Below are 121,343 nucleotides of genomic sequence, written 5' to 3' on the forward strand. Positions count from 1 at the left end.
TCCCCGGCCCTCACAAGTTTCACTTCTGCTTTTAGGTTTCATCAGAATAATTATTTTTAGTATATGTATCACAGCAACACCCAGAGCAGCCTTTGCTCTTCCCCAGTCTTGGACTGGCCTGGTCCCAGTCCTGTTCTCTGGTATAGCCCAATCAGTTACATTGGCTTCTTGGAGTTGTCCTTTCAGGGGCACAGAGAAGTTACTAAACACACAAAAGGGGAAAGAAAGGAACAGCAGGGATAGAAAATCCAGTTCTCTTTTTGATGTCGATGTTCCATGGCAATCTCACTGCTGAAAAGTTTGGGCCCAGCACACAGTCTTATCAGCCACTGCAAGACCTGGCAAGCTGGTACCAGCATCTGGCTGTTGGAATCATTTCATTGAGCTGCCTTTCTGGTCACAAGCTTACAGTGGTGCTGCAAAATGTACAGTCTTGGCTGGCTGAGACAAACTCAGATTAGGTAGAAGGAAAAAGGAGAGGGATAGGAAAGAGAAGAAATAAGGTGGGAAGGAAAAGTACTTATGGGGGAGACAAAAGTCTCACATCCCAGGTGGCGGCTGGGATTTAGCCAGAGCCAGTGGAAGTGATAATGTCATCTGAGTCCCTCTGTCTGGCCAGATCACAATAGCCTATAATAACAAATGTAGATGGGAAAAGGTGCTAAAAAAGAGACAGAAGGACTGAATTAGCCCAAACCAAAGGCCTACGGATATAAATTCAAGCTGTGTAAGATCATGCCTGGTAAACAAGAACAGTGTGAGAACAGAAATCAATAAACCAAAATAGCCGTGTCAGAAATTAGGCCTAATTGGTGAACAAAGTAATGAAGGGCTGAGCTATTCCACCCGTCACTCCCATTTGGGGTCCCCCAAAAGGATTTTGGGGGGAAATCTGGTTACTGCAGTGTGAGTGACTGAGAGACAAGAGAAAGGGAAGGAGCAAACTTCACACGGCTGCCACCCCTGCCATCTCCTGGGACCCCTGATCCAGCATAACACCATTGTGCCTTCTGTGTCCTAATCCTGGGAGCTGTCCTGAGCTCTGGCTAAATTGTGATCTCGTATGAACTTTCACTCACATTTTACAGATGAGCTCACAATTAGGGTACATTTGGAGACCCAGTTATCACAGCAGGACCAGTGTAGTCATCTAGGCTGTGCCTTCACTTGGAAAAAGGGGTATTTTTAACCCATGTCACAATCCTCGTGAAGACAAGGCAGCTGTAGTTATAAGTTTCATGGTGTTGAGGCAAACTCTCGGCAATACAATGCCAAACTCTTTGTTTTCAGCTGTTTCTCCTTGAGGCCTGGAAAAGCAGTAAGAAGCAAGGGGTAAAATCCTAGCAGTACTGAAGTCAATGGCAAAACTCCCATTGACTTTATGGGGGCCAGGGCTCCATCCATAGGCGCCAACTTTCCCCAGTGCCAGTGAGTGCTCTCCCCCCCCCGCCCCTGGCCCCGCCCCGACTCCACCCTTGTTTTGAATGTATTTTTATGTGCTTGTGTTATTTCTTGGAAGTCTCCAACTACCTGGCAAGTAAGTGAGAATTACTCTGTAGTTAGAATTTTCCGCCCAAGCTGCCCTGGTGACCGTGCCAGGAAAGAGCGAGGGGGGTGGAGGAACCGCCAAATAATTTCATAGGAAAAAAGAAAAAAGATACACCCCACTGAGTGGGTGGCGGGATCCAAAAGAACCCAGACCTGGCCATCAAAACCTGTAAGCGGATTGGCATTAAAGGAGGTAACCAGGTGGAGAGGGGGCGCTACATAGGCTAGTGATGAAGACAAGGCCAAGGAGGAGATGAGCCAGTGCCATTTTTCCATAGGCCATTATTGAGTACTCTTGAGGCCACAGGTTGGGACTGCTGGTCTAATAGGTAATGAAAACGCAGAACCCAAAATGTGTATTAACTGCCCCATTTTCCAGGGTGGGAATCATAACAAATGCTATTGGGAAACATGGGCATTCAAAAGCAACGTCCCGGGACCCAAGGGAGGTGTCTATGTCAGACTTGGTGACAATACTTAGCACTTAGATAACTTTACAGACATGAATTAATCCTCACAACCCTGAAGTCCTGTTAGGTAGGATGGTAAATATTATCTCCATGGGGGAGGTGCAGACAGGACAATGCAGCAGATTCAGAGCCAGAGCGGAGTCCTGCAAAGCAGCAAGATTGGGCGGAAAGGGATCCAGGCCTGGAGATCTGCTTGGAACCAACACAGCCATGAGTTAGCAAGAAACTAATATGTTCTCTGGGCTGGGGAAGGAAAGACTGTAGACATGGTGTGGAAAGTTTTGTGTAGGAGACCGGAGAAGAGCAAGCAGTGTGGGAGTGGAAGAAGCTGCTCAGTACTTTGGGGGGAATCCAGTAGTTTTGGAGGGTCAGAGGCCCATTTAATTTGCCCCTGCATTAAATGACTTACCCAAGACCATAGAGGTAGTCAGTGTCAGAGCTAGCACTAGCCTCAGGAATTGCTAACTCGCAGTCCTGTGCTCAGACCACTGCCCTTTTCTAACCTACGCAAGGGCCTCTTTCATTCTGGTTTTGTCCTTCAGTGGTTGCTCAAGTTCGTACAGTGCCTTAAATGTGCCACTTTGACGTCATCTTTACTAGCCATCAGGAAAACAGCTGTCCTACTGTTCCCTGTAGTATTGAGTGTCACCAGGACCAAGGAAGTCTGATCATATGGTTAGAGCACGGGACTGGGACTCAAGAGATTCAGGTTTGATTCCTGAGTGGGCAAGTCACTTCCTTTCTCGCTGGGCCTCAGTTTCCCAGCTGTATAAGGAGATAACAACACTCCCCTTGTCTGTCCCGTTTAGACTGTAAACCCTTTGGGGTAGGGACTGCTTCTCCCCATGTCTGTACAGAATCCAGCATAATAGGGCTGCAATCTTGCTAATGCAAATGACCAAAGTCTTCCCTCAAGTAACCAGGGGAACTGCCTGTGTGCGGTTCTAGGCATTGCGGAACTGTGCAAGGCGTAGGGAGAAGCAGGGGCTGAGTTCTTGTTGCAGTCAGTGCTTGTATGTGGCTGACTCACAGGCACTGAGATCACTGATTGCCGTATATTAGCATTTATGACTCGTCCCACAGCAGCCAACTTCTGTTTTTGTTTCTGAGTTGTAGAGAGCAGTCGCGGGCAGAGCACGAAGCTGACGTGGTTTCCCCCTCACTCTCCTTTTTAATGTCTTCAGTCTGGTTTAAGAAGCATTTTTTGAGACACGGATCCACAACAAACCCAGGGAAAGCCGAGTCCCTCGGGCGGGGGGTGGAGCAGCAGCTGCCAGCTGCCTCGCTGTACAGGAGGCCCAAGTTCCTGCGCGGAGTCTGCTCCGGCGAGAGGCTTCCAGGCAAGCGGCCTATTTACTGCCCACCCCGGGACAGGCCACTGCAGTGGAGGACAGGCTACGCGGAGTGAGTACCCCTTGCTCAGGGTTACTGGCGGGATGGGGGAGAATCCGGTGCGTGGCTGAGCCAAGAAGACGTCTGTGTGTGTGTGTGTGTGTGAGAGAGAGAGAGAGAGAGCGAGCCTGGAAGATCTACGTGTATGTGTGTGTGTGAGAGAGAGAGAATATAGGTCTGCTTATAGCTGGGCGGGGGAGGGGGAGCAAAACTGTGATGGAATCAGCAGCTTTAATGCCACAGCAGCTTTATACTGAGTGTCCTGAAATCCCAGCCTGAAACCCAGGAGGAAATGCAAATGTTGGCTCTTCAGCCTACACTGCTTTTGTCCTCCCTCCCCTGCCCCTTCTTGTATCTGCTGTTGACCCTGCCAGCAGATCTAATGTCTAACACCAGCCTCAGTTCTAATAACTAGGGTTTGGGGCTAGAAGTGCTTTCAGCATCTAACAGGGGGAGTCCTGGCCTCTAGTGGTTGTGGCCCCTGTGGGAACATGCCAGGCTGTGCCAGGGAGACGAAAGCAGGATGTCAGACCAGGGTTAGAAAGATCTGCAGGTTTACTACAGCATGGTGAAATAGGAGCTTTCTGAAAACGTGCAGAGCAGGCATGTCAGATCTTCCCTGACTGCTACAGACTAGGAGAGGGAGAGGGTTCTCCTGTTAGGGGGTGTGAGCATGTCAACAGAAATAGTGCCTGCATGCGGCTGCTCGCACAGCCCCTAGGGCCAGAGGATGGACTCCCTGAGCTCCCAGTAGAGCGGCAAGAGGTGCTGCAGAGGCAGAGATCAGAGAACTACTGCCTAGTTAGGAGCTGCTTGGAGACAACCAGTGTTGTCTTCATGGACTGCCAGCTCAGCAGGGCATCAACAGCTGGTGCCAGACCAAAGACTTCTACCCTGAAGGCTCCAGATCTTCCTGATTGCTAGAAAGGAAGCAAGAGAATTAGGATGACATAGTATTTCCATTTCTTCATGCCCCTCATCCCAAAGGACTCTCCAGGGATCCCATCTCTGGGTGAAGCTCGGCAGGAAGGGAAGAAAAAGAAAGGCACAGCACTTGAAACTGCAGGGAGAAGTTAAAGGCAGAATGTAGCTATCGCTGTGGGAGTTTGGCCAGGATACCAGTGCAAGAGAGATGTCATCATCTGGCAGCAGAGAGCTCCTTAGCCTGTACTGGAGCAATGGCTCGGGTGGGTGGGGAAGAGCACCTCCTAGTTCATCAGCAGCACGGCTTTTGTAGCACACAGGAGATTTCCCAGCCAAGTGCTCTCCACACTCAGTGCTGCTTAGCTGGGGCGATTTGACATGATTATAGGCAAAGGTTCCATGCATGGCTGTAAGGAAGGCAAGGGCTTAGCCCATCTTGCAACAGTATCCTGTAAAGCCAGCCAAACTGGGCACAGGTGAATGGGGAGACAGGCAGCCTCTCAGGTGCCAGGATCCAAGCTCATCATAGAGCAATGTCAGCACCCCTGCAATTGCAGTCAAATGAAGAGGGAGCCACTGTGGGCTTTGGAGGATCCGTTCCCCCAGCTTTACCCACTCACGCATTTCCAACAGGCCTGTGCCTCAGTTCCCGTGCTGTCATCGCTCTTCAACTCTTGGAGACAAACACTGAGCTGGTGTAAATCCGTTGGTGTAAATCCACACCTCTTCAGTGAAGCTGTGCCTGCTTTCTTCAGCTGAGGATCTGGCCCTTCCTTTTGAATGTTTCTCCCGTCCTCTGTGATGACTTTGTTTATACTGAGTTGCACAAGGTCTGCTAGAAACCTCAAAGCTGCAGAAAACTGGTCAAACAAGGCTCTTCAGAGTAATTCCTAGCATTGGAACAGGCAGGCCGGGCTACACGGTGGTGTTGTGTGAGCCAGGCTTGCAGGCAGGAGGAGGAGATGTTAATCCTTTGCTCCAAGGAAAACAGTAGAAGAATTCTGATAATGCAAATTCAAACTTGAGGAGATAAATCAGTGAGGTGCCTGCTGTGCCAGCCAGAACTGGATCAGCCCCCAGAAAAGAGCAAAGTGAATGTTTGGGCTTTGGCTGCTTTTTAGTGTTAACAATACTGCTGGTTGTAGAAGCTGTTCACTTCATCCCTGGCCAAGGAAGGACCAAGTTCTCTGGCCCACTCTACAGTGCAAAGGAAGTGGAAACCTCCCTTGAGTCCCCTGCTGAGGATTCCCTTGGTGTGGGCTGAGTCTCCAACAGGTGAAGAGCTGGTGGAACTGGCTCATGTGCCGTTTCTCAGTGTAGGGGGCATGTTTGGGGTGGGGAGGTATATGTCTTGGGCAGATAAGGGGAATGGCTGGAGCACAAAGCTGCTTAGGGCCCCAGCCAACTGACATAATTCAGAGCAGCTCTCAGGCATCTCTAAAATGCTCCGGAGCCAGGACCAGAGCTAAAAATCAAGGGTATGTACTGGCTCCTTGCCATCTCCCACTCTGCTGTGCCAGGCGTAAGCAGAGAATCAGGCCTGAAGCGCCTGGATGATAATGACTGCCTGTTCCTCTCCATCGAAGAGCAATAAGGGTTTAAAAGCACTAAGACTGGCTGGACAGCTCACAGACGATGAGACTCCAGTAGTCCTGTGCTGCGACTTTACCGTGCTTTATCGTTGGGCCACATGTTCCTGTGGCCGTGCAGAGCAACTTACAAAAACAGTCTCAAAATCCTTACCTGATAGGCTTCATCTCTGCGCTCAACCCAAACAGCTCTGCATAACCCAGGGAATCCTTTGGGGGTCAGTTATACTGGCATTACAGGTGCTTTGTACTGCCAGAGTGGTGCAAGGAAGTGTAGCAGAAGCATAGGTCTGGCCCTGTTGGCGTTAAGATGTGAATACCAGCCAGAACATGGAGAGAGATGCCTTTAAAAGAGGGCACACTGGGACAGACGCAAACAACAACAATGCTCATGCAGGGACATGGACATAGTCACAGCACAAGTCCTGGCGTATGTACTAGTACCGTTCCTGCCAGAAATGCCAGTGCTCCCGGAGCCAATGGGAGAAGGCCACAGAGAGAGCCCAGGCTCTTAACACAGACACTCCATACTGTACACATAATAGAATATCACGCTATAATTTTCCATAGCTCCAATCACTTGCTGACATTTATGTTCTGAATAAAATCCTTTCTCCCTCCCCATTCAGCTGCTTCCTTGTTCCTACAGTGACTGCATAATGAACCTATTTGTTCAATCACTGTCACATGACACAGAGATGACTGAGGTTGAAAAGGGAGCAAGCATGGTATAGTGATCAGAGCACAGGACTGGGAGTCAGGAGATCTGGATTCCATTCCTTGCTCCACCTTTGCTGTGTGACCTCAAGCAAGGCCTACGATTCCGAGAGCCTCCACTGATTTGGGTGCCTCTGCTTTTGGGTGGCCAACTTGAGACACTGTCAACTGGTTTTCATAGATGCTGAGTGCCCACAATTGCAACCGACTTTAAAGAGAACTGGGGGTGCTCAGCACCCCTAGAAGTCAGGTCTTATGGATCTCAAGTGGGGCACCCAAAAATCAGTGGACACCTTTGGAAATGGAGGCCTTAACCTTTCTGTGCCTCAGTTTCCCTATCTGTAAAGGGTGTGTGTGTATCTAATGATACATGCCTCTGAGGTGGGGCTGTGAAGCTAAATGCACTGAATGTTTATAAAGCACTTTGAATCTTGAATGGAGCGTGCTAGAGAATTGCAAAGTACTATTATTATATACGTAAAATCATTCAGACTTTGCCACTACCTAAGTACACACCTGCAGTAGCAAAAAGGGCAGTGACTGTATGCAATGACTGACATCACTGACTCCTATTGCCCGAGACATCTCCATCTCCAATAAATAACTTGGGGCTCTTCCTAGTAATTAGTTTTCTGTATTTGCTCAGACACCTAGGAGATCCATCCCTGGAATTGACTTGACCTTGTGTGCTTCACAAAGGCACTTCAGAATCATGATTCACTGTCCCCCAAAACGTGAGACTAACTTTAAAATCATGAGATTTAAAAAGGCTAAGTGCTGGGTTTTTTGTATTTGCCTCTGGCAGTTGAGCCATTGCGGATCATGTTTCCCAGTTTTTCTCTGCAGCCTGGAGGGCCAGAAATATAGTTTTTAAAAAAATACAAGCTGAGACTCTCACAATCCCATGACTCCAGGAGCTGGGGTTTGAAGAACACCAAATGCCATTGGACTCATGATAAAATCACAAGAGTTGGCAACACAGCAATACTATAATATTCCACACAGGCTCTTTACACAAGTGTCTTGGACCTAGCATAATGCTAGGTATGTATGTCATTTCCCAGTTAACTGGAGCATTTGTCTCCTCAGAGTCATCAATGCAGAGAAATCGGAGTTCAATGAGGACCAGGCAACATGCTGTCAGATATCCATCAGGAGGAGGGAGATTGGCATGAAGGAGGAGCAGGACTGGATGATTCTTTGCGCCAATCAGGTGATTCCATGTGTTCTGTCTCATCTACCTGTATCTCATGTATGGATGTATGTCTAGTTCCCCGCTCACCATGGAACCTAGCTGAGTTGTCTGATCCTTCATACACAACTGTTTGGATGATGAGCACCCTTGCGTTGGGGTTCAGCTCAGGGGGCCTGTTCCAGTCCCCATGGGAGGCAATGGAAAGCCTCCCCTTCAGTGGGTTTTGGATTAGGTACTGAAAGAGGATGTCTGAAGAAGCAGGGCAGTGCCCTGGGGTGGAAGCAGCCACAGGACACATAATATAGGTTCCACCATCTCTGGACATCTAGACATGGGGTTCTCAAACTGGGGGTCGGGACCCCTTAAGGGGTCACGAGGTTATTACATGGGGGGTCACAAGCTGTCAACCTCCACCCCAAACCCTGCTTTGCCTCCAGCATTTATAATGGTGTTAAATATATAAAAGAGTGTTTTTAATTTATAAGGGGGGTCACACTCAGAGGCTTGCTATGTGAAAAGGGTCACCAGTAAAAAAGCTTGATAACTACTGATCTAGACGGTGTGAGGTCCACCTGCTCTGACCATACAGATGGTATGAGTATACCCGCTGCTGCCTTTCAGAGTCCCATTGCGGGAGACAAGCTGTGCTCAGTGTATATCGCATGGCCATCATGTGGCCAGTTGCTAGTAAACAAATATCCTTGATATCCCTAACTAAGTTGCTCTCATTAACCACTCCATCCTGTTTTGCCATGTCATTTACCATCATTGGGCTGCTGTCAGTGGACTGTTTGTGCCTGCATCGTAGCCATGTGGGAAAAGGAAGACAAAGGATGACCAGCTCCTGCTATGAATGAGAAATGCTGCCTCATGGTTTTAACCATGCAATGAGAGCATTAATGGTTTTGTTGGTTGGTTTTGTTAATAAATGTCCTGAATTTCCCATGAAACACTACAGGAGGCATGAGCTCAGGCATTATCCCTGCAGAACACTGCTGCAATTCTGTGCCAGGAGTAAAACAAGAATGTTCAGAAAACTTTCTGGGGCTCAGCACAGTCTGTATTTTGGGGAGGCCAAATGATGTGCTTGTGAATCTGAAAAAGCCACTGGGTTGTGTGTCCTGCCAGGATGGCATATACATATATATGTATATATAAAACCTGTCGTCAAAAGTTCCAGGTTGTGCTCCTGCTACCTACACAGAGCTCCTCTCACCTTCGCTCTTCTTCTCCAACTAGTATCTGGCTGGTTATTACTGGGCCCTGTTTGATGGCCACGGTGGCCCAGATGCAGCAATAATCGCCTCCAACTACTTGCATTACTGCATCAAGCAGAAGCTGGAGGAGGTGGTGGAAGGCATCACTGAAGCCCAGCCCCCCATGCATCTGAGTGGCTGCTGCATTTGCCCCAGCGACCCCCAGTTCGTGGAGGAAAAGCAAATCCAGCAGGAAGACGTGGTCATTGGAGCGCTGGAGAATGCCTTCCAGGAATGTGTGAGTGATCCGTCCGTGGGTACCCAGAGAATTGCACCACTGCTGCTCCACCCATGCCCAGTGTCAGGGATGGCCACAAACAATGAAAGCAATTTCTCAGGCCCCAGTGCTACTCAGACTTGCCCCATCTCTCCCTCCATCATTGCCACTGGAGGATAGTGAGGCAATTCTCATCTAGCACAGCGAGGCCCAGCTCTTACCTGGTGTCCCACAAGCCAGTCTGCAGTCACACTGCCCAAACTGGGATCTGCAGCCTCCCGCAGGGCCAAGCACCTCCCCTCTTGTTTGATCTCTCTAAGGCCACCCAAACTCGCACCGGTTTAGGCAACCCCTGTATCCACACTCTTAGTTCGGTTTAAGAGCAGCTTATTGTAGTTTAGCTTAAACCTGATCCTAACTGCCATAAACTAAACTGAAATAAACCTGGTCCAGACCAGATTAAGTGTGTCCACACAGCCGTTTGCACTGGGTTAACTGAATCCGTGTATATCCTGCCTGAACTAGTGCAACTGCACATATTGACAAGCCCTCAATTGGCCTCTGTTGAGAAGTTACGGGGAGACGTTCAAGGGTATAGAGGAGATAGGTGCGCAACTCCCATGGACTTTCAACAGGAGTTGGGAGCCTAACTTTGAAAATCTTCCCCTCAACCTGCTACAATACGCTCTGATGTCCAGCGGTTCTAATATCTGTCACGTACTAGGGTCCTGGGATGCTCCGTCTGCAGCTCCCCTGGTTGTGCCAGAGCAATAGCTCCATTCACCACTATCGTTTTATCAGTTCTGTAGTCACCATCCTGGATTTAGTCTGCTGCTCTTCCTGAGAGCCATACTGCCACAGATCAGGTCACTAACTGGAGTTGTTCACACCAACAGGATGAAATGATTGGTCAGGAAATGGAAGCTACTAATCAGTCAGGAGGCTGCACTGCTCTGGCTGCCCTCTACCTACAGGGAAAGCTCTACGTGGCTAATGCCGGAGACAGCAGGTAAGTTCAGACCCCAGCTCATTGTGGATTTTGCTGAGCATGCTGGCTTATGGGGTGCTGAGCACAAGGATATGGCACACTGGGTTACCCCATCAATGGGTAAGATATATTCCTTTAGGCATATACAGAATTCCCTTTCATCCACGTGACAGGTTTACAGACAGACTGGCAGGGCTATTTCTAACTGGCAATGTGCAGATAGTATTAGGCTATTGGATATGAAAGGAGCTACCAAGCCAAGGGGCCCCAATTGCTTTGTTGGTTCTAGATCCATTAAGCTGCAGCTAATACTACCTCCAGCTGGGCCAGTGTGACATAAGCATTGTTTATGTCCCTTCTTCCTGATCCTGGCCTGTGGGTGCATTCAAATACAGAGCAGGGGAGGATTTTAGAGTCTCCACAGCAGTTGAGAGTCCATTGCTTCCTCCAGTAAAGTTGTGTCATTCTTAAACTGATCAGGCCAAACTCTGCTCTGGTGTAAGAATTCAATTGCAATGAAATTATGGAAGTTACATCAGCACTGAATTAGGCCAGCTGTGTCCATTGCCCATACACCAAATTCATTCCTCGTGTAACTTTGACCTCAGTGGACTTGAGCCTTCTGACCAGTGATGAATTGGGCCCCAGGTGTTTTTGTGTGTACCTGACCCCATGGAACAAAACACTAAGTAGGGACGTAAGGAAGGAGGGAGCAGAGAGTGACTATATTGCGGTTACTGACTCAGAGGAGGAGTACCGTAAATGGAAATGAAATACAAGGTAAGAAAGCATTTTCCTGATGGCTATAGGCTTAGAACCTCCTCTCTTTTCCATGCAGGGCGATCCTTGTTCGGCAACAAAGTGTAGTGCCTCTGAGCAGTGAGTTCACTCCAGAGACAGAGAGGCAGAGAATCCAGCAGCTGGTGAGTGGTGCCTTCTTTTAGCCACCTGCATGTATTGTAATGATGAATGTGTGTGCCTGTGAGATTGTACAGGTGAGCAAATGCCCTTCACCAGCCACTGCCCTGTCAGTCCCCCCAGCATCAAAGCTCCTCCTAACGTCATGGATCTTGTCCAGGCTGTCAAGAGCATCATTTGAGGTACACTGCCTCTTCGGTGCTGGGGAACTGGTAAATGCAGTATGGCCAAATTAGGAAGGAGACCACCCCCTAACACCAGCTTGAGTGGGTGGTAGATGGAGCTCAGAAAATACAGGTTCTGTCAGCCTGCACTTCAGCAATAGTAAATGCCATGCTGGAAGGTAAGGGGATCAAGTCCAGGCTCTACAGCCCCCAAGAAGGAGTAATGATGGCTGAGCTACAGCAGAACCTGGCAAATAATACCACTACTTAGCTCTTACATCGCATTTTCCATATGTAGATCTCAAGCATCTTGAGCTTAAGTGTCATTATTCCTGTTCTACTGATGGGGAAACTGAGGCACTGAGCGATGATGAGACTTGTCTAAAATCACATGGCATGTCAGGGACAGAGCACAACCCTAATGCTGACTTCCAGCCCTGGACTCCATCCATGAGTCCGGGGCGGCCGTCATCCTTAACCCTTGAGATGACAATTCCGTTTTGATTCCTTCTCTAGGCCTTTCTCTGCCCCAAGCTCCTGGCAGATGAGTTCACCCGGTTTGAGTTTCCTAGGAGACTGAAAGGCGATGACGTAGGCCAGAAGGTCCTGTACCGGGATTACTCCATGGCTGGCTGGTGAGTCTCCGATGTGTAGAGATATCCTTATAATTGCACTCCCTTCCCCGGGTGTCCCAGTGAGCTCAGCTGAGCTCACTTTTGGCAGTGAGGAAGTACGGTGCAAAGAAAGGGGAGGTCCTGGCATGAACCCTCTGATACTGAATGCTGCTTGTGAGGAGACAAGTGAATTTAGCACTGGTGACAGGAGTTGGACTAACACTCTGGAGCCTGAAGTCCCCTCTTCACCACAACATGCCCTGCTAATGGGCCTCAACATCTGCCCAGGGGCAACTCGCCTTGAGGAGAGAGTTTACTTTAAATTCTGGACTCCTCTACTGCGAGTGCCAACAAGGGAGACTTGAGTGAGGCAGAATCCCAGCTACCAGTTTGTTTTGTCACTGCATAGCCGTCAGATGGCAACCAGTGCAAAATGCTTATGGCCGACTGATTCCCATATTCCCTCCCCCAGCCCTTTTCCTTTGACAGAGTAGGTTGATATGTTTGTACTGGCCACATGCAGTGTGAGCAGTAAGGATGACGAGACACCTGAGTTTAGTCTCCCTGGGCAGTGCTGTTGCCCCACAGGAGGCTGCTTGCCAGCCATTAGCAGGCCCCCTGTTCTTGTCTGTCTACGAGGAAGGGCAGCGATTAGTTCAAGCCAGAGAAGTGATGGTCTACAGCATAAAAGCCCTTCTGCACCTCATCTCTCTCGGTATTTGACCAGGAAGCCCAGTCTTGGTGCACCAGCAGGGGTACAGATGGAGAGAAGTGAGAGGAGAAGGGTCTGGTCTTGTCACTGAGGAACTGAACCAAGCCTCAAGAGAGCTGGGGTCAAGTCCCAGTTTTGTCAGAGTCCTTGTGTAAGCTGAGGTGCATCACTTAGTCTCTGTACCTGCATCACAGAGAGTGTTGGGAAGACAAGTTCACTGTTGTTGAGAGAGGCTCACACACTGAGTGATGGGCCCCATAGAAAAGCCTTTAAGTAAATGAAATGCCAGGGAATGACACATTATATTTATTCTAGGGGATACAAGACAGTGGAGAAAGCTGACCTCAAGTACCCTCTTATCCACGGCCATGGGAAGCAGGTAAATGAATTCACTACAGACCCCTACCCACTGGGAGGGCAAGAGCCTTACAGAGCCATGACTATCAAGACAGTAACAGCTGCTCAGCACCCCTTCTTTAATTTAGTTATAGGCAATGCTGTGGGGCTTGGCCCTGGAGTAGCTGACCAACATGGTCTCTTCATCCCATACAGAGAGAAACTCTTGAGACCCTTCCACATCAGACACTACCATGGCTTCCCCTGCAGCCCAATCCCCCCAACACAGAGCAGCCAGGCAAGCCTCATCAGCCTGCAATGCAAACGTGCAGTGCTTTCTAATCCCTGCTGGGGGCATGGTGTTGCCCTGAGGCCAAGGACTCAACACGATTCAAAGAGGGAGAGGATAGTTATGTGGCTATCAAGACTACCAAGAGTTACAATTAATGACAGCCAAACTTTTGAAAGGGATATTAAACATCCTGCTTCAGGGCTTATGCCAACCTCTATTAGAGAGCAGGATGAGACCTCTGTGTGTAGTTCTTACACCTTCCTCTGAAGCATCTGCTGTTGGCCACTGTCCAAGACAGGACACTGGACTAGATGGACCATGGGTCAGATCCAGTCTAGCACACCATTTTCAGCACTGACCTTCACACACAAGCACCTCCAGAGCCAGCATGAACACTTCGAGGCAGGGCTACACAAGTGACTTTCTGCCCCTGCCTCCAAACAGAACTGATTGCTATCATCCACCATGATCACCCCACTGTATGTGGGGGCCTACGTATTCAGGGGAGTGTCAGGATTCTTTGTGTGTGTGTGTGTGTGCGGGGGCAGCCACCATTGTGCATAGCAAGTGCATGCATCTCAGGGTGGGACTTTGTCACCCCAGCCTCATGCTATAGCAGTCCAGCTGCTAGCTCCTTGCAGTGGCTTACGTTGCTTTATATTTGCAAGGCTCTCCAGAAGGAACAGGACTAGAACCTGCCTTTGCAAGTGAAAGCTGAGAATCTGCTTTATCTTTGTAGTTCTCCCAAAATCAAAGGAAGTTACAGCTACGGGCTTCCCTAGGCCTAAAGAAGAGCCCTGAACCCAGCCCCGCCTCCTGCAGGTTGAATCTCCATAGCACCCTGTGACCTTTGGTCCAAACCAAGGTCTAGTGGACAGGTGTATTCATGTCAATGAAAACATTCCACAGGCATTTGGCCCCTCTGACTTTTTGCTCACATTGGGCCAGGCAGAATCAGACTCTGTCTCAAGGGTTCTCTTCTCTCCCATCAGGTCCATGCTTTGTGCCAAGTGGCATGGCCTGTGGCCTTTGTTCAGTTCTGCCTGGGAAGAGGCAGGACACTGACACCCAAAGTCTCAGATCTCCTTCAGAGCACTGAGTTCTGGGTTGCACTGACACATGGCTTTGTTCTGTTCCAGACACGCTTGCTGGGGACCCTGGCTGTGTCACGAGGGCTGGGGGATCATCAGCTGAAAGTTATTGACACGGACATTGAAGTCAAGCCATTCCTCTCCTACATCCCCCAGGTAAGTGACTAAGGGGAAGTGAGGATTGTGATAGAGAACATAAAAGAGTCTAGCTGCCAGAACTAGGGATCCCACTTTAGCAGAACCAGGTCATGGAACCTCCTTTCTGAAGCAGCAGGACTCAGCCTAACTTGGTATTGGTTTGCATACTGCACAGCTTCCAGCGGGTGGTATTAATCCAACAGCACAGGTTGGGGCGGAGAGGACAGGGATAGGGAAAGTTTCAGGTATATTGGTCTGTTTTCATAGCCCAGGATTCTTTCAGAGGAGCAACCCCTTGCTCATTCCAAGCTTACCCATTCAATGGTGCAGTCACCAGCCTTTTATAACAATCCACTAGAACGCTGCCAGTGCCCCAGCTTGTTATAAACCAAGATGACCCATTTAGTTTTGGATTCAAATGCTCGTCAGGCTTCCTGACTATGGCAGAATAGGCCCACCCTCGTGGACAGCCCCTGGCCATGTGCCTTCATGAAGTTCATTAAGCATGACCACCCTTAAACGGGGAAATCAAAGAAAGATAGGATTTGCTTACATTTTTGAGGCCAAACACACTAGAGGAAACATGAAGAATACCATTTTCTGTGTACTAGGGCTGATGGGGAAAACCTAAGTAAATCACTAACTTTGTTCTCTAGGTGAAAGTGTTTGACTTTGCTTCGCATAACATTAAAGAAGATGATGTCCTTGTCCTGGCAACTGATGGCCTTTGGGACATTCTGTCCAATGAAGAGGTGGCCCAGACTGTCAGGAGCTTTATTGACAAAAACAGAACAGACCCATACAGGTAGTATTGAGCTTTTCTAGCTGTTACTACCCCATGCAGCTGGTATGGAGATGAATGGGGGCCTCTGTCTCCCCTTGCTTTGGCTGGGGGACTGCTCATGCTCTTAGTGAAGACAGTTTTGTGAAGTCACAAATCACTCCACTCTCTGGCTAACATGTCTTGCTCCTGTGTGTTAAACTCCTATAGCATTAGCTGCTGTACTCAAACCACATTAGCTTATCCTCCCATTCTCTTATGGAACATCGTGACCCTTCTGTATTATCAGCCAGTGTAGTCTGGTCAGATGTTCATCAGCATTCCTGTAGCCATCCAAACTCACTGCTTATTCCCAAGCCCATGGACCCGGTCATACTACTGGAGGCTGTAGCTGTAGATGCATGGGGAGGTAGTATGGGTCAACGGACAGAGCATGGGCCTGGAGCCAGCGGATTCCTCACTCAGTCAGTGACTTACTGACTGACCTTGGGCAAGTCATATCACCACTTTGTGCCTGGGTTTTCTCATCTGTAAAATGACTATAATGATACTGACCTCCTTTATAATTATTATTAGCATCATCTGTGGCCCCAGTGACACGAGAGTGAGTGGGTTGGGCTGAGCAAAAGGTGGCAGCTAAAAGCACCTAACTTCTGCCTCTGAGTTGGAAGACCTTTGGGAGTCTGGGGAAAGCCATAACTTTTATTTGCCCCTCCGTGAAATGGGGATAACAATGCCTTCTTCATGGGGGTGATAAGAGGCTGTCAGTCAGGCTCCAGGTCACGCTTTGAACAATGGCAGTGCTATGTATTAAGTCCTTGAGAGCTAGATCCATGATAAACCCAAACTAACCTGGTTTTCCTGTTGCAGGTTTTCAGAACTGGCCAGGTGCCTGGTACACACAGCAAGGGGGAAGAAAAATGGCTATCAGTGGATTTTGGATGGCAATGGCCCAGCATCCTACGATGATATCTCTGTCTTTGTGATCCCACTATATAACAGGGATGAGGACTGTTAGTGTGTGTGTGTGTGTATATATATATATATATGATTCATATATCCATCTTATAGGTCATTAAGGCCTGGTATGAATGACATGTGCTTGACATGAATGCATGCATTGCAAGTTAGCAACCAAAGCAAGGACTTAAGGTCAAGGTCTATTAGAACTCCATACAAAAACAATCTTATGTTCTGAGAAAAATATGGAAAGTCATCAGAAAAGAAAAGAAAACCAGATGGACTATGTAAAATTGTATAAGAAGTGGAGGAAATGGCACATCTTGGATCATGGCAGCCTGCCCAGAATTGTTTCTTTGGAATTGGGTGGGTAGAAGGCCTAGTAAACAAAGGCAAAGAACCGATGACATGACAGAATGGACAAAAAATGGATGCCTATGATTTCTGCAAATCAGAGTTGTTTATTGATCCAGAGTCCCATGTGGCTATAGATGTGGTTTTGCCAGCTCCCTACAGCTTATGATCTTATCCTGATGGAAGGAACCTTGCTCTAGCCCTCAAGACCATTCTGACCTTTTGACTCTGGTATAGGATGTTTGGGGGGTGTGAATGTAGAGTGAGTAAGGTTTTTTTTTTTTTTTTTTTTTTATAATCAATGAAGAGCATTTAGAGTATCATATACCAACCCTGGGTGTGGTATCTGCTTTCTCCCCATCCCCTAGGGAGACTTGTATTGTGGGTCTAACATTAGCATCATACAGAAGCTCTAGAACTCTTGTATAATAGGGTTTTATGACTAAGTAGCACTAAGGGAGACAGGTGTACTTGAGAGAGCACGGTTGTGTGCACTTTCCAGTAAGAGGAAGAGTTACTGTAGTAAGACAGGTATGGGAACAGTGCCAGCTTGAGCAGAAGAGAACTTTCCTTTTGCTCCACCCACCTACAAAACATACTAGCCCACTGTACCATTTCTGGCATTATACCTCTGTATTACATCCCCCTCATTCCCTAATAACCTCACAAGAATGGACAAAGTCAGAGGGGTAGTATTGGATGTCCAAGAACATGAGTTGTCCTTTTCTGAGGCTAACCCAATGCATGATTTAAGTACACTACAGCAGGGTCAGGCTAAAATGGGGATTGGTTCACTGAGAAACACCAATGAACATGGTGACAATTACCACAGCCTCTGAAATAAGTTAGGCACAGTTAAAAACCTCACCCTTAAGATGAATCATTAAACAACAGCAGGACATCTCCAAAGGAGAAACAACCAGCTTATTGTGCTACTAACTTCCTGACAGTACCTGTATTTAACCCTTTCAAGAGAAGCCAGTCACTTACTACAATTGCTTTCGTTCTTTAATTCACATGGATTCCTTCTTTTAAGCAGTTCTCAGAGCTTGTCTACAGTTGAAATGTTACAGCTGTATCACTATAGCACTTCAGTATAGAATCTCTCCCATTGGCACACGTAGAGTCATTTGCACTGGGTGGGTAGGGAGCGCATAAGTTTTATTTCTGGAAATCTGGGGCTCAAGCAGACTAAACAGCAGCTGAGTTGTTTTTGGTGAAGGTTTGTATACACGGCTGCATTCTATGAGGGCTTGTAGTCAGCTAGAGATGGGTTCATACCTTATGTATCACGAGTTGGAGATTTACAGTTCACTGGAAAAGCAGGGAAGCTGCTGGGAAGGACTGTAGTTCTAGGTGTGGTAACCATGCATATCTGAGGCATCCAAGTGCTGAAGCAACAGCACCAAGCTCCTCCCTATCAGTAGGGTGCCCCTACAGCCAATGCTATTTTAAACAGAAGATGCTGGTTGGTAAAAGGAGCCCTGAATAATCCAGTACAACAAAATAAACTTCAAAGATGCACAAGAAGTTTCTTGTATAAAGACGTACATTGGTCAGTTATTTAAGATAAACTTGAATGGTATATTTTGCAATTTAATGTACATAATTGTTATGGACTTACATATAGATTATAAAACACTTGCTTATAACAAAAGAGCATTGTTCATGTAACCCAGGCCTATAACACCTCAGGACCGTGAGCTTTCATCAGATGCAAGTGGCTAAGCTGGTTCAGTTAGTACATGGATAAAAAAACCTCCAGGGAAGACTCAGCCTGCTTGAAGTAGAGGTGATGATTGAGAAGGTGGTGTTTTGTCACTGAACCAGTGCAGAGACCAGTTCCCCAGGATGGTGGGAAGACAGACTATGGTGCTGGAAGCACCATCTTTCAGAGGTGACAATACTTGGATAATTGCTTTTTTAAACTCTACATCTAGGATTCAGCTCAGATTTGGGCAACTATTTGTCTTGCTGCTTTAGGATTATCTAGCCTAAATTTCGGTGCACTCAAATAGATGGTGCATTTCACAACCACAACTGCCAGATTTCTGTGACAAAAAGTCTCAGATATACTTCTTTTGTAGAGTGCTTTAAGCACCATGGGGATAAGAGAAACTAACTGAAAAATATATTTCTGTACAGATTCCTTCCACATAAGAAACCTGTTAATGCATCCAGTTCGATGGCCCCTCCTTTTCATATCTTTAACAGCCCTTTCAGATGTAGAGCAGGACATTAGAGAATTGCCCAAACAGTGTTAGGGGTTTTCCATTAGCAGACATGCCTTACTTTTACCACAATCTGTAATAGCTTACAGGTGAATTCAGTAGGGAAGTTTATCTTGACAAAGTTGTTCTTTCGAGCCTGCTTATGGACAGCCATGGCACCACATTTATTATGTTTTGGCAGGTTAGAGAAGTCAGAGAATATAAAAAAGAACCCTTATTCCGGACCATCTGAACAATGTGTTAGGATAGGTAAGAGGCTCAGAGTAGCCATACTTAGGGGGAGAACTTTAGTAATAGAACTCATTTCCCCAATTCTGTTTTTTCCTGTTTCTCAAGTAAAAACAATAAAATTCACCTAATGGTTTAACAACTCAGATCTAACCCACATTAGCTTAGTGCAAGTCTTTGTCCTTCTCTAGCAGCCAGACCATATTAAGAGGTGTGTGTCTCCCACTACATTCAAGCCAATAGACCTTTTGCCAATAGAGCAAGCAGTTGGGTCTCATACTTTTAAATCCAGGTCACAGGTTCAATCCTAAACAATCACCTGACCGGGGTACAGTCACACACAGATGACCAAACAAGTCCCAGTACAAAACTCATGTCTAGTTATTCAAGTTACTGGTATATTTAAGGGCAAGAAAAGCATTTTTTAACAGACTGTTAGTATAGCAATAGCATAAGATGTCTGTTTCCATTACCAAAACCCTTATAATTAGGTAGAACAAACTCTTCATAGGCAGGGAACATTTTTAAAGTTATTTTAAATTAGTTTTCCCCTCCCCTACAAACAGTAAATAAATTTGCACAGTAAAACTAATTGTCAAGTAGTAAACACAGAATCTACATTACTAAAAAATAATCGGTCTACAAAATATTTATTTGGTAACAGCCACAACACTGAATTTTCCACATCTGCAGTACTTTATGGCATCTCATAAATTTGACATTAATGTATTTACACTCCAATAGATGGTCACCACCTAAAAGTTAAATTCACAAAACCAAGCTCACAACCAAATATATAGTCAATAAGACAGCAGTTGCAATGGACAGCCTTTCAAAGGCAAACAGGATCCCAGCCTGCTACTCAGAAATCCTGTTGCAGATTGTTAAAGTGCAAATATAGCCAAAACTGTGATCAGAAAAGAGATTGTAGCTTCCCTATTTATTCTCAGTTGCTTATCAAATCTGATTAGATTATGAATCAACACCACAATCCTGCAAACTTTTGTACACATGCATCAATAGCATTATTCACATACTTAAAGTTAAGCATCTGTGTTATATCTGCAGGATTGGGGTATGGACAGGATTTTTTTTTTAAATAAAGATAAACTGCCTCCTTTGCAATCATATGTGGATCTGAGAAGAGGTCAAACTGGGCTCCTTTCTACTCTTATTACTGACACCACCAGTAATGAAGATTCGGAATCAGAACTTCCACTGATCAGTGCCTGAAGCAAAACAGAATCCAGCTCACTCTCCCCTATCAACTCTGCAGGGCCAATGGGAGTCAAAGTGACAGGATATAGCCACGGAGCTCTCACACAGTAGGCTGGGTATGGTGATGATATTTTTAGAGGTACTATTCTGATTATACCCAGTTCCCCTAAAAGTACTGAAGTGTCACTCCTAACATTCTTTAGTTTTCAAGCCTTGCATATTCTTTGAAAGCCTTTTTCCCAAGTCTTTCAGTTTGCTCTATGAAAGTTAATGAATGCAACTGAGTTTGTTGTTTTAAAAAAGTTTCCAGATAATTGTTTTGGCAACAGTCAGCTCTTTCCATTTTTCCCTAAAACCCTGTCAGAAACCCTGATCGCTACATTAAGATTGTGAGAGACTCGTGACAAAGAAAATCAGTCAGCAGAAAAAAAAGAAAAATCTAGTTCCCTAGAGACAAAATACTACCAATTTTACACTGACAATCAGTGATGCCTTCTGTCTGATCCTGCAAACTTCTCTTGATCTGAAAACGTTTGATGTTTCTGATGTGCAAATTCTTTGATCAACATTTCAGCCCTCTATTGTGTTAAACATTCCATGCTGCACATACCATAGAGGGTTTCAACGCAGCTGGGGATACAGAATACAGCCTTATGAAAAGTGTTTAGAGAAGATTTGCAAGTGGCACTTCTCAGAAGAAAAATCTTTTGAGTCTCTTCCCTGCTTAAGTAATATCTGATGGGGACTAACTGTTCGTTTCACGCACTTAAGAGCACCTTTGCAAAAAACTGAATGAGTTTGCTTCAGGTTATCATTGTTTCAACCTCAATTTTATTTTTAAACTCCTCACCACCACCACAAACATGCTAAGTTATAAACCTCTGCAAAATATGGCTGCTCACAGAAACACTAAATGGCAGCTATAGCATCAAACAGCCCAGAATGCAACAAGAGCAAGCTAAAAAAGAAACAGTTGCAGAAGCCTCGTAATGTGTAAGAATAGATTTTCATCTCCCTTTGCCCATGGCTTTTTGAGGGGAAATCAGCACAGTATTTGCCAGTAGGAGGGATGCTGGTGCAGCCATACAAAGGAATCTCTGATCTGGAACTCCTGCAGCATAAGTGTTTGGCGAGATCAAAAGGAAGTCAGTCTGTCATCCCCACCGAGTCTGAGTAACAGACTAACTCGCGTAACACAGAACACACCATAGAATCGGCTTTAAACATGTACAGTATAATTAGCACAGAGGCACATCACAGAGTCTAAACAGCATTTTTTTAGTCACAGCATAGAATCAAACAATTTCTCAGACTGTCTCATGCACAGCAGCCCTTTTGGTGACGTACAGAGTGCCTTTCATAGATAAAGCTGCAGAGCAACATGCACCAATACCTCAAAGGGGACTGGCAGTGATGAAAAACCCGTTCTACACCCCTAACCCTTGCTTATGGGAGTGTGCGTTATGCTAACAGTTGTAACAAGCAAGGGTGGAGCAGAGAAAGGGGTGGGCTGTACCACAAATCCATATATTATTCCAGTGGAACATGCTCTGCGTTAGACGCCAGGCCCTACAGTGGAGATGGAAAACTACACAACATGGAGCACCAAGATCACTATTATCAGAGATGTAACAAATTATTTTCAGGTATGAGATGACACTACAATGACATCCAGGATCAGCCTATTCCCTGTTCAGATTGCCACATTAGCAGTCTCTTGCATTTTTTGGAAGGTGGGGTGAGCAGCAGGAGAGAAAGAATGGATTTTCCAAGCCAATGTACCTAGGATGTATGCTCAGTCTCTAGGTTGCAAGTATTTGGTTAAGATGAGAGCACAGTGCATACACAGCTCCATGTACATTGTACCTTTCCCATCATGCTAATGGAGATGCATCAGACCAGTTTTACAATGTGATGACTTAGGAAAAGAAAGAAAATGAAATAATAAATACCAGCTGGTAGGCTTGATTTACTTTTTGCATTACCCAAAAATGGACTGCAGAGTGCAGTATATCACGAACAGAGGCATAATACTTCTGCAAGGGCATTCTTTACAGCAATGCCAGGGCAAAGTACAAGAAAAAAAGGGATATCAGGTGGACATCTCAAATTCTCCATTTGGCTTTGGATAACACCCATCCGACTTAAGTGAGCCACAGCCTTTTAAGCAATTGTTGAGAACTTGCACAATGTGTGAGGTAAATGCATAATGGAATGAAATCTTGTGTGTGAAAATATTACTAACAAAAAAGGGATACAGGCCTGGACCCAGTTTGGGGAGAATTTAATGGAGCTTATTTACAGAACAGGAGGAGAAAGCTGCATCAATGGAAGGTAAACAGCCTGAACTCACCCCACAATACTGGCCCACATCATACTCTTCAATACCTAAAAGTAAAAAAATATGACCCCTCCCTACTATCCTCCCCCCATAATATTTACAAGTAAGATCAGCAAAGATGATACAGAAGGAAGATGCATTGGAGACGACTGCAGTTTCAGTCTTTGTTTTAATCATCTTTCTGCTGACAGACTCCTTTATTGCTTGGGATGCCCACCAGACCTCTTCAGTACTCTATGTGCCTTGGATGTTGGGATGATGAATGGCACAGAGGCTGCTTCAAGCTTTCTCTGCCAGCAGGCAAAACCTGTATGGTCTGCTAGACACTAGACCACTACAAATTGATGATGGAGGCCATGATGCCACTATGCAGCCTTTGCCCAAGTGTTCGATAGCAAAAGAAATCTCCGTGCATCTGACATTTGGGTTAAAAACAGTCAGTCTACTTGTATTTGGCACAAATTAAGTTTGTATTTGTAGAATTCAGCAGTGACACTGTAGAGATCCCAGGTGTGATAAACATGCAGGTGTGGGACAGAACTGAATGTCCCACTCATCCACCCCAGTTTGTCTGTAGGCTTGTGTGTTTACAGTAAGAGAACAAAACACAATTACACCTTAGAAACTGCAGCAAACTTTTCATAAAAATCAGACTTTCCGTTATTCCTCCGCTGCGTTCTCAAAAGTAACACTGTGCCAGTTACAAGTTCTGCGGGAACCTATTGGACTTTGACTGGAAAGTAGGTACATGTTGCACCCAGCTTCTGGGTACAGCAGGATCAGACTCTCGGAGGTCAAATGAAGGAGTCCTTCTGAAGGAATGCAGCAAATAAAAGACATACATGAACATACGTGGGTATGATGGATGAGAACATACAGTCCAGGAGAAGTAGGCAGCTCCAACACAATCTTTGCAAGAACACGCTGCTATTAACAGTACGGAAGCCACCCAGTGGGCATTGTGGTTTCAGAATTAGTCATCTATGGTTGGCAACCAAAAGGCCTAAAAGAAGAAGAAAATGTAAGCATGGAGCTAGAATAGGAGCCTGAAATTCTTCACCCAGTGAGCCCTAAAAGCAAGCCAAGGAATCCGATACATGCTACCAGCAGTTTAGGATTAGTATCCCTGTTTGGACTGGTTTGGTATGCATGTCAAGCTGATGCTGCCAAAGGAAGCCGCTCATTCTAGATCTTACACACAATACATGGGCATGCTCAGGCCTAGCAGTCCTCCCATACCTTCACTAGACAGTTAAGAACTCTACTTCCTAGCAAGCCCCTAAAACTGAACCTGAACAGGACCTTAAAGCCTCCGGTGTTTATGATGGAGACTCATTAAATGTCAGCCATATATGGTGGTGTGAACGAGCCCATCTTTCTGTGTGCATGCACATGCACTGCTTGTTCTCAATGTTTTCGTATACATTGTTCCTTTCTGTCCCCAATGCCAGGCTGTGGGAATCACAGGGAGGGCAGGATGTAAGTTGGACTGGCTCTTCCTGAGCTTAGGAGAGGACCTAGCAAAGGATGACTACCTCCTCCCACACAGCCATCCAGGGCAGCCTAAGAGAGGAGAATTAGAAAATCCTGAAGACCAGCCACTCCCCCAACCTCAAGCACAACCTCTGCATCAGGGGCTGTGAGAAGAGAAGCAAATGCATGGAGGGGACTTGTGGGTGGTTTCCACTCCTTTGGCACTGAGCAGTCCAAAGGGAATAGAACAGGATAGAGAATCTACTTCAATATTAATTATGGCCCATTGACCTACCAGAAATAAGGTGTTTGGCCCTCAGACTGAAAAGGATGGACCTGTGTTCTTACCATGTTGGAACATGCACTGGCAAAGGTCATGAATTTGGGATTGAACTGCAGACAGGTTATAGGACCTGTGTGTTTCCCATCCAACACAGCCACCTTCATCCCACTCTCCCCATTCCAGACATGAATTTTTCCGTCCTCTGAACCTGTGGGTTGGAGAAGATAAACACACATAAAAGGCCAACAACAGAGGACAGAGAGTCAAAGTATCACTGGTAAACTGTAGCTGAGACACCAGAAGAGAGCTATCAGACCTACAGGAATCAATCTTTGATTGCCAGCTTTTTAAAAAGGTTGCAGGGCTAAATGCTGCCCATACAGAATACCATTCAAAGTCAGTGGAATTTGTACATGCAAGTATGAAAGGAGAATTTACCCCAACTTGTTGTGGGGGTATAGTTACCAAGAAGGAGTATACCGAGTTGATCAGAATAACTTTATATACTCAAGTCTATATATACACACACACACACACACACACACACACACCACAGATGGTGACACTTGGCATCAGCAGAGTGAGGTCTTGCATACATTTAAAATGCTAGTGGCACAGCAGCAGCTACACCGATGTAGTGCTTCAGTGTAAACACTACCTATGCCGACAAGAGCAATTCTCCCATGGGCGTAGGTAATCCACCTCCCCGAGAGGCGGTAGCTAGGTCGACAGAAGAATTTTTCCACTGACCTAGTGCTGTCTACACAGGGATTTAGGTCGGCCTAACGATGTTGCTCAGATGTGTGGATTTTTCACACGCCTGGGCAACATAGCAAGTTTGACTTAATTTTCTAGTATAGACCAGCACTACGAAGAGAACAGCTTTGCTATGCACATTAATGACTTGAAGACCAACAGAGGATAAAAGGCATTGTTAAAAAGGTAGCTGTAGTGCTAAATAAAGCTCAGTGGCATCCTAAAAGCCATCTGATTATAATCCTGCAATTTGCATATCATTAAAGACCTGGTTTTCAGCAAGCTGTGCATGTATCTATGCATCTACTTGGAAGATGGAATATTGTATTTGTCTGCACAAATTCCCAGTTCATACACAGCGCAAGGTACGCATTGGACTTTGTTATATGCTTACTAGTTACATGCAGAATCAAATCAAAGATTCACACATGCGCACAACAGCTTGCTGAAAATCAGGCAATAGAAGTGCAATCTAGCCACTGAAAATTGTGCAGTCTGCAAATATGGTATGGTAAACCAGATTTCAGTGAGTTACGCTAAATGTGAATGGCCAACCTTGTTAAAGAGGTTTCAACTGTCATGATCACCATACAAGTTTTTATAGCAGAAGTCCATAAATTTTCATTTTAATGGGACACCTTGAATTTTTAAAACTGACTTCTTTTCAAAAATATTTAAGTCTTTGGTATAACCCCTTTTACATAAGATATCCTGACTTTTCAACAAAACCCCCAAAAAGAAGGTGGGGTTTTTGTTTCCTTTTTGTCTATATGGGATTTTTAGGAAAGAAGAAATTAAGTTGGCATCCAGGGTAAATTAGTCAAATTGCACAAAGCAAAATGGAAAAAAAAAAAGCATGATTCTGGAGTTTAGCAGTTGTAGGGATAAAGCTGAGAAAGAAGTGAATCTGTCCAACAACAGGAGGACTGAGGATACCAAAGAGTTTGAGAAGGGATATGTTTCCTGGCAAGAAGGGTAAAACATGCAGAACTAAGCTGTCTCCAAAGGATAAAACGAGGGGTGGGGGGGGGGGGGAGAGAAAAAGAAAGAAAAAAGGGACAGCCACCAGAATAAAGAACCACCATCAGAATGGTCTTTCCTGAGAAACTGAAAAACCACCCTAGATTTAATTTTAGTTATTAAGAAGAATTTATGGGCAGGTTACTGATGACCAGCTAGATTTCAACATTAGAATATCTTTAGGAGGAATATGAATGAGATTGTGGAGTTGTTTTGCAGACCAGCTTTCATTCACTGAGAGCAATGTATCCTAGAAGAGCCTAGTTGATACTGCGCAGATTACAGTACACAGGTAGCCCAAATAAAGAATGTAGTCCGCAGGTAGGATGGAGGGAGGCTGCAACATTCCAAACTATTCAGTTGCTTTTTACTCCTACACAATTTTACCCAGGCTGCTCTGCCAGTCCATCTCAACAGCAGCCTGAGGGGACCAACTCTTGGGGGTGATGGTAAGAGGGAAGTTCAGTCAGTAGCCCTTTCTAGCCTTCCTCTTGGCTGAGATTGCCAGCCAAGCTATCAATTAGCATCAGCTGTAGTGGTAATATGTGATGCAAACACTTGGCCAGTGGGAAACAGGGACAGACCTACTTACTAAATTAAACATTAAAGTACATTGTACTGAAATGACAGAGAGCATTGTAAGTGTCTCCCACAGCATAGTGAGGAAAGCATTTTGTAAGTCCTAAAATAGCCTCTTGCAGCCTTTAAACCAACTTTCAGTTTAATTATATTAATACCCAGTTTCAAAGCACTGAAATTGCTTTGTAAGAGGACACACAATGGCAGGCTACAAGGGGGTAAGGATATCTTACCAATCATTATGAACTGGGAATCTGGTGTGAACGATGCCTCCAACGTGACAGCCTTACTGTTATTATAACCCTACAATACAAAAGAGGTTAAAATGCCTTCAAGCCTGTGGCAAAGGAGACATGTTAAACCATACTTCCAGCTGAAGAACAGGAGCCCCTCCCTCAAGCATTACAGACTGCCCTATGCAAAGCTCTTCAAGTGCCACAGGAGGGGACAGAGCACAGATGTAAAGATTAGGAGTGGGGAATAATCAAGGTACTAAACCAAACAAACACTTTTCCCTCACTAGCAGAGCTTGAAAGCTCCATTAAAGGGAGTTAAATATCACAAGTAATTTCTAAAAGGGAAGAGGGAGAGAAATTTTCAAGTGAGCCAAGATTAAAGGGCTTGTCTACACTACAAAGTTAAGTTGACATAAGGTAGATCACATCAACCTAACTCTGGAGGTGTACACACTACAATGCTCCTCCCGCTACTTCAACACACCTGCTATGCCGACCTAATATCACCTCAATGAGAGATTTAAAACTTAAGGTCATGTAGTTAGAGCGATGCAGTCTCAGTGGAGACACTGCGTTGCTTACATTGCTTACTTCAACCTAAGTGACCTCCAAGAGATGTCCCACAATGCCTGTCATGACCGGTCTAGTCACCATTTTGAACTCTGCTGCCCTCCAGCCAGGTACACAGGCTTGCACTTCCTCCCCTTTTAAAGTCCCAGGAAGTTTTGAACTTGTTCTTTCTATGAGAGCTCTCCAACAGGAGCTGCTCAGTTGACCATGCCAGCTCCACACAGCAAACACGCTCCTGCCTGGAGTACACAGGAGGTGCTGGATCTCCTGGGTCTGTGGGGAGAGGAGACCATGCAGTCAGAGCTCCACTCCAGCCTTAGGAACTTTAACAGGTACAGCCAGATTGCTTGGGGCATGGAGGAGAACAGCTTGTAAAAATCAAAGAGCTGTGGCAGGCATACCAGGAGCAAGGGATGCAAACAGTTGCTCTGATGTAGAGCCACAGACACGCCACTTCTATACACTCTCCATATATCTTCCAGGACCACAGCAGTATCCAAGGCACTCTACCCAGCAGGAGATTAAACACAATGACAGCCTCACAGTCATTCAGCTGCAAGAGCCTCATTGGTGTATGTCCTTGTGAATCCCGTTCCCTCCCCTTTAAAGATGCTTTCCCCTGCATATATGAAGTTTACCTCAGCATTACACAGATAGGTTAGCATGGGTGTGGGAAAAAAAAAAATCTACTTATGGAAAGTATGAATTTATCTTTATTTATATTCATCACATAGTGTCTGCTGCTAACATTCACAGACAACAGCAACGGGTGCACACAGTCATTATTAGAAGGTTCATAGCACGGTGCAAACAAACAATGCCAGGCTCAGCACACTACAGCAACACACATTACTGTGGCTCAGTGTTAAAATGCTCCCTTCAAGGCCTCCCTCAGCCAAATAGCCTCCCCATTGAGCTTCTCTTCTAGCCTTTCAGGTTTCAGAGTGGTAACCATGTTAGTCTGTATCAGCAAAAAAGAGGAGTCCTTGTGGCACCTTAGAGGCTAACAAATAAAAATTTGTTAGCCTCTAAGGTGCCACAAGGATTCCTCATTGTTCCTTGTTATAGCCTTGTGTTCATAACGCACAGCACAATACCAAACAGCAGTGCAGGATCCATGCTTTCTGACAGAGATGGCTGGCTTGCAGGTTACTAGGGCAATTGAGTACCCATTGAATGATTAGATTGAAAAACTTGCATAATATAATGCTAAACCTGCCCCCAAGGGACACTGCAAACCCTTCCCCAAGACACCCTGTGACCAGTTGCACAGTGGGATAGCTACCCATGGTGCACTGCTCTCAGTGTTGATACAAGAGCTGCTCCTGTGGATGTGCTCCATTGACACAAGGAGCATCGTGTGGACATGCAACGGTGTTTTAATTACAGAAATGGCTGTACGTCCATGTAACTTAAGTTACTTTAACTTTGTAGTGTAGACAAGGCCTAAGAAATCAGGGGTACAATCAGCGGCAAATTAGTAAAGAAGCCCTCTCTAATACTTATGTCATCCACAGGGCATCAGCTATCTCTATTACTGCAACTGGAAGGGAGCTCCAAGAGACCTGCCCCTGGAATACATGGAACTGGGGTGTTTTATCCTCCAAACTAATAATCCCACATCATCCCATCCCTGACAAGGACGTAGCAAAGACAGCAGTTTCCAAGAAGGCAACCAAGACAGCATACTCACCCCAAACGTATGCAGCACAGCACCCTTAAAGGCATCAATCAGTCGAAGGAACCCTCCATTGGTTGATATGAGGATGAGCTTCCCGTCATTACTGAACTTCAAGCCTGTCCACTCACAGGTTCGATCGTACTGCATCTTGAATGTAGCAAACGGACCCTTAAAAAAAAAAGTGGTGGTGGGGGGGGGGAATGATTTGTATGTATGTGCACACAAACACTTACTTTGTTGGTAAAAAAAAATTTATATCTCCAGCACGGAAAAACATTTTAGATTCCTAAAAGGAAATAAACCAGACTGATATTGAACAAGCCAGTACTAGGTGCCACACAAAGGATGGCAGGGGAGAGTAGCAACAACCTGTCATATATTGTGATGCAGCAGTGTTCTGACACGCCACGATTCTGTCATCTCCAATAGCAACCAAACCACAACAGGATGTTTAGGAAACTTGTGGTTTCACCACCATAAAAGAAACAACAGTGAACAAACATCTGGTTCACCACTACAGTCACCAGAGAGAAGAATCAATTCTCACATTACATCTGATTATACAGGGCCAGATTTAAATGTACAATATAGTGACCATTTGCTAACAAGGCCCCCAAAGCTAATTTAAACTAAGGGCTGGAGCATCAGCACTGTAGCTCTCATCTAAAAACAGAGCTGTTCTCCGCCCATTTGCAGCTACTGTCGCCCAGTTAGTTTTCCTTCTCTCTTGGATGTTGCTGCTAGGTCCACCTGACCTAGATATTCTTCCAGCAGGGCCAGCAAGGAGGAAGAAACATTAACTGCTGCTTCCCACGTGTTACAGGAAGCCTGAGAAATGGGTTTGAAGTTCCCTCTGACTCCTATCAGCCTCCCTACACCCAGGGGCATCATCAGCTTAAGGTAGCAATGCCATTCAGCTCCTCAGTGATGATACCCATAGGCTTGCTCCCAAGCCCTCTGTCTAGTCTCTGATGCCAGTTCTCCTGGAGCAGAGAATAAGTGGATTGTGCACTGGTAGATTGTGCTTCAGACCCCATTCTGTGTAGAAATGTGCCAGGCCTCTGAGGCAGCAGCATATGCCTGAACCTCAGAAGGTGGACCAGGTTCATAACCAGTCTTGGAGATACTGTTATCAAAGACCCCAAATGACACAAGAAAGCAAGGCTATGGAAATGGAGTATAGTTCAGTGCTGAGTATGTTGGTGGAGGGAGCACGAGGATGCAAAGGCTTATGATGGGGAGAAAAACGTGCGGGGAGAGCAAATGTCAGAGAGGAAGAGGTAGGAAGGTGAGAAGTGGTTGGGTCAGTAGGTGGGACATAACCCAGAACAAATGCTTTTTACAAGAAGTTGATCTGGGGACTCAGATTTTAATAATTCTCTGGCTCTGGGGTTAACTAGACTAACTTAAAAGTAGATCCAACATGGGATTTAAGGATCTGGTGGTGGCACCTACTTGTACAAGAAACTCTTATACAAAGCCCTTTTCATATATTAAGTTTTATCTCCTTGGTGCTGCTGGCTGTAGCACGTGCCAAGATGTTTCAAGGGATGCTCCAAAGTCCAGGGTTTACATGCTGTTTCTTGTAAGCTATAAAGTATCAGAAATGCATCTAGCTTGTCTCTTACCTTGTCAAAAGAGCGGAGATCGTACAGCTTCACCATTTCAGAATTGACTCCAGCAGCAAAGATCAGCCCCTCTGGGTCAAAGGAGCATACGGGCTTCCCCTGAAGATGCATTAAACCCTAGAACATGGAAAACAGTTAAACTTGAATTCAAGTTGGGAATACTGGCGTATGCACTAAGTCCATTTCTGACAGCTCCCTCAGCTGTGCACAGATCCAGCAGGGCAGTCTGCTGGTAGAACAGCTGGGTTTTCAATGGTCAGTCTTCAGTCTTATCAAGAATCTTTCAAAAGGCAGCTTCTCATGTCCCACACTGGCACTAGCCTCTCAATTCTGTACATGGAGTATCAACAAGTGGCTAAGTGGCCATTCATCCAGAAAGGGTATGAGGAACTAAATACATGGCCTCAACTCATCCCAGGTGGCACGTGATTATTATGGAACACTGTGAAAAGGACAATCCTAAGAGGTTAGTCAATTTAATACATTCTAAAAGTTAAAAGGTTTAGGACAGAGAGATGAGAAAGACTTTATATTAGCTTCACTATTAAGGTGAAATAATCTGATCGGTCTGAATTACTGCTGAAGAAATTTAGGAAAACAATTCAGATACACCCCCTGCTCAACACCCAACTACATCTCCTATGGGAAAGAAACTTGCATCACAAGAACAAAAGTAACCAACCAGAACAAGGAGTGCTGCAGAGGCAACATACTACACACTTCTGTGGGGAAGGGAGACGCATCTTGTATTAGTAACAATTATCACTTCTGAGAGTTTCACAGAACACTCCTGCTGGAAGTGATGGAGGTTGTGGGGCTAAAAGACTGACCATTCAGGGAGATGAGCACCCACGTGCAGCTCTGATAAACACTGTCACTACCTATGCTGATTTAACACAAAAACAAACCTTCTACAAGCTAGGAGGCAAAAAAAGTGTTAAACCAAAGAGATCAGATTCCCACACAAGGGTTAGCATAAGAGTCAAGGACAAAATTCTCACTCCACACAAACTTTGCACTGGTTTAACTACAGGTGTTACGTTAAATAACATAATGCAGCTTTGTTTAGTGGACACTCTTGCAACATTGTGTTTAGACAAGCCCTCAGCATGAACCTGAAAAACAGGGGAAATTAAGATTTTTACAATGTCAAAATTACATAAAGTCGCACATAGAATGGAAGTGAGATGTGGAGAACAATGTCACATCAGCAATATCTGCTGACTTCCCATGAGACCAAGCTAAAATTTAGAAAGCAAGAGGCTCTTACCAACATGCACACTACCAAAGAAAGCAAGGTTTCTGATTTAAAGGGCTTGTGCTTAGGCAGGTATAACTATGCTGCGAGAAAAAAAAAAAAAGTTTTCAATTTGTGCTTTACAGCTGGTCCTCATGAATCAGTGACTGTCTCCCTCTGAAGCTCTGTACTCCCAGTAAGGACGGAGGCATGTTTAGGACCTGCCAGTCTCTTCAACAAACATTTTTTCAACACTGCAAATATCGCAAGAGTCAAGGTGTGTGAATGCCAGGTACTTTCAGTGTCCATTTTATAGGAAGGCCTATTCAAGTTTCTGCTTTGGAGGGATTTTACTATGAAACCAGAAATACTAAGTACAGCATAATGGAGGTAACTGGTAATAACGAGAGATGTTAATGAATATACAATGTTACGGTAAGCTTTAGACAGCATTTTGGATAATTGACAAATTAGTTATAACATCCACAGCACTTGAAACAGTACGGGCTTATCATAGACAAAGTTGCAGTGTTAACATAGGGTGAATCTTCCAGCTTCCCCAAGTTTAATTCAGCTGGGAAACCCTGGAATCCTCCTGGCTCTAAGTCTGCTTGTGTATTTAACTGCTTAATGTTTTTCATTTTAAAAAAACAAACAAACAAAGCCAGAGCACTCAAGTAAGGGGTCCCATTCTGTCACCACTGATTCCAAGGTACATGGGAGACTTCTAGAGAAGACTGAAGACTGTTTGAGGCTACGGTGTCATTAATATGCTGACAACACCCAACTAGCTCCTTGTTTCATCAGCTTCAGAAGTTGCTCTTTTCTTGCCCTTCCAGCACTTCCCCAAGATAGAACCTGGAGGAAAGTGAGTGAGGACAGAGTGTATGCACAAAATGAATACCTAAACAGGGATTCTGCCTGAGATGACTTCTTCCGAATTCCAAGAATGCTGGTGGCAACCATGTAATACTTCATGATAGTATAAAAACGAGACCACCTATTTATTTAATCTACAACCCATTTTTCATCATTTCAAACTAGAAGCTTTCTTGCACATTTCATGGCAACTGTCAGCAGACATACAAGTGAATTTGGTATCCCACCTGGCAGTTTGGAGAGCGGAGATCCCAAAGTCGGATGGTTTTATCGAGTGATCCAGAAATAAAGGTATCATCCACTGGAGACATGGACAGGGCAACCACTCTGCAATACAGAAGATTAGACAGATCGGGTATCACACAGGTGTGCAAGAAAGTTAGCAAACTAACTATTATCCTGTTGGCTTCACACAAGTTCAAAATACTTAACATTTTTTATGGCATGAGAAGCAAAGTGAATTAAGTCTAACATGGTTTAGGTTCATTACAACACTGCTTTAGCCTCTCTTGTTCTGTTTCATAGCCACCAAAATCTTGATCACCGAAGTGTCCCCTTGTCACATCTCTTACCTCTTGCTGTGCCCTGGAAAGTATCGGATGTATTTATTATCATGTAGGGAGAGGTAACGAATTGTATCTGAAAGAAAATATAAGGAACACATAAGCATATATCATACAATAAATGTTCTCCACCAGATAGCAATGATGGTCTGCTTTGTCTTCAAGAGGGATGCTAAAATGGGATCAACTGAATTAGAAACTGAAACAAAGCAGTCTGGAAGAAAAAGAAACAGCAGAACTAGTGAGGATGGTCCCAATGGTCTGGAGAGAACACGAATACTTCATGTAGTGTAAATGAATTGCCATGAGATGTATACAGTTCTCTACTCCAAAGTTACTGAAGCAAAATAAAAATCAAATAATTGTTCAGTTTTTACTCAAGCATTTCTCACAGAACTACAGCTTTCTAAAAGTTCATGCCAGCATTTCCTGTTAGAAAGGAAGGGAGTATAGATTTATCATGCAAATACCATAGTCCTTTTAATGCAGCCATGCAAGAAGAACTGTCTCCAGCTAAATAACCACAGCAAAGGTGTGAACTTTGTCACTCAAAACGACAATGAGGCCATGTCTATACATACAGCTCTTCCGTCAGAATAAGAAACCCACCTCCACGAGTGGAGAGAGAAGCTCTCCCTCCAACATAGTGCTGTGCACATTACCTCTTATGGTGGTATAACTTATGTCGCTCAGGGTGTGGAATATTCACACCACTGAGTGACGTAAGTTTTGCTGGCATAGGCTGTAGCGTAGACATAGTCTGAGATGCAAATGTCAAAGCCAGGCTGGGACCATTTAAATACTAATTGCTAAGCACAGGCATTAAATACCTCAGAAGAAGAGGTTTTTTTAAAACAAAACAAAAAACAAAAACAAAAAAACTTGTTCCCTTTGTGCTTTCTTGCACCTCTTCCTGACTGGAAAAAGCTTTGGGAGTAAAGGAGGAATAAGTAACGAGAACAGAAGAAAAGACCCTTTTCATCTAACAGCACTTTCTTTACAAAAACGTAAAATAGCACAGGACAGAACTGATCATAGTATTTTGAAGTCAGTAATTCTTTTAAGTGGCCTTCACCAAATATAGACTACAGTACTAACAGCAATTTTCTTTTGGAAGATTCTGTTGAGATTTTTCACCGCAGATTGAAAGAATTCTACAGAACATAATTCACCTGAATACAAGTGTTGAGAATACTTTTATTTGCACATGCATTTGTGAATGGAGCAGTGTAAATAAGATCAAATTAAGTCTCCAACATCAGCAGTAAACTTTTACTAGGGGAGACAAAAAGAGGGAAAAATAAAAGTAGCTAACTACCTCCCAATTTCTTTTTTACATAAACCCTGTTTTAGAAATATAGATGGACAAAAAGACTGATGTTATAGGAAACCAAAGCAGGGGTTTTTTTTTGTTTTTGTTATTAAGTTTTGACACCTGTTGATTGTTTATTCAGGTTGACATGTTCAATACAGTTACATCAACAAGTGGTGCTGAGACTGCAACATTAATACCAAATTAAGGTAAAGGTGGAAAATTCTGTTTTCACCTTTGTTATTGCAATACTAGCTGGTGGGCTAAATGACTTTTCTGCAAGGCAGGGTGAGAGTAATGAGTTTGTAATCTGTGGGGAACACCTTCTGGACATCTGGAAGGCTAGAATATTTTTCTAAATGCCTTTTTCTGTAAAATACACGTTATGTGGAAAATCCCTCAAATCCAACAATTCTTGACAAAGATTTTCCATTGAGTCAGCTGAGGTCAGAGTTCTCCACAGTCCTCCAGAGTCTGGCAAGAGAACTTTAAGGGTAACTTGGTGACCAAGCATGAATAGCTCAATCTGATGCACCATTCTGAAAGGCTTCTTTTCCTTTGGAGTACCTTCAGATGATCAAATGTCATAAGTCAATCCACCAAAATCAGGAGTTTTACATCCCATTATCGTTAGTACTTACCTGTTTTTACACAGCAAATTTGGTACATATTCCTAGTTTTTCTGCTAAAAACTGCAGTTACCTGTTTTAGAAGAACACAGGTGAAATCTTACCTTCCTCTGCTAAATACAAACCATTTGTGAAGCACGAGTGGGTGATCCTTTTAGCCGACAGTGCGCTGTCCCAGGCAAGGCAGTGGCCTGTACAGTTATCTCCTGTACCGGGTGGTATCATAGACCCTCAAACTGTACAAACTACTACCTCAGCCTGGAATTAGGCAAGAGGAACCAGGTTTGAAGCTCTTGAGGAACCCTTCAGAAAGAACTGCATCAGAAGCAATTCAGAGGCATATATGTACTTGTGTGCAAATACCAGCATTCGTACAGTAAAGGAATGGCTTCATTTCACCCTTCTCTTTCTGTAAATGCAACATCCTGAAAAGTTAACATCCTGTACACTTCCCACAGTTTCACTCATAGGGTCTATGCAAACTATGGACCACCACAGGAGGAAAGCATGCTAGTTTTCTCAGGCCAGTTTACAATTACTTGCAGTACAAATACTAGTAATAAATCTTTTCTAATCCATTTCTATCACCAGTGTATTTGCTTTAAAAGCTACTCAAAGAGAAACCACTTACAAAATGATAATCAAACTTCAAACCATCAAATTACAAATACCACCTTAACACAATGGATTTAAAGACAATAAACAAATATTGCACCAGGTCAGAGCTTCTCTCAATGAATGATACCACAATGGAGATCAACGCAAAAGTAAAATACTATCATTACAATGAGACAGTCAGTAAGTGCAGAAAATAAATTATAACCATGAGAGAAAGCTATATGAGGATCAGAAAATTGATTGGGAGCTTCACCAGGAATGAAGTTCTCCAAGGATTCCTGACATTACAGCACAGTCATTTATACCAGCTGTTTCTGACACAGGGAAGAAGAATCACTTTGTGGAGGAAAGAATGTGAACCTGTGGGAGCTGATGAATTAAATCAAAAATTTTAACACCCAACTAATCCTTTCACCCCAGGCTCGGCAAGCAAGCAACTTTAATTCACTGAAGATTATGAAGTGCAGTTATGACGAGAAATGACTATGGAAAAAGAGAGACAGACACTTCAAAACAGATGGATTGCCCATGCATATTATACTGGGAAAGCAGAGGGGCCAATGGACAAAGTCAAGATTGGATGCACAAGAGATGTGTTCTACTCCAGGCTTAGTTAGTGATTTGCTACATCACCTCAATTTCCTGCCCTCCATTCTGTACAAACAGGGAGAATATGTCCCTATCTTTGTAAGGCACTTTGAGATATAGAGGTGAAAGATACTATAGAAATGCTATGTATTGTTTTGAGTCATCTGCTTGCTTTGACAATTCTTTTGTTAAGGTACTCTTTACCCCTGTTGATACTGCAAAGCCAACACAGCTATAAGAGCACACTTGCATGAGCCGGAATGGAACCCACAGAATTGTTAACTAAGTTCCAGATACAGAATCTTAATCAGTGATGAAGCACTAGCCAGAAGAAAGTTTGCCTCTTGATCTCAAATTGAATTTGAAAGGTTGTCAGAAAGAAAACATCACAAACAACAGTTTTTAAAATGTTAGCTTGAGCACCATTTGCTGTAGAGTCACTGAGTGGGGAAAAATCTTCACAATGGCGTTTTTCAAGGCATAACTATTCAAAACTTCACTAATAAGGTAGTAACTATGTTTATATGAAACAGTCACAGAGAAGCTAAACGATTGGACCCATATCAAACAGCCAAGAATAGAACTCATCTCCCTTCAAACAATTAAATCATGTTAACTCTGGTTATTATAGCAAAGAGGATCAGCAACAATAGGTCATTCATTATGTTAGCGAATGACTGAGTTATGCTTTAAAGATTAACATCTCTGTTTGCCACCATCCTAGAGGTTGCTAAAAATGAGCCATTCATATCAGTCAAGACCAAAGCTTTCCCCAGCCCTCCACTACTGTTTATCTGGGCGTGCCATCTAAGTGCAGAAAGATTAAACACGGTCACTTACCATCTATTTTGTTGGAGCTGTACACCACAGTGTTGGCAGCATGTGTGTATCTGATTAGGTCCACTCCATACTTTTTACTATACAGTGTTCTCTTTGGTCTGTCAAAAGAAAATACAGAAATAATTATGTCTACTTCAACACACAAGAGCTCAAGCTGCAACCTACCAACTATTAGTCTACTTTTTAGTAACTTAAAACTATAAATCCTTTGAGGTACCAGGTCCTTTTATATGAGGAAGGAAAACTGTTGAGATCATTAAGACCAGAAAACAGAACCAAAGGGGACCTAGTCACATCGTGCACTAATGGATTAGCCTTCCACCTCTGGGGACCTATATTAAAAACCTAAGATAATTAATAGGACTCATTTTAGTTTCTTGTGAACAAGATATCACCACAACAGTCACTGTAGAATTTGACACATGCTCATGCCAGCTCAGGAAACACAAGGAATTGGGGGTGTTTTAAGCTAGGAATGGGCAACAGTTGACAAAGTTGTATGGTATAAGCTACAGCATGAGACACTAAACCTAGTACAAGTTATGACAGTCTGTTCCTTGCTTTCACTGGTGCTAAATTCATGCACACACCATAAAGTGTAACTTGGATTCTTTCCCAATACCTTAAAAGAACCCAAACCTCTCTTTTTCATTCATTCTCAAACAGAGGAAGACTCTGGATCCGCTTTAGGAAACATTTTGGGAATATCTTCGACATTTCTTCCACAAGTTAAAAGGCCAATAGACAAATGTTATTGGGGGGGGGACGGGGACACGACACCCACACATACTATTTGCTTCTAGTACTCCAAAATTTCAGTAACCTCTATCCCAAAAGTCAAATTCTGACATGTCCAGAGCCTCAGTAAAGGCCTGAATATGCTAGAGGAAGTTAAGATACAAATTAATTTGTTTTGTTTTCAGAATACAAGTGGACAAAACTTTAACTGCAACATACTGCAGTGTAAGGTTTCAGTTTCTGCTTACAACCAGAGGGAACTCAAGGAGGTAGATTGTCTGAAACTGATCTGACAACCACCACATTTTATGTATAAACAAGTATTCATTCAAAATTTCCAGAGATACTGAGTGACTTAGTACTAAAACTCCAAATTCCAAGAATCAAACCTGATACTAGCCCACTGAATCTTCTTCCAATACACACACATTCTCTGTCCCACCATAGTTTACCTTGGCTGTACCACTGATCAAATTCTCAAGCATTTTTTCAAGTGTTAGAAGTTTAGCATCTCCACTGGCTTCTCTTCCCCATCACATCAAATGTAGATGTTTTGTTCACTCTTTAGAATCCCAACGTAACTCAAGCCAGGCTGGGAAAAACCATATTGCTCAGAGACCTAGAACAAGCATAAGCCGGAAAGTTGAATGACTTCGGGCACAGTAGCATAGAGCTGCTAGAGGGAGAGTGACCAAAGGAGCTAAAATGGAGTGCAGAAAAGAGTTGAGCTGCTGCACAGACAAGGAGAGACAAAATGACTAAGCAGAGCAATAAAACTGAGCTGCAAGGCAGAGGAGAGGAAATGGGCCTAGTTGATGTTAACTATAAAGTAGTGCCTTGGGAGAATGGGTGGGAGGAGTGAGTAGTGAACTACTTGAGCATGCCCAAGACTATGGACTTGTCTTCACTGCAGGCGTAATTGGAAGGCATTTTATCACAAGGTTAAGTGTTAGGTTAGCTTGCCAACCAAGCCAGTGTAGGCTTTGAAGTAAAATAAACTTGACTATTTACTGCTGCAAAACAATTCGATTGGTTTTAGGAGGGAAATGGCTGCTCTAATATTTTGTTACAACTTTGTAACCAAAGTTTGCTGCTGTTCCCAGAATCAGCCAGTTTAATTTGCAAATAAATCCCCGACTGCCACACTATTTTAAAACACATTTGTATTAAAAATTATACACAAACTGTCAATTTAAAAAATGCCTGGATACACTTTTTTTTTTAAATCCAAAAAACTCAACAAGCAGCCTGGATCTGCAGATGGTAATACTGAAGTCCCTGTGCCAACTAAATGGAACACTAAAGTTTCTTGTAAAAAAGATTAATGTTTTGTGTAATTTGCACAAAGCATGAGAATCTGATAAGAGCTGTCTTCTTGTAAATTGGTGCACGACCTCTAGAATTAATTCACTGAACACATTCAACTTTCCTTCTTATAATTGTACTAGGTCTCTAAGCAATGATTCATATTTGTATGACTCCTCTTTGGCTCATGAAATGTACGGAAACAGAAAATGTGTCATTTTGTCCATAAGAAGCTCTTATTAGATTACTCCATAAAAACCCAACAAGGAGATCCAAAAGAGTGTGTCTTTTTAAAAAAAACCTGGATTATAGTCACTGAACAATTTCAATTCTTAGAGATTTTGAAATATCCTGCCACTTGCAAGCCAAAAGTGGCCTTAATCCTGGAACAATACAAACATCCACAAAGTAAAATACTTTGGAGGCAATTACAATGTGTCCTAGGGACATTCTCAGAACGAATACAGTAAGATAAGCTTACTGATGAAGATACTGACAAGCCTGTACCTGAGCAAGAATCAATGCCCATCCGTTTTGTACAGGTTGGGCAACTTTGTACTATCTTCTGGATGCAGCAATTAATACAGCAAAAACAATGAGGAATCCTTGTGGCATTTTAGAGACTAGCATTTATTTGGGCATAAGCTTTTGTGAGCGAAAACCCACCTCATCAGATGCATGTAGTGAAAAATATACAGTAAGCAGTATAAATATTACACATGAAAATATGGGAGTTGCCTTACCAAGTCTGGGGGGGTGGTGTGTGTGTCAGTGCTAACTAGGCCAATTCAGTTAAGGTGAAAGTGGCCTATTCTCAACAGTTGACGAGAAGGGGTGAATATCAAGAGAGGGAAAAGTACTTTTGTAGTGCTAACAAGGCCAATGTAATCAAGGTGGATGTCGCCCATTTCCAAATGTTGACAAGAAAGTGTGAGTATCAGCAGAGGGAAAATTACTTTTTGTAGTGACCCATCCACTCCCAGTCTTTATTCAGGCCTAATTTGATGGTGTCCAGTTTGCAAATTAATTCCAGTTCAGCAGTTTCTTGAAGTCTGTTTTTGAAGTTTTTTCGTTGAAGAATTAAGTCTGTTATTGAGTGTCCAGGGAGGTTGAAGTGCTATCCTACTGGTTTTTGAATGTTACAATTCTTGATGTCTGATTTGTGGGTCCGTTTATTCTTTTGCATAGAGACTGACCGGTCTGGCCAATGTACATGGCAGAGGGGCATTGCTGGCACATATCACATTGGTAGATGTGCAGGTGAACAAGCCCCTGATGGTGTGGCTGATGTGGTTAGATCCTATGATGGTGTCCCTTGTATAGATATGCAGACAGAGTTAGAGACTAACAAATTTATTTGCCAAGGTGTCACAAGGACGCCTCACTGTTTTTGCTGATACAGACTAACATGGCTACCACTCTGAAACCAATTAATATAGGTTTCAGAGTAACAGCCGTGTTAGTCTGTATTCGCAAAAAGAAAAGGAGTACTTGTGGCACCTTAGAGACTAACCAAGTTATTTGAGCATGAGCTTTCGTGAGCTACAGCTCACTTCATCGGATGCATACCGTGGAAACTGCAGAAGACTTTCTATACACACAGAGAATATGAAACAATACCTCCTCCCACCCCACTGTCCTGCTGGTAATAGCTTATCTGAAGTGATCATCAGGTTGGGCCATTTCCAGCACAAATCCAGGTTTTCTCACCCTGGATTTGTGCTGGAAATGGCCCAACCTGATGATCACTTCAGATAAGCTATTACCAGCAGGACAGTGGGGTGGGAGGAGGTATTGTTTCATATTCTCTGTGTGTATAGAAAGTCTGCTGCAGTTTCCACGGTATGCATCCGATGAAGTGAGCTGTAGCTCACGAAAGCTCATGCTCAAATAACTTGGTTAGTCTCTAAGGTGCCACAAGTACTCCTTTTCTTTTTGCAATTAATATAGGTTATTCTTGTATAAAGGTGCATAGCAATTGAATCTCCTCATAGTGATGCTGCATTCTTGATCACCCACAGACTTGTGCTTGCTAACCTGGATCTCAAAAAACATTGTCCATATCTTAAAGTGTGAATCTGTTTTGAAAAACTGTAAAATTTGAAGTTCTAAGTTAAAAAAAGTGTTAACTAAGCTAAGCTGAGGCCTTTCAGGCAACTGTAAGTAATTTTGGAGGTGTCCATCCAGGGATGCTGAGCTGTGAGTCAAACCACTGCAACAAAGGTAATGATCAATCATTTGAGTTGTTACCCATTTGGGCCATGCAACAGAAACTGAGACAGGGGCTAATATAGCCCAATTTAGGTGCATTTATAAGATCAGGCAAATATGCAGACACATTGTTTACCATGATTACCTGCCATTTCTCACATTTCAAGGAGATGATCTCCTTCAGAGACTTTGACATTGCTGACCCTTGAAAGCTTTGTTGCTTTAACTATGCTGGCATAAAACTGCAAAAGAATCCTAGTGTAGAAGCAGTTATACCAAAATGAAAGTGTACATACACCTGTAGAGCTTACTGAGGTCTGTCAAAGTGAAATAAGCAACACAAGTATAAAGCACCTTATACCAATAATTATGCTGATAAAAGCAATAGTGTATGTCAATTAAAAAAAAAAAAAAGAAAAAACAGCAATCCTCTCACCAACAGTAATGCTGGCAGAACTCAGTGAGTTTAGACCAGGCATTTCAAAAGCTAGGAAGCACTATGTCGGAACACAGCAATGAAAGAGAATCATCCTGCCCTTATTTTTAAAAGCATATTATTAGGGATAACAAGTTTGAAAAGGTAAGGATTTCTGGCTCCTTGGAGGCAAAACTGTAGGGAAAAAACTGATCTACAGGCCTGATGCTGTCAAGTTTCACCATGGTACAGCAACCATCATTCAGTTTCCAGTGCTTTGAGTCCACACTATGGCCTAGTGATAAGAGAAGTAATCCAATATAGCAATGTACAAATTAAGTATCTTCGAGGCCACTTTACAAAAACAAGTAAGGAGAAAAGTGGCTTATCAATAGATGCCTTTAAAATTGCACCTACTTTCAAATGCACAAATGACAGTGGATATGCATGTTTTAAAAAATCCTGTAACCAGGCAACCTACACTTCCAGATACATTTATCTTGACAAAACGTGAATTACCTTTTAGCACTGCAATATCAAACTGTGGATTTTCCACAATGACATTAATCTAAACAAGTCCACATCAGGACATGACACAGATATAAACTAAAGGCCCAAATGTAGATGCATTCCAGTCTCATCAAGCTATTGTCTACTGATATGAAGTGTATTCCTGGGGAAATTCTGCACCAAAAAATTAAAAATTGTACACACAACATTTTAAAATTCCACAAAAATTATCAAAACAACACTATATAATCACGTCAGTTTCAATTATTTGGGTAATTTATTCCAAAGTACCTGTCAGCATGTATGCCTAACAATACAGACACACAAAAATTCCCTTAGGAGTAGAGGGTTAAAGAAACCCCTAAGACAGGGGTGGGCAAACTTTTTGGCCTAAGGGCCTCATCTGGGTATGAAAATTGTATGGTGAGCCATGAATGCTCACAAAATTGGGGGCGAGGGTGTGGTGGGCTCTGGGATGGGGCTGGGGATGAGGGATTGGGGTTGCAGGAGGGTGCTCCAGGCTGGGACTGAGGGGTTTGGAGGGCAGGAGGGGGATCAGGACTGGGGCAGAAGGTCGGGGTGCCAGCTTCGGTCAGCACTTACCTCAAGCAGCTCCCAGAAGCAGCAGCATGTCTCCATTCCAGCTCCTACGCGGAGGCGTGGCCAGGCGGCTCTGTGCAGCCAATGGGAGCTGCAGGGGTGGCGCGTGGGGCGGGGGCAGTGTGCAGAGCCCCCTGGCAAGCCCCGGACCCTGGCAGGAGCTCGAGGGCCAAATTAAAAGGTCTGGGAGGCCAGAAGCGGCCCACGGCCATAGTTTGCCCACCCCTGCCCTAAGACAACCCAGTTCCTGTTTCTCCGCCCTCCTCCCCGGGCCAGACACTGCCCTCCCTAGCTCAGGCACTCACACCCCCTGCTCCCCAGGGATCCAAAGGGAGAAATAGCCTGACGCTGGGTCTTGGGCTTGCATGGAGTTTCCTGCACACCGCCATCTCCTTCCTTCAGGGCATGCTGGGAACTGCAGCTGCCAGGAACTCTCCAGCTCCTCCTCCCCCTCCCCACAGCAGTGTCTCCCAGGTCCAGTGGCCCTTCGTGGCGGCCTGCTGCTCATTTCTGGCGGGGGGGGGGGGGGGGGGGGGGTGAGGCTGGGGAATTCTGCACACGCAACATTAATTTCTGCAAAATTCTGTATTGCACAGTGGTGCAGAATTCCCCCAGGAGCAGAAGCGGGACTAGGAACAGTACCATCATGGACAGTCACAGTAACTGCTCATCAGCGCCAGCATTAGTGGAGGATGTACAATCAAGATGTAGATTTCAAAGCTAGCGGACACCATCCATATTATTAGGGTATTAGATTTTACTTGAATTTGAAATAACTTATAGTCTTAGTTTAGGCTCAGACAGGCGGGGGCAGTAACATTTTAATTTGTATGAAAGCAAAAAGACATACTACACATAAAACCAAGTGACATACTGAAAACAAGTATAAAAAGAATCCACACAAAGTAGTCCAAAACAGAACAACCAGAATGCAGAGAGATGCCATTCAACAATCACAACAGCGACAATAGTTCATTTTAACTTCTTTGACAGAATAAAAGCACAGGCAAGTAACTTTTTTCTTGTCAAATAATCACACCACCTCTCCCTACTCATATGGGCTACCATTTTATTATACAGTCCCACACCACCTCCACTCGGCTACTACTGCCCTCTTCATCCACTTCCCCTACAAGGCTGTGTTTTTTTTGTTTGTTTTTTTAACTAACCATCTTATGTATACCTTGCAGCCTACTTTGGTCATTCATGCCACTCCACCCCTCACTGAATTCCTAAAAGCTCACCTCTACAATAAGATGCACAGCATAAGATTTGAGAAAATTCTTAAAAAAAAAACAAACCTTAACACTTGAGATCATCAAGATGTGCTCATGCTTAAACCGAGCAACCACATGACCATATCTGTAACCCTAGTCACTTCTTGTACCATCCACACGCTACTTTTGGTCACCCTTTCATGTCACATCAAAAGATCGAATTAGGGACCACATCTTTGTCTTCTGAGATGCTCCATGCTCAATTCTGGGCCCTGTAACACACACACACACACACACTATCTCTGGTATAATGCTATTAGCAGAAAAGCCACATCAGAAAGAGGCACTTTTAGAGACAGACTAAGTAAGTGCACCAGGATGTTTACCTTTTCCTGAAATAATTTTATTTAGGAATTACGGTTTGGCTCACTTTGGTCTGAGTCTTATAGTAAATGACTCACGTCTTCCATCTACAGATGTTCTATTCCCAAAACACAATAATTTACATAGGATTAGTTTATATATATTTTTTCTTATACCGAATCAGAAAGTGCATTTTTCAAGAGTTCTGTGAATTTATTTATTCCCATGATTGATGTTCTACTACATGCTCCAAGATTACAAGATGAATTTTATTCACTCATGAATCAAAATGGCTCTATTCTCACTGTCTAAATCCATATTTGCTCAGTTTCTGAAAACATCTACATTCACTGAATCATAGAACTGGAAGGGACCTCGAGAGGTCATCTAGTCCAGTCCCCTACACTCAAGGCAGGACTAAGTATTATCTAGACCATCCCTAACAGGCATTTGTCCAACCTGCTCTTAAAAATCCCCAATGATGGAGATTCTACAACCTCCACAGGCAATTTATTCCAGTGCTGAACCACTCTGACAATTAGCAAAAAGAAAAGGAGGACTTGTGGCACCTTAGAGACTAACCAATTTATTTGAGCATAAACTTTCATGAGCTACATCCGATGAAGTGAGCTGTAGCTCACAAAAGCTTATGCTCAAATAAATTAGTCTGTCTATAAGGTGCCACTAGTACTCCTTTTCTTTTTGTGAATACAGACTAACACGGCTGCTACTCTGAAATCTGACAATTAGGAAGTTTTTCCTAATGCCCAACCTAAACCAACCTTGCTGCAATTTAAGCCATTGCTTCTTGTCCTATCCTGAGAGGTTAAGAACAATTTTGCTCCCTCCTCCTTGTAACAACCTTTTATGTACTTGAAAACTGTTATGTCTCCTTTCAGTCTTCTCTTTTCCAAACTAAACAAACCCTTTTTTTCCCCCCCCAATCTTCCCTCATACATAATGTTTTCTAGACTTTTTGATCATTTTTGTTGCTCTTCTCTGGACTTCCTCCAATTTCTCCACATATTTCCTGAAATATGGCACCCAGAACTGGACACAATACTCCAGTTGAGGCTGAATCAGTGCCGAGTAGAGCAGAAGAATTACTTCTCGTGTCTTGCTTACAATACTCCTGTTAATACATCACAGAACGATGTTTGCTTTTTCTGTAACAGTGTTACACTGTTGACTCATATTTAGCGTGTGATTCACTATGACCCCCAGATCCCTTTCCACAGTACTTCTTCCTAAGCAGTACTTTCTCATTTTGTGTGTGCGCAACTGATTATTCCTTCCTAAGTGGAGTACTCTACATTTGTCCTTATTGAATTTCATCCTATTTACTTCAGACCATTTCTCCAGTTTGTCCAGATCATTTTGAATTATATTCCTATCCTCCAAAGCACTTGAAACCCCTCCCAGCTTGGTATCGCCTATAAACTCTATAAGTGTACTATCTATGCCATTATCTAAATCATTGATGAAGATACTGAACAGAACCCGACTCAGAACCGATCCCTGCGGGACCCCACTCATTATGCCCTTCCCGCATGACCGTGAACCACTGATAATTACTCTCTGGGAACCATTTTCCAATCAGTTATACACTCACCTTATAGCAGCTCCATCTAGCTTGTATTTCCCTAGTTTGTTTATGAGAAGGTCATGTGAGACAGCATCAAAAGCCTTACTAAAGTTAAGATATACCACATCTACCATTTCCCCCCTATCCACGAGGCTTGTTACCCTGTCACAGAAAGCTATCAGGTTGGTTTGACATGATTTGTTCTTGACAAATCCATGCTGACTTATTTATCATCTTATTAGCTTCTAGGTGTTTGCAAATTGATTGCTTAATTATTTGCTCCATTATCTTTCCAGGTACAGAAGTTAAGCTGACTGGTCTGTAATTCCCCGGATTGTCCTTATTTCCCCTTTTATAGATGAGCACTATATTTGCCTTTTTCCAATCTTCCGGAATGTCTCCCAACTTCCATAACTTTTCAAAGATAATTGCTAATGGCTCAGATATCTCCTCAGTCAGCTCCTCAAGTACAGTAACTCCTCACTTAAAGTTGTCCCGGTTAACATTGTTTCGTTGTTACATTGCTGATCAATTAGGGAACATGCTCATTTAAAGTTGTGCAATGCTCCATTTTCTCCACAGCTGGCAGCCTCCCTACACTCCCCCCAAGCACCTCCTGCCCACCAGTAGACCCCGCAGATCAGCACCTTCCCCCTCCCCTCCCAGCCTGCTGCCCGCAGCAATCATCTGGCTTGCGGCATTTAGGAGGGAGGGGAGGAGGAGCAAGGGCTCGGCATGCGGGCTCCCCCTCCCTCCCGGGAAGGAGGCGGGAGGAGAGCTTGCACACCAAGTCCTTGCTCCTCCTCCCTCCCTCCTAAACACCGCAAGCCAGCTGATTGCCCTGGACAGGAGGGAGGAGTGAGGACTCAGGGCATCTCCCTCCTGCCCACAGCAATCAGCTGGCTTGCAGCATTCAGCGGGGGAGGGGGGAGGAGCGAGAACGCAGCATGTGAAATAAAGGGGGAGAAGGTGGGGGGGGAGAAGAGGTGGAGTGGGCGGGCTGAGGGTTGAGCCCCCTGCCCCTAGTGCTTGCAGAGTAGGGGAAGCTGCAGCTGCACAAAGTGCTTCTCCTAGCCTACAGCACCTTCAGCCTCCTTGCCTGCCTGATCTCCAGTGCCAGTGGGCTGTGACTGTGTAGGGTAAGGCAGGGGCACCTCCCAACAAATGATTGAAGCTGGCTTTCAAAACTTGAGTGATGACGATCCTGACAGGGAACCCAGCTCCAAAGTGATTAGGGGAGTTGGTCATCTAATGACTTGCTGTAAAGAAATTTACCAAGAAAAAAAAAAAAGGAAAGCAAAACACTCTCTAGATGTTTTTTCAAGTCCAGAAAGTTCAGCAAGAGGAGCAGCCGGACAATCCACCCTCTTCCACTCTCTGACCCCACCACCTCAACCAAGCTTCATACTCAGCAATGATGACTGTAGTATTAAATTGCTTGTTTAAAATGTATATAATGCCTTTTGTCTGGCAAAAAAAATTTCACTGGAACCTAATGCCCCCATTTACATTAATTCTTATGGGGAAACTGGATTCACTTAACATCGTTTCACTTAAAGTCTCATTTTTCAGGAACATAACTACAACGTTAAGTGAGGAGTTACTGTACTCTAGGATTCAGAGTAACAGCCGTGTTAGTCTGTATTCGCAAAAAGAAAAGGAGTACTTGTGGCACCTTAGAGACTAACCAATTTATTAGAGCATAAGCTTTCGTGAGCTACAGCTCACTTCCTCAGATGCAACTGATGCATCTGAGGAAGTGAGCTGTAGCTCATGAAAGCTTATGCTCTAATAAATTGGTTAGTCTCTAAGGTGCCACAAGTACTCCTTTTCTTTGTACTCTAGGATGCATTTAGTCAGTTTCTGGTCACTTGCTGGAGGATTCTCTGCACCTTGAAGTCTTTAAACCATGATTTGAGGACTTCAGTAGCTCAGACATAAGTGATAGGTTTATTGCAGGAGTGGGTGGGTGAGATTCGGTGGCCTGCATTGTGCAGGAGGTCAAACTAGATGATCATAATGGTCCCTTCTGACCTTAATATATATAACTCTATGATTTGAAGATATTTAACTTCTCTAAGTAATTTATTTGTTTTTCACTATTTTAGACTCTGATCCTACCTCATTTTCATTGGCATTCACTATGTTAGACATCCAATTGCCACCAACCTTCTTGGTGAGAACCAAAACAAATAAGTCATTAAGCACCTCTGCCATTTCCACATTTTCTGTTATTGTCTCCCCTCCCTCCCCGCCCATTGAGTAACAGGCCTACTCTGTCCTTGGTCTTCTTTGAAAACTCGTGGCGAACGGGGGAAGTCCCGGATGACTGGAAAAAGGCTAATGTAATGCCAATCTTTAAAAAAGGGAAGAAGGAGGATCCTGGGAACTACAGGCCAGTCAGCCTCACTTCAGCCCCCGGAAAAATCATGGAGCAGGTCCTCAAAGAATCAATCCTGAAACACTTACATGAGAGGAAAGTGATCAGGAACAGTCAGCATGGATTCACCAAGGGAAGGTCATGCCTGACTAATCTAATCGCCTTCTATGATCAGATTACTGGTTCTGTGGATGAAGGGAAAGCAGTGGATGTATTGTATCTTGACTTTAGCAAAGCTTTTGACACGGTCTCCCACAATATTCTTGTCAGCAAGTTAAAGAAGTATGGGCTGGATGAATGCACTATAAGGTGGGTAGAAAGCTGGCTAGATTGTCGGGCTCAATGGGTAGTGATCAATGGCTCCATGTCTAGTTGGCAGCCGGTGTCAAGTGGAGTGCCCCAGGGGTCGGTCCTGGGGCCGGTTTTGTTCAATATCTTCATAAATGATGTGGAGGATGGTGTGGATTGCACTCTCAGCAAATTTGCGGATGATACTAAACTGGGAGAAGTGGTAGATACACTGGAGGGCAGGGATAGGATACAGAGGGACCCAGACAAATTGGAGGATTGGGCCAAAAGAAATCTGGTGAGGTTCAATAAGGATAAGTGCAGGGTCCTGCACATAGGATGGAAGAACCCAATGCACAGCTACAGACTAGGGACCGAATGGCTAGGCAGCAGTTCTGCGGAAAAGGACCTAGGGGTGACAGTGGACGAGAAGCTGGATATGAGTCAACAGTGTGCCCTTGTTGCCAAGAAGGCCAATGGCATTTTGGGATGTATAAGTAGGGGCATAGCGAGCAGATCGAGGGATGTGATCGTCCCCCTCTATTCGACATTGGTGAGGCCTCATCTGGAGTACTGTGTCCAGTTTTGGGCCCCACACTACAAGAAGGATGTGGATAAATTGGAGAGAGTCCAGCGAAGGGCAACAAAAATGATTAGGGGTCTGGAACACATGAGTTATGAGAAGAGGCTGAGGGAACTGGGATTGTTTAGTCTGCAGAAGAGAAGAATGAGGGGGGATTTGATAGCTGCTTTCAACTACCTGAGAGGTAGTTCCAGAGAGGAGGTTCTAGACTATTCTCAGTGGTGGAAGAGGACAGGACAAGGAGTAATGGTCTCAAGTTACAGTGGGGGAGGTTCAGGTTGGATATTAGGAAAAACTTTTTCACTAGGAGGGTGGTGAAACACTGGAATGCATTGCCTAAGGAGGTGGTGGAATCTCCTTCCTTAGAAGTTTTTAAGGTCAGGCTTGACAAAGCCCTGGCTGGGATGATTTAATTGGGTATGGGTCCTGCTTTTGAGCAGGGGGTTGGACTAGATGACCTCCTGAGGTCCCTTCCAACCCTGATATTCTATGATTCCTCTTGCTTCTAATGTATTTGTAGAATGTTTTCTTGTTTCCTTTTATGTCCCAGCTAGTTTGATCTTGTTTTGTGCCTTGGCTTTTCTAATTTTGTCCCTACATACTTGTGTTATTTGTTTATATTCATCCTTTGTAATTTGACTGAGTTTCCACTTTTTGTAAGACTTTTTTTTTTTTAGTTTTAGATCATTGAAGATCTCCTGGTTAAGCCATAGTGGTCTCTTGCCATACTTCCTATCTTTCCTATGCAGTGGGATAGTTTGCTCTTGTCCCCTTAATAATGTCTCTTGGAAAAACTGCCAAATGTCTCCATTTGTTTTTCCCCTTAGACTTGCTTCCCATGGGATTTTACTTACCATCTCCCTGAGTTTGCTGAAGTCTGCCTTCTTGAAATCCATGGTCTTTATTGTGCTGTTCTCCCTCCTACCATTCCTTAGAATCATGAATTCTACCATTTCATGATCACTTTTGCCCAAGTTGCCTTCCTTCCCCTTTCTAATTCTCAACCAGTTTCTCCCTATTTGTCAAAATCAAATCTAGAACAGCCTCCCCCCAGTAGCTTTCTCCACCTTCTGAAATAAAAAATGGTCTCCAATACATTCCAAGAATTTGTTGGATAATCTGTGCCCTGCTGTGTTATTTTCCCAACAGATGTCTGGGTAGTTGAAGTCCTCCCCCCAAGTCCAGTGCTTTGGATGATTTTGTTAGTTGTTTAAAAAAAGCCTCACCCACCTCTTCTTCCTGGTTTGGTGGTAGATCCCTACCATGACATCACCCTTGTTTTTTACCTCTTTTATCCTTACCCAGAGACCTACAACAAGTCTGTCTCTTATTTCTAGCTCAACCTCAGTCCAAGTGTATACATTTTTAATATACAAGGCAATACCTCCTCCCTTTTTTCCCCCATCTTGCTCTATAGCAGAATCATAGATGTTTTAATTCTAGTTTGTAGGTAAAGATGTCAACTACTCAAAAGGGGTTCACATAAAGCACAGTAGAATCCCTTCTTCCTACATAATAGTGGCTATGTATTCTAGTGGAATGCCACAGTTTTTTAACTGCATCTGAAGAATTGAGTTTTTTACCCACAAAAGCTTATGCCCAAATAAATCTGTTTGTCTTTAAAGTGCCACCGGACTCCTCATTGTTTTTACAGTTTTTTAAAGTTACTGATCATGTACAGTATGCCATCTTCCACTATGGAATTAAAATATATTTAAAAGGTTACCTTTTAAAATGGCAAACTGTTCTAGATGCACATCAAAACAGTTTCCTATTTCATCCTGTTCATTTAAACCCAAACAGGGTATTTAACATGCCTAAATCAAATTTTTGCTCTCTGGCTTAGATTTTCAATGGAAATACTCATCAAGAAATGAGTTTGCGGCAATGAGTAGCTAACAATAGGCATATTCCTCAAAGGAAAAATCATGGCAACTCCATTGACTTCAAATTTGGACCCATATACATAACTATACTTACAGATGAGTTATCCATCAATTTTATTAACCAAATCTAAAATGAGAGACCTTGAAAAATCCATTCATTTACCCACCAGTGAAAGCAAAGATTTCTGTGATCAGTGAAAAGTCCTGGGCCATCAATTAATAACAAATTTTAGCTCCTGTAAAACAAGATTCTAGTCTCCATAAGTGTGAAAATCACATTTGTAACCTTCCAAATATGAAGCAAAAGTCTTCCAGTCTATATCTACAATGCTACATTTAGGTGTGAATCACCACAGTTTCAGCTCCACCAAAAGTAGTAACAGTGAAGGCTGTAGTGTAGATGGGACTCAGATGCTTTAATCACAGTGCCATGACAGAATGCAATAAAAATAATCTGTTCCAGCTCCATTTTCAAGTCATATTTTTTCTGGTGTTTTAGTTTTATACACTCATTTCATTTTAAAAAAAGGCACCTATACTAGGTTCCCTAGTCTGCAGACACACAATTACAATATTTTCAGCTACTGCTCAGAGCTCTGCCAAGCAGCAGCACAACCAAACACATAAGAATCTCTGATCAACTTTACTTTTGCTATGAAGAACCTTGTGGACAGCAAAGTAACAAAAATGTCAGTTTCACTCAGCAGCTTCTACCTGGGGAAAACCTGAGCATCAGCAACACTGGGGAGGTTCTCCCCACACCTAGGTGGCTGTCTTCCCCACCCCCGGGTCTTTCACATCAGCCTTTAGCTGGCAGCTTTAGCGCCCTGGCTAGCAGATATACACTAAGCCCGTGCTATTCTCCGCCCTTCCTGAACCCGCGTTTTCTCCCTGACAGGCTCCTCACCTGGGAGAGCCGATAATCCCGGGGGATCGATCCCTCCTGCTCCACCCGCCCAGGCCCCCAGGGCAGCACCACCACGAGGCTAAGTACCAGCCACGGGCATGGGGGGGTGCTGCAGTTGCACCTTCGCACGCCCATCACCACCCACGGGCCACCCTCCCCACTCCGCTCACCCCCCACCCGCGGGCAGATCTCCCGCCCCCCCGGGCGGCCCGCCACTCACTTGCCCTCCTGGCAGTCGTAGAGCACGATGGAGTCGTCGTCGCTGCTGGAGATGACGGTCTCGCCGTTGGGGCTGAAGTCGAAGCAGTTTATCTTGTCCGAGTTCTCGCGGAAGACCTTGGCCACGCGGAAGCTCCGCAGCACGTTGTCCGTTAGCTTCATGCCGCGAGGGATGGGGCGGCGCGAGCGGGGCCTGAGGAGCCGGGCCTGGGCCCAGCGGGAGCCGGGCACGGAGGACGCCGGTGAACGTGAGAAGCCGGGCGGCGGCCTAGTGCCCGCGGGGCCTGCGAAGCAACGGAGAAGGGAAACCGGGCGGGGGCCTGAAGCGCGCGGGTCCCGGGTAAGGGCCGCGCGGCGCTAGCAGGCGGCTTCGGCACGGGCGGGCAGCGCCCTCAGGCGGGGTCGGCTCAGGCTGTGGAGAGGCGGCTCCTGCTCATTGTGTCCGCCATCTTCCTCCTACGGGGACAGACACTGCCGCTCACAGGGGAAGAAGGGGGCCGGCAGCGGGGCATTGTGGGGCGGACGAGGGGGCGGGGGGTCTTGTGGGAGAGCGGAGGAGCAGCGCATTGTGGGATTGGCGAAGCGCGAGGGCTGGAGAGCGGCAGTGCATTGTGGGACGCCGACGGGGAGGGGCGGCACTCGGAGAGGGAAGTGAAGGAGCAGTGCATTGTGGGATAGCGGAGGGGGACGTTACCCACCGCCGGCTGGCCCTGGCTGCCATTTTGTGTGTGGCAGCAGGACCGCGTCCTTCGCCGGCAGCAGCTGGGCCCGGGCCAGGAAGCCCCCTTTCGGCCCTATAAACTAGGCTACCAAGCCCCCCTCCTCCCCCCCACACACACCTTACAGCTAACCTATCAAGCTTGCCCTTCTGTCTCAGCTGCTCAGCCCTCTTCCTGCCCCATAAACTAGGACCCGAGCCCCTTTCCCTGCCACATACACACTACAAACTAAGCCACCAAGGACCCAACCCATGGCCACTAAGCCCGCTCCCTTCCCCATAAGCTGGGCCACCAACCTCCTGCCCCCCCCTACAAATTGGACCACTAAGGCCAACTACTACCTCACAACCGTGGGCCACAGAGCTCCTGTCCCACCCCAGGCCCTCAAGCATTCAGTTCACCTTCCCTGTCTCTGACCTCAGACATTCTCGTGGGGGCTCCTGCGGGGCCTGGGGCAAATTGCCCCACTCGCTCCCCCTTCTGGGTGGCTCTGGTCACCTTGCAGCCCCATCCACTAAGCCTTCCATCTCTCTCACCAGCAGGAGTTGGTTCAATAGAGGATATTACCTCAGCTACCTTGTCTCTGGAACTCAGGAGTCAGACATGTTTGCTGCCTTAGAAAAGTCTCTTAGGCCACCAGATAGCCACTGATTTTGGGGGACCTGGATGAAGTCAGTGGAAGCTGCAGAGGCTTAGCACCTCTAGAAAGGTTTCAGAGTAACAGCCATGTTAGTCTGTATTCGCAAAAAGAAAAGGAGTACTTGTGGCACCTTAGAGACTAACCAATTTATTTGAGCATGAGGTTTCGTGAGCTACAGCTCACTTCATCGGATGCAACAGGGAGCTGTAGCTCACGAAAGCTCATGCTCAAATAAATTGGTTAGTCTCTAAGGTGCCACAAGTACTCCTTTTCTTTTCACCTCTAGAAATTAATCCCCTAGGTTCTGAAGTCAGAATCGCATAGGCACCCTTCTTTAGGAAAAATTGACCATTTCTGTAGCTCAGTTTCCATCTCTGTAAAATGGGCCTAATGATAGCAATTCCCCTTTGTAAAGCACTCTGAGAGCTACAGCTGAAAAGGACAAGTAGTTATACTTTAAATTAGTGCTCAGTTTAATTTGTAATCTACCCTAGTACAGTAGGGTTTTATGCTTGCTAATTTGGTAAAATTCAGACATTCAGTCTGCTTTTATTTTCCAACTAATGATTTAAGGGGGGGGGGGGGGGGCAGGAGGGGAGAGGGGACTTCAAACTACTGGCCTGATGTCATTCTTGCTTACTTTAGGGTAACAGGTAAAGGAAGGAAAAGGCTTCACACTACTGGCATGATGTCATTTCCAGCCACCATGTTGGAAGCTGGCAAGACTGAAGCACGAAGTTTCTTCTGAGGTTAGGATGTTCCCTATCCTTGACATATATGTACAAAATCTTCTGGGCTATGTGATCTTTACAGACTAATGGCTTCATTCACTCTATTTACCTTCTCCTTTACAGAAAAGATATAGAGCATTTGCCTTTTTCCTAGGGCCTGATCCAAAGCCCACTGTGGTCTTGGATAATGCTCCTAGTGCTTCCATGACAGATATCACAGTCATGATGCAACATAGTGATACCATGGAAAAACAAAATCACTTCCTAATGTAATGTTGTGCTCATCATGTGACATACTCAAGATGTGATGACACTTTTCTGGCCTGACACGCTTTTTAGGACATGCAAAATGGCATTGCAATCAGGATGTGTGATTGTGTGGGTAAAATAGCTACAAAATTAGAACTGTTAGCACTGGCATCTGCAAACACTGAAAGAGCCGCTCAAACTGTCCAGAAAACCACAACAAAATCTTTGTCTACAGAAAACACACATTCTGAGTTTTAGGAATTTCATCCCCATCGCTTTCTTGACTGGGGTCATTTGTATGAAAACCAGGCATTTGCAGTGTGGTTCAGACCCACAACCTTTATCACACTTTCAGTAGGGCCATTTAAATACCGTTACAAATGTAGAACTGCTTCCTCTTCCAGTCTTCTTCCATCATCTCTAAAATAAGTAGAACCACATTCTAATTTCTCCTCAGTTCTACGTTAATGCAAGTTCATGGATTTCAGGAGGTTAGAAAAATATAAAATAGAAACAGTACAACTTCCTAATCTCAAACATTGGAAGCAGGAAATAGAAGAGGAGTCTTTTTGACCAAATTAAATACTCTTATTGTGTTGACTTCAGGTAGATGTTTCAGAGTGGAAAGTATTAGGAGTTTCAAAGGGGGAGAATTGACTAGAAGTCTAAAGGAGGATTATTATTTATATTGCAGTAGCAAGCAGGGGCCTTGGTCATGGATTAGGCCCCCTCTGTGCTTGGCACTGTACAAATAACAATGAGGCCCCATCCCAAAGATATTACAATGTAAGTATAAAGAGGAAATTGTGTCAGCCAAGACAGTATTTATTTCCCATCTGCAGCCCTTTTATTACAATATTGTTAGTTAACCAATGTAGAAGCAATGGTGATGTTACAGAGATTTATGACTATAGTGGGGATGAGCAGCAGGAATAAAAAAGGATCCTTAAAGAAGCAAAAATCTAAGCTTCATGTAAATATCCCTATAAACAGTACACTGGAATATATATATGTCAGCAGGAGAATGGTTTCAACTGAAACATTTTTTCAGAGATTTCCACAAGGCTGCAGCACTTTAACAGCAAATCCTCTATGTGTTTGCAAGAGGACTGTGTATTTAAAGCCCATAATACAGCCAATTAGTTTGGGATTTGTATGTGTTTTATGTTTTTTTGTTTGTTTGTTTGTTTGTTTTAAAATATATTTCGGGAAGATATTCAGGTGGCCTAACAATAGGTCATAGGTCAGGGGTTCTCAACTTTTGTCTTTCTGAGCCCCCCCATCCCCGCACATGCTATAAAAGTTCTGGGGCAGGGGAGCCTCAGGACTTCATCTGCAGAGGGGCCTTGGGGTTCTAGGCTTCAAGTGGCAGGGGGCACATTCAGGCTTCAGCCACAGGGTACCAGGGCTCCGAGCTTTCTGCCCTGGTTTGCGGACCCCCGGTTGAAAATCACTGTGTAACAGGGTTCACAACCCGCCCCTCTTGCTGGGACCCGCTTGCTCTCCACAATAAGGCTCAGAGAGGCGCAACACCTGTGTCTTTATTTACTTAAGGTTGTCCCACCACCAGTGTCTATCTACATACAAGCTTTACAGGCAGTCAGCCTTTAGCTAAGAGGCCTCCAGCTCCCTCCCTGACTGACTTCTCCCTTGCTGCCCCCTGCCTTCTGGTTCCCTCCCAGCCTCTATAGCCCTTGGCTTGTCAAGTTAGCAGGTGTTGCCAATCCTCAGGCTGGTGTTACCGGCACCCAGTGCCGAGAGGCTGAACAACAGCTTGAGTTGGTTCGTTACCCGGTGCGCTACACCCAATTTTCACAACGGGGTGGAGAAGCAGAAAAGTTTATTTGAAGCTTCAAATAGGTACAGGGAGAATTGACTCAAATCCTGTACACAGAGCAGGAAGTTACACAGGCTTTTATACATCCTTTTTCCCAGCATACTTATCCAATAGCAAGCTGCCCCAAGTATCCATATAGCCAGCCAATCCAGTTCCCAGCTAGTTCCCTGGTTCTCTGTATCATTTGTTAAACTATACATAAAGCTGCTTTATTCAGCATTGTTCTTCCATATCTGCCCTGTTTGGCCTTGCTTAGTTTCAGGCAGTCTGACTCTGCAACATATTGTTGCAGATCCTCAGCATAACTGCTGTGTGTGCCTCCAGGCGGGGGGGGGGGGGGGGGGGCCCAAGGACACTTGGGCCTAGTACGCAGAGCTGCTGCGAGTGCCTCCAGGCGGGAGTGGGGGCCAAGGACACCTGGGCCTAGTGCGAGGGGGCTTCATCGACACTCGTGGTCTTCCATCCCCTCGAGTTACCTAGTGGCCATGCCCCAGTGTCCCCAACAACTCCCCCCTTTGAGAACACTCAACAACCTTGGCTCTGAGTTTTCTCACTTGGGCTACTTATTTCTTTACAATAGGACTTTGCATAAGCACTTTGTGATAGCCCTGAAAAGAATGACTTATTAACTTTTGCAAAAGGGCCCTAACACATGATACTGTACAGCATAATATCAGTAATACAAGCAATACAGGAAAGAGAATTTTCAATAGCAGGCTAAATAAACCACCAAGCCAAGACGACAAACCCCAGCCTGAAAACAAGGTTTGCAACCAATCGTTCTCTGGGGCAGTATAGGCAACCTGTGCTCCGGCTCGGGCATGGGCCTCAGCCTGTACCACCTTTTCATAGATCTCATAACTGCTCTCATTTACATATACACAACATCGGGGCCCAACGAGGGTACAAACGCCTCCTTGGGATGCCAAGAGATAGTCCAAAGCCAGCCTGTTTTGGAGGGAAAACATCCTGAGCTGCTGTACCTCTTTATTTAATGTTTTTACTGCTGACCCTAAATCACTAACCGAGTCCTCTAACTCTAAGGCCACTTTCTCAAGTACCATCTGCAGCCTTAAGTATAGCGGCCTATGCATGCCATGGCTGGTCCAGAAACTAGTGGCGCTATTCCCAGTACAGAGCACCCTACAAGCTTCTCGGTTGTGAGGGGATTCTTCATATTGCCCTCCAATGCCTTAGTTAGTCGCCGCAGGGTCTTTTCTCGTGACTCAACAGAGGTGTCTCGGGCATTTCTAATCTTTCCTTTGGGCAGTGTGGCAGTTATGGAAAGATGAGGAACTCCATGAGCTATATAACAGCTACCTGTCCAGTTGGCTGGCAGCACCTTGTAAGCCTTTCGGCCACATACAAAATAGTGACCCTGTAGGGCCCAGTAAGGACTGTTTCTTAAGGGGATTCCTGGGATATTTAAGGCTGCTTTGGCTACTTTTTTAAACAATTTATATGTCCCTAAGGGGGCATCTTATTTTTTTGATTGGGTACAAGTGGGGGCATTTCTAATTGTGCTGTTCAAATTACACTCGCCATAGAGACCACTACAAACCCACCATGGGCTTGCTACATTGGAGATGTTAACTGGATGGCAAGTTACATTTCCAAACCCCTCTTCTGTGGTAAGATTATTTGTAAGAGTTTCCCTAAAAGGGGAGGAACCATTACACCCACACTGTTGGCCTCCCCTGTTGGTCTTTATCCAATACCCATCAGCCCACTGTGTAATAACACAGGAGCTTTTTCCCCACAGGACGCCCATAGTGATCAGATTGGTTTCGGGTAAAACATAACACTCCCTCACTGAGTACTGCAACTGAATACTCCTGGTCCTGATAAGTGGCTTGCTGTAAGGAGGTCTTATTCCAGAACGGCGAATCCGTTCTTTCCTGCTCTTTGGTGGTGGCTATTTCTGGTAGGGTCAGCATGTCAAGGGGCATTCCCGTTTTGGGGGACAGTGGAGTTGGAGCACATACCCAGCAATCAGTCTGGTTTGTTAAAGTAGCAACATGGTGTGCAAGCGAAACAAAAGAGTTATGCTCCCAATATGCACAGTTTGGAAATACCAATACAGAGAATAACAATGTTACCCAATTAATTATCACCAGAGTCTTCCCAACCCAGGGTCTCCAGTACCTGGGTGGGCCCATTTTAGCATTAAGGTGCCCGCTATTTGTGTCTTTTAAACAGTAGCTTTAGCCTGAGATCGTCACTGGATGAGGAGTCAGCAGTTTGGACGGTCCACTGTTCTGCGGACAAGGGGGCGGGTACTGCCTTCAGATGAGAGTGATGGATCCAGTTCTTGTGTCCCTCGATCTTTGCCACTGTATGGGAGATCAGCAGGACGGTATAGGGTCCTTTCCACTTTTCCTGGAGAGGCTCGTCTTTCCAGGTGCGAACAAGCACAGAGTCACCGGTCTGTAAGGAGTGGACGGGAGTGTCCAAGGGGAGAGGCTGGGAATCCTTGGTATACCTGTGAAGAGACAAGAGAACAGCAGACAGGGAACACATATACTGTGACAAAAAACCATTACCCAACTCCCATTCCTCTGACAGAACCGGGATGCCATTCATAGGCCATGCCCTTCCACACAATTTCAAAGGGACTGAGCCCTAATCTACCCTTTGGGAGAACGCGGATACAGAGTAGGACGAGGGGCAAAGCATCAGGCCATCGCAGTGAGGCTTCTTGGCACACTTTTGAGAGATGTCATTTAAGAGTCTGATTGGTACGCTCCACTACCCCACTGGCTTGCGGTCTCCAGGGTGTATGGAGTTTCCAGGGGATCTGTAAGGCAGGTGAGATGCTTTGAATGATTTTTGCCATGAAGTGTGTCCCGTTGTCAGATTCCATTCACAGGGGGAGTCCAAAGCGAGGAATGATCTCCTTAACAAACTTGAGGGCCACTGTTCTGGCAGTGCAGTTACGGCATGGGAAGGCTTCTGGCCATCCGCTGAACCGATCCACTATAACAAGGAGATATTTGAACCCTTGGGTCCGGGGAAACTCAGTGAAGTCTATTTGCCACACTTGTCCAGGGCCCGGAGTGGGTTCTAGGGCAGCTGGTGGCACAGGATGTCCCGGTCGGGGGTTATTCTTTTGGCAGACTAAGCAGTCCACTTGTACCTGGGCAGACAGGGGTCGGAGTCTGGAAGTGATAAAGTATTTTCCCATTAGTTGGATAAGTGCTTCCCTGCCAGCATGAGTGGTTTGATGTAGTTTCTGCAGCACTGGCCGGATTAGGCCCTTTGGTAAGAGGACCTTCCCTTCTGGGGAATGGAGCCATCCCTCCTTTTCCCAGAGACCGAGTTTGTCAGTTAGCTGTCTCTCCTCCCCAGAGTACTGAGGGGTTGGAAGCTCCCCTACTGATGGGATAAGGGCATGCATATGGGCGTTCTCAGTCTGAGGGGATGGCAGGGTGGCAGCATTCTTAGCCTCTCTATCTGCCCGGGCATTACCGCTGGCCACATCTTGATCCTCCCTTTGATGGGCTTTACAGTGTACCACCGCCACTTCTGAGGGAAGTTGTACGGCTTCTAGGAGCTGGAGGATTTGGGGCCCATACTTGACTGGGGAGCCTTGGGCTGTCAGCATTCCCCTTTGCTTTCATAGGCCAGCATGAGCATGCAGCACACCAAAAGCATACTTTGAATCAGTAAAAATGTTGACCCACTTTCCTTTTGACAGTTCAAGTGCACGGGTCAGGGCTATTAGTTCGGCAAGCTGGGCAGAGGTCCCAGCAGGCAAACCTTCAGCTTCCACAGTGTCATGGAGGGTCACAACAGCATAACCCACCCTCCTTTGCCCATCTATTACAGTACTGCTACCATCAGTGTACCACTCAATCTGCAATTGGGAGGGGTACATCCTTTAAATCCGGACAGCTGGAGTACTGGACATCTATGATCTCTAAACAGTCATGTTTCTGTTCCTCTGTTTCTGGCAAGAGAGTGGCTGGGTTAAGGGAGGGGCAAGGCTGTAAGGTGACTTCAGAGTTCTCTAACAGCTTAGCCTGGTACCGAGCAATCCAAGCCTGGGTGAGCCAAAGCCCTCCCTTTGCATCCAATAAGGCTCGGACCATATGGGGAGTATGTATTTGCATAACCCCTCCCAATGTTAGCTTTTCGGCTTCCTCAAGCACTAGGGCAGTAGCTGCGACCACCGATAAACATGCCGGCCAACCCTTTGCAACCTGATCCAATTGCTTAGACAAATAAGCCACCAGACATCTCCATGCTCCTAACAGCTGTGTGAGCATTCCTAGGGCCACCCCCCTTCGTTCATGTACATACAACTGAAACAGCTTAGAGAGATCCGGCAGGCCCAGAGCCAGGGCTTCCATCAATTTTCTTTTCAGGATTTTAAATGCCCTGTCAGCCTCTGGGGTCCAATAGAAGGGGTCATGATCTGCTCCTTTTACACAGTCGTACAGGGGTTTAGTCCACAGTCCAAACTCTGGGATCCATATCCTGCAAAAGCCTGCCATACCCAGAAATGCCCTGAGCCGCTTACGGTTACTTGGGGTAGGAACTTGACAGATAGCTTCCTTTCTTTCGCTTGAAAGCTGACGCTCCCCTTGCCATATGTGAAACCCGAGGTATCGTATCTCTGGGAGGGAAATTTGAGCCTTACTCCGTGCTACCCGATATCCCCGGAGTCCAATAAAATTCAGGAGGCTCATGGTGGCTTTAAGGCAGGGGATTTGGCCCACAGTGGCAATTAACAAATCATCTACATACTGCAGAAGGAGGGCCTCCTCATTATCCCACTCCTCTAGGTCCCTGGCCAGAGCCTGCCCAAAGAGGGTGGGGGAGTTTTTAAAATTGCTGGGCCAACACTGTCTAGCAAAGTTGCTTTTTAACCCTTTTTCGGTCCTCCCACTCAAAGGAGAAGATCTCCTGTGACGGGGTGGCAACTGGGATGGTAAAGAAAGCATCTTTCAGATCAAGGACTGAAAAATGGGTATACTGTCCCCCTATAGAAGCCAATAAGGTATATGGGTTAGGACAAGAGGGTGCAGAGTCTTAACCCATTCATTGACTGCCCTTAGGTCCTGTACCAGCCGATACGTGCCATCAGGCTTCTGTACGGGTAGAATGGGAGTGTTCCAGGCTGACTGACATTCCCGGAGAATACCATACATTAGGAATCGATCTATAGTTTCCTGTAAACCTTCTCTGGCTTCCCTCTTGATTGGATACTGTTTTACTTGCACTGGGCCTTTCCCTGGTATGAGCTGAATAGTAATGGGGGTCTGGTGGGTGGCCTTTCCTGGAATCCCTGATGCTCACACGAGGGGGTACACCTGGTCTTCCCACGGGCTCCATTCTGGGGCTTGCATGGCTGAGGGCTCAACTGCAAGGGTCATGATCCATGCATTCTCAGGGGGTAAGGTAAAGGTTATTTTGTCCTCAGTAAAATGCAGGGTGGCACCGAGGCGACAAAGTAGATCCCGTCCCAGCAGAGGTGTTGGATACTCAGGGAGGTATACCAGCTTGTGGGATATAGTCCTGTTTCCCAAAGCACATTCCGCTGGGGCATACACTGGGCACTTGGTGTCCCTGCCTGTGGCTCCCACCACTGTAAGGGAATCTGCTACTGGCAACTGAAGAGGCTGATTTACAGCAGTTTGGGCCGCTCCAGGGTCCACTAAAAAAAAAATCTATTTCTGAACTTCCCACCCACATCTTTACTCAGGGTTCCGGGGGTAGGGTGGTCCGTCTCCCCTGACATCCCTATTCCTGCTCCGCCATCGCCATTATAGGGGAACCCCCCTTTTCTTTCCTCCTTGGGCACTCATTTTTCCTGTGTCCCTCCTGTCGACACAGGGCACACTGGTTGCGACCCAGTCGTCTCTCCTGCGGGCCCGGACGGTCGCGTCCACGGCCCCTTCCTCCCCAGCAACTTCTCTTAGCGTTGGCCTGTACCGCTGTTACCATCAATCTCACTTGCTTTCTCTCCTTCTCTGTCTCTCTCAGCCTATAAGCTCGGTTTGCAGTCTCTAAGATTTGTGCCATGGTCATGCCCATTAAATCCTCCTTTTTTTGTAACTTTCTCTTAATATCAGGGGCTGCTCTGCTCGTAAAAATTCCCTTAATAATTGACTCAGTTGCCTGATCATCGGGGTCTGCATTAGTGTTCTGTAGAATGGTGTCCCGAATACGCTGTAGAAAGGCCCCTGGGCTCTCTTTTAAATCCTGCATTACTTCATATGGCTTTGCCCAATTATTATGTCGGACAGCCAAGTGACGGAGTCCATGCAAAAGCAACTCCTTATAGGAGGTAAGGCGGGTCATATCCCTTTGATCGTTTGGATCCCACCTGGGGTCTGCTTGGGGGACTTGTGCATCCGGGTCAGGGACATTAATACGATCCCGGTCGTACCGTCTCTGCGCCTCCTCCCTTGCCTTGGACACAACCTGTTGTCTTTCAACCTCAGACAATAGGGTTCGCAGGAGGACGTTACAATCATCCCAGTCCGGCTTGTGACTACTGAGGCACCCCTCAAAGACTGATATAAACCTGCTTGGGTTGGTGGAAAACTCTCCTGCCTGTGCTTTGAAAGCAGCCAAATCCACAGGATTAAAGGGCACATGAGTATAAACCTGCATAGTCGTGGCCGGACGCCTGTCCGATCCAGACCGGGCGACTTTAGTTTCGGTGATTAAGGGGTATAGGCCAATCATTGGGGACTTAGAAGGTGTGGGTGTAGGGGCTGAAGGGGACACCAGCTCTGCCATTACAGTGGGGGTGGGGATCTGGGGACTAACATTAGCTGCTACCGAACCAGTCGGAGTCAGATTACAGTGCTGTAAAATATCTGGTCGAGTACATAAAGTCAGAAACAAATGTGCATACATATGTTTATTCCATTTCCTTGTTCTCTGACAGAACAGGAGTAACTGAAGGATCATGTTGTAATTAATTGACCCTCCTGGTGGCCACCACTCCTTGTCCTCTAGTTGATATTGAGGCCAGTCAACTGTACAGAATCGTTTTAATTGGCTCTTAGTCATCGGATCCGCACCAAATATCTTCCAGTTTGCTAGAATGCACTATAGGGGCGTACACCGTGCCCTAATCCCTGAGCTCTGTCCCATACCTACAGGGTAACTCTGGGCGTCCCCAGGTTCCAACAGAGCATACAATCTGGATTTCAAAAAGGTTCCTACCTTATCCAAGGGACCAGTTCTTCACCGTTGTCCACCACAGCTGCTTCTCCACTATATGAGTGCGTTGCACCGTTGTGCCCTTCGGGGTCGATCAAATCGCGTCTTCTCAGAGGCCCCAGTGAACTCACCAGTGCGCACTGGGCGTCGGTTCTCGCCGCAATCCTCAACCTCCAGGAAGGGTCTGGGCAAGGCTAAATTGCAGCCTCGTCGCTCACCCAGGGACACCAAAAGCTGTTACCGGCACCCAGTGCCGAGAGGCTGAACAACAGCTTGAGTTGGTTCGTTACCCGGTGTGCTACACCCAATTATCACAACGGGGTGGAGAAGCAGAAAAGTTTATTTGAAGCTTCAAATAGGTACAGGGAGAATTGACTCAAATCCTGTACACAGAGCAGGAAGTTACACAGGCTTTTATACATCCTTTTTCCCAGCATACTTATCCAATAGCAAGCTGCCCCAAGTATCCATATAGCCAGCCAATCCAGTTCCCAGCTAGTTCCCTGGTTCTCTGTATCATTTGTTAAACTATACATAAAGCTGCTTTATTCAGCATTGTTCTTCCATATCTGCCCTGTTTGGCCTTGCTTAGTTTCAGGCAGTCTGACTCTGTAGCATATTGTTGCAGATCCTCAGCATAACTGCTGTGTGTGCCTCCAGGCGGGGGGGGGCCAAGGACACTTTGGCCTAGTACGCAGAGCTGCTGCGAGTGCCTCCAGGCGGGAGTGGGGGCCAAGGGCACCTGGGCCTAGTGCGAGGGGGCTTCATCGACACTCGTGGTCTTCCATCCCCTCGAGTTACCTAGTGGCCATGCCCCAGTGTCCCCAACACTGGTATCAGGCCTTTTCTGTCAGCCCCAATCTGCTTCCCTTGATTGGAGCTGACTGGGCAGGGGCTAATTAGGTGTTTTTGCACCAGCACCCCGCTACATACCTCCCCCCTTAAGCCGATGCCAGGCCTGCTCTTGCTCGGCCCCGCTTTTCTTGGCTTGGGGTTTTACTCTGGAGATGGCCTCCCTGCCCATCTGGGTGGTCCCCGGGCTCAACCCTTTGGGATTTTGGCACGCCCCACCCACAAAAGGTGCATTGGGTAGGGGGTGGGCCACTCCACAAGTCCACCTCTCCCCAGAAGTCATCACACCAGTCACAACCTTGGGCAGGTTGCCCCGGCCGTTCTCTTTCCTTCCCTGGTTGGGGAGACGGATCGGCACCAACTGACCCAAGGCTGCCACGTATCGCCGGTTCTGGGCCTCTGCCTATTGGAGTTTGAGCCTCCCCCTTTTGGGTTCCTATTCTCTGAACTTCCTTCGGCTTTTCTTCCTCTATCACGGGAATTCCCTCCCCTGGATGGTCCCGTCCTGGGACCTTCCGTTCCCTCTTCGGTCCCCTATCCTGGCTGTATTGTCTAGGGTTCCTATCATTTTCCTCTTGAGGGTGTGGGGGCTCCCCTTTCTCAAGATCCACCCCCGGTGGGGCCTTGCCCCCTCCCTCCAGGTTCTTCCCTCTTGCTTTCTCTGTTGGTCTCCTCCCTGTGCCTTCTTTCCCTTTTGGAGCAGGGTTCCAATCCAACCCCAGTACCATAGGGTAGGGCAACCCCACTATTACCCCTCACCCACTTCCAGGCAGACCTTCCCTGCACCTCCAGGGGTACCTGGGCCACGGGACAATACTCCCCATCCCCGTGAATGCACTCCTCCACCATCCTTTCTCCAGGGATAAGCCAATGTGGCTTTACCAAGCACTGCTGTATGAGGGAGTGGGCTGAGGCCGTATCCACTAGACTCCTCTGGGGCTTTCTTCCCACCCGCACAGGGATAGTGGCTATCCCACGCCTCTTCTTCCGCCTCCCAACCTTGGTCCAGCCACAGAATTCAGTAGCCCCACAGTCCATCACCAGGCAGTAACGGCTCTTATGCCCCAGCTGTCCACAGCGCCAGCATACAAGCTGTCCTGGGCAGGTAGGGGTTCCCTTGTGCTCCTCCCATCTCTTGTCTACCGGCTTCCCAGCAGGATGCTCTCAGGGTTTCTTGCCTCCCTCTGTGTCACGCAGGGTCCAATGCTCCCTCAGGGGGAAGTCTGCCTCTGCATATTCCTCCGTCCTTTTGACGGCAGCTTCTACAGTGCCAGGCTGATGTCGCTGCACACAGACCTGCATGCTATCGGGGAGGCACTGCACAAACTGTTTGAGGATCACCTGATCCATAACCTGCCCCACTGTTTGGGCGTCGGGCCTCAACCACCGCATTGCCCAGTCTGTCAATTTCTGGGCAAAGGCCCAGGGCTACACGCTCCCAGCTCACTGGGCTGCCCGAAACTTTTGCCAGTATTTTTCTGACGAAAGCCCCAGGCCATCCAAGATGGCTGCCTTCACCGTGTCATAATCTCTAGCCAGGGCATCTGTCAGAGCCATATATGCTGCTTGCGCCTCCCCAGCAAGATATGGCTAGCCCCAGGGCCCATGTTGTCCTGTCCCATCCCATGCCCAGGACCACCTGCTCAAAGGTACCCAAAAAGGCATCAGGGTCATCCCCCAGGGCCATCTTACAGAGGTGGAGGCCCAGGGGGCGAGAGCCATCTCGCCCCACAGGACTCACCAGTTTTAGCAGGAGCTACTGCTGCACCACTGCACGTTCTTTATTAAAGTCCTGCAAAGTCCGTTGTTGCTTGGCCTGCCAAGCCAGTAAAGCTTGCCTCTCTGGCTGGTGGGACTGCTGAGAGGCCTGCAGTGTCTTCTGCATCTCCCAGTGTTGCTCCGTGAACCACTGCAGAGTGCCCCCCATCTCCAAGTCACCAAACTGTGTCTCTGGAGAAGGATCCTGGACAAGCCCCCATGTGTAACAGGGTTCACAACCCACCCCTCTTCCTGGGGCCCGCTTGCTCTCCCAGTAAGGCTCAGAGAGGCTTCAGGATTGTGCAACAACTGTGTCTTTATTTACTTAAGGTTGGCCCACCATCAGTGTCCATCTATATACAAACTTTACAGGCAGAGTCAGCCTTCAGCTAGGAGGCCTCCAGCTCCCTCCCTGACTAACTTCTCCCTGACTGTCCAATACCGTCTGGTTCCCTCCCAGCCTTTATAGCCCTTGGCTTCTCAGATTAGCAGGTGTTGCCAATCCTCAGGCCGGCATCAGGCCTTTTCCATCAGCCCCAATCTGCTTCCCTTGATTGGAGCTGACCAGGCAGGGGCTAATTAGGTGTTTTTGCACCAGCACCCCACTACACACTGTCATAGGTAACATGGTCTTCACCCTATATTTCCACCACCTTGAAACCTGATCTTGTCATTCTTGTGTTGTTTCAGTTGCAAAAGGACTGCGGGGGGAGAGGAGGGAAATGAACACACACACAAAGAAATGTATATACAAGCAGAACCCCATTTATCTTATCTAATTGAGACCAGGGCCAGATCAGATCATTAAAAAATTGGATAATTCAGAGAATGGGAAAGTGCGAGGCTGCATCACCATCTAGCGGCCATAGGAGAGATCTTCCGCTTCTGGACCTGCATGCTACTAAATCTCTTCAAACATCCCTACCACACATATTTTTCTTTAACATCCTCTTCTTGGCACATGGTTTTGTTTCACCTTTAGAGCATTATTGCCCCCCTGTGGCCAAAGACATTTTGGGAAGTATTGCCAAAGGACTATTAATTTTTTAGCATCCAAAAACACACAACATGCACTGAAGAGCTTACAATCTAAGGCAGGGGTGGGCAAACTTTTTGACCCAAGGGCCACATCTGGGAATAGAAATTGTATGGCGGGCCATGAATGCTCACAAAATTGGGGTTGGGGTGCCGGAGGCGGGGGAGGGCTCTGGTTGGGGGTGCAGGCTTAGGGGTGGGGCTGGGGGTGAGGAGTTTGGGGTGTAGGAGGATGCCCTGGGCTGGGACAGAGGGGTTCAGAGGGCAGCAGGGGGATCAGGACTGGGGCAGAGGGTTGGAGTGTGGGAAGGGATGCAGGCTCTAGCTGGGGGTGAGGGCTCTGGGATGGGGATGAGAGATTTGGGGTACAGGAGGGTGCTTCAGACTGGGATTGAGGGGTTTGGAGGGCAGGAGGAGGATCAGGACTGGGGCAGGGGATTGAGGAGTTGGAGGAGGCTCAGGGGTGGCGCTTACCTCAAGCAGCTCCTGGAAGCAGCAGCATGGTCCACCTCTGGCTCTTATGCAAAGGCGTAGCCAGGCAGCAATATATATGCTTCCCCTTCCACAGGCACCTCCCATGCAGCTCTCGTTGGCCATGGTTCCTGGCCAATGGGAACTGCAGGGCGATGCTTGGGATGGGGGCAATATGCAGAGCGGAGCCCCCTGGTTGCCCCTACGTATAGGAGCCAGAGTGGGACCATGCTGCTGCTTCTAGGAGCTGCGTGGAGTGGCCCCCGGCCCTGCTCCCTGGCTGGAGAGGGGCAAGCTCCAGACCCTGCTTCCATGTGGGAGCTCGAGGGCCAGATTAAAACAGCTGGTGGGCCAGATCCGGCCAGCCAGCTGTAGTTTGTCCACCCCTGATCTAGGTAGACAGAATAGATGCAGACTAAGAAGTGATGCAGCACCCTTTGGAGCTGGGGGTATTACCTATAGCTTTCCCTGTCAGACAAGACTTCATAAAGATTGTATGTATGTCTATCCATGTAGGTACTAGAAGTTCCTCCTGAGTACCATCCTGGGGTTTGGCTTTATTTTATGCCAGAAACATAACATAAACCTCAGTCTAAGCCTTCTCCCTAAGTTTGGCTGTTCTTAGAGTTTCTTTCCATTACTTTCTCTGGCCTAGGTTTTTAGTTCACATATACTTGTGTTCTCCCCCTTTATATCCTGTTTGGAGATAACTGAACTCACCTGCCAGCGTGTCTCAGCAGCACTTACCCTGAATTGTAATACAGTGTTTAAACACTGAGCTTAGTGTGAGTCAACAAAAGAGCCCCTGCATTTCTGTAGAGTGTCTTAGGGCTTGTCTACACATATGGCACCACAGGGGCGCAGCTGCAGTGCTTTAAGTGAGAGCTTCTCCTGTCAGCGTAGTGAATCCAGCACCACAAGAGGCAGTAGTTATGTCAGCAGGAGAAGTTCCCCTGTTGACATAGTGCTGTCTACACCCGGGGTTAGGTCGCTAGAACTACGTTGCTTGGGGGTGTGGATATTTCACACTCCCATGCGACATAGTTATACCAATGTACATTTGCAGTATTGATCTGGCCTAAATCAGCAACCCTTTTAACAGCCCATTGAAAAACCTGAAATAATTAAATCATGATGAAAGCCTGATCTTAGACTTTAAGGCCCAGATTCTCAAAGGCATTTAGATTCATAACTTCCATTGAAATCAAGTTTTTAATGGGGCACAGGAAAATGATTCCCCTGGCATGTTTTAATTTGCAGGACCCAGGCCCTAATTATCTCCTGTTGGCCCAAAAGCATGATTTATCAATACCATCAGAAGGTGATTTACTTAAATACTTACAATACTTAGCTATGTTTCAGAGTTGTGTAACACTGTGGGGCATGGAGTGACATTGTGTCACTCCCTTTTTATTCATTTTCTCTCTCCTTTCTGATAATTGGAACTCAGTCTGTCAATTTACACAATGTTGGAATTTATCTGGCAAAATGACAGCTTTAGATTATGGACAATGCCTTTACAAAATTGGCTAATTGATAGTAACAAAGGTTTAATTGCTCCTGCTTGTGTAATATTGATCAAATGCAATTGGGGCCTTTTTTGCACTTATATAGGCTCAGATCCACAGATATATTTAGAACCTAACCTTAGATCCTAAATACCTTTGAGGATCATTCTAAGCCATTGTTATGGCATCTAAGATGCAAATAGGCACATAGTGAAATTTACTCAGATGAGTAAGTATGTAAAGTTTCTCATGTACATAAGTATTTGGAGGATGAGGGCCTTGATGATTTTTCACCATGTGTTTTCCTTATTCCATCACTTCATAACTAAAGGCTTGTGTGAAAGACCTGAACTCTATGACTCAACCTCTTTTGATCTGATTTCTTCATGAAACCTAAATAAAAACAAATATTGAAAAAAAAATACTTGCCACTTTTGCAGGATGTCTGTGGTTTAACAGTATTTGTAAAGTTTATAGAAACCCCTCACTGGAAGGTGCCAGTGAAGTGCTAAGTAGTAAAGTATTTGTTATTACAATCCCGTAGACTCTGGGTTTCTGTCCCACTTGGGGAAGGCTCTTTCTCTCTTCTATCCCAGTCTGATCTTTTCTCCTTCAGAACTTTATCTACCTTCAGCTTGCTGCTTATGACTGCTATTCCCAGAGGTATTTAGTAATAGAAAGATTTGAATGTCAGAGGAGAGTTCATTCATGAAGACACTTAGTAGTTTGAAGGCATCTTTCATCCTAGGATCCAAGAGCGCTTTGCAAAGGTGGGTGAGTTTTACTAACCTCATATAGTTAGGTAAATGGAGGCACAGAGGGGTTTAAGTGATTTGCTTCAGACAAGTCAGTGGCAGAGTCAAGACTAGATTTGTCAGGTCCTTGCTCTAACCACTGGGTAACACTGCCTCCTTGTTTAGAACACTAGAAACGTGTGTGGCTCTTAAATGATCATTAGTCCTAGTTGAGATGTAGTAGAGAACCCAGGGAGTTACAGAAAGGAGGGAGAGAAAGATGGCACAGGTCTGTTTTGCAGCATTGGTCTGGGGAGCTTGGGGAAGGATTATACCACACAATCCCTCCATGAAATCCCCAGCACTCTGAAAAAGGACTTGCAAGGAATGCACAGGGAGGGAAGGTCAGGTGGTCCCCAAGGAAACTATAGGGTGTGTATGTCAAATCAAGCTATTGTGCACAAAACCGATACTGATACCTGGGAAATGCTGCACACATCAGTTCTCACCTCCTCTGGGATGATAGTTGGCATTGGTTTGCATTGTCTGTGGAAGGCAAGGAGACAACGATGACCCCTTCCAGTGCAGAGAGCACTCAGGAGAGCTGCATTGTTTCCTTCCTTCACTACATACAAGGAAGGTGTTCGTGGAAACCCAAAGGTGTTATAAGAATTGGGGCTCCCAAGATCTGAATGAAATGCTGCTGACATGAGCATACATCCCCTCCATCCTACTCACGTGCTTGACTAGCAAGTACATCTTCTGTCAGTCACCACGTGTTCTGGGCTGCATTTGTCTCACAGGCCAAGCTCCTCAGAGTTATTTAGGCACCTAAATTTCAATGAGAGTTAGGATACCTTTGAGGATCTGGACTACAGGGACCACTGCAGTAGCCACTAGGTGAGCAGGGAAGACTTGAAGTATCTGTGCCCCCTTTGTGCATCTTACTCTTAAATCTGCCTGCTGTCCGCTAGGTCTATTAAACCCTCAAACCACAGCTGCAGATATTTTTCCTGTTATAAAGTGTATGGTAATTTGATATAAATTAATATACATTTTAAAAAAAATTAATTATAATCTTTTTATTTAAAGGAGATTAGTCTTTTAAAAATCTAACCCTCCTGGAATAATGCTGAGGTCTTACTAGGACCAATACTGGGGCCAGTACTGGGGTCTGTATTGAAACCAGTGCTGCAGTCTTACTGGGTCCAGTACTGGGACCAGTGCTGGGGTCTTACTGGGACCAGTGTTGGGACCAGAACTGGGACCAGTGCTCAGCACTCTACTGGGATCAGTACTGGGGTGTCTATTGGAACAAGTGCTCGGGTCTTACTGGGCCCAGGTCTGGAACTAATACTGAGAGTCCCCTGTACTGATCCTAGTAAGACTCCAGCACTGGTCCGAAGATAGTTTCCAGTACTGTTCCCAGTACAGACTCCAATACTGGTTCCAGTAGTGGTCCCAATAGAGACCCCAGCACTGCTCCCAGTACAGACCCCCACATTGGTCCCAGCGATACACCAGTAATGGTCTCAGTGCAAACCCCACACTGGTCCCAGTATAGATCCCAGTAATACTCCAGTACTCATCCCCATACTTATCCCAGTAAGACACCAGTACTGGTCTTTGTACTGGTCCCAGTATAGACCCCTGTATTGGTCCCACTAAGACCCTTTCTAATCTTGCAGCTGCACTTTGCTTTCGTGCACTGGAGGTGTCCTCCCGACATGCCCCGTGCTGCTTATCTGCCGCACATTAACCGTCTCCTTCTGGGGAGTGTGAAATGTGGCCATAAATCATCGTGTGCAGCTGGAGCCAGGAAACTCTCACTGTTCCATCGCAAACTGCACAGGGTGGAAATCCTGTCCCACCAGGCCACTGATTTATGCTGAGGATGTGAGACCAACCGAAGCCACATTGCCATTGAAAGAGGCTGTCTAACATAGCTTTTCACTGAGATAAGTTGTTTCCTGTCTCTGTTACTCTGAGCTGCTTTCCCTGCACCCTTCAGCTCACACCTGGTTATGACTCGTCCAAGGCTGGTTGTGTTTATGCTGTTCTTGCTTCACCAGGATTCACCCCTCCTCCAAAGGGGCCAAATTCTGCCATCGGATCCATGGTGCTGATCTCAGATAATCACCTTGGTGGCAGCAGTTTGGGGCTGAAACACAGGTATAGCCACTCTGAATCAGGATGGATCTCCTGTCTGGCACACTGGGGCCAGTATATCCCAAAGGGGATGTTCAATGCAAATCGCCACTCAGCTAGTTCTGCTCCCTTAACGCTTACTGCAATGGAGGTCAGTTCAGAACTGAAATTAGTTTTGAATTTAAGTGAAAGTTATTCCAGACTTTAAGTAGAAGTGGGCCATGTTGATTTTCACAGTACCTCGTTTGTGCATTCCATAGGGCTGGGTTTTTCATTGTGGTAAAATCTGGATCCTTCCTAAAAGGAGTTAGTGACCATCTTATAATTACAGGATAGCCCTTATATGGCATTGCCATCCTCAGTACATATGCCTAGCTAGCATGACATAGGAAGATCACAGCAGTTTGCAATTTTGTCAAGGCCCAATCAATTTCATCCTGTAAGTGTGGTACTCTGGATCTCAGGAGAGGAGGAGTACCTCCCTGCCCTGCTGACTCAACAAGCCAGCTCTTATCTCCAGTGCCCTGGGCTTGTGGACCACACCTGCCAGAGGGAGCTCGCCCCATGTTGCTTTGTTTACATGAAACAGCAGGAGCCTGGCCTCACAACAAAAAGAAAGGAAATTCCAAAATAAAAACATCATCCCCTTGCAGTGAAAGTGGCTTATTGCAGCTCAAGGAAAGGTGCAGTGTCAAACACCTCAACGAAAAACCCAGCCCTATGGAAAGCACGAGCCAGGATTACACTTGTCTTATAGCTCAGCTCATGCACATACACTACTACCCCAGAAACCATCTCAGTGATCAGCACCCAAACAGTGTGAACCAGTCCCTACTTTTAGGGCCCAATTCAATTATTTTGGGGCTGGATCCAGCTTCCGCTGAAGTCAGCAGTAGTCCTTCCTTTGGCTTTAATGTTAACTGGTCTTTATATGTCTTATTACAGGCCAGACTGGTAGATCCTCTACCTAGTATTAAGGTTGCCTGATACTTCCCATTAGAAAACCCTGTTTTCAGTTGCTTGTAACTTTGCCGAGCTTTAACTGTCCAGGTGAAGTTTCCATGCTAGTTGTCTCCCTCAGGCTGGCATGGTTCTGAAAATTTCAGCCAAAACAGGCATTCCCGCAGAACATTTAGATTCCATCAAATCAGCATTTTCAGACAGAAACCTGTTCCATCAGACAACTTTTGACCAGCTCTGCTTTTGACCTTAATCTCTGTGCCTCAGGTTACCATCTGTAAAATGGAGATAACACCCCCCCCTCCTCTCACAGGCGTGTTGTGAGGCTAGGTTAATCAATGTTTGTGAAGTGCCATATAACAGCCTACATGGAATGTTACTGGGTGGCTGGCCCCTCAAGAGGAGATGGGCCCTGCCCACCTGTGACACAGGCTATACTCCCCAGACGGAGGAAATGAATTGTGATGTGCGACAAATGGTTATGTGACTAAACCAAGCCTTGGGGGTGGAGGGAGTGTTAGAAAAAGAGAGGCTTGTGGACAGTCAGGGGGGACAGGCTGAGAGCTGGAGCAGAGAACAGGCTCCTCAGGAAGGAGGAGCTAAACCCAGGTGGAAACTGGTGGAAAGATGCTGCAGGGACCCTGAGAAACCAGGAAAGCAGCAAAGCTGGTGGAACAACTCCAGGTAGGAGAAGCCTAGGAGAGGCCACTTGAATTATTTTGGGACTTTGAGGATGGTTTGAATTATTTTAAACTTTTTGTTAATAAACCCAGACCCCAGGGAGGGGTGTTACTAGACTGTGAAAGCTTTTTTTGAGTTATTGAGGAATCCAAACAAAGGGAAACTGAGGCAGCATGCGTTGGAGCCACCTCTGGCCATGAGGAGGTGCTTGGGAGGTGGCCAGCTCAGTTACAAGGAAATTAATAATTCGGTCTTCAGAACAGGGTTTGAATAGTGTGCGGTAAACAAGGCCTGGGCCACACATTGAAGAATAAGGATAAAACGAAGTTTGACTAGCTGATCATTCACTGAGCACCATCCACCCTGGCGCTAAATGATGCAGGGGTCCTGTGGAAAAACAACAGTGCGAAGCAGTGGGAAAAGGGGCTAATGCAATCCTTGAATGTGTAAACAGGGGAGCAGTAAGGAGGAGGAGAGAGCTGATTTCACCTCTGTTTACAGCATTTGGGAGACGAATACTGGAATCCTGCTGATAGTTCTGGTGGCCACATTTCAAAAAGGATGTTGAAAAATTGGAGAGGCTGCAGAAAGAGTCACAGCACTGATTTGAGGGCTGGGGGAATGCCTTATAGCGAGAGACCTGAAGATCTCATTCTGATTAGTTTATCAAAAAGAAGACTGAGAGCATTAAAGTGCATTAGTTCTGTCACAGGGAGAAAATACCAGGTTCTAAAGGACTCTCTAATCTAGCGGGAAAAGGCAGAACAAGAGCCAATGGCTGAAAGCTGAAGCCAGTCAAATTTAAATGAAAAATTAGGCACATATTTTTAACAGTGAGGGTGATTAACCATTGGAATATACTACTAAGGGAAGTGCTAGATCCTCCATCTCTTGATGTCCTCCAAGGGGTCATCTTGATGTCATCTCTGGATGGCTTTGTGGAAGATAGGCTTTAGCCAAGCACAAGTTATCTAGCTTAATACAGGAGTAACTGGGTGAAATTGAATTGCCTCTGATACACAGGAGATCAAACTAGATGATCTATGGTCCCTTCTTGCATTAAACTGAAACTACTAAGTATGTGATCATAGAATTAAAGACTGTCTCATAATGTGTACACACAAGAGAACTGAACTAAGATTGTATTTGCTAACTTGGTAACTCTCATTTTCTAACTTTTGAGGGCTTGAATTTACAACAGCAATAATGTTCTTTTAACATAGTTCTTTTGTTTGTAACTAGTGTTTATAATGCAGGATAATGAACTGTGCATTATATTTCCTTTGTCTGATGGTTTGCTGTATCATGAAGAGTTCCTGATTTAGTATATTGGGTGTCATTTTATGTTCTGGCCCACGCATTATGGTTATTCTATGTTTGCACAGTTACTTCATCTCTAACGGTATCTATCTAATTAGGAGCACATGCAATTATTTTGCTCCTTAAAAAAGATTACAGTTTGGATATATTTACGAACTACAGTGTTGGGAGCTATACGCAATTTTTAATTAGTTAGATTCTGGTAGCCTTAAACTCAAAGCATTTGTGATTTTGTGGATGACTATGGTTGCATGAAAGATCAATCTTTTTATAACATATGTACTATTATTATTATTTTGATTATACTAGCATCTAGGGGCTCCAGCCAAGATCAGGGGCCCCATTGTGCTATAGGGTTGGCACCTCTGAGCTACAAAAAAACAGGACATCTGTTATGCTCCTGAGCGCATAAAACTGGACAGCTGGCAATGTGTACTGAGCTCACGTGCAGATTTCCCAGGACGGCTGCCTCCAAAAAGGGACAATCCTGGGAAAACATGGACAGGTGGCAACCCTACTGTGCTAAGCACTGTGCAAACGCGTAGTGAGAGATGGTCTCTTCCCCCAAAGAGTTTACAGCATAAATAGGCAAGGCAGACACAAGAAGTATTATTATCCTCATTTTACAGATGGAGAATGTGATTTGCCCAAGGTCACACTGGAAGATTTGTAATCAGAGGAGTGAGGTTCTGGAACAGCCTCCCGCTACGAGTTGTGGGAGCAAACAACCCAATTCATTTTAGGCTAGAGCTTAATAAATGTCTGAGTGGGATTTTATGCATCAGTGGACACGGCAGCCCTGGGATCCCTTCCAGTTCACGTCTTATGATCCTAAAATCTCATGCTTCAGGTAGACCTGTAAGGTCTAGAAGGGATTTCCTGCCACCCCCAATGTATTATGGTGTGTGGTTGTTCTGGTTTGATTTTTGTCTCCTTCCTCTGAAGCAGCAGAGATGGCCACAGCTGAAGAAGGGACATGGGACAGTGTGGCCAGTACTCAGAGGTGACACTGAGAATTCTTTCTTGAGCACTGTCTGGTGCGTCTTACTCACATGCATAGTTTCTAACTGTCACCGGATGTGGGAAGGAATCTTCATCTAGGTCAGATTGGCAGGGATCTTGGGCATTGGCACACCTCTGTCCCTCCTGTTCTCTGCCTATGGCACACCATAATTTAGTGTCCTGAGGGCTGTAATACTTTGCACTAATTTTGATGGTTAGCCTTGGTGTATAGGTGGCTGGGGTGGCCTATGCTATACAGAAGGTCAGACTAGATGAGCGGTTTTCAAACTGTGGGTCAGGACCCCAAGTGGGTCACAACCCCATTTTCATAGATTCATAGATATTTAGGTCAGAAGGGACCATTATGATCATCTAGTCTGACCTCCTGCACAACGCAGGCCACAGAATTTCACCCACCACTCCTGCAAAAAACCTCACATCTATATCTGTGCTATTGAAATCCTCAAATCGTAGTTTAAAGACTTCAAGGGAGCAGAGAATCCTCCAGCAAGTGACCCATGCCCCATGCTACAGAGGAAGGCGATCGGGGTCGCCAGGGCTGGCATTAGATTTGCTGAAGCCCAAGCCCCACTGCCCTGGGTTGAAGCCCAAGCCTGAGCCCCACTGCCTGGGACTGAAGCCCTTGGGCTTTGGCTCCTTTCTCGGGGTGGGGGAGTTCGGGCTTTGCCCCACCTAGAGTAGCAGGGCTCGGGTGGGCCTAGGCTTTGGTTCCCCCTCCTGGGGTCATGTTGTCAGAAGGGGTCACGATGCAATCATGTTTGAGAACCCCTGGACTAGATGATCTGATGGTCCCTTCTGGCCTTAAACTCTATGTGGCAGAGGCAAGAATTGAACACAGATCTCCTGAATCCCAAGTCCAGTGCCTTAACACCAGGCCAATTTTCCTGTACAAATAAGTTCAAAGGTAACATTTTCAAGAAGAACCTAAGTTCCATTTTCAAAGCAACTCAGGAATCTAAATCTCAAGGAAAGTCTTTATGCACCATTCTGAAAGAGAGTTATTAGGCTGCTGGTTCATTTCAATGTATTGTTTGTGTAGGTTACTACTTGCCTTGAGGTACCAGAGTTTGGCTCTTAGGTAGATCAGTTGAGTTACACAGGGTGTGGAGTGCAGGTAGAATTTGGCTCTTACTCAAACTCCCTGTTTTAATTGACACTGAAATACATACCAGTATGCCAGAAACCACACCATGCATATTAAAAGTCTGTATTCTCATCTGCAAAATACTCACAGCAGCCATGATTAAAACTTGCATCAATATGATACGTACATAGCAAGACAATATCACTTCTTTAAACTCCCATCAAAGCACACCTAACCCTAACCTGGGCCACTTTCCAACCCTGGGTGTTAACTATGGCTCATGGCAAAAGTCCCTACAATTATTTTGGACCTGGCATAGTAACCACTTTGTCTCATCTCAAGCCAGACTGATGCTACACTTGGTTTTTTTTCTTCTCTAACGGTCTTAAAATAAGGTCAGAGTAAATATAACCCACCCCTGTTGGAAGTGGGGAATTTGTGAAGCGATCTGTCCCTTCTATTCTTATTTTTAGTAAGCAGGGCAGTTGTAAGGGCTGCCTAGCTCAGTGGTTTAGTTGGGGAGTTTTTGTTTTTTTTTGGTCAATTTACTGCAAGATTCCAGCTGAGTTAAAGTGAACTTTTTTTCAGTTTCACTTGCTGTCACTACTCAGGACTGCCATCAGAAGGAGATCACAGGCAACGCTTGCACTGCTTTCCATATCACTAACTGGGAGTGAAATAAATAGCGCGCGGCTCATTGTAAGGCTCCTGAAATGAATGTGTGTAGAAACCTAAGCTAGCTCCTTCTCCCCAGTGCAGGAGGAGTGTCAGTCACTGGAGAGCTCTGTCTCTTTCTCCCCTGTTTTCACCATTAGCTCTACTGGGGCCAGGTCAAGTGGAGCTGTCCAAGTTCTTGACAGGTAATTTTGCTTCTTTCTTATCGCGTTACCGAACCTGCATTTGAAATGCATGTGCACAGCTCATGTGTTAGAAATGGAGAGATCACCTAGCTCTGGGAAAGCAATGATTATTAATTGCATCTTGGGAACCAGAAAGCTCTGCACAGAAATAGGTCATGGAGCAACATCTGGTCCTAGTCCATCCCTCTGCCAGATCCCTGAGATGTCTTTGCTCACTGGCCATGCAGAGGACCATCTCCTGGGTGTGTGCATGAGGACACCACATAGTAAATGCCAGTTACTGGATTTGGGTGCCCCAGTGACTGCTGAGGGTTGGAGCTTTGCATAGGGACTGGATGCTATTTGGGATAAGAGAAGCATAGGATTGTTTTAGTTTGTGCTAATAGGTTTCTCTTTATTCTCTTATTTCTCTGCTGGTTCTGGATTATTCCCACTGGGTCTGCTCTGGATTTCCACAGGGAGAGGTGTCTAGACAGGGAAATTAGGACTCAGAGCTGGGGAAGGAGGTTAGTAGGGGAATCTGGGACCTGGGACAAAGACCCTGAAAGGGATCTGCTGATTGGATTAGGGGGGTCTTCAACCTGGGAGGCGCTTCAGGTGTCTTGGATCCAGACATGGACCTTGGTACTTTTGGTGGGAGGGTGCTGGGGGAGTCTGGGACCTAGGACCATGCCCTCGACCTCAGGACCACCCCTGTATGTGAATCTCCCTGAGCTGGGCTCTGATCCCACCTTTCCTCTCTAGCTTGGGGCTGGACGTGGCTCAGACACCCTGTTTAGCTGAGCATTTCAGCAATACCCTCCAGCTCCCAGCAGTCCCAGCCTGTACTCAAGCTGCTGCCATGGCCCCAGGATTTCAGGGGGGGAGTCTAACTCATGACTTTGTGCCAACATATGTCCTGCCAACCTGGCCCCATGGGAGACACAAGGCTGTCTTCACCACACAGCAGGGTGTAGCAAGCAATTCCTACATGTGCCTGCAAATCTTGGGCTGTAGCACAGCCTCCCTTGGTGCCTCCCCATCATCTCCTAAGCCAGGGCTTGCCCTTGTGCTCACTAGCACAGCAAGTGCAGTGAGCTATCAGATATAATCACGGCCCCCTTCTTTAGCTCCTTCGCCCTGAGGATCCCAAAGTGCTTTACAAACTGTAGTGACTTAACCCGCCATTTCCCCCATCCCCGGAGGTAGATGACTATTAATATCTGAATTATTACTTATGCCATAATTTTAGACAGGGAAACTGAGGCACAAAGCAGCTACAGAGGCTGTGGGAGAGCCACAGGACTAGATCCCAGATCTCCTGAGTGCCTATCCCCTGGTTCTAACCACTGGGCAGAGCTCCCTTGTGTGAGTATTGACATTTGACCTCTGTTCATATCCATCACCCAGCAGTGCTACTCAAGGTTCCTCCATGCTCTGCCTGGTCAGAGTCCTGATTGTGAAGGCTCCAGGACCCTGGTAGATGTTGGGGGAGGGGCTGTTGGAGCCTGCCAGTCACTGTAAGAAACATAGCCATCCACACTACAGGAAATTAACAATTCCATGTGATGGTACATGCCCTCCTGTGCCAATACTCCTAGGAAGACACCCTGGGGACTCATAGCTGCTAGGGACTAAGGGTTGAATGCTCAAAAGGAGTTAGGTGCATAACTTCCATTAACTTCATTAGAAGTTAGGCTCCTAAGTTTTATTTAGGCTTTTAACTATTTTTGAGTAGTCAGTCCTAAATACCACCAGTCCTCCTGTGTACGGAATCCTGAGGGCTAGGGACAGCTCCTACTGTAAGACACTGTTAGAGAGGACAGTGCACACCTGGCAGCACGAACTCAGCCCCTGCGGGGGATAGGGGAGAAGACAAAAGCTGAGGCAATGGAAGAATAAAAAGGAAAAAAGTTTGTGCCTCCAATTCCACCTCCCCATGTCAGCTTTCAGATTAATGGCACCTCCCTGCGACACATAAAGCTGGGTTGACAGCCAGTGTGACCTGGGATGTTAACCTTCCCCAAAGTACCTTTCCTAGGCAAACTCATCGGAAAAGTAGCAATGACCAGGCTCCAGCAGTCCCATTCCTTTCAGATGAAAGCCTACCACCCGTGACTCATGTGCTCATCTCCACAAGACTGTGGTACTGTAATCCCTGCTGCCTAAGGCAGCCGGCCAAGGCCTGTTAGACTCCAGGCTGTGGGCTGGCAGCTGTGAGCACATCAGATCGGTTCTGCATGTTTTACACCAGTTCCCTGATTGCTTCTAAATCATCTAGTTGAAGGACGTAGTCCTAATCTTCCAGGCACCAGATTTTCAAAAGTATTTAGGAGCCTAAACATTCAGAGGAGTGCCTAGTGTGATAGGCATCTTTGGAAAAAAATAAGTCCCATTGATTTCAGTCAGAGTTAGGTGCCTAGGCACTTTTGAAAATCACACTTGGTACCTATCTGTATCCTTAGGTGCCTAATGCTTTTGAAAATCTTGCCCAAAGTCCTCCAGGGTCTTGAATCAGGGTATGTCAGGGCCCTCCTCTCCATATATGCTCCACCAAGACAGCGGTGCTCACTGGGGACACAAACTAGAAGGGGCTACAGTGAAACTGGCACAAGCTGGAGTCAAGGCATTCTTAATGCTGGGTCCTTGCCTGTGGAACCTCCTACTGGAAGAGTTCTAGGGTAAATCCTGGCTCTACTTAAGTCAGTGGCAAAACTTCCATTGGCTTTAGTGGAGCCAGGATTTCACACCTAGTCTGTCTGTTTTTAGAGGCAGGGGCAAAACCTGCCCTTTCCTGGGAGAAGGGTAGGGAGAGAGGGAGAATTCTGGACTGTGTGGCTGGACTCTGGGATAGCAAGAGCAGAGCCCGCTGGGATGATTTATATGATTAACTTAATGAATTTTGCACCTAGACACTACTCTCATTGGCACCCAGGTGGCTGGGCAGACAAATAGATTGACTAGAATGGCACTAAACATGGGTTTTCTGTCTAGAAATCCCTCTTACAGCGGGTTGAAACTGGATGATTCAGGAGCTGGGTAATGGGAAATAGAGACATTTACACCTACATCACTGGTTGAAACCCAGCCGAGGTCAGCAGTAAATAGCCCTTTTGTGGAGGTAGCTGTCTGGTGGCCCCTATGTGAAATGAGCTGGTGGCACTAGTCTGTTTCTTAGCAGACAGTCCTTTGATCCTGAAAGCCGCCATCACAACTGGCAGGACTCAGCAGCCTTGCTGGCTATGGAGGGACTGAATGGACAGAGAGTAAACTCTTCCCCCCTGGCTTATTCAGGTACTTATCCCATGCCCATCACCATAGTATCTGAGCACCTAAAGGATTATTCCCATTTTCCAGTTGGAGAAACTGAAGCACAGAGAGAGACTAAGTGACTTCTCCAGGGATGCCCAGGAGAATCTCTGGTACTGTGAGGAACGGAACCCTCAGAACCCAAATAGAGCTTCTCCCTCAGCCCCGAATTGGCCTTCTCAGGACAGGTGTGAAGCAGGGAAGCTTGCACACCTGCTGTCCTTGTACCTTATGGGACTAAAGAGAAGATTCCAGTTTCCTGCACTGTGAGTTGGGAACCTTTCACCACCACTATAAAATACCTGGTCAATGGTTTGCTTTAGAGGCAGCCCACCTCTCCCTCTCCTGAAAGCAAGTTGTCAGTGATGGGCATAGAAAACGCAGAACTGGTACTCATCTCTGCAGGTTCCTGGGGCGCTGGTTATACACACTTGGAAACTCACCTCGTTAACATTGCGCAAGGGCGGAATTTTTCCAGGTGATTTGGTGCTGCACTGTTTCTGCAAGTGTATTTCTCTGACATGTCAGGGACAGGCTAGACAGGATGGCTTCATTTCCATATAGGAATCTTCCAGGGAGGGGATGTTTTCCAAACTGTTGCCACTGTCCCCTTCTCCTGGAGATAACATTTAACTTCCCAGACAGCGCAGTGCACTTTCTGAAGAGTTCATAGGAAACGACAGTGAGCCCCGATATCTCTTGATCTGCCAGCAGCATCTGTAGAGACATGAGTGTTTGGTTTCTCGGAAGGTGAAAGTAATTTCCCATAAGGTTAAAGCAGATCATTCTTGCTACAGTCATTGAAACGAAAGGTTTCTCTTTGCATTGCCTTGCCTTCTCAGTCCCTGTGTATTCAGTATTCTGTCCTCAGTTTGATACAGGGCTTGAGTCAAATTCTGCTCTCACAGCTACTGGTGTGAATCACGCCTGACCATATTGATGTCAGTGGAGTTACTCTGGACTTACATCATAATAAATGAGAGTGGACTGTGGCTCTTTTTTTTTGTGAAATGAGAGTTTTGCTCTGTGAATGTTTCCTTTTGAAGAGAAAGCCACAGTTCTATAGTCAAGGCTATAACAAGGGCTCCATTATCTACCCCCTCGATAGTCCTTTAAAAAAGGTTGTGTGTACTCCACATTTTGCAGGTGTGCATGGTGGCTGGAGGATAGGTTTCTGGCAATCATACAAACCGTTTCTGAGGTCGGGGTCTTACAGAAAACAAATGTATTTTTGGCATGTATTTCTACAAAACGAAACTGACTTAGCAACTGCAGATTTCCCTAAGGAGATGAAGTGCTCAGGAGTGTTTCTGGAAAGTGGGGTGTTCAGTTTTGGAGATAATAGAAAGGTGTGAATACATTACAGGCCTCCACTGAGGGCATTCTTGTCATTCAGGCCTGGTGCACTTTGCAAAATTCATCACAGGTCCACAAGTTCTCTTATGGCAATTATAAATTTCATGGTGTAATGGCTAGAGTGCTGTCTTGGGACTCAGGACACCTGGGTTCTAGTCCCATGACTACCAGTGGCCTGCTGGGTAACCTTAAGCAAGTCACTTTGCTTATCAGTACCTCAGTTTCCCCACCAATATAACATGAATGAGGTTACCTCTTTGTAAAGCCCAGAGATCTACTGATGAAAAGTGCTCTGTAAGAACTAGGTACTATGATTGTTACAAGTGCTGCTGTCTTGTACAAGCCTAGCATCGACTCCTGTGGTGTTTAGAAGCCACCCCTCCAAGGACTTTTGCTTGCCAGTCTCTTCTAATCCCCATGCCCCAACAAATACACACCTCTGGGAAAAAATGTATGAACACACTGTCAGCTCCAGGTGACCTTCATACATTTTTCTGCAGGCCTAATAGACTTTATGAAGCTTGCCACACACTATAAAGTTTGCCATCGGTCTGGTAGGATTTAGAAAGTGTCCCTGTACGGGGACTAGGCCTCTCCGAATCTGTACAAAGGAAAACACTTGAGTTCTGCATGCTATGCCTGCTAAGCTTGAACATGTACACCCAACACACAAAGTCTGGGGTTAGTCCACCCCTAAGCTACTCAGCAGGGGGATAGTTTCCCTGCATGCACACATCCCCTGGGAAGTTTGCTAGAACTTAGAAGGAAAGCTGGAGGGATTTGTAAGTTTCATTGGCAGATCCAGCACAAGACCCAGAGCTCCTGTTCCAGGGGTTTGTCAAGACCTCTGTTGGATCCAGCACTCATTACAAGCGTCATTAGACTCAAAGTTCTGACTGCAACGCCGAGGTGTGTCAGATCAATCCATACAAATAGAGTGGGCTGGGGCAGAGGGGGATGGAAATTCCCCATGCAAAAGATTGGTTGAGCTAGGATTAAGGTTGAAAGATCATATCAACACATAAGGTAAAATCCTATTAGATCATTGTAGGTTTACAATAAACAAATGTTGGAAGATCACAAAATTCTAAGTTAAGCCTGCACAATTTAAAAATAAAACCCAAACAATTAAAAATATGGAAGTGCGGAATTAAGGTACCATAGCAACCTTAATTCTGCCCCCTGTCCCTGCACACTCCCCCTCCAAATACATCCTTTACATTGTATTCCCAGTCTGGCCAATGGCCTGCTAGTGACCTTGGGCAAATCATTTCGCTGCTCTGGGCCTCAGTTTGCCCAAGTTTTCATTATCTGTGAAATGCAGATAATGACACCGACCTCCTTTGTAAAGCCATTTGAGAGCTACTGATGAAAAGAGCAATATAAAGGCTAGGTATTATAATTATTTCATTGGCAATGTCAGCCACTCCCCATCAGTAATGCTCTCATTCTGCATTAGAGGTTGTCCAAAAATGTCCATTGAAAGTAAATTGTTTTCATTGTCTGAGTGGCATTTCTCCAAATACAGTAAGTACCCACTGTCCACAGGCTACCTGCATGACTACAGTTTCTTCACCACTGCTTTGCTCAGCAAGCCAGCTTCACTAACATCTTGTCATGCACTGCACATATACATGCTATAGCCATGTCCATTCTACCTGTTTACTCATCTTCTCTTCTACGTACGCCACAAGCAGCCTCCACAACCCACTCTCCACCACTATTCTAGAAGTGTCAAAGCCACAAGAAACTGAGGGAAAAATTAGGCCCTCCGGGACACCTGTGCAACCCAGTTTCCAAAGGTGCAACTGGGTAGAATTTAACAAACACTGCCATTCAGGTGACAACAGGAACTTCTAGGCATTATTTTAGAACAATACAGAAAATCTTATGCTATTCTATAAATCGACAGTGCACCATCACCTGGGATACTGTGTTCCACTTTAGTCACCTCGGGTAAAATCTTCTACAGTGATTCAAGCACTCGGCAGCCTAAATCTCATTGAAAGCCAGTGGGATGTAGGCTCCTAAGTACCTACATCACTTTTGAAAATGTGATTCACCTAAGTGACTTAGGAGCATTATTTAAAAAAATGTTACCCCTGGGATGAGGGGAACCCCATCGTGGGCGAGAAAAGGTTAAAGGTCACTTAGGAACATTCACTCCACCTGCATGGTGGTTAGATAGCTACTTGTCAGCCAGAAGGAGCAGGACTTAAAGACAGATCAAGTGCTAGCTGATACCTGGGCTTTATAAGTAAGTTGAGAGTGTTCAGACGCAGGGAGAAGCAGTTGGCTGGCTTGCTCCTCTGAAGGGCTGAAGAAAGACTAAGATGGGGTGGACCAGTGTGGGATACCAGAGCTGGGGAAGGCAGTGGAACCCCAGGCAAGGGTTGAGAATAGGATGGGGTGTTACCTCCCAAGGGGTTTGGACTATTCACTTCTCAGCTGGAGGGCTGAGTGGTGTGCAAAGACAGACAACCTGATGGGCATGCTGGAGATGAAACCCCATGCAACATTACACCCTAACGCATGGGAGCACACTGGTGGTGAGCACTCACCATTCCAACCCCTCATTCAGGAAAGGGAGAAAGAAATTGGCCCTGAAAAGGGCAATAACAATGATCCTTGGTTGAGAAGGGGATGGAGCTTCCACAGGAGGAGAGATTAAATGGACCAGGAGTCTTGAGATTGGCAAGAAGAGGAGAAAGAGCTAAGGGCTTTCTGTCGGGGGGAGAGATACGCATTGTCTTTCCATATTCAATGCTGTGATTCCTGAGCAGAGAATGGTTTTGATTCCCTGGCCACACTATTGTTGACTATTTATTTTGTGATCAGAATTCCTGCCGAAAGGGGATTCAGATAAGGCTGCAATCTCCATCTGCTTAGTCACTCCAGTAGGGCTCAGTTCGCTAGGCTTAGCATAGTCTTCTAGATGCTTTCTGTATTCAGTGCAGTAGGAAATAAAGAGCAGAGATCTGGCAGGTCAGATAGCAAGCATAGTAAGCATCCTTCCCAGGCAGAGCAGCAAACTGGAAGCTGTGCTGAGAACCAGGCAGGCACTGGCTGCTCAGCCCTCCACCAGGGATGGTCTGACACATAACCAACACAAGTAACTGCTGGGGGCTCCACCTATCTGCCTCAACTCAAGGCCGGATTTGCTCCACTTCCACCACCCTCTTCTGACAACAGAACCCAGGGAGAAGGTCCATTGACCCAATCTCCCATCACCAGCCCTGGGGTCAGAGGGTGAGGAGCTTCACAGTCTGACTTCCTTCTTCTCTCTGGCAACAGGACTGGAGGAGAACAAGCATGAACAAGAAAAATGACTGGTCCCCACTGTGCTCTCAACAGCTCATGGCCTCAGTTACTACTTGGAACCATACATGCACTAAGACCAGAGCGGATTCCAACCACAGAGAGCTCTCAATGGGACTTGGGGAGAGAAGGGTCAGATGGGAAGGGATGGAGTGGACATTAAACAGTTCTGCTCTTCTGACATCTTTCCCTCGATGTTAGTTTGTCTAAAGCAGTTATAGAGGAACCAAACAAAATAATGTGTCGAAATGAAAACCCACCAGAGAGAGACCTGGCCCTAGGTTGTACATGCTTGCTGTATCCTTCACAGGTTACTCCATCCTACTGGAAACAGTATCACTGATACAGCACCTGTCATCCAAAGGAGCTAAATGTTCTACAATCCCTGGGCTGAATTTACCCCATTCTGTCATTGTCCATCTGGTACCCAGTCTGTGAATAATTAGAGAACTTCTACCTTAAGGGCTATCACCAACGCCACATTCACCTCCTAAAAATAAATAGCAGCGCAAGGCTTTCATGTCAGAGGAGCGGGTGGGGAGAACAAATAACTGCTTACAAAATGTTCTTGTGCTTCTAGAAGGCAGCTGTGTCCTCAGACCCTCCTCATGAGCAGGAATGGTGACATGCTGTTATGCCTAATTCTATCTCCAGTTCTTGCAGGTGGAGACGGGGTCTGCTTGCAACAGAAGAGAAAGAGAGCAAGGAGGTGCGATTTTCATTCCCATTGCTTCAGCTGCCCATGGAAAAATAGCCTATTGGGTCATCATCTGGAAGACGTGGCAAGGGGCACCATGAGCAGCAGTGAGAAGCAAATGGACCCTGACTCATCCCCTCTGCCTGAGCCACCAAAGAGGAAGAGGGGAAGACCAAAGAAGCAGCCACAGGTGAGTACCCAAGGCCTTAGGAAGACAATGGAGAATGCTGTGTTGTTAGACTGTTAGATTAATAAGTAGCCACTGAGCAGGCAGTGGCTCACTGGCAGCACCAAGAAAAGCTGGCATTAATGAAATTATTAAACTAAATTAAACTATGCTGTGCAGGACAAGGAGTGTGAGGGGTCTGGGAGCAATGCGCTCTGTAGTAAACACTGCTGCTGCTCAAGAAAGGGACAGCATGGTACACTACGTGTTATCTGCCACCAATGGCAAGCACCTCGTTGTCTCAACCAGGTCTCCAAATTGGCAGCCCACGCCCACCTGGGCCATGGAGCCTCATCAGGAGAGTTAACCTGATGAGTGCCAGGGAATAAGGCTGGGTGCAATTTTTTTGGTGAATAGTTTATTTACTGAACAATGCACATTGGGGTTGACTGAAATGATTTGCAAATCAGGTTCAATATGGTGAATCGTTTTGGCCACAGAAAAAGGGAAGGAACTTCCAGATAAATTGAAACGTTTTGTTTAAAAAGAGTTTAAACAAAATATTTTGACTCTTTGTTTCAAAATTCAGCTATCTTTACTAAAAAACACACAAAAGGATGAAAAACACTTGAAAATGAAATGACGTGTTTAGTTTCAGATGGAACACAATATTTATTTGACCCAAAACAAATATCGGGGCGGATTTTTTTGGTTCATCCACTGAACTGAAAAATCAGTTATTCCCCAAGCTCTACTACTGTTTTGCTTCTGTGCGCATGACTTGGGGGTGGGGAGAAGAGGATATATGCTCTTTCACTCCTCATTCCATGCATCACAGCTCGAATGAACAAAATTTTGTCCTACATATATACACAATGCACTCAGGTTCATATGCCTACAAAACCAAATACATGCATTTGTGTTTATATATGCACCAATATATAGATAGAGTGCAGCTAAATTAATAAATATATGCATCAGCATATGCATCTTCGTGTAATGAAATGTGTGCATAACTACACACAGACATATCCACTGTGACGAAGTGGAGAATTTTCTTAGTGTTTTGCATGAATACTGTGTGGGTCTTAGTTTCCCTGTGTGCTGTGTGTTTAACGAGGTGGTGGGAGAGGGAGTTTGTTGTTGCAGAGGACCAGGTGTGACCTCGCTTAGCAGCAAGGACCCCGGACAATTGCCTGGATATTGGGGACCCTAGCAACTGGTGACCTGGTGACCAGGAGGCCCACCCCAGCTTGGCAGTCAGCCAGTTCTGGCCAGTGGGAGGACAAAGGGATGAGGAGAGAGGACCCTGGTGACCTGACCAGCCAGGTCCAGCCAGTGGGAACGAAGGATGGAAGAAAGAGGGCTAAGATGACCTATTTACCTAGGACCAAAGACAAAGGACAGGGGAGGAACTGTTGTGGGAGGTGATATAGGATGATCGGCTGGAAGGAGTGGGCTTCTGGACTGGGGAAAGAGAGCAGCCAGAGCCCACCTGGATACAGGCAAGACCAAGATGTACTGTGCTGAGGGTTGCTAGGCCCGAGGGCCCAGAAGTTTCCAGTGCTGTGTTCAGATGCTCAATAAACCCTTCTGTTTTATGCTGGCTGAGAGTCACTCCAGTCTAGAGATCAGGGTTGCATCATTCCCTCTGGGAATGGAGGCCCTGGGGGTCCAGAGCGAGTGGCCTCCCTGAGGGGGCCCACGGTGAGAAACAAGTGTGCTGAAAGCTCAGAGAGGTGCGGTTCCAGGAAGCGGAGGAGCCTACAGCTTAACCCCTGAGAGAGTGGACCCCGGAAAAGGGCTGTCACACTGAAGGGGGTTCCTCCCAGGGACTGTATGGAGCCGAGAGACAGCACAAGTCCTGTGAATCTGTGACACCCACAGATGCTAAGGCATCCTTCTGTCTATGCACACACCTATATGTAGGCTTGGAAGGATTAGATTTTATAAAGGTAAATGTCAGTAAATGTAGATTTCACCCTATGCACACAAATCAATGAAAAAATATTTCCATCAGTGACCACTGAAATTTGCAGATAGGCAAAGTAAGAAAAATGCTGCTTGAGAATTTATTAGTGTTTGACTTAAGGATATTTACTTGGTATAGTTTGCCATGCAATTTGTGTTTGAAGAGTTATAAAGCTTTATAACTTTTTGAATCTCAACATTGACGGTCATTAAATATTTATTGTCGGACTGCTGAGCTTGAATTAATATGCAAACTAGATACCATTAACTTGGGTTTGAATAGAGACTGGGAGTGGCTGGGTCATTACACATATTGAATCTGTTTCCCTAAGTTAAGTGTCCTCACACCTTCTTGTCAACTGTCTACATGGGCCATCTTGATTATCACTACAAAAGTTTTTTTCTCCTGCTGATAATAGCTCATCTTAACTAATTAGCCTCTTACAGTTTGTATGGCAACTTCCACCTTCTCTGTATGTGTATATATCTATATCTATATATCTGTATATATCTATATCTTCTTACTATATGTTCCATTCAATGCATCTGATGAAGTGGGCTGTAGCCCACGAAACCTTATGCTCAAATAAATTTGTTAGTCTCTAAGGTGCCACAAGTCCTCCTGTTCTTTTTGCGGATACAGACTAACACGGCTGCTACTCTGAAAAAAATGCAATTATTGAAAAGGATTGTTTTAAGTTGATGACTGAGCTGACATGTTGTGAATTCCTTATAGCTATCTACATAGGCGGGTGGCTCCTAGACGGCTCAGAATGGGATTTGTATAGATCCTTTCATGTCTTGGTCATGGTGGTTCCAACTGAGATCAGGTCATGAGTGATGGAAAGCCAGTAGCACCTGATGGCTGTTTGGTAGCTTGTGTGAAATGAGTCTGAGGCCTAAATCCACTTCTTAGTGGACCATAACATGGTTATGCATCACATAGCTGAATTGCTTTCTCTCCATAGAGGTCAGCCTTTCAGGGCAGGACCAAGGCATATTAATAGGGAGGGGAAGAGAGAGCTTGTACAGCTTCCGTCCTATGGATAAACAGAGGACTTCTGCCTCCAGGGCTTTCAACATAATACATCTCACACTCTCCTCATTTACAAACTTAAAACAAAGAACCCTGCTTGTTTTTACTTTTTTCCATCAGAGTTTAAATAAGGAACCCACAGAATGTGAGCCAATTCCTGTGCATGTGCCAATTCATATAGGTTTGCTTTATACAACCAAATACTTTTTCTCTCTTCTTCCCTTTCTATGCTTCTATAAAGCTTTATTCTCCTGTGGGTACTGATCCAGTGAAAGTAAGATGCCTTCTGAGTCAGTACTGAATAGGTGGCACTGTGCTGCTTAGATGCACTGTCTTTTAGAGGTGACATAAAATCAAGGGCTTCCTAACTGCTTGTGGTCCCTTGGTACTTTCAGCGAGAGTTGAGAAGTTAACCCTGGTGTGTTGGCAAAATTCCAATTCAGGTAACTACTTCCTGAATTCCCTCAGCAGTTTAAATTGGAGCAGGTGTTCTTTGCTCGCTGTCCTGCACTGTTCTGTAGTGCTGCTGTGTTCCATACCCAGCAGTGGCTGCATTTTAGCTCTAGAACGTGTGATCCCTTGCAGCCGGTATAAGGTGTATACTTTCCTGGGAACCTTTAGGGGTTACATCAGGAGTTCTATCATGCTTTCAGGGGGGGGGGGCACAAGGGACACCTCCTATTCCCAGCTGCATAACATCCTTTTAGCAATTTTTAGCACAGGAAAGTATGTATCTATCTTGAGAATGTCTCTGACTCCCATTGCTGTAGTATCAGAGCACCTCACAACCACCATGTGAGGTAGGATGGGGAACTGGGGCACAGAGAGATTGTGTCTTGCCCAAGGTCACATAGGACGCCTGTGGTAGAGAGTGGGGAATTGAACCCCTGTGGTCAAGTCCCAGGCTAGCACCCTCATCACTGGGCCCTCCTTCTTCCCTGGATACTGTATGTTCTGCAAATGTACTTTAACTGTCTTCTAATGCAGTTTAGCCACTGGAAACAAGGAGCAGAGCCAGTGCCATGTGACTAGCCAGCACTCTGTGGAACACCAGCAAGTGTGTTGGGCGCCGCTCTTGGTCCACGGGCCGCAGCAGGAAATACACTGGGCTGCATACTTGAAGTTATCATTTGACTGCTTGGTGTTCAGAGTGTCAGAGTAACAGTTACCCTCTTTTTGTCCAAGCAGGAGCTTCTGGGACCTTTGCCCCTAAAGAAACCACGAGGAAGGCCAAAAGGAAGCAAAAAACGGAATGCCCGCGATGGGCAGACGGTAAGAGACCATGGCATGTGCTCAGCTTATGGAAGGATGCAGAGCTCACCGGAAAGCAAATCCTTCTCTCCTCCAGGCTTTTGCTGGGAGAGCACGAGAGAGGCGCTCTCTCATTTAAAGGCAGGCAGTTTGTGTCATCTCCTTTTTCAGTTTTGTTTAAGTCTTTAAGCTCTGACAAACTTTACACTCCTCTCCCACTGTTACCATTACATCATCACCCTCTGCACTCTGTCTGCCACCACTGATTGTCCTCTATCATCTGCTGCTGCCTAGTCGTCTTCATCCTTCTCCCTTTTTGTCAGCCCTGCCTAGTCCTCTTTGTAGTCATCCTAAGCCTTTTCACACTAAGCCTCTGGCACCCAAAGGGCTGCCTCCTTCTTTTCTTCGTTCTAGTCGTTGTCAGCCTCAGCATCATCTTCCTCCTCATCCTAATTGTCCTCCTAGTCATAGTTATCCTCCTCCTCACCCTACTCCTCCTAGTGGTGGTCCTCCTCCTCATCCTTCTCCTCTTCCACTGTGTCTTTCCTCCTCCTCGTGCTTCTCCTACACCATAGTCCCCATCTGGCACTCTGTGCCTCCTAATCATGTTCCTCCTTCCCTTAGTCCACTGCCTCCGCTTCCACTGCCCAGTCCTTCTCCTAAATCTCCACCTCCTGGTTCCGCCTCCCCCTACTTGTTTTTGTCTTCATCCTAATTTGCCTACTCCTCTGACATCCTCCAATTCTGCCTGGTTGATATCCTCCTCTAGGCTGCCTCCGTCTTCTGCTTCATCTGTTTAGTCATCTCCCAAGTCCTCCTTCCCATAGAGCTCCTCCTTCTAGGTGTCCTAGTCTTAATCCTAATTTGCCTGCTCCTAATCCACGTCTGCCTGTCCTCCTCCTCTCTGATGCCTGGCCAGCAACCTCCTCTGCTTCCTCTGTCTCTACCAGGTCATCACCACTATTTGCCTTCTCCTCTTCCTCCTAAGACCCTGCCACCTCCTCCTAGTTAGTATACTCCTAATCATAATCCGCAGTCACACAGGAAGACTTTAAAATGAAGTCACCCTGACCAAGTTTAGGCCTCGCCTACACTTAAAAGTTAGGGCAACATAGCTACAGTGTTATGGGGTGTAAAAAAATTCACATCTCTGAACACTGTCACTATGAAAAATTCACACACACACCCGAGTGCTGTACCCATGCTGATCCAACGCATGGTGTAGATGCAGCTAGATCAATTGAAGAATGCTTCTGTCGACCCAACTACCATCACTTGGGGAGGTGGGGTTCCTACAGTGGTGGAAAAACCCTTTTCATTGCTGTAGGAAGCATCTACAGCATGGCACTACAATGTTATAGCTGTGCCACTGTAATGCAGACATGGCCTTAATGTGTTGATCACAAGTGCAATAAGTTATGAAAGAGGACTAGATCATGTCTTTTGTTATAACTAAAGGTAGAATCTTCAGCTGAGAAAAGACCAAGAGGGAGACCCCGAAAGTGGGTAAGTACAATGACATCAAAATCCTCTTTTGTTCCTTCTCCTTGAGTTCCTTCTCTCAAAGCCCAGAGGATCCCCCATCTTTCTGGTCTGCTCCTCTTCTCAAGCTTCTTAGCTGTGCTGATGCTCTTTCAGCCTAGGAAGCCCTGATGCAACCTTCTTTGGGTCTTGAGCACTGATCTGGCCAGATAGGAGAGCAAGATTCTTCCTCCTTCCTCTCCCCTGCCACCCCCAGGGGCTGAACATGCTGCAAAAACATTCTTATTCAAGAACCTCTGGCAATATGTTACACTTAATTCAGGAAGCAACTCTCTTCCACTCCCTATTCCTGATGCTTCAAAAGCAAAGATTCCTGAGTTTCTCAGCAAGAACTGTGCTTTCCTTGGGAATTCTGATGGAGTAAGAGGGATTCATAGATTTCAGGTTCATTTCAAAAGGGGAATTTAGAATTCAAGGGAAAGAGAAGGTCACTGGAGTGAGAAACCTAGAACTCTGACAGCAGAGGGTTCATTAATCTAGCAGACAAAGACATAAAGAGACCCAAGGTCTGGAAGATGAAGCTAGATGCTTTATTTCTAGCCTGAAGATGTGCATTTGTAACAAAGTGGGTAATTAGCTGTTAGAACAATTTACCAAGGAATATGGTGGATTCTCTTCACTTTACGTCTTTAAGTAAAAATGCGGTGTCTTTCTAAACAGAATGATCTAGCTCAACCACAAGATATGGGCTAGTTGCAGGAATCTGTGAGTGAAATTCTGTGACCTGTTATGCAGGAGGTCAGACTAGATCAGTGGTCACTAACCAGTTTATCGCGATCGACTGGTCAATCCTAGAGGACCTCCCAGTCGATTGCGATCTCTGGCGGCGCAGTGTGGCTGCTGCTAAGACAGGCTCCCTGCCTACCCTGGTCCCATTCTGCTCCCAGAAGCAGCCAGCACACCTCATGGCCCGGGGCTGGGGGGTTTGTGGGCAGGGGTCTCCCTCCGCACACTTCTCCTGCCTGCAAGCACTGTGCCCGCAGCTCCCATTGGCCGGGAACAGGGAGCTGTGGCCAATGGGAACTGTGAGGGTGGTGCTTGCAGAGAGGGGCAGCACAAGGAGACACATGCCCCCATCCCAGGCCACAGGGGTGCGTTGGCCCCTTCTGGGAGAGGCGTGGGGCCGGGGTAGGCAGGGAGCCTGCCTTAGCCTTGCTGCACCTGCCACCGACCGGGAGCCACCAGAGGTAAGTGCTGCCCGGTAGGAGGCCGCACCCCAACCCCCATCCCTGAGCCCCCTCTCAGAGCCAGCAGCCCATACAGTCTCCCAGAGCCCCCTCCTGCACCCAAACTCCCTCCTAGAGCTTGCACTTCTCACCCCCTCCTGCACCCAAACCTCCTGTTCCAGGCTCAGCCCAGAGCTCCCTCCCACACTGCAAACCCCTCTGCCCCATCCCAGAGCCTGCACCCCCTCCCAAACCCCTACCCCAGCCCAGTGAAAGTGAGTGAGTGTGGGGGAGAGCGAGTGATGGACAGAGGGGGGGATGGAGTGAGTGGGGCGGGGCTTTGGGGAAGGGGCGGGGTAGATCCTGGGTTGCCCTTAAATTCAAAAAGTGATCTTGGGAGTAAAAAGTTTGGAGACCACTGTACTAGATGATCACAGTGCATCCTTCCGGCCCTAAAATCTGTGAACTCAGAAGATGATGCCCATGGAATTCCTCCCTAAGAATAAAGAAAAGGAGTACTTGTGGCACCTTAGAGACTAACCAATTTATTAGAGCATAAGCTTTCGTGAGCTACAGCTCACTTCATCAGATGAAGCTCACGAAAGCTTATGCTCTAATAAATTGGTTAGTCTCTAAGGTGCCACAAGTACTCCTTTTCTTTTTGCGAATACAGACTAACACGGCTGTTACTCTGAAACCTCCCTAAGAATGTAATAAGAAGGCTGTGGGAGATGGGAGTTGGAGCTCAGGGAACCCACAGGCATGAGGGGAAACTTGTGTCAGAAACTAATGCTGCATTAAATCAGTTCTGCAAGCTTCCTACTCCCAAGCCTTCTGATGGCTTTGACCAGACTGGTCCAAGTTGAGACCCTTCCTGTGACAGATGATCTGATTCATCAATAATATATATTTATAACCAAGGAAGATAAGTACGGAGGGAGGATAGGATTAAAAAACTCCACTGAAGCCAGACTGAAGTCATGCTCTGATACCTATCCCCAGAACAATGGATAGACCCATGATAAACATATAAGCCAGATAGGTTCATTGGCTTCTTTCAGAGCAACCAATGAAGGGCTGCACTGGAGGCTTGGAGGGAGGGAATTCCCATGGGGGAAGTGCCACAACTTGGAAGGATTGCAAGGTGAGCTCCCCTAATACAGTACTCCTAGGAGGAAGCACTTGACAAACAGTTCGTGAGGGAGGAATGTCCTCTGGACATAGCTCAGGGCTGAATCTCCCACAGGGAAGGCCAGAGAAGAGAAATGCTATTTACATATCAAATGGCCTTTTCTTCTCTGGCATCCAGCTGAGAAAAGGCCACATCTAGTTCAGCTTGTGAGAAGTGTAAATCCAGAGACAATACTCTAAACACTTCTTCTGTTTTAATTTCCTCTTCTCTCTTTTTACTTTCAATGCCTCTAATTCTAAGGAAATCCACTGTTGTGTGGGGCTTTTAGCCCTGGCCCTGAAGGGAGTAACCTCTAAGGAGGGTACAGAAGGCAAAAGGAGTTCTGGAACTTACGCTCTCCTCCCAGTCTTGGTCAAGGGCCATGGACAAAGGTGTCCTATCCCATTGAGTTGTGTGGCCTTCAGGCTATGGCAGGCAAACGCAAGGGGTGAGGCTGAAGGACCTAGGTGATGGGAGTTGGAGGTAGTGTTTGGTTTGCAGTGATAGCAGCATATTGGGTCTGGCTGTGGTGAAAACTCATAAGAAGCAACAGGTGAAAAAACAAGAATTATAGAGGGGGGAAAGAAAATCTGTTCTATACTTATTTTCTTTTTGGGTTAAGATTAGGAAAAGGCAGAAGGAGGAGGTGAGCTACGAGATGTTAAAGGAGGAGTAACAATAGAGCTGTGTGGGGAAAGAAAACTACTTTAGCAACTTCAGTAACCAACAAAAGCAAGTGTTGTATCCATGGTCACATGCAGCCAAATGGAGGCTCAGGAACTGCAGAGAATGGAGAAACCTCGAAAGGGAGGAACCAGGCACAGCCAGTGCCAGCAGCCAGGTCAGGGCCTGAGGAAGTTGAGGGAGACCAGGGCCACAGCAGGCCAGGAGAAGCTGGAGAATCCAGGGTGGAGGATGAGACCTCAGCGGGGAGCTTGGAGGATGAATGGAATGTCTGCAGTGACAGGAAGAACAGCAGAGCATCACCTGGGCAGAGTGCTCAGGGCAAATGGGTCTGGGAGTGGAAGAAAGACCAGCTGGAGACAAAGTGACTACAGCTGCAGGAAAGATAGTGTGTGGAGTAGGAATTAAAATGCCAACGTAAGAAGGGAGAACATGACAGACGGCATTATCATGAAGTGGTCACTGAGTGGTTGCACAGCCAGAGGCTAAGCTATTGGGTAAGTGGAGATAGAAATCACACATCTAATTCCACAGGCAATGTAGCTCTTGAGCTGTTTCCTAAACATAAAGAAGGTGGTACCATCTATGTTTTCTAAAGGCTTTGAATGAAGGTGCACACTGAACTGGGTAGCTGCTGTGGATAAGATGCAGTTTCCAGCTCCCTTATCGAATGGTTAATGTTAGCAGCATGATCTCAATGGCCAGTGAAGACTGTTTGAATGACAAGTTTAAAACCACTTTGCTGCAGAAATTTGAAGAGACCTGTGACTCATACAGAAAGAAATTTCAGGGAGCTTGGAAGCAGGGTATTGAGGGGTATTCTGAAGTTGCTGCTCAGTTTGGAGGAGATGGGTATATGGGAGAGGACTCTTCATAACAGAAGAGGCCTTTGGGCTGATTGAAATGGAACAATTTTATATGCTGTGCGCTCAGGAGTTGAAAGTGTGACTCATGGATCGGAAACCCAAAACTCTGTACACAGCAAGCAGATTAGCTGAGGAGTACATCGATAGTCCTTCTGGGACAGATGAAAGGTCGGGGGTGGGGGAGGTGATCACTGTAGTGCTTAGGAGTCCTAGTCATGGACCTTGTTCCCCTTGTGCTAGGTGCTGTACAAACACAGGTAGGAACTTCAGAATGATTTGTAAGCTGCTGAACTTGAAGCTTGGGAAGAGAGAGATTCCCCTGGGGGTTAACCTGGCTGGGGAGGTTGGCAGAAAAAAATGTTTGGGGGGATAGAAGATGACCTCAGGATACTTGATAATACAGGATACACGAAAGCTCATGCTCAAATAAATTGGTTAGTCTCTAAGGTGCCACAAGTACTCCTTTTCTTTTTGCGAATACAGACTAACACGGCTGTTACTCTGAAACTTGATAAACAGGGTGGTGGAAACTCTTTCTAGTCCAGCATGACCGGGGAAGGTAATTGCTCTTTAAATGCACAGGGGTGCCTTTTCTTCTCTGTAACTGAGCTGAGAAGGCAGCAGCTAGTTCAGCTTCTGAGAAGTGTAAATTGAGGGTTGTTAAGCAAAACATTTCTTTTGTTTAAATTCCATTTTCTCTGTTCTTATTCTCACCACTTGTAGTTTTAAGGAGATCTGTTGTCATATGGGTGTTCCAAGCAGTCTGGCCTTGAAAGCAGCAAACTTGAACTTCTAAGAAGAGGTATAGGAGGCAAAAGGGGTCTCAGTCAAGGGGGATAGACAAAGGTGTCCTATGCCCGTGAATTGTGTTACCATCAAGCTACAGTAGGTGTATGCAAAGGGAGAAGCTGCCAATCCTTGATGAGAGTTAGTGGTGGTTGGTTTATACTCCTGATAAATTTACCCATTGGTCTGTAATAATCTGAGTTGGTTCATCTCTAGTTATTGCCACAAGACGCATCTTTTCTCCTAGGTCAGTAAGAAGATGGGTGAGGCTGGATACTTGTGTGAGCGGAGCTCTGGTGGGTCTCTGTTGGGATGAGTGCATGAAACATTGTCATCATGATAGTGATGCCTCTGTTTATCTGAGCAATGAGTTTAGCAGCAGTTGGAAAGCACTATTATTATAGAGCTGCAGAAATCTAAGCAAGTAAATACACAGAAAGCTGAGGCTCCCTAAAGAGCATGACTTGGACGGGATGGGGGTAAGCACTAACCAGCTGTCAAACACCTGCTGGCACAGGCTGCCCTGTGGTTAAACTGACACTAACATGTAGGAAGGAGACTGGCTTAGCCATGATTCTCAGCCCACTTCGCAACTGTTCAGTGTGCCTGACATGGGTAGAGACCAGGATCACCCCAGGTGGCATTTGAAGTGCAATGGGTGGAGGGGAGGGCAGCTAGGCATGAGTTTAAAGGCATATGGATATCTCCTTGGGGCTCTAAAGAGAAAGTGAGGTGAGGAGGAGTAGGAAGAACTGAGAGAGAAGGACTAAGACATTCTTCCAACATGAAATAATTGAGCTAGGCAGAAAAGGTTGTTCCAGCAGAGGAAGTATTGTCCAACGGTTAGGGCACTAGTTTGGGGCCTGATTTCTCTGCTCTGCCATAAACTTCCTGTGTGACTTTGGGTATGTCTACACTACGAAATTAGGTCGAATTTATAGAAGTCGTTTTTTTAGAAATCGCTTTTATATATTCGAGTGTGTGTGTCCCCACAGAAAATGCTCTAAGTGCATTAAGTGCATTAACTCGGCGGAGCGCTTCCACAGTACCGAGGCAAGCGTCGACTTCCGGAGTGTTGCACTGTGGGTAGCTATCCCACAGTTCCCGCAGTCTCCGCTGCCCATTGGAATTCTGGGTTGATATCCCAATGCCTGATGGGGCTAAAACATTGTCGTGGGTGGTTCTGGGTACATATCGTCAGGCCCCCGTTCCCTCCCTCCCCCCGTGAAAGCAAGGGCAGACAATCATTTCGCGCCTTTTTTCCTGAGTTACCTGTGCAGACGCCATACCACGGCAAGCATGGAGCCCGCTCAGGTAACCGTCACCCTATGTCTCCTGGGTGCTGGCAGACGCGGTACGGCATTGCTACACAGGAGCAGCAACCCCTTGCCTTGTGGCAGCAGACGGTACAGTACGACTGGTAGCCATCATCGTCATGTCTGAGGTGCTCCTGGTCGCCTCTGTGAGGTCGATCAGGAGCGCCTGGGCAGACATGGGCGCAGGGACTAAATTTGGAGTGACTTGAGCAGGTCATTCTCTTTAGTCCTGCAGTCAGTCCTATTGAACCGTCTTATGGTGAGCGGGCAGGCGATACGGACTGCTAGCAGTCGTACTGTACCATCTTCTGCCGAGCAGCCATGAGATGTGGATGGCATGCAGTCCTTCTGCACCGTCTGCTGCCAGCCAAAGATGTAAAAGATAGATGGAGTGGATCAAAACAAGAAATAGACCAGATTTGCTTCCCCCTCTCCCCTGTCTAGGGGACTCATTCTTCTAGATCACACTGCAGTCACTTACAGAGAAGGTGCAGCGAGGTAAATCTAGCCATGTATCAATCAGAGGCCAGGCTAACCTTCTTGTTCCAATAACGACAATAACTTAGGTGCACCATTTCTTATTGGAACCCTCCGTGAAGTCCTGCCTGAAATACTCCTTGATGTAAAGCCACCCCCTTTGTTGATTTTAGCTCCCTGAAGCCAACCCTGTAAGCGCCCCTCCCAGCGTCAGAGCAATGGCAAACAATCGGGCATCTGAGAGTGCTGTCCAGAGCACTCACAATGGAGCACTCTGATGGGGCTAAAACATTGTCGCGGGTGGTTCTGGGTACGTGTCGTCAGGCCCCCGTTCCCTCCCTCCCTCCGTGAAAGCAAGGGCAGACAATCATTTCGCGCCTTTTTTCATGAGTTACCTGTGCAGACACCATACCACGGCAAGCATGGAGCCAGCTCAGGTAACCGTCACCCTATGTCTCCTGGGTGCTGGCAGACGCGGTACGGCTTTGCTGCACAGTAGCAGCAACCCATTGCCTTCTGGCAGCAGACGATGCAATATGACTGGTAGTCGTCCTCGTCGTGTCCGAGGTGCTCCTGGCCACGTCGGCTGGGAGCACCTGGGCAGACATGGGCGCAGGGACTAAATTTGGAGTGACTTGACCAGGTCATTCTCTTTAGTCCTGCAGTCAGTCCTATTGAACCGTCTTATGGTGAGCGGGCAGGCGATACGGACTGCTAGCAGTCGTACTGTACCATCTTCTGCCAGGCAGGCAAGAGATGAGGATTGCTAGCAGTCGTATTGTACCATCTTATGCCAGGCAGGCAAGAGATGAAGATGGCTAGCAGTCGTACTGTACCATCTTCTTGTTGTACCAATAAAATAAAAACCAGCAGGATCTTATTAAAGGGAAAAAGGCAAAATACCACATTTATTGTGAATACAGAAAGAATCATAGTAAGCAGTTAGTTATAGCTATAACATTCCATTCAATCTCATATTTATTCTCACATTCATTCATACAAACACACACACACACACACACACACACACACACAGGTTCTGCAAGGTTGTTATCATAGTTACCAGCCTTAGAGTTGCTCGTGCCAAGCCACTGGCCAGGTGGCCTGGACATGAGGAGGGAGCAGGGCCTTGTCAGATGCTCATCTGATGCTCCTGGAAGTTGGTTTGCAGAATCAGACCCCAAAGTTCTCACTTTTTAGAGTCTATTTTTATAGGAATTTCTTCCTATGCCAGTCTATGGGAATTGCTTCATCATGCTGTTGCTGAATCAATCAGCAGATAGCACATTCCTGACGGCTCCAAGATGTTATCTTGTTCTTTGGTTCTCCCATTCTTGAGGCTGTTGGGTGGATTCCAGTCTGCCCTCCGGGTGGGGTCCTCTGGTTATTTCCACTTGACACCTTCTTCAGCCGATGGACACTGGATTCTTAGGCTGGCACCTCCCTGATCATTCAGTTATTATCCACACCAAGCATCCATCCACATACATCCTCTATCTCTATTTTAATCACAATTGTTAATACAACAAAAGGGTGGGGAGTCTCTGGGTGCTGTTTCTGTTGTTAGAGTATTGCTTTGAGTCTCTCTCTCTTGTGAATTGCTTTGAGAACAGACTATGTCTTAGAATGTACTAACACAGTTAGCAGCTTGCAAGTTTCACACATAGAGGGAGAGAAACAATACCAAAAACCAAGAGACCTCTTAATTAGTAATACCCTGGAATTTAAACTCTGGGGAATCAAACTCATTTGTGATTTTAATACAGAACTTCTTTAATATGATCCAACATTCTGCCAAGCAGCCATGAGATGTGGATGGCATGCAGTCCTTCTGCACCGTCTGCTGCCAGCCAAAGATGTAAAAGATAGATGGAGTGGGTCAGAACAAGAAATAGACCAGATTTGTTTTGTACTCATTTTCCTCCTCCCCTGTCTAGATCACACTGCAGTCACTCACAGAGAAGGTGCAGCGAGGTAAATCTAGCCATGTATCAATCAGAGGCCAGGCTAACCTCCTTGTTCCAATAACAACGATAACTTAGGTGCACCATTTCTTATTGGAACCCTCCGTGCAGTCCTGCCTGAAATACTCCTTGATGTACAGGCACACCCTTTGTTGATTTTAGCTCCCTGAAGCCAACCCTGTAAGCCGTGTCGTCAGTCGCCCCTCCCTCCGTCAGAGCAACGGCAGACAATCGTTCCGCGCCTTTTTTCTGTGCGGACGCCATACCAAGGCAAGCATGGAGGCCGCTCAGCTCATTTTGGCAATTAGGAGCACATCAACCACCACACGCATTATCCAGCAGTATATGCAGCACCAGAACATGGCAACGCGATACCGGGCGAGGAGGCGATGTCAGCGCGGTCCCGTGAGTGATCAGGACATGGACACAGATTTCTCTGAAAGCATGGGCCCTGACAATGCATGCATCATGGTGCTAATGGGGCAGGTTCATGCTGTGGAACGCCGATTCTGGGCTCGGGAAACAAGCACAGACTGGTGGAACCACATAGTGTTGCAGGTCTGGGACGATTCCCAGTGGCTGCGAAACTTTCGCATGCGTAAGGGCACTTTCATGGAACTTTGTGACTTGCTTTCCCCTGCCCTGAAGCGCATGAATACCAGGATGAGAGCAGTCCTCACAGTTGAGAAGCGAGTGGCGATAGCCCTGTGGAAGCTTGCAACACCAGACAGCTACCGGTCAGTTGGGAATCAATTTGGAGTGGGCAAATCTACTGTGGGGGCTGCTGTGATGCAAGTAGCTCACGCAATCAAAGATCTGCTGATATCAAGGGTAGTGACCCTGGGAAATGTGCAGGTCATAGTGGATGGCTTTGCTGCAATGGGATTCCCTAACTGTGGTGGGGCTATAGACGGAACCCATATCCCTATCTTGGCACCGGAGCACCAAGCCGCCGAGTACATAAACCGCAAGGGGTACTTTTCGATAGTGCTGCAAGCTCTGGTGGATCACAAGGGACGTTTCACCAACATCAACGTGGGATGGCCGGGAAAGGTACACGATGCTCGCATCTTCAGGAACTCTGGTCTGTTTCAAAAGCTGCAGGAAGGGACTTTATTCCCAGACCAGAAAATAACTGTTGGGGATGTTGAAATGCTTATATGTATCCTTGGGGACCCAGCCTAACCCTTAATGCCATGGCTCATGAAGCCGTACACAGGCAGCCTGGACAGTAGTCAGGAGCTGTTCAACTACAGGCTGAGCAAGTGCAGAATGGTGGTAGAATGTGCATTTGGATGTTTAAAGGCGCGCTGGCGCAGTTTACTGACTCGCTTAGACCTCAGCGAAACCAATATTCCCACTGTTATTACTGCTTGCTGTGTGCTCCACAATATCTGTGAGAGTAAGGGGGAGACGTTTATGGCGGGGTGGGAGGCTGAGGCAAATCGCCTAGCTGCTGGTTACGCGCAGCCAGACACCAGGGCGGTTAGAAGAGCACAGGAGGGTGCGGTACGCATCAGAGAAGCTTTGAAAACCAGTTTCATGACTGGCCAGGCTACGGTGTGAAAGTTCTGTTTGTTTCTCCTTGATGAAACCCCCCGCCCCTTGGTTCACTCTACTTCCCTGTAAGCTAACCACCCTCCCCTCCTCCCTTTAATCACCGCTTGCAGAGGCAATAAAGTCATTGCTGCTTCACAGTCATGCATTCGTTATTCATTCATCACACAAATAGGGAGATGACTACCAAGGTATCCCAGGAGGGGTGGTGGAGGAGGGAAGGAAAATGCCACACAGCACTTTAAGCACAGCACTTTAAAAGTTTACAACTTTAAAATTTATTGAATGACAGCCTTCTTTTTTTGGGGCAATCCTCTGTGGTGGAGTGGCTGGTTGGCCGGAGGCCCCCCCACCACGTTCTTGGGCGTCTGGGTGTGGAGGCTATGGAACTTGGGGAGGAGGGCAGTTGGTTACAGAGGGGCAGCAGTGGCAGTCTGTGCTCCAGCTGCCTTTGCTGCAGCTCAACCATACACTGGAGCATTCTGGTTTGGTCCTGCAGCAGCCTCAGCATTGAATCCTGCCTCCTCTCATCACGCTGCCGCCACATTTGAGCTTCAGCCCTGTCTTCAGCCCGCCACTTACTCTCTTCAGCCCGCCACTTACTCTCTTCAGCCCTCCACATCTCCTCCCGGTCATTTTGTGCTTTCCTGCACTCTGACATTATTTGCCTCCACACATTCGTCTGTGCTCTGTCAGTGTGGGAGGACAGCATGAGCTCGGAGAACATTTCATCGCGAGTGCGTTTTTTTTTCTTTCTAAGCTTCACTAGCCTCTGGGAAGGAGAAGATCCTGTGATCATTGAAACACATGCAGCTGGTGGAGAAAAAAAAAGGGACAGCGGTATTTAAAAAGACACATTTTATAAAACAGTCGCTACACTCTTTCAGGGTAAACCTTGCTGTTAACATTACATACATAGCACATGTGCTTTCGTTACAAGGTCGCATTTTGCCTCCTCCCACCGCGTGACTACCCCCTCAACCTTCCCCCCTCCCTGTGGCTAACAGCGGGGAACATTTCTGTTCAGCCACAGGCAAACAGCCCAGCAGGAACGGGCACCTCTGAGTGTCCCTGAAGAAAAGCACTCTGTTTCAACCAGGTGACCATGAATTATATCTCACTCTCCTGAGGATAACACAGAGAGATAAAGAACGGATTTTGGTTGAATGCCAGCAAACATACACTGCAATGCTTTGTTCTACAGTGATTCCCGAGTACGTGTTACTGGCCTGGAGTGGTAAAGTGTCCTACCATGAAGGACGCAATAAGGCTGCCCTCCCCAGAAACCTTTTGCAAAGGCTTTAGGACTACATCTAGGAGAACCGCAAATGCCAGGGCAAAGTAATCCTTTCACATGCTTGCTTTTAAACCATGTATAGCATTTTAAAAGGTACACTCACCAGAGGTCCCTTCTCCGCCTGCTGGGTCCAGGAGGCAGCCTTGGGTGGGTTCGGGGGGTACTGGCTCCAGGTCTAGGGTGAGAAACAGTTCCTGGCTGTCGGGAAAACCGGTTTCTCCGCTTGCTTGCTGTGAGCTATCTACAACCCCCTCATCATCATCATCTTCTTCGTCCCCAAAACCTGCTTCCGTATTGCCTCCATCTCCATTGAAGGAGTCAAACAACACGGCTGGGGTAGTGGTGGCTGAACCCCCTAAAATGGCATGCAGCTCATCATAGAAGCGGCATGTTTGGGGCTCTGACCCAGAGCGGCTGTTCACCTCTCTGGTTTTCTGGTAGGCTTGCCTCAGCTCCTTCAGTTTCACGCGGCACTGCTTCGGGTCCCTGTTATGGCCTCTGTCCTTCATGCCCTGGGAGATTTTCACAAAGGTTTTGGCATTTCGAAAACTGGAATGGAGTTCTGATAGCACGGATTCCTCTCCCCAAACAGCGATCAGATCCCGTACCTCCCGTTCGGTCCATGCTGGAGCTCTTTTGCGATTCTGGGACTCCATCATGGTCACCTGTGCTGATGAGCTCTGCATGGTCACCTGCAGCTTGCCACGCTGGCCAAACAGGAAATGAGATTCAAAAGTTTGCGGTTCTTTTCCTGTCTACCTGGCCAGTGCATCTGAGTTGAGAGTGCTGTCCAGAGCGGTCAGAATGGAGCACTCTGGGATAGCTCCCAGAGGCCAATACCATCGAATTGTGTCCACAGTACCCCAAATTCGAGCCGGGAACGTCGATTTAAGCGCTAATCCACTTGTCAGGGGTGGAGTAAGGAAATCGATTTTAAGAGCCCTTTAAGTCGAAATAAAGGGCTTCACTGTGTGGACGGGTGCAGGTTTAAATCGATTTAACGTTGCTAAATTCGACCTAAAGTCCTAGTGTAGACCAGGGCTTTGGGTAAGTCAGTCTGTCTCTCTGTGCCTCAGTTTCCCTATCTGTACAATGGGGATAACAGTCCTGCCCTGCCTCTCAGGGGTGTTATGAGGATAAACATATTAAAGCTTGTGAGACACTAAGATACCATGTTAATGAGGACCATATAACTAACTACCTCAGACAGACAGAAAAGGCAGCAAGTATCCAAATACAGTTACCGAGGGTTCTTGAACACAAAACCAAGTAAAATAAAGAATTGTCCCTATGTGGCATAGCCTTGCACTGTCCTTTGACAGCTAAAACATCCGTTCACATTTTTATGTATTACATCACAAAAAAAACTACATTAAAAAGTAGAGCTGGTTGGGAATTTTCCACCAATGTTTTTTCATTGGAAATTGGTTTTCACAAAATTGAAAATTTCCCCTCAGGGAATTTTTTTTATTTCCCATCAGAAAAATCTAAACAAAATAGATCCTTCTGGGTTGGGTTGACCCAAATCAGAACATTTTCAGCTCAAATTGAATCAAAAAGTTTTGTGTCAGGGCAGTTCGGTGTTAGTCTGTGTCCGCTGATGCAGTGTCTCATGGGAGACGGTAGTTCAGGTGCTTCCTGCCCGTGTTCTTCTCTATGGGCCAGACTCCCTGACGAGACTGCATCTCCCATTATGCACCACAGTCTTCTCTCTGGCTGAAATGATGTGATGCATCATGGGAGTTAACGTAACCATGCATTTCCATCATGAAGATGTGGTCCAGCCAGGGAGCGCCAGCCCACAGAGGAGAATAGGGGGACCTTGAATTGAAACGTCTATGAGACACCATAGCAGCTGATGCAGGCACAGATTAATGCTGAACCAACCTCAAACAAAACATTTCAACAGGCTCAACAAACCAAAATGAAAGAGTTCGATTCAGCAATGTTGAAATGAAAGGTTTTGAATCAACCTTTTTTTTGCACTTACTGTTCTGTGATATTTCACTTTTCCGTCCCAATTCCAGCTGAAACCAAATTTCACAATATCGCCATTTCCACAGGACAGAAATTCTGATTTGAACCAGCTCTAGTTAAAAGGACATTACAGCTGCAAAGTCCAACACCCCAAAATTAGGAATGCCAGCATTAAGGATGCCTGTGCAACTCAAATTTTGTTCCTTTGTGCCGATGCATTATGATACAGTCTTTAATTATCTGATCCCATACTATTTTTTTCGACAGGACCCCTGCCTCTTTCAGTGCCGAGGATGAGACTGCGTGGAATAGAGCAGGCATTTAACAGAACACAGCAACATTACACAAGAGTTTTAGGAGAGGAGGAAAGGAAAGAGACTTTATGCATATAAAACTATAAGGGCAATCCAGGGAGGTAAAATATAGTTTCCCAAGATGGAATTTGTGGTTTACACCGCTGCTCTTGAAAAAAGTGCCATGGGATGTTTAATGACCACAATTGGCCAGGACCTCAATTTTACATCTTATCCTGCAGCGCAGCTTTCCCTGGTGCCATAGAGGGCCACTGGCTTAGTATTGACAGAAATCCTTACTAAGCCACCACTACTACTTCCTGCATCTCCTGTTTTTTCCTTGGAGGTCATCTTTCCACATACTGACCTGGCCCAACTCTTCCTTAGCTTATGAAAATGGATTAAATTACAGCGCAAGTGGGTAAAGCACAATGCCTTTTGGTGTTTAATGAACACCTGTAAAATGCTAATAGGACTCCAGGAGCTGGGGTCAGCCTGATGTTTGGACCTAAGCCCCTGACACAGTGGTATCTAGGAGCCCTCTTTCCATGAAGCATCCTTAGTAGTTAGAGTACCATGGTGCACAGAAGAACCAGCAAGGGAGGAAACTAGAGCACAGGTGCAAGTCAACCAATTCATAAGAGAATGTTACGGGGTGACTTGATCACTTCATAAGTACCTACATGGGGAACAAATATTTGATAATGGGCTCTATAATCTAGCAGGCAAAGGTAGAACATAATCCAATGGTGGAAACTGAAGCTAGAAATAAGGTGTAAATATTTAAGTGAGGGTAATTGGAACAATGTGCCAAATGTCATGGTGGATTCTCCATCACTGGCAATTTTTAAATCAAGATTGGATGCCTTTAAAAAAAAAGAAAAAGGATATGTTCTAGTTAAAAAAGGGATTATTTGGGGGAAGCTCTGTGGCCTGTGTTGTTCAGAAGGTCAAAGTAGATTGGGATGGGCAAACTACGGGCTGCATCCAACCTGTCAGACCTTTTAATGCAGCTTTCGAGCTCCCGCCAGGGAGCCGGGTCAGGGGCTGGCACCGCTCTGCATGTGCCGTGGCTCCATGCGGCCCCCGGAAGCAGCGGCATGTCCCCACTCTGGCTCCTATGCGTACAGGCAGCCAGGGGGCTCCGCACACTGCCCCCACCACAAGCACAGGCTCTGCAGCTCCCATTGGCCGGGAACCATGGCAATGGGAGCTGCGGGGGCAGTGCCCACAGACCAGGCAGTGTGCAGAGCTGCCTAACTGCGCCTCCACATAGGAGCCAGAGTGGGGACATACCGCTGCTTCCGGTAAGCGCTGCCCGGAGCCTGCACCTCTGACCCCCTCCCGTGCCCCAACCCCAACCCCCTGTCCCAGCCCTGATCCCCCTCTCACCCTCCAAACCCCTCAATCCCAGCCTGGAGCCCCCTCCGGCACCCCAAACCCCTCATCCCCAGCCCCACCACAGAGTCCGCACCCCCAGCCAGAGCCCTCACCTCCCGCCCCAGACCCCAACCCCCTTCCCCCATCCTGGAGCCCCCTCCTGCACTCCGAACCCCTCAGCCCCGGCCCAGAGCCCCCGGGCCCCACCCTGGAACCCACACCCCTGGCCCAGAGCCCATACCCCCTCCCACACCCCAACCCCCTGCCTCATCCTGGAGCCCCCTCCATTATTCTGAGCCCCTCTGCTCCACCCTCAACCCCCTCCTGGACCCCAAAGCCTTCATCCCTGGCCCTATCCCATAGCCTGCACCCCCAGCCAGAGCCCTCACCCCCTCCTGCATCCCAACCCCTAATTTCATGAGCATTCATGGCTCACCATACAATGTCCATACCCAGATGTGGCCCTGAGGCCAAAAAGTTTGCCCACCCCTGGGCAATGGTCCCTTCTGGTCTTGGAATCTATGCATACTGATAGTGAAATCTGATCAGTGGCTTGTGTCCTATTGTGATGCCATCCTTTACTATCCTCAGTGTGATATAAAAGCATCAAGGAGGAATAGACCAATGGGTTTATCTTGATAGTTTCAGGATCTATGGTAAATTGATATGAGTATCAAACTTTCTGTAAATCCAGCACACTGGTGCACATACGGTCCTCTTTATTTTCCATCTGCAAATGGGTTAAATGGGCTAGAAATGAGACGAGAGCAGAGCTGAATGGCTACCCTCTAGTTTCATAGACTGCAATCGATTTCTATTTCTGATATTCCACAGGCAGGCTGTGGGATTTCCTGGTTTGCTGTCTTGTGCGCCTGCATCATAGGTGAGAGTGTTCCCCACTAAACCGACATTGCACAGGCTGCGGGGCTGCCTCCCTCACAAATAGCATAATAACTGAATGCCTTCAACAACCATTTCCACACTCTCAGACATCACATACGCATATACCACAGGAACACATCCTGACACCACACACAATACACATTGAGTGCATGCATACATACAGCCAGCATGGGCACAGGCTGGGAAGATGGGCCTGTCCTCACTCCTGCACAGCTAATTGTTTAAAAGGCACTAATTAAAGATTTTTTTGTTCGGATCTAATTCGTTTGGTTGTATTTTATCTTCTCTGACATGATTTCTGTGTTGTTTGTTGGTGATTTGTTTGTTTTTTCTTTACAGCCTCAGCTACTGATCCAGGAGAAAGAAACTCAGGAAGGATATTCCCAAGAGAGCAGTGACCTGAATTCTAATTCACCGCCTGCCACAGGAGGTTTGGGATTAGATACACAGAATTACACACGGTTAAAATATACAGCCATCCTTGCAGTAAACCATGTATATATCCCAGCATCTATAACACCATATGCTAGGACTCTGCTGGATCTTAGAAACTAAGCAGTGTTGTGTGTGTCAGTACTTGAATGCAAGACCTCCAAGGAACACTGCATCAGTATGTCTTCTGCAGTTTCCACAGTATGCATCCGATGAAGTGAGCTGTAGCTCACGAAAGCTTATGATCAAATAAACTGGTTAGTCTCTAAGGTGCCACAAGTCCTCCTTTTCTTTTTGCATCAGTTTGCAAAGCCAGTATGTGACACTTCCCCCTGTATCAGTACTGAATAGTCCAGCATGCTGTTACAGGCAGAGAGAGGAAGCACTGTACTTCTGGTTTTCCAAGAGGTTATGAGACTGAGGTTCTGGCCACTTTGGATGTATTTAAGATCAACCAGAAATTATGGGCTTGATGCATGAATCACTGGATGAAATTCTCTGGGCTGTGTTATGCAAGAAGTCAGACTAGATGAGGTACCTTCTGGCCTTAAAAATAGGAGTGAAGGCTCTTCTGCTCTTTTCAGGAGAGTGTGGAAGTTGTTATTGTCATGGATAAATTCCATTCTGGATAACTTCATGCTGCCTCCAGTATGCTGTTCCTCTCCCCTTCCAGTTGTAAACTCTCGGTTAGTATTGTGTGCTGTTAAACGGTGGCTGGGATTTTACCAGAGATGCTAACATTTCAGTGGTCGATGAAATGACAGCAGCATATAGTGTCAGGTTTCAGAGTAGCAGCCATGTTAGTCGATATCCGCAAAAAGAAAAGGAGGACTTGTGGCACCTTAGAGACTAACAAATTGATTTGAGTATTAGCTTCATATTCTCTGTGTATATAAAATCTCCCCGCTGTATTTTCCACTGCATGCATCCAATGAAGTAAGCTGTAGCTCACAAAAGCTTATGCTCTGATCAATATGTTAGTCTCTAAGGTGCCAAAAGTACTCCTTTTCTTTTAGCATATAGTGTGTATATCCGATTGTAAAGTGCTTTGAGATTCTCCAGGATGAATGGTGCTGGGTAAAAGTAATACCATTGTCATAAATTTAGAGATGGGCCACAGCTAAAACCTTGGTTCTGAATACACCAGACCCTTGGAAAAGTTTGAATCCAGATTTGACCTTTGCAGCTTGAGCCCATTTCTCTCACAAAGACTTGTGCAGAATGAAGTTTTACCATCAGTGAATTTTGCAGGAAGCTGGTCCTTTAATGCTTTCCCTTGAGTGGGTAGGGAAAGGGAACCAGCAAGAGGTAGAAGTTGTCATTAACACTGACATGCGGTCAGCACAGCTGCACCCTCATCCCTTTACCGTTGGTGGCGTTTAACCTGGCGTGCAAAGCAAGCTAACTGACGTCGGGGAGCCAAACCCAATCTTGATTTCTTAGAAAGTCCCTGGAGATGCCACAGGATGAATGCCAAGTTTGTTAACCTCAGTTGTTTGATTCGGTTTCCTCTTTGACTCCTGCTCCCATATCACTTCCTGCCACTGAGTTGCATGATGACATCAGCACAGCCCCAGGCTTATAAGGGATGACCTCACTTCCTGCCCAATTCTCTGTCTTATTTCTGCTTTTCATAGAGCTCTTAGCATCACCCAAAACCGCACCCTTTCAGTTTGAGCAGGACTGAGGGCACTGGCATGTGGAATACATTTCCCTCCTGTTACACCGACAGGCAAGCACAGATGTGTTAGGATAAGCAGATGCTGCAGTGAGTGTGAGATGGCAGTGTAGCATGTGGTACTGTAACACAGCCAGCTAGTTACTTCAGTACTTTCTGCTACACAGATGGGGATGCTTTCTTCTAGTGTGTGTGGTTCACTTCCTGGAGGTGCAGAGATTTGTAGCACTGGAGACAGGAAAGCTGCTGTGTCCTGGAGTGAAGTGTGGAAGGTAATACAAAAGCATGCATAGTATGAAATCTAATTCTCCTCCTCTCTAGAGTCATTCATAGCAATTTTAATTCAAACAATAGCCTGAAAATGAATCTGGGATGCAGTCTTGTATGCGGAGCCTTTAAGCTGCCTTGCTGGAGACTTTCTAGATTTCAGATTCATTCAGGAATGTGATGCAGCTGTAGCTGCTTCCAAACCACGAGTTTCTGAATGTGAGCCAGGTCCATGCATCTGCAACTAACTTAAAAACTGGGTGCTATGCTGCGGACAGGATTTGCACTCTCCACACAGAGTGTGACATCTCTAGGGCAGCTAATCACTGAGATGTCTATTGTCTTTATTGAGCTTTTGCAGGACAGGACTGAGATGCTGTGATAGGAACAAGGAGTCCTTGTGGCACCTTAGAGACTAACAAATTTATTTGAGCATAAGCTTTCATGGGCTAAAACCCACTTCATCAGATGCATGGAGTGGAAAATACAGGAGCAGGTATAAATACATGAAAAGATGTGAGTTGCCTTACCAAGTGTGAGGTCAGTCTAACAAGACAATTCAATTGACAGCAGGATACCAAAGGAGGAAAAATAACTTTTGAAGTGTTGATGAGAGTGGCCCATTTCAAACAGTTGGCAAGAAGGTGTGAGTAACAGTAGGGGAAAATTAGTATTGGGGAAATTAGGTTTAGGTTTTGTAGTGACCCAACGACTCCCAGTCTTTATTCAGGCCTAATCTGATGGTGTCCAGTTTGCAAATTAATTCCAGTTCTGCAGTTTCACTTTGGAGTCTGTTTTTGAAGGTTTTTTTGTTGAAGAATTGCCACTTTTAGGTCTGTTATTGAGTGACCAGGGAGGTTGAAGTGTTCTCCTACTGGTTTTTGAATGTTATGATTCCTGATTTCTGATTTGTGTCCATTTATTCTTTTGCGAAGAGACTGTCCGGTTTGGCCAATGTACATGGCAGAGGGGCATTGCTGGCACATGATGGCATATATCACGTTGGTAGATGTGCAGGTGAACGAGCCCCTGATGGCATGGCTAATGTGATTAGGTCCTGTGAAGGTGTCACTTGAATAGATATGTGGACAGAATTGGCACCGGGGTACGTTGCAGGGTTTGGTTCCTGGGCTGGTGTTTTTGTTGTGTGGTTGCTGGTGAGTATTTGCTTCAGGTTGGGGGGCTATCTGTAATTGAGAACTGGCCTGTCTCCCAAGGTCTGTGAGAATGAGGGATCGTCCTTCAGGATAGGTTGTAGATCCTTGATGATGTGCTGGAGGGGTTTTAGTTGGGGGCTGAAGGTGACAGCTAGTGGCATTCTGTTATTTTCTTTGTTGGGCCTGTCCTGTAGTAGGTGACTTCTGGGTACTCTTCTGGCTCTGTCAATCTGTTTCTTCACTTCAGCAGGTGGGTATTGTAGTTTTAAGAATCCTTGATAGAGATCCTGTAGGTGTTTGTCTCTGTCTGAGGGATTGGAGCAAATGCGGTTGTGTCTTTAGAGCTTAGCTGTAGCCAGTGGATCGTGTGATGTGGTTTGGATGAAAGCTGGAGGCATGTAGGTAAGTATAGCGGTCAGTAGGTTTCCAGTAAAGGGTGGTGTTTGTGTGACCATCGCTGATTTTAACTGTAGTGTCCAGGAAGTGGATCTCTTGTGGGGACTGGGAGTGGATGGGTTATTACATAATTTTTAGTTTATTTCCCCATACTAATTTTTCCCCCTACTGTTACTCACACCTTCTTGTCAGCTGTTTGAAATGGGCCATCCTGATTACCACTATAAAAGTGATTTTTCCTCCTGCTGATAATAGCCCACTGTAATTGATTTGTCTCGATAGAGTTGGTAAGGCAACCCCCATCTTTTCATGTTCTCTGTATATATATCTTCCTACTGTATTTTTCACTCCATGCATCTGATGAAGTGGGTTTTAGCCCAGGAAAGCTTATGCCCAAATAAATTTGTTAGTCTCTAAGGTGCCACAAGTACTCCTCGTTCTTTTTGCTGATACAGACTAACATCGCTACCACTCTGAAACCTGTGATAGGAACGTGTCAGGAAGCTTGCACCTTCTAGGAACTGCCCTATGCACAGCTCTACTGGGGCTGATGGTCCCTTGTGTCGTGATCACTATATTAATACACAAATAAAAAAAACAAACCTGGAAATATCCAACTGGACATGGTCTGGCCTGACTCCTTGCTGGTCTCTCCTTAATGAGAGCTTGGAGGAGGAAGAGGGAAGTGGAGGGGAAGAATCAGAGAGGAGGGGCTCCTGCAAAAGTGCTGTGGGCGAGGCAATGACAAAGAGTTGAGAGAACTGTTCCAGAAAGAGTGATTTGTTTCCTGGGCCCTGTGCAGCCTGAACCCCTTCTTTCTGAGATATTCCCAGGGTGCTGATTCTAGGGTTTCCTAACAGCTCAGAGATTTTGCTTTGCGTAGATTTCATTACTTTTCAGTTGCCTATATCCTGTGATGACACCAACTGCAGCTCAACCATTGAAGTTTCTCTAGTTGCCCAGGCTGGGTGTTCCTGCCACCCCTCATGACAGAGTGCTGCATGATTAATGAGCCTGACATCACCTACTTCCCCAAAACCACAGAGGAAGCCTTGACTTGTTTTGTTTTATTATTTCAAAAATAAATCATCCTTTCTAGTGAAACATAGGGGAGCAAGAGAAGCCCCCAACTCTGCAATCAGTGCTGCCAGGACCCAGCCAGAAGCAGGAGGGAAATTTGTATTTTGTTTCCTCCCTGCCCTTCTCCCACCCTTCGCCTCCTCCCTTCAGTCGGGTTGGTGGTGTGAGAGTTCAGCCCACTGGCAAACCGCGGAGCCACTCCTTTCCCGGGACCAAGTCTAACAGCCATCCCAGCTTTCCCTGAAACAGAGAGCCAGGTACAGGTCGGGGGAGCTCCCTGATCATCTGCTCTGACCTCCTGCATAACGCCAGCCAGAAAACTTCCCCCAGGGACTCCTGCATCCAGCCCATAACCTCTGACCTTTCTGAGCACACACTCATGTAACCACTGCAAGGTTCAGATATTTATTTGGACTCTGGGCCTGATTAGCTACCCACTGCAGTCGCTGAGTGTGTTGCCATTGACGTCACTGAGTCAGGGATCAAGTCCTTTATGAGTTCCCTTCAACCCACCTCCTCGCAATCCTCCATTTACTTTCTGACTCCTCCTTTCCTTCCTCCCCTGCTCCTCAGCAACCTCAAACAGCTGTGCGACTCCCACTCCATGCTCTCCCTACACCCTCCCAGTCCTTCCAATCTCTCCTGCTGTCGCTCCAGTGAAAATCTGGTACAGGCCACTGAAACCACCCCTGAGCATTGCTGCCCAGGTGCACCTAACTACTGTAGTTCAGGTCTTTGTACCTTGGGGATTTGGAAGGAGCCCCTCAAGGCTGCATGATGCTCAGGGACCACCCCTATTGCACATGGTGCTGGGAATTCTTTAACCCAATGCTGTTGCTGTAACAGGGAGGTGTGTGGGACTCCAGAGCTCTAACCCCATCTTTCTCATGCTATCTCCCTTTAGGCGCTCCTGGAAAAGATTCTCATAGGACGGGCAGGACTACAGGCCTCAGGAGATCTCTGAGCACTGCCCCGGCTGCACCACAGTAGCACCCTGCCTGCTGATGTTGTACTGAAGCCACAAGGATTAGGAAAATCAACCAACCCAACCAACCAACCTTAATTTCACGCTTAAAATACCCTCCACCCCATAACTTTGGCAAAGCCAGAGCCCCTGCTGCCCTCCTGCTCACCCAGACAGCAATCTCAGGCATGACAGCCAGAAAGCTGTATTGAAAAAACGGCAGCCTCCTTGTGAAGGGGATTCCCCCACCTGGTTTGTATTAGACCTTTGCAAGGAATTAGGGTTACATTAATCTCTTAAAAAGACTTTACAACTTGTAACTTGTGCTGTCAGGAATAGCCATAGTCCCACAGGGAAGGGAAGCTGACTTAATATATGCAAACACAGTGCATGTGACCTAGTCACACTGGCACTCTTTGAGCTCACCTAGTAACACCATCAGGGGGAATGGGGCATAAGCTTCTATTTTCAGGAGAGCATTGAGAAAGCCTTTGGGGACCAGCTCCTGGATTGGTTGCTGCTCATTTCCTCGGGCAGTGAAGAATCCTTTCTCCCACTCTCCCCAAATAGAAAAAACAATGGGAATTGCCAAACTGCCATGGGCCAGTGCTTCATCTAGTCAGTTACCCTTGCTTCAGTCTAGAGACCTTGGAGGAAAACGTAAGACTTGAAAAAGCTGGACTGCTGGGCGGGGGGAGGGGTAGGTCTTCCTCCCCTGTTGATAATCTTGCTCCCTGAAACATTTGGGTTGATGAACCTTATTTTTTATCCTAGCTAGTGTCAGTCCAGGGGTTATTTGGGGGGCCATATCCCCACAACCAGTCCACACCCAGGAACAACTCTCAGTGAAGTCAATGAGAATATTTCATGAGTAAGCACTAGATAAACACAGAGTAAAGACCCCTGGATTCTTAACAGGTGTGTCTGCAAAAAAAAAGGGTTGCTTCTTTACTGAGCCTCATGACTGGTATTACCAACTCCAAAACCACCTTGGAAATTCAGTCACCCCCTGGTGTGTCTGCATGTTTAGAAACTAAACATATGGCATCCTCTGATCTTTATACTATCCAATTTCAGGAGTGCCTTGGGATATAGCGATAGCCAATAAGTTTCGGGTTATTGCAAGTGGCTGTTGGCCTCATGCTTCTGTGCCAGATTTGATCTATCCAAATCTTGGGGTCCAGGGTGTTTTTAATATCCAGTCCCACGCAGTGGAAATCCACTGGTATTTTCTATCCCTTGGAATGAATTCCTGCCTCATAAAATCGGCGGAGTAGATATTTCAATTATATGGGACAAGATATAAAAGTGGACAGCTTTTACACTCGTTAAAATATTTAGTAGGACATAATTGGCTATATATGTAGGGAAGCAACAGCAGAAACCTGTGAAATGGCTGGATTTATTGAGCTCAAACGTTGACCTTTTACCAAAGATCTGTTCCTTTAGCAGGTAATTATTTCACATAGAAAAATCCCTGTAGCTTTTTAGGAGGAATGGTTAACTCTGGAGATGGGTAATAGAATGTGGGGCATTTCACCTCTAGGCTCTGAGATCAAATCCAATCCAACATAATAGTAACAAAGGATTTTAGACCCCTAACTTCCATTTATTTTAATGGAAGTTTGGCATCTAAGGCCCAGTTCCAAAGGGATTAAGACCTTGATCCTGTAGTTGACTCCACGCAGGGGGACTTCTTGCACTAATAGTTGTTTCTGTCTAATGGCTGCTCTATGGTAGTCTACTTGAAATGAGTTAGAATGACTCAGCTGAGTTCCTAGTGGAACACCACATCACAATAACCATTTCCGCTCTTCTGACAGTCTTATCAGAGCAGGCAAGGCTGAAGTGGTGCAGATACTGAATGACTTTATCAATGTGGTGGTCACTCCCAAGTCAAGAATGAGGCAGGTGGGTGAGGGTTGGGGGAAGATTGCACTGCTACTTATGCTATCCCTGTTCTATAGATAAGTAGAGGAATTTAGGTCCCAGGGCTGACAATGTAATGGCTTTCCTAAGCAATAAATCTCCTCCCAGATATACAGAGAGAAAATTTTAGCCTTGCAAAATTTCCATGAAAATTTATCAGCACAGGCACAAAAACTGCCCTGGACTATGCTGCTGATGCAAACTGATGAGGAAGGAAGGAATAATATTTCCCTCACCTATAGTTTTCTTGTAAGTATTCTTGCTGAATAGTCCATCTTCCCCAGATGGACAAAATATTATTTGTGGTTTCCACCATCCTTCTCCATGAGTGCAATGATGGTGCTTTGGAAGGGAAAAGGTGAGCATGTTTCCTGCTGCATTTTCCTTAATTTTTTTTAGATACCTCCACTGCTTACCACTTTTAACTATTCCCAAACCTGGCTGCAGCGGCATAATGGGCGAGATTCATATTTTTTGGTACATTCCATTAGAGGATCCATTTTATGCTCTTCTGAGTTCAGCTACTGGAGCTGGGCTTCGTATCAGGTGGATACAATCATCCAGTTGTGGCTCATCTCACAACTCAAAGGCTGTGCTGGATGGACACAGAAATCCATTTCAAGTTCTTGACTCCAGGTGAATTGACAGACTGTAGGAGTTCTCTGTCTGCCAGACTCTAAATGCTGATTTAGCTAATATTTTTCATCTGTGAGTGTGACAGGCAAAAATGCCAGACTGGGATTTTCTCTTCACCTGAAATGGATTTGGAGTAAGCATTTGTACAATATGTGGTCTGGTTAATTACTGTATCGTGACTGACGTTCAGGCATTTCTCAGTATATTATCTAGATCTTTCTCAGTTGGGAAACGACAGGGAAAGGAGACTGGCTTTTGTTTTAACACAAATGACTGAAAAATCTGGTTAGTTTCAGGTAGGGAGGGCAGTTCCCCTTTGGCCACATCAGTGTCCTCTGTCTTGTAAAACGGGTCAGTCTTTGCTACCTCTTGCTGTCTCACTCAGCAACCACAACAGAAAAAGTTGCCATAAAAGCATGGCTATATTGGGAACAACAAGCAGAATTCTATATTGTTGGGAGATAATCTGTGTCTGCTCCTTTTAAGAGTCTGGTGCTGTGAAAAACTTACCTGTACTTTTTGTTTCAATCTTCCTGTAGAGACTGGGGGTGAAAACCTGGCCCAGCTGAAGTTAATGGCAAAATTGCTGTTGCCTTTAATGGGGCCAGGATTTCACCCTATAGCTTTATTAGTTCTTAGGAAAAAAAAAATAGAATGCTTTTTATTCCCCATGTTTGACTTTTCAGTCTGTGCAAAACAATGGGCCAGAACCAAAACCCTGCATCTAAACAAATGAATTTGTAACCTTTGCAATGCAATCAGATCAAATATATCAAGTCCTGCAATCAAATCAAAATAATTACAAGACAGACAGATTCAAAATCTCAGTAGCCAGATTCTGATTTTGCAGAATAAAAATTGCGGTGGTTTGGATCTACATCCCATTTTATATGTGCTCTAAAGTTTGGTAGGATCAGCTAAATGGTTCTGGTTTTGGCCCATGGATAATGATAATGTTAATTTGGGATTAGCTTTTAATTTTGTTAATAAAGATGTAAGTCAGACAGCACCTCTGGGTTCAATTTTCTTGTTCTTTGTGCTTTCTCTTTGAGCGATGAACCCAGTGAGAGTGCATGGCATTTGCAAACCACAGGACATCTGAGCTTTTCTTCCTTCACCTTAAACAAAGATTATAAAATAATAATTGGTCTGTATGACACAAACCCTTGTGTCTACACAAAAATGATAGATAATGAACTCCAGGGAATGCAGCAGAAGAATGAACAGATGTTAGAGAGCTTATTCCTTCACTCTCCCACTTCCCTGGTCCTTCTCACATGAACAGAGAGCAACAATACCCGAAGTCCGAAGGAGCAAACAATTCGATGTTTATTGGGGTGAACTTCCAGCAAGCTTAAATACAAGTTCCTTTTCCTTATTTCCGAATCCCAACTTACTTCCTGTTTGCCCCTAATTTATATAGTAATATTCTTAGCTATACCTTAACCAATCATTCTACTAAAATTTAACTAACCAATCCTAACATATTGTAACATGATTATGTAACCAATTATATCCCACCACCTTAATTAGTTTACACCCAGCAAAATTAATTATACAGCAGACAGGAACAATCACAGAACCAGACAGAGATTATACAGACAAACAATAGCAAAGTGGGAACTATAATGGCAAGACAATACAGAAGTGAGGATTTCACATCCCAGTATTGATAAGTGAGTTCTTGCCAGACAGGATGCTATCAAACTAAGTTTTCTTTTACATTTTCTAGGCACTTCCCTTTCTCTGGAGCTGATAGGCACTATCAGGACAGGATTGTATTCCTAACAGCCCAATAGCACCTTCTTTCCATGTGACTACTTTGGAATGTGAGGATGTGACCGGTCGCTTCCCAGCTTATGGCTGCCTCTGTGGCTTAGCCAAAGGCCTTAGCCTAAGAACAGGGGCCCAGACTGTCACAGTAAGAGAAGGACCTTACATTGGCAGACAGTGATTTTGATTCTCTTTTATACCTCTAACTAGCCAAGTGATAAGAATATACCTAAATTCTTAAAGTACAGGCCTTTACAGACAGGCCTGAATATCTGTATCCTAACAACAGACAAGTCACATAAGCCAAATTTTCAAACTTGAGTGCCTAAAGTTAGACACCTAAATCCTTATTTACCAGCATCTTCTGATAAAAAGACAGTAAATTTAAAGGTGCATAAACTGGAATTGGTTTAATCAGAGTAACAATTAATTCTGCTTCCCCCTGAACAAACGCATACTTCCCACAATTTATTCCATAATGCACACATCCCACAATAAAATTAATTCTGTAGTTCTTTGTACAACTAATTCTGCTCTCACACACACACAGGCTCACCAGTTAATTCCACAGCCTGCTGATCAGTCCTTCACCCCCACACAACTCCCCAGCACAGCATGTGTCCTCAGTCAGTCCTACCTCTCCATCAATTCTGACCCCATATGCTATCCCTCATCCTAATCAATCCTGTTCCCAAACACACCTCTTTACAGGATCTGTGGTTGAGGGAGTGGCAGCAGCCCTGGAGGGCTTTTCACCATACTCCTGGAAAGAGGTGGTTTTGTGGGGCTGTAACTGAAGCCCTGGGAGAGGAGGGCTACTTCTTCCCCCTCTGCCAGGGCAGGCTGTTTGTTCTCAAGGCTGGATCATTCCAGGAAAGCTCCAGCCCTGTGTTGGCAAGAGCAATGCCTGTTTCTCATGCTAATGGACAAGCTGGTCCCTAAGCATGTGCAGCAGCTCTGATCGGCTGTCATTCCCCAAAAGGCAGGGAAATAGGGCAGAGAACTAACTGTATGGGGATTTCCCCCTTAGATTCAGAGTTTTCCCTGTACACCCTGAAGCCCCACTTGGTTTTATGCCTACTATGAACATCTTCCCTCCCTGCATAGGGCTGCCCTACATTTCTGCACAGGTCAGGGGGATCTAAAGCTAGAGTGGGAGGTAGAGCAGAAAGGGAACCAGTAACTCTGCAGCATGCTCCCCCCAAGCCCTGATTCACAGCTCAGAGAGAGCTACACCTCTGCAGTGTTTGGGCTGCCTGGGTCAGGAAGGGCTGCAAATATGGTGGAAGAATGCAGGGAGCCACTGCAAAATGCAGCCTTCACAGACTGCAAAGTCAGAAGGGACCACTGTGATCATCTAGTCCAAGGGTGGGCAAACTTTTTGGCCTGAGGGCCACATCGGGGACTAGAAATTGTATGGTGGGCCATGAATGCTCACAAAGTTGGGGTGCAGGAGGTGGTGTGGGCTCTGGGGTGGGGCTGGGAATGAGGAGTTTGGGGTGTAGGAGGGTGCTCTGGGCTGGGACCAAGGGGTTTGGAGGGCAAGAGGGGGATCAGGGCTGGGGCAGGGGGTGCAAGTTCTGGCTGGGGGGTGCAGGATCTGGGGTGGGGCTGGGGATGAGAGGTTTGGGGTGCAGGAGAGTGCTCCAGGCTGGGATTGAGTGGTTTGGAGAGCGGGAGGGGGATCAGGGCTGGGTTGGGGCATGGGGAGAGGTTCAGGGCATGCAGGCTCCAAGCAGCACTTACCTCAAGCGGCTCCCAGAAGCAGTGGCATATTCCTTCTCCGGCTCCTACGCAGAGGCACGGCCAAGCGGCTCTCCACGCTGCCCCATCCACAAGCACCTCCCCTGCAGCTCCCATTGGAGTGCATAGGAGCCAGAGCAGGGCCATGCCGCAGCTTCTGGGAGCTGTGTGGTGTGGCCCCAACCCTGCACCCTGGCCAGAGGGGGGTCAAGCCACTGGTCCAGCCCCCGACACTGCACCCCTGCCAGGGCAGGGTCAAGCTGC

The 121,343-nt window shown here is 46.1% G+C and overlaps 3 protein-coding genes across 6 annotated transcripts; 2 read left to right on the forward strand and 1 right to left on the reverse strand.

The window, feature by feature from the left end:
- Positions 1 to 3,060: 3,060 nt before the first annotated feature.
- On the forward strand, positions 3,061 to 20,276 carry PPM1M (protein phosphatase, Mg2+/Mn2+ dependent 1M). The gene is made up of 10 exons (XM_073352470.2): positions 3,061 to 3,422; positions 7,730 to 7,853; positions 9,075 to 9,329; positions 10,205 to 10,317; positions 11,135 to 11,219; positions 11,895 to 12,013; positions 13,020 to 13,083; positions 14,472 to 14,579; positions 15,218 to 15,366; positions 16,213 to 20,276. Exons 1-10 carry the CDS (start codon positions 3,193 to 3,195, stop codon positions 16,358 to 16,360), a joined length of 1,395 nt encoding a protein of 464 aa, XP_073208571.1. The 5' UTR covers positions 3,061 to 3,192; the 3' UTR covers positions 16,361 to 20,276.
- Positions 19,749 to 53,319, reverse strand: WDR82 (WD repeat domain 82). 3 transcript variants are annotated; one of them, XM_073352471.2, is made up of 9 exons: positions 52,775 to 53,315; positions 37,567 to 37,664; positions 33,589 to 33,655; positions 33,244 to 33,343; positions 30,901 to 31,017; positions 29,285 to 29,440; positions 27,019 to 27,088; positions 24,443 to 24,638; positions 19,749 to 23,677 (listed from the first exon to the last, which is right to left on the reverse strand). In XM_073352471.2, exons 1-9 carry the CDS (start codon positions 52,933 to 52,935, stop codon positions 23,656 to 23,658), a joined length of 987 nt encoding a protein of 328 aa, XP_073208572.1. In that variant the 5' UTR covers positions 52,936 to 53,315; the 3' UTR covers positions 19,749 to 23,655. The 3 variants fall into 3 exon arrangements, with proteins under 3 accessions (XP_073208572.1, XP_073208575.1, XP_073208574.1); XM_073352474.2 differs by having other exon boundaries at positions 24,496 to 24,638; positions 52,775 to 53,313; XM_073352473.2 differs by lacking the exons at positions 19,749 to 23,677; positions 24,443 to 24,638; positions 27,019 to 27,088 and adding an exon at positions 27,095 to 27,864 and having other exon boundaries at positions 52,775 to 53,319.
- On the forward strand, positions 52,791 to 119,408 carry LOC144930732 (uncharacterized). Of its 2 annotated transcripts, XM_078853726.1 has the most exons (7): positions 52,791 to 53,113; positions 54,778 to 54,881; positions 87,179 to 87,411; positions 91,583 to 91,666; positions 93,104 to 93,151; positions 109,364 to 109,454; positions 114,939 to 119,408. In XM_078853726.1, the coding sequence occupies exons 3-7, from the start codon at positions 87,319 to 87,321 to the stop codon at positions 115,022 to 115,024; spliced, it is 402 nt and encodes a 133-aa protein (XP_078709852.1). In that variant the 5' UTR covers positions 52,791 to 53,113; positions 54,778 to 54,881; positions 87,179 to 87,318; the 3' UTR covers positions 115,025 to 119,408. The 2 variants fall into 2 exon arrangements, with proteins under 2 accessions (XP_078709852.1, XP_078709853.1); XM_078853727.1 differs by lacking the exon at positions 93,104 to 93,151.
- Positions 119,409 to 121,343: the final 1,935 nt, after the last annotated feature.

Source organism: Lepidochelys kempii, chromosome 7 (assembly GCF_965140285.1).
Source record: "Lepidochelys kempii isolate rLepKem1 chromosome 7, rLepKem1.hap1, whole genome shotgun sequence".
NCBI classification, from domain to species: domain Eukaryota; kingdom Metazoa; phylum Chordata; order Testudines; family Cheloniidae; genus Lepidochelys; species Lepidochelys kempii.

What these genes read in the sequence shown, in the direction of transcription:
- PPM1M (XM_073352470.2), top strand. Translation starts at nt 3,193, where the DNA reads ATGTCTTCAGTCTGGTTTAAGAAGCATTTTTTGAGACACGGATCCACA. An exon ending in TGGAGGACAGGCTACGCGGA is followed by an intron (nt 3,423 to 7,729) that starts GTGAGTACCCCT and finishes TTGTCTCCTCAG; the next exon opens with AGTCATCAATGCAGAGAAAT. An exon ending in AACAGAACAGACCCATACAG is followed by an intron (nt 15,367 to 16,212) that starts GTAGTATTGAGC and finishes TTCCTGTTGCAG; the next exon opens with GTTTTCAGAACTGGCCAGGT.
- WDR82 (XM_073352471.2), bottom strand. Translation starts at nt 52,935, where the DNA reads ATGAAGCTAACGGACAACGTGCTGCGGAGCTTCCGCGTGGCCAAGGTC. An exon ending in TACGACTGCCAGGAGGGCAA is followed by an intron (nt 37,665 to 52,774) that starts GTGAGTGGCGGG and finishes TTCTTTTGACAG; the next exon opens with ACCAAAGAGAACACTGTATA. An exon ending in GGCCAAACACCTTATTTCTG is followed by an intron (nt 23,678 to 24,442) that starts GTAGGTCAATGG and finishes TTCTTCTTTTAG; the next exon opens with GCCTTTTGGTTGCCAACCAT.
- LOC144930732 (XM_078853726.1), top strand. Translation starts at nt 87,319, where the DNA reads ATGAGCAGCAGTGAGAAGCAAATGGACCCTGACTCATCCCCTCTGCCT. An exon ending in GACCAAAGAAGCAGCCACAG is followed by an intron (nt 87,412 to 91,582) that starts GTGAGTACCCAA and finishes TTGTCCAAGCAG; the next exon opens with GAGCTTCTGGGACCTTTGCC. An exon ending in ATGCCCGCGATGGGCAGACG is followed by an intron (nt 91,667 to 93,103) that starts GTAAGAGACCAT and finishes TTATAACTAAAG; the next exon opens with GTAGAATCTTCAGCTGAGAA.